General features: G+C 40.4%; 2 protein-coding genes across 3 annotated transcripts; one reads left to right on the forward strand and one right to left on the reverse strand.

Annotated features, from left to right (window-relative positions):
* Positions 1-29,540: 29,540 nt before the first annotated feature.
* PDZD8 (PDZ domain containing 8) lies at positions 29,541-94,770 on the forward strand. Of its 2 annotated transcripts, XM_075717679.1 has the most exons (6): positions 29,541-29,786; positions 29,880-30,463; positions 50,934-51,056; positions 56,673-56,775; positions 89,847-90,009; positions 92,368-94,770. In XM_075717679.1, exons 1-6 carry the CDS (start codon positions 29,541-29,543, stop codon positions 94,563-94,565), a joined length of 3,417 nt encoding a protein of 1,138 aa, XP_075573794.1. In that variant the 3' UTR covers positions 94,566-94,770. The 2 variants fall into 2 exon arrangements, with proteins under 2 accessions (XP_075573794.1, XP_075573793.1); XM_075717678.1 differs by having other exon boundaries at positions 29,541-30,463.
* Positions 94,771-98,794: 4,024 nt separating this feature from the next.
* SLC18A2 (solute carrier family 18 member A2) lies at positions 98,795-130,422 on the reverse strand. The gene is made up of 15 exons (XM_075717294.1): positions 130,302-130,422; positions 128,128-128,479; positions 120,344-120,402; positions 118,347-118,430; positions 115,436-115,528; positions 114,923-115,012; positions 114,770-114,813; positions 114,635-114,695; positions 109,299-109,394; positions 105,835-105,913; positions 105,518-105,569; positions 105,007-105,070; positions 103,760-103,879; positions 103,036-103,169; positions 98,795-100,367 (listed from the first exon to the last, which is right to left on the reverse strand). The coding sequence occupies exons 1-15, from the start codon at positions 130,420-130,422 to the stop codon at positions 100,263-100,265; spliced, it is 1,554 nt and encodes a 517-aa protein (XP_075573409.1). The 3' UTR covers positions 98,795-100,262.
* Positions 130,423-144,179: the final 13,757 nt, after the last annotated feature.

Here is a 144,179-nt window from a genome sequence, read left to right on the forward strand (position 1 = left end):
CGTACCCCATCGCAGCTCTCCTGCAGCTTGGGAGCTGTGGAAGGACACGTAGCTCAAGTGAGACAAGTAGCTGGTCAAACCTCAGGTTGCTTGAATCATTCTCTCTCACCCCATCATTCCCTATTCAGCAAGATGCTGATGATAGTTACCTCCCAGGGGGTGGATTCAAATCCACTTCCCCAGAGAGATCTGAACCTGCATCTCCCACACCCTGGCTGAGTGCCTTAAATATTTGGTAAAGTATCTGGACATCCTCTGCAGAGTTGTAAACCTAGGCCAAAAATAGTTTCCAGCTGCAACTATATGACTAATTTGACCTGGGACTACTTTTGGGGGGCAAATTTTTTATTCACAGAAGAAAAATAATTGCCCTCCCCTATCAAGAAGACAGAAGGGAAGAGGCTCTACTGCTACGGGAAATGAGCCATGAGATCTTGCAGACAAGGTTAGGAGGCTACACTAATATACACCACCTTTTTCCAAGCTACAGTTTGAAAAATCCAGAGTTCTCCTCCCCGTCTCCCCTTGTATATAGCCATATACTTACTTACATATGGGTTTCCAGGATATCTCAAAGTCACTAGCATATTCTTATAATGTGGTGTAATAATTATATAGATTTTATAGCTGTAATCCCTCGGAGTGCAGGTTGATGTCTCAAATAAACAATGTCTTTCCAGAAAAAAAAAAATTCAAATTATAAAATCATAGAATTGTTTAGGTTGGAAAAGACCGTTAAGATCATCGAATCTGGTCCTAGGTTTTAAAAGGCATTTAAAGTTAGGCTTCTAGGATCATATTTAGGCTTGTAAACAAATAATCCAATTTTCACATGTGCTAAGTTCAGCAGCTTCTCCTAGCTTACGTGGTTGCAGCTGGAAGGCCAAAAGTTTTGAAAATCGGGACACATAGGGGCTTGAATGCACACTTGAGATGAGGCATTGTAAAGGGAGTTAGGTGCCCAATTTCTACTGAGAAAAGATTTAAGAGTTTCATGAGTATAACTTTTAGGTATCCATTAGGAAAATCTCAGCTTTGCTGTAAATGCTTCTGGATTCCTTAGATTTCATTCATTTGGCAGCTTGGCACCTAGTTCTGTTGTCTGATCTGAAAGAAATTTGCCGGGTTCTGTATAACTTATGTAGTCTTTCTTTGGAAAATAAATAAATCATTCAAATGGAAATACTCAAATAGCTGGGCATATGTCCAGATACAGTATGCCTAGCTTAGTGGCAAAAAAGTTACGGCACACATCCTGTATTGTCGAGGACACTGAATGTTTTGGCTGCCCTAATAGAAAAACAATAATTCAGTCATGTATTATAAAGGAATTTCCTGGAAAAGTTTGGCCCCACTCAATCATCCTATTAGATTTTTCCTTAATGTGGAAGAACGGCACATTAAATTCATTACATACATTAGGCCAGCTACATTTATTTCCAGATGGGTTTCCATAAAGTGGTTGAAATGCCTAAAAAAAGACATTTTGAAGATGCCTTTATGTGTAACTCATATAGCATAACAACAACACTGCAGTCTTACACCACTGTATGCCGAGTAATTCTTTCTCGCAATGGAAGGACACATTTAACACAACTAGCCGTAAGTATTTTATAAATCAACAATAATAGGCCCACAGGGCTATTGTTTTATTTTGCTGGCAGGGGCCCACAGGACTGGGATATTATGTAAAGACAGGAGGATGTGTGAGGAGATAGTTATGCTAATATATGGCATTTTCCAGCCCCTTCTCTCCTCCCTAGAGTAAGTGTCTTAACATTACACGTGGTGATTTGTCCTCAGCAGTTCCAAATTACATACACCTGTTGGCTCTGGTACATTAAATAAATACCCAATTAAGCATTTCTCTATTCACCCAGTTTGAGGAAAACGCAGTTCAAAGTGCTGTGCCGCAGCCCTACAACTCTCACCGAAGTGTTTTAGATAGCTTTCAGATGGAGAGGAGTTAGATCAATACCAAGGCTTTTTAAAACAGGGCTGCAGAGTGATCTGTATGCAATTTTAGGAATTTCACTTTCCCAGAATACAGCCTTGCACACTCAGTCCTGGCCAGGGCCTGGGATGGTGCTGCTGGAAAGCAGCCCTGTGCTCCCATCAGAGCCTGTGAGGGATGGTGTCTATGATGAGGAGACTCAAGCTCCCTAAGCAAAAGTAAGGGAGGTGTGTCATCCGCAGAGATGATACTGCCTTTTCATGCAACACTAGCTAGAACCCCTTTCCTTAATGCTTCTCAAAGACCAGAACCTCCCCTCTTTGTGAAGACCACCCTATATTGCCTGACTTTCTCCCAGCCACAAAGCCACAACTGTCAGCAAGATCTTGGTGTTCACAGGGTACAGTTTAATTTCCCAGGGTCCTTTAGATGTTCCCACTTCACAGTCACCTTCACCTCATGAATGCGCTGTCCATCCTGCTGCCTCTCTCCAGCTTGGAGACCTGTGGCCTGGAGGTCCTGGTTAGCCAAAGGACCAATGATCATTTCCCATTGGGGTCCCAGGCCAGAAGAACAGCACTTTGTGGGGCAACTGAGAGGCTGTGCCTGCAGGCATTCATCTAACCAAGCAGCAGGTTATCAACATGCACCTGCCCTTCCCACCTCATCCCATATGGATGGGATGGTGGACCCTAACCCATCCTGTGACCACCCTCATGCCACCTGTGCCCTCCAGCGATGCCCATGGCCACCAAGTGCTGCAACACGCGAGTCTCATGGGGCATCTTCTCAGTAACAGAACGAGAGATCAGCACCGTTCCTCAGTCATGACCTGCATCTCAACCATCTTGCACTGCCACACCCAGGACTGTTCAAGTAGAAATACCTGATGTGATTTTTCAATTCCTTCCCATCTCATTCAAAGCAGATCCAGATGAAGGTAATCATCTTCACGGCAACCTCCCTCCTACCTGAGGCTGCTCTGAGGAGCCCATGGAGGTTTCCAAGCAACATTAACACAACCGTGTACATGCTGTATGCCGCTCTCTCAGCCGCACCATCAGCGCCGTAACAAGTTAGCAGCAACACGGCCAGGCTTAAGGAGAATGTCCCATGAAAATTCCTGATTACTGATTTGTTTGCACTACCAAGTCATACTGTTTTAACTGTGTCTCCATCAGAAAAACAGAATTGCCTCTCTAGAGGGAAGATGAGCTTATTCGTGAGAGGTTGGTGTACGCTGTTTTGGTGTACAGCACCTTCTCTGCTGATAACATTGCACATACTCCAGATGTGCAGGGATGGGCTGATTCCAGTAAAAAATCACCCCTGAACTGAAATTGCATAAAACTGCACATAGACTAGGCTTCAAAAAGACTCATTACTTTAGTAACACAGGAGACTTAGCTAAAGTACTTAGTTTTTTGGTCTATACTTTTGCATATACACAGGGCCCAAACCAGACCAGGACACAGCTGTGACTCTGAAACATCACAGAGCAGCTGGCCACACTCAGCTACACTGGGATGGGTGCTATTTGGGTGCCACTTCACCTATTCTCCTTCTCTGCCAGGGTTACCAGATACATGGAAGTTCCACAGCAGAAGCCTTGACTGATGCAGATATGGAGAGCTGTTAATTACACACAGCAAGTGACTGCAAACCGTCATTTCAACTGCACTTGGTGCTGGGAAAGGCTTACTATTCTTGGATCTGTCACAAAAACATTTCAAGTTGTTACAATGCCTCTCTCTGCAAAGAGGCAGAAGGCTCCAGTATTTCAGCAGTGCCAGTGCAAACAGTTTCTTAATCACCCTCACTCAAGCATCTCCTAATGATACCCCTGGCCCCTGCTTTGCACTGCACTACACATATGCTGTCACATATTTCAAAAACATCTACATTTTATGCATATGTAAATATACCTACTTTGCATTCATGCATGTAATATAGGTATCACTTTCCTAAGTCTACAAGATCTGTGGCTTTACTGGTGCACATGCATGTCTTCTGCATACTTACAAATTATATCAACAAGATATATGTGCCAAGATTTTCAGGAAGGAATCTGAATTAGGTAACAGCTGGAAGACAAGCCAGAAATTGCGATATATGCCCATAAAGTACTGCTACACGCACTGGAGCCGTATGTTGTGCTGCTTCCAGTGCCAGCAGCGGAGCAGGCAGGATGCTCTTTGGTGGCACCCCGGCAATTCTCCTGCCCACCCACAGTTTTTAAGGAAGGTCTCCTAGGTGTCCCTCTGTATACTGCTGGTACGATTTGCCTATAATATAATTTAACATGTGTTTGGGCTGCTTCTGTAGGCTTAGAAAATGTTAAAACCATAAATATTTGTAAAACTCTGGGTTGCCTGATGTGCTGGAACATTGTCAGGTGCCTATAATGCGTTTCCTCTAGTCAAACTGAATTCTTTCCCTGTTCATTTCTGCCAGGTTTTCCACAGTCCCAAAGGGGCGAAGTCCTCATCTATCAGTTCCAAATTACTAGGACTAAGTTTAAGAATGTCACAATTATCGAAAGATCAGATACTATAAATGGAGGGTCTATTTATAATATTTTGCTATGCGGTCTCCTGCTGTGCTGAATCCAGTGCAGAATCTACTCTTCAAGCTGTAGGTCCTTTGTTCCGCACCGATGGAAACAGTTTCATACAATTTCAGATGTCCCACTGGGACAGTTCATTGTGGTTGTTACATTAATCATTCTTTTCTCTGAACTTGCAATGTCTCTAATTCTAGATCTGTGTTTGTAGTCACACTCCATCTGTAAATTTGTAAGTTCATAATTTTCTTCACCTCTCTTGACAGGCAAACCCTTCCTTCCTTGTCATTTATGATATCCAGAGCAAAAATGAGGAACTAAAGATAGAGTACAACTGAACAGGCCCTTATGAAGTCTTTCTGTACATCAGTTAATTTATATTGTTTATAAAAAAATGGAGAAAAACTGATAAAAAAGTGAAATCATTAGTAAGTACACTGTTAAAACTAGGAAATAATTTGTTGCCCTTGCTACAGGGAAGCTTGGCACGTTTTTCTACCTTGAATGTTTTCCAATGTTATTTTTCTCCATCACTAACATCCACTGCTGGAGAGCATAGCTCCTCTCTGAAAAAAACTCTACAGACATACTGAGATTAGGGACTGCATTCTGATTTCCCGTATGTTAAAGGAATACAGTATGATGCCAATTACTTCAGGGGGGAATGACTCTGGATTTATACCACTGTATCTGAGATCATAATTTGACTCCTCGTGAGTAATTGAGGTCATGTGTCTTCCTTTTTAACTTCACCACTGTAATGCCTACGCCTCATGCTGGAGGGTGAGTAGCTTGAACCATCCCAGATGACTGAGTCATGAACATTTTTTCTAGATGAATACATGAGAGTTTATATGAGAGCAAGTAATTGCTCTTCATATGTGCCTGGGATATTATTTCATTAAGCAAACTACTCCCTGTTCATGCAGAAGCCCTAAAGATCAAGCAGCTGCTAGTGCCAAATTAAGTTTTCCTTGGGGTTAGAGCACAAAGTCAAAACTCCTGGGTCCTTTTTCATTAACTTCCTCAATTTGTGACTTTGGACAAACTCCCTGGGATCTCTGTGCATCAGTTACCCCTCTATAAAGTGGAACAAACGCTTGCTTTACGAGGGAAAGGAGATGTGGAAGTTAAGCATGTGGGGCCAGATTCTGCCCTCTTACTCACAGTGAAACAGTCCCTTGCTCTGTGCTCCTTAACTCTCTGGCTCCATGACATCACTGAGGAAAGCTGGGCTTGGTCTAAGTTCTTATGTTTACCCCTGGCTCTCCGGGTTGGTAAAACACTCTGAAATTCTCCGATGAAAGCTGCCCTATAAATACAAAGTGTTCTTGTGACTCAAGTTCACTCTTTGTTTGGGTACAGATTCAACATCTCACTTCCTCGGCTTATGAGACAGGTTGTTATTACAACGCTCTTTCCTACCTCCTAACACCTACTTAAACAGAAATCACTTCTTCTGCTCTCACATTCAGGGCACAGCAATCTATTTAAACTTTCCTTTTGACACGAAGGAAATCATTAAAATCAACCTCAATCCCTCTCCCCCCGAGGGACTGCTGTCTTGTTACACTGAACCTCTACAAGTAAAGCCTATAGCATGTCTTTAACTTTGCTTTTCTTAGGAAGGACCTCGGCTTTGGAAAGCGAACAGACTTCTCTGAAGCCGTGAGCAGCATGGGAGAGCAAGGGCATGGGGGAAAAGAGTTCTCCTCCCCAAGGAGGAGTTTTAAGATGCCTGAAGAAAGGAATTAAGACTTCAGATCGAGGCTTTAGCACCATGTTATAGAATTGACACCCTTTAGCGTAAAATCACTGTATTGAGGGAAAGCAGGGCATTATCAGCTATGTTTACATAATCAAATAGGAGAATATATTATATCCACTTCATGCATCCACATATGGCTACATCACCTGTATGGCTCTAGGGGTCTGTTTTGTGACGTTTTCTCTCTATGGTAGTAACTTTTCCTCCCTACATGTAAAATTTAAGCTTTAGTCATCAACAGTTACTGATAGAAAACTGTTATTTTCAAACTCCCATGGCTGTAGAGGTGGCAGGTTGCATTAGTACCAGGATGGGGTCAAACAGAATGGCACTGAGCCCAGTCGACACCCACCCAGCGCCCCCAGCACACACACATGCACTGAACAATTCTTACCTTGCCTTGCACAAGCCCGAGGGTCCAGAGCCACCAAACCCAGATGTGTTCCAGAGATCTATTAGTGCACATGCTAAAGAGCATATTTATGATACCACAAGTATTTAAGTGTGGTCTCTGCAAGTGGGAGGAGAAACTGCTCTCTCCAAAAGCTTTTGGCCACAGGATTTCCCTATCTTGCCAGCCTCCATGCATCCCCCTGAAGCTGTGGGCTTGGTGGGAAGGCCTCAGATAATCATCTGGCATCTTTCATAACGCTCATAAAAAGAGCTGGTGAGAACTTACATATTGTCATACGTATCTGAGTTTCCACAGGACAAAGCAACACTTCCAGGAAAGGAGGGAGAAAGCATGCAGTCGATGCTAAGGCGTTTGGGGAGTCATCTGCCAGGTGATGGAGTGGGGAAGGAAGGATCCTGCCAATGTGTCTCGGAAAGCTCTGGCCAGCTCCTTCCCTCTGTGCTTGCTTGTTAGGAAAATTCAACTTTACTAGCCTAATAGAGAGTGTGGTTGTGAAATGAAGCTGATGAAAAGACAATTTAAATTTGATATTCAGTCTCCTGTTTTGGACTGATAAATGGTTTTCCTGCAATATGCTGCTTTACAGAATGGTCACCTTTTCCCCTAGCTTGAGCAAGAACCAAACTGAGCCTCTGCAAAATCAAAATGATCCTTGCACCAAAGTTTACATCTTCAGCTGAAAACAAGGGATCAGGTTCCCTCCCTCAGGCTGAGCAGATTCTTACTCTGCAAGTAATCCTACTGAAACCAATGGGACTACTCATGGAGCTGAAAGATGTACTGGTGTAGAAGTTGCTGGCTTTGGCTCCAAATATCTATTCACCTTGTTTGTTTATTTATGTATTAAAAAGCTTGTAACCCTACAGGCATTGCAATGTTTTGGAACTGGGTGCAAGGGCTGAGCTTTGCTGCCTGCTTGGTTCTCCCAGGGTATGTAAAGAAATCCAGGGTCTGGAAGGATGGAGCAATTTTGGCCAAAATGGCATTTTGGTTTTTCCGGTTGGGTTTTTTGGCTGGTTTTTTTTTTGCTTTTCTTCCTCCCTCCAGCCAAACTCCCAGTCACACTGGTGAAGTGAGCTGTACTTCACTGGATGCCCTGTCTTAAAAAATAGCTTTTCCACTAGCAGAGGAAAAAGGCGGATCCCATGTGGCATGGTCTTGCTGCTTCTTTTTCTGAGCAAAGTCAGCTGATTAAGTGAAGTACCGACTCTGTATAGCCTCTCTGCTGTTACATGGAAGTACTTCTTTCATTTCCCATGATATTAATACAGCTCTGCACATAATGCCATTTTCCCATGGCATTAATCTGGCTCCATATGTAAGGAAATAGGAGGCAAAGAGGAGCTGTGCAGAAGACCTCCTTGGGTTATCCTTCAGCTCTCACTGAAATGGGTTGGAAATTTCAGAGAGGAAATTTTTATGCTGGCAAGACGCCAGACTGATTAAATCAAAATGAACCTCCCAGCAGAAATCAGATGAGTCTCTCAGGTTTCCAATGAGCTCAGTAGGCTGGTAAGCTGCAGAGCCTGGTGACGGGGAGAGTCCCAGCTCAGTCTTGTTCGATCCACAGCTCCGTTAGATAACTGGGTGTTAGTCACCACTATCTTTATCTGGCTATGTCACTGCAAGGAATTCATCAAGTTGAATCCACACCAGACCAAGCTCCTGGGTTGGTTGAGGAGGCTTTAAGGCCACGTTCTGCTCCTCAAAAGCCTGTAATGGGGCTTGGGAACCCCGGAGCTCAGAAGTCCTCTGCTTTTGAAAACACCAGAACCACCCTGAACAACACTCCACCACAAACTCTTTCACAAGGGGAAGTTACCCAATCAAAAAATTACATTGAAAACACTTCAAGGTGGCAAGGAGGAGCTCAAAGGCAGTAATTTTGGGTTGCTTGTAACAACTTAATTCCACCTTGTACATAAAATCAACTCTCCATCCCTCCAGCTTTCTGGTCCTGTTCTCCTTTCTCATCCCAGGCTGTCACTCAGTCTTTAAATGGCTTGGGGACCTCTGCCTGCCTAAAGGGGATAAATCTTGGAAGAGTCCAATTATTAATCTCTAGAATTCTCTACTGAGTATATATGATTTCTCTTTCAATTTTCTTTCTTAAAAATAGATTAATAGTTTTATCCCCTTGTTCTTCAGCTTGAGGCAGAAAATCTAACAGAAATTTTCAGCTTGAATGATGAAAGTTTAGTGAAGCTATACTGAATGGGAAGTAGGGCCTTCTCCTGGGAAGTGCTGAGCAACCTTGACATGAGGTGGGACTCAGGCAGGGCAGGGTGGACTGGCAGAGCGTTCAGCAGAGCACTCCACCAGTCGGGCTGGTGAGCGGTGTCAGACCCTCCAGAGCACTACACTGAGTGTATAAATGTATACGATCTGTTCTGAGGTCTCAGGGAAGCAAGGCTAATTCCTGTTTTCATGATGTTTTCTATGTGATTGTTCCAGAATCTCCTTAACCTCCCTTTCCTTGCCATAAACCCCCAGTCTCTCATCCAAATCTTGTTGTCATCTTCTCTCTTCCCTTCCCAGTGCCCCATTTCATCTGTTCCTATCAGATTGCCTCTCCTCCTGTCTGTGGGGATGCCAGCAGAGCAGAGCAAAGATATCACAGAAAAGAATCTTTTTGTCCTCTCATCTCTGCTATCTCCTTCATTGCAAGGCTTCAGAAGCAGACCCCCCTCTCACCTGATGTCTACGCAAGTGTCCAACACAGTGGGATGGATCTACGGAGAACTCATCTTTAGTGACCTGGCAGGTGCTTTATCTCTATTGCTTTTTAAAATTTATAAAACATGGGATCAGTCTTTCATTGCCAAGAAAATAAGCATATTTGCACTGTTTCCATAGAAGAGGCAAGGAAAGAGGGTGGTGATGAGCTGGCCTTTAGCACTGGCCCCAGGAAAGCCTGGAGCAGGGTCCCAGCACCCACACATGCCTCCTGGGGTCCTGGCACCCACACCTGCCTGCCTCTTGGACTCCCCCAGCTCATGAGCCCAGACTGCACAGAGGTGTTCCTGCTCCACGCTGGCCTTGACGTGGTGTCATCACTCTAGAAGCTGCAGTTTCTTCTCCTTGATCCCGAGGTCTTCTCCCCGATGACAGGAAGTTGTCTGGCAGTGCAAGAAAACTGTCTGTGCGTGTGCTCCTTTGCAGTTACAGACAAGGTGACAGGCATGCCATGCTGACTTAGGAAAATGAGCTGACAAGTTCTCATCAACAATAACAATAAGTAAAATAATATTTCATTATCTCCAAATTAGGAGGGGGTTTCATTTTGCTCTCATAAAAATCGGCAGGTCCTCTGAAATGGATCAGTAGTGACATCCAGTGGCCACAAACTGAAACAGCTGGAATAATTTTGGGTTGTAATAGAGTGGTCTGGATTTACCACTAGTTACATGTATCCTAAAAATGTTCCATATGCAAAAAAATGTATACAGTTTTTGTAAGTACCACTATCCAGGGAGTGAAGAAAAACACCGTACCCACCCAGGTCATCTTTTCGAGGGCTAGTGCAACACCTTCTTGTCCTTGGAGCTGTTGCTCTGCCCTGACCCACACAATGAAGTGTGTTCCTCCCATTAGGGCTGGCCTTTGGAAGAAGCTTAAATCACTCAACAAGGTATTCTGAAGTAAGTCAAAGGTAAAGGTCTTACAGAAGAACTTGGGTTGCCTATGCAGGTTGGCAGCTTATTTTATCAGTTTTTTCAAAGGGCTTTGCGGCTCTCAGCTTGTTTCTATTTATCTGCTCGGCTTCTTAGGTTTCTTCTGGCAATGCTGTCTGAGCAAAGGGGCTATCTGCACTGCACAGAGTTGTATAGATGTTGTGGTTTGTATATGATAGAGTGAGGGAACTGCTAATAATGCTTTGTTTTAAGGGAAATGTGTATGAAATGCAGAGTTTCCCAGCACAGCCTCTGATTAAAACTTTCATAGCATTATTTCCAGAGATTTAGAAATGGCCACTAGATCTAGGTAGTCCAAGTCCGACTTGGCAATCCTACATCATGAGTGATTTTTTTCTACACCATGATTTCTTTTTTCTTTTCTTATCATGTTATCATGGTGTTCCAACCCACAATGTGCTAAATACAGCAAAACACATACTTCAAGTGTCCAAATAGCTCCCTGACCTTGAGCAAGCAGACACAGGAGCACTATCTTGGGTTGCAGCCATGCTGCTTCACTTCTTGCTGATCCAGGGTTGCAGAGTGACTGAGCTCCTGATGGGGAATACGCACCAGGCCACCGACGAGTGAATCAGCTGGTTTGTACGATTCAGGGAACTTGGAGAAGAACTTGCTTCTCTTTCTCGGTGTGTTAGAAAAATACCGACCAGCCCAGCATGCGGTCAGAGCAGCCCAGCGTGAGCCAGGCACAGAATATTTTTTACCGACTAAATGTGCACTAGGAAATGCTCAGCTCTCCCTCAGAGACAATAGGCTTTTCTTTAGTAAAGTGCTGACGCTGTAGCTCCATAAAGTAAATCCTCAGTAAAATACTGTTTCTCACTTGATCTCACTTCCAATTTTAAGAAGTTAAATTTACACCCTCTCTGACAGCCTTGTGCCTCTCGCTCAATTCTAATCTGAAGCGACTGCTGCGGTTCAGTTCAGGGTTCGGAGAGATAATCAAGTTACTGTTGGTTGAAGAGTTACTGTGTGTTTGTCGAGGCTGGGGGTTCAACCACATGCGTACTTCTAGACCCTCACAAACACACGACAAAAATGCATTATCTTAAATCTTTTTTTTTTTTCTGACATTTAAATAAACACATTTTTCCTCAAATATGTGACAGGCCGAGAGCATCTGGCTCCACTGATGCTCGGTAAGTAACTCATTACACTGCAGGAGCTCACTCATTTTTGAGCCCTGGGCTTTGGTAATGCTCTTGCCTGGTTTGTGTCACTGGTATACTTGATTTGCGTTTGAGCCAGGGTATGATATTTAGGCGTTTGAGCAACAAACTTTGCACAGAGATCCAAACCTTTAATTCACAGCTATGGGAAGCGTTGGAGTAAGCCCCCTGCTCATTACTCATTGTTAGCAATTAGAATACGGATGCTTCGAGGAATGACAAAATGTAAAGTCTAAAAACATATGTATTGAAACTAAAAAGCAGAGGCACATAAGCCAGCCTTTCAGATCCTGCTGATGCTCTGTCTGAGATAGCAGCCTGAGAAAACATCCTACTTGTCTGTTTAGGACGGTTGCTTAAGGACATTGTGATGACTAACATTTCTAGCATGTCATTTCTTGTTTTGTGATTGTCAGGATGGCTGTCATTTCTTTCCTTCCATTTCCTGTAATGCTTGTTTATTTACTTGGTAATGCTTAGTCTTCTTTTGGGATTAAAATATGCTAAGACTACAAATAGGACACAGATGGCAGCAAGCTCATATTATCTAACAGTAAAGCACCAAACACATGCAACTATTCATACTCAGCTAGTACTTGCTAACAATCATATGGTAGATCATTCATATTAATTTGTAACAGAGGTGGGTATCTTCAGAAAATCTGGATTCTCCTCCATACAGAAAATTTTGGGATGACTTCCCAAAAGATATCCAAGGAATTTACTAATACTGCAGCAGTAAAATTACGACCTCTCTCCTAATATGCTAAACAGACCAACAAGTTCATCATTATCTAGAAGTCTGATTCCTGCTAAGGGCACAGAAGAGAAAAGTAAGCAGTGCCTGTCTCCATAGATGCTTTGAGGTACTACATGTGAGCTACTACCTGGGTACCCTGCTGCCATGGGGTGTGAAACACCTTATGAGCTGGGAGAGAGTGAACAGGTTACCACTACCAGATGTCAGGATAACATCTGAGAAAAATATCAGGCTGCAAGGGAGGAGTTAAAAATTGAAAGCTTTATGTCATTGGTGCCAGGTTGGGTGACAGAACAGGTTGGTAGAAAGGAAGGAAGAAGAGAGTAAGAGAATACCAGTCTCTAGCAGAGTCTTTAAGAGATGCTGTAAGTCTAGCAGGGGTTAATAGAAAGTCATAGGATTAGACTTGGCTGAATTCAGAGCAAATAGTGAGATTTGTTTTCTCAGAGGTTTGAGATTTGGAGATTTGGCAGTTCACTAAGAAATGCAACCTTAAAATGGGTGGTTGGAGTATTTTTTATTATTATTATTATTATTATTATTATTATTATTAATCTTTCAAATCCCTGGCAGGGATATGGTCCTTATCTGACCCACCTGCAGAACATGGAGGGTGGCTGCTTGCTGAAAAGAAAAAAGGCTGTGGACTGGTCATATAGCACTGCACTGTCTTGGAGTGCGGTGTATTTCTGCTTGGTTGCCTTGGTCTTTCTCCAAGCCTTGAGATTGCTTGCATCATGGGGAAGGATCCATGACAGCTACCTGCTGCTGGAGATACAGGGCATATAGATATAGTCCTTACTACGTGTGGAAGAGGGAACTGGTTTATTTGTATAGCCAGCAACTGTTGGCTGTGTATCCATTTTTAATTTTTTTTTTTTTAATTCCTGAAGCAAGAAATAAAGGTGGAATCCCTTGACCTTCCTGGAATAAGTTTTGTTGGAGAAAAATAGGGGTTTATTTCTTTCCTGACAACTCCCTGCCCGCCCAAAAAAAAGTAAATTAATGTTATAGCATTGCTCAAATCCATTGACAAGGCCAGCTTCTGTTGAGCATGGTTGAAACAATAAAACTCTGCTGGTATCTGGTCTCATGTAGGCACTTGGAAGGCAAGCACCAGGCCAAAGCAGGGGTGACTGTTGGCAATGCCATCACCTCAGGAAGGCTGGAGCTCATCCTTTCCCTCATTCTCCTAACCCTACCACCAAAAAAGAAAATAGTGTCTGTAGAAGGTGAAACGCCACCTGACTTGTTGCCTTTTTTCCCCCTACAGGATTTCTTCATCCCTGTGCTGGAAAGCTCTGTCACTTTACACACTGGAAATCCAAACAATGTATAAGGATAGACCTTGAGGAGCAAATACTGCACTGACCCTAAGTCTGTGCTGCAGCCCGCGTAAAGGCACCAACCCAGCTTCCAGTGAAGGCATATGAGAAATACAGAGGGACTGATAAGGTACTAAACTCTCTATTATACTAAAAAAAAAATTGTGCATCTGTCCAGAAAAGTCTCAGCTATTGAGACAACCAGGAAATAGGTTACTTGCTTGGTGGTGGTGTCACCACAAGTGGATCCCCTAAGGGGAGTCGAAGTGACTGGATTCAAAGCTGGTTTTAAGTGGACCTCTCCCAGCTTCTTCTGAATGCATACAAGTGTAATGTTTGCTGGCTATCTTCTCTTTTCTCTCAGCTGTCCCCTTAAGACATCTCTAGAAAACAGTTCATTGTAGCTTTACTTACCTACAGGTGTGGGAACTCAATTGAGTGGTGGGAAATGTACTCATGCTCTTCAAAAATTGTTAAGAAATGGGGTTTGTTCTCCCTGGTGATGGTACCAGTTGCGTCATTAGCCATAGGTAAAAAAAGGCATCTGATGCTGCATATTTTTGTGCATGAAGTCATGTCTCCTTGTGCTGATTCTAGCTCTATGGGGGCTCAATCTGGGGACAAAAAAGGCAGAAGCTGGAAGTCCTCTTCATTGTAATGAGTGCTTGAGTTTGCCTACAAAACTACAAAGCTTTCCTGTTAATATCAATAAGCAGTACTGAAACCAACCATTTAGACAAGATATAGTGGCATATTATTGCCTGCAAAGGAATTGCACTTAAGTTTTCCAATATTCCTCTGTTGGTAGATTTAGTATCACGTTACAGGAAGCCTGACTGGACAAACCTTGGCAAGATCTAATGACCTGATGTTCTTCACTGTTCTGTTTTACAGGCTAACATGCAGATGCTGATCTGTTTTGGAGAAAGTATGAGCTGGTATTGCATCTTTTGCTACTCCAAAACAACTAAGTGTCATGGTTTAGCCCCAGCCAGCAACTCAGCACCACGCAGCCGCTCACTCCCCCTACCCCGATGGGATGGGGGAGAGAATCAGGGGAGTAAGAGTGTGAAACACTCCTGGGTTGAGATAAGAACAGTTTGATAATTAAATAAAGTAAACCGGTAATGATAATAATAACAATATAATAATGATGATAATGATAATAATATACAAAGCAAGTGATGCACAATGCAATTGCTCACCACCCGCCAACTGATACCCAGCCAGTTCCTGAGCAGCGATCGCTGTCCCCCAGCCAACCCCCCCAGTTTCTATACTGCCCATGGCGTCACATGGTATGGAATAGCCCTTTGGGCAGTTTGGGTCAGCTGGCCTGGCTGTGCCCCCTCCCAGCTTCTTGTGCACCTGGCAGAGCATGGGAAGCTGAAAAGTCCTTGGCTGGTGTCAGCACCACTTAGCAACAACTAAACCATCAGTGTGTTGTCAGCATTATTCTCATCCTAAATCCAAAACACAGCACTATGCCAGCTACTAGGAAGAAAATTAACTCTATCCCAGCCGAAACCAGGACACTAACTTTCAGAGCCCCTTGCCCTGGAAGAACTGGGATGAAGCTTTAGACTGTATTTTGTCTCCTCAAGCCAAGATTACTCCTGAATCTCCAGAAGAAGCTGTACAAAGGATCGTGTATTTTTATTGTGCCGGTTAGTCAGTGAGGCTTTTAATGCCACAGGAAACCTGAGGGATGCAGCTATGAGTCTCTGTGTGGTTAACTCCTGAGGCACTTAAGTAATGTCCTGGAATAATATATTCCACGCTTAGTTTAAAACAAAACAAAAAAAAAACTCCATCACCCCAAACAATAACAAAAAAGAAAAAAATAAAATCACAAACCCCAGTATCTGTGATATGAGAAGACAGCGTGTTCCCTCCACTCTTACCTACATGACAACGTATTTTCTTTGATTATCCTCTATGTGCTTTTTCATCCACTCAGCGGTGTTACTCCGCAGTATCTCTTTAGCAATAGCCTGTTTGGATCTACGTGTCAGCAAAATCTTGCAAGTTACTCCTTGGCATCTTTATTGCATTTACAAATAACAGGCTATGTTTTTCAAGTTCTCCACCTGCTCCTTCATCACAGTGCACAGGAACATATGCACTGTCTGCCAGACCAGCTCAGGACTTAATTTCCTTAGATGAGCTAATCAGCAAACAGGCGCCAGCCAAAGCAGAATGAACCAAGGCAATCTCAGAAAAGCCAGCGGAAGTTTTCTTCTCAGACAAAAATGAGAAAAAAGAAATGCATGAGATCTATTGAGCATGAAATCTTCAGATGCTAAGGACCAGATACTGCAAATTCTCACCATCCATCACAAATTCTGGACTAGAGAAGCACATCAGTGGTATTGCTGAAACTATTAACAGTTGGGTCCCATGTGTAAGCAGTGGGCTATGGAAAGGAGATGTGCTTACATGAAGATAAGCATTCCTCAGAAAAGCTGTGAACCCGAACTCTTAATGGCTACCAAGAATCATTTTTACACTGTTTACCAAAACCTAGTGCTTCTGAATGCTTCTCTATTAGAAAAGGGTACTTTGTGTTGTCGGTAAATGGGATAATAAGGAAGTGTGAGAGATGAGTCACCAAACCACAGGGAAAGAAAATGTAGTGTGAACAACCGCAGCATCCTCACTCGCCCTGCAGTCCTTCGATAGAGCATAACAGTTTCCTGCAGCCGTGACTTCCAACAAGAGCTATATTCAGCTCACTAGTGCGGATGAGGGTTAAGGATATTTATTCCACCTGCCCGAGATGTGCGTACATGACTTATCTAAACAGCTTGTAATTTTAGTACATTTATCCTGATCTTACAGGTGTCACTTCAAGGCTCGAAGAGCTAAGTCCCATCTTCTCATAGAATTCAGGTGACAAGTGAAGATACAAAGAGACTCAGAGAGGTAGGCCAGGAATCCTGGCATTGCTGTCTAACATGTCTCTCCATGTTTGGTACCCAAATTGTTATAATATTGTCCTTGAATGTTCAGATGGGGCAGATTCAAAGCAAAACCACCCTGGAAGCTGGGCAAGTTGAGCCCAGACACAGAATAACACAGGAGCAAAATGTTGAGCCAGAACAATGTTGAGCAGGGAGGGAAGACAGGGCTGTGCTGCTGAATTCTGACCGAAACCTATTTCTGTAGATAACAGTTGTGTCAAAAAACAAAAACAACAACAAACCAAAATGCAAAATGCAAACCAACCACAGACTGTGATATTACTGCTAACACTACTAAGAGTTAAAAGTGGGGGAAGTAGAAGGGAAAAGTCAATGGTGTGTGGTAGCAGCAGCAATAACTTGTTTTAAATTTTCATTGTGTCTGCGACCTCCTCCTTCATCTAAAGTTGAACCTGTGCTTGCTCTTAATGGCACCTATCTTGTCTCAAGTAAACAGTCTCCCCCGGTAAATACATCTTTCCAATAAAAGATGCTAAAAGAAAAGTTACTGTGGGAAGAGTCTCGCTGATGAGAGTAACTGTAGGAAGCAAAGAAGAACTTGGCCTTGTCGAAAAGCAGTATTTTCACTGTTCTGAGAGGGTTTCACAAATAACTTGGCATATACTTTGAGAATGTCCTTGACAGTGGCCTTTTAACCAACGAGAAAGCAGGCAAGCTCATGTTACAGCATCAGATATGCTGAGCAACTGGTGCGGAGGAAGTATTAATGCCCACAAATCTCCTGTGTAAAATCAAACACAGACAATTACCTTGGTTGTGAACCACAGTGGTGCAACAGGCTTCAGCTAGCAGCCTGTCCAGCTGCTCTTTGGCACGCATCCTGAACAGACCTTGCAGTTGGTCCTAAATCTTCAGACACTTTCCTCCTCCCCTACCCGCTTGGCTAGTGGCCCTACTGATTACATTAAGCGTTCACATAGCTGCTGATGGCTGCCCTTTTTCTAGAGATATGGGCAGCTCGGCCAAATTGCCATCGATAGGCTCTCTCCCAGGCTTTCTCAGTAAAACAGCGTAGGGTATAACTGAAAGGGGGATATGGTCCTGAAGAAGGAGAACTTCCTAGAAAATCGCCATCCAGAACAGAGCTGTAATTAGCTGAAGAAATCTGTGCTCCCTTCCTAAGAGAAGGGAAAGAGAGGAACCACCAAATATACCAGCTCGCCCCACCCCAGGAAATTCTGTGGCACAAATGCATCTCTTTGCGTATCTCTGCTAAAGACCTCTGGTCTCCCTTGAAGACATTTACCACGGGACAGAGCTCACTCCTTTTTACCCACCCATGGACATCCTGTTCTTGACAAGGCCTGTTGTCAAAACCCCACTCATTTTTTTTCTGCAATCCTTCATACCATGTAATTTATACATGTTTACCTCCTCCCCTGCCTTTGACATCCTTTGTGCCTAAGCTGCTCCAGAGATTGAGCAGAGGCGTGTGTATATTCATAGAGTGGATAATGGATGAGTACACTCTCATGCTCCCTGGCTCATGCTCCCTCCAAAGCAGATCATTTCTGCATGGTACAAACAGTATCACTGGACTATGTTTTAAGCATTTAAGCTAATGAAACAAAGATTAGCATCTCAGAAGTCTATTAACAAACTTAGGAGGATCGATTTTTTTACCCAGTATGCATATTTATATATTATTAATGAAATCCAAGAGTTTTGCAGTATATGCCTCTATTACTCCTGTATCACTCCTGTGTACGGCAGTGTATAAATTATTCCTATTATTGGCCCTTGCTGGTTGTCTCTTAAGAAGTTAACAATGAAAAAGAGCTTTCTGTTCCTTCCAGAAATGAAGCCCTGCTACCATGCCAAGCACAGGGCTGAGCTTAGCCCACTCTCTACCCCTTTTAGCTGCCTGAAGTCTGCATTCCCCCTGCAAACTGCTTTGCCTTCTGTAGGGGTGAGAAATAAGGGGAAAGCGACAGGATTACCCTAAGATAACAAAGAAAAATACTGGGTATGAGGAGGTCTGGAAACCCACACCAGCCTTAACTCAGTCTTTAGCTGCAGTCAGCAGGGGATGAAGCTCTGGGGACACAGGTCTGAAGGAGGGGTATGCAAGAAAAACCCACATGCTTCTTCATTTCTCAGAAAATTATTATCGTCCTTCCTGCTCCTCCTCCAGAAGCAGCCATTTCTGATCCCTGAGATAAACCCAGCTGTTTTCTGTTCTTCCTCTCTTAACCAAGCTCTGCTCCTGCAGCGGCTGCTCCGCTGCAGTGCCCGCGGCAGTGTTCATGGGGGCTTGGGGACGTGCCTTCCAGCTTCCTCCTCCTCCTCACCACCTTACCTGCTAACTCTGCCTCCCCCAGCCCCGCTCGCGAGCGTGATGTGCCTCCCCAACCTCTTCTTTTTTACCCTTTTTCCATTGCTTGTGTGCTACCAGTTTGTGGATCTTTGGCCACAACCTGCTCAGGTTTTCCTCATTAGATCCTTTCTACTCCTGTACCCCTTCCGCCGCCTCCCAAGAGGAGAGGGAGCTCTTACAGGTTCATTGCCCAGACCAGCTGCATGTTGATAAATAATTATGCAATATTTAGTGGATATTTACTGACTGCAAAGGAAAGCGAGACTGCAGTGAGCTGTGGAAAAACAAGGCAGGGATCATCTTTTCAAGCTTCGACAAAGGAGTTTTGTTGGATGACTAGCTCACAGCAGCATCTGCAGTGGAAACAGTTAATAACTGTATTTAAAAAAACATGAATGTGAGACTAAGGTAGAACATTTAAAAATAACTGTTCTTAATGTTGCTACGGAGACCTTTATTATAGCCATTGTACGTGATGTGCATTGATTATATTCCACATAGGTACCATCTCTCTCTCAGACTAGTAGAAGCTGACAGTACTCCTACTTGTACGAGATGGTATGTAGGAGCATACAGGTTGTGGAACTAAACAACTGTTGAGAAGAGGTTTACTCGGTTTTTCAACTCTTAAAAATTTGTAGATGTGCAGTTTTAGTACTCCGGTGACAGTTTTTCGCCCTTGCAGATATCCCTTGTTTAATACATTCTGCCTTTTCTAAAGCAGAAGTGCTTAGGATCATTGTAATTGGGGTGATAAACACAGCAATCCTGTTATAAGAGCTATCATTCATATGGCTGGCAGTGCATGCATGTGGAGCTCCCTCAGTTAAATCTGAGTAGTTTCAACACATGGCATTCAAACAAAAACTGTATTGACTGCATTAAAGATTTTATTTGTCTTTAAGCCTAGTTGATTAGGTCACAGTACTGAAGGCAGAAAATGAATTGCTGGTGCTCATGTAGTTACATGGGCTGCTTTTTTAAAATGCTTTTGAGAAAATGTTGCTGATCAAAAGCGGTTAAGTCAAAATCTTGGCAAAAACCCCTCCAAGTTTTCATTACCGTATTCTAAGCTTTACCTATTCCAATAAAAATAACGGTATTTGGAAACGCAGCCCTCACAGAACTTCAGTTTCACTTTTTATATGACAGTTTTCATCTTCCTGGGTTTTTTTTTTTTTTAATATTGACTCAGATTAAATAACCTTGTATGGATGACAAATTTTAGCAGAAATTATTCAGGAAGCCAAGCTTCTTTAGGGCTTATTTCAGAGAAGTTTTAAATTTCATATTGAAAATATTTACTTCAGTTTTTCCATTTGTTAGACGGAGAGCTCAATAAGCAAATTCAAATAGAAGTGTACAGGCTGCATTTCAGGCAGCTGTGGTTTTAGAGACACGCTTCTAAAATTATTGGAATAACTGAAAAGTTGTAGGTGGGTAGTGGGAGGAATTTCTAATTTGCCGTGATACTGAGGACAACAGACAAGTTCCTCACTTCTGTTAGCCCGCAGACTAGAATTTCACCTTCTCAGTCTATCCAGTAACCTCAGCATCACTGGGTGCCCAGGAAAAAAAAATAGAAATTGAGCAGAATGAAATCCTTATTAATATCCATGAGTTTTGACTTCTGGCTTAATGAAGCTATAAGAAAACAGTCTGCCCAAGAGTGGGGAAATTATTCTTCAGTTAAGAAGGATTTGCATTTTTTTCCCTGCCAGTAGTTTGGAAGTGAACATGAAGAACACTGATTTAAACCACACTTCTGCCAGAGGTTTTTATCTACTTTTACTGATAATCCAAACATTAGAACGACACCCCCCCGCTGCCCAACATTTTCCTAATTATTTTTGACACTTTCCTTGTCTATGTCATTTAGCCCATTCCCCTGCAGTGTCTTATGCACAAACAAGGTAGAAAGTGTGAAAAAGTTATAGTACAGCATGTGAAGATAGGGTCAGATCTTTCTCTTGCTACAGAGATAATACAGTTTTCCAACTTGCAAAATGTTTGTGAAACTACGACTTGCTTCTGTCCTTTCAAATGTCACTTTCTGAGTGTGAAACATGAGGTCTTGTTTCTGGGTGAATTTAAATTTGGCTGGTGTTTGCCTTGCTCTGAACAGACTCCGAACAGAAGCAGTGCAGACAGCGTAGTATGAAACCAGACTATTAAATAAACTCGAACAGGAGAAAGACAGGAATTGTAACGTTATGCTTTCTCAGCTGAAATATGTTACTAACAGTATTTACAGAGATTTCAGTAATATAGCTATTTGTCTTACATAGCTGAACAGAGTAACTTACATCATTACAAATATGTAGCCCAGATTGATATGTGTATATATTACATATGCATACATATGTATATGTAGTACAATACGTAGTCCAGATATGTGTGCAATGATTATTATTTGTTATTAAACATAGTCTTTGGGCCATCTCCTGAAGAAACGCTACTTGAGTTTGTGCAAAAATACATTGTGAAGGGAATAAAACTACATATGTAAAGATTAGCCACGGGAGCCTGCGTGCATCTTTTCATTCTCTGAATACAGAAGCATCAATACAGGCATGGGAAGACTGCTGTGCAAACCTGTTAGTAGGAAGGTACAGAAATGAGAATATGTAAATAAGTGTTTCCATTTACCTTTCCTGAGCTTCCTGCCAATACAGAAGCTCACGCAACAAAAAGCCAATCTACTTTTCCATGCTCAAATGGCCTTGAGTTCATACAAGGAACGGAGCTGAAATGGCCATCTTCCGGCTTTGTGGTAGGAACTGAGGAAACTGTTTCTTGACTTAGTGCTTGTCAGACTCATCTCTAACATCGGTATTTTCTTCCCCCAGATCTATTTACATCAAAATGCCGAGTCTAGCTTCCCCTGCCTGGAATAAGTTATTTTCATTTCAGTTTAAACCGTTAGGTTGGGAGGAGGGGGGCTGAGCAAACAGGAGAGAAAATGGAAGGATCTCTTCAGGCATCTGTGAAAGGCTCAGCTCTGCAAACACGTTTACGTATGCTTTGGTGGACAGCTTTTATGTACAGCCCCACGCCTATAAGCACGGAGAAGCCCGAGGAGTCCGAGAGCGGCAGTGCAGAGGCATGCCTGCCCACTGCACTTACACAGACCGCACCTTCTCCAGAGAGGAAGGAGATGAGCTGACCAGTAAAGTCCTTTTTTTCCCCTTTTAGTGGCTTGATACCACATATGAAACTTAGGGGCAATCAGAGCGGCAAAGGTGAATAACAGAGAAATCCCAGAATCTTCCTTTTCCAAGAAACCTCACGGATCTCGGATAAAATTTCTGAGATACTGGCTTGGAGCATTGGGGCAGCTTCCCTCAAATCCCCTACTGTCCCCTTATTTAGTTTTTCTTTCCAGCTGAGCCAGCGTCAGGATACACAGGAGCTGCGAGCAGCTACAGAAACCCAAGACCTGCCACGGCATGTCACTGATCCCGGGACTGTAGCCGGTGAAATTGGATTACTGAGTATTTATTTGCACAAGTAGGCACTCTCCCGAGAGCAGGACACGGATCTCGGGCTCGGATTGTTGAAGTGCCAGGCGGTTCTTTCCCACCCCCCCGCCACTCCGCGGCCATAAAGTCTAATAAAGAGTCTCGGCTCTGCACCGAAATGGCTGCAGCACGTGTTCAGCTCTGACCTTACCGCAGGGGTGGGAACCTCCAGCAGAAGGGAGGAAGCTTCTCGCCGCGGCCTGATTTGGCCGAGCTTATCTGGAGGCTAACGAGACAGAGCAGACGCGCTGCGACCGGCTGCCGCGGGACCGGAGGCAGAAACCCCAGCCCAGCCGCCGCGCAAGCCATGAAAGCAACCAACTACCTGCGGAGCGATGCAGGGAATTACACTTTTAATGAAGGGCAAGTGAGGCACAAAGCCTCACAGGGACCCTCATCTCAAAAATTACGCTCATCCCTGAAGTGTGTATTAACTCTTTAGCCATTGAACCCTTACACAAACTCAAAATTGCTTTTTAATGCAGTTTCTTGAAGCTTCTTCATCAGCCAGAGGCTGCTTCGGACTAATCCAGGAAGTGAGCCAAGTATTAAAAAAAGTAACGTGAGGTTGTGGAACATCTAACATATCGATCATAGTGTAATTACACCTGAAATGTATTAGGGCAAGTAGCTAAAACAATCTCCACTCTGGGAAAGATGATCTGGGGGCATGCAAGAGGGCCTCGGGGAGGCTGCCTGCAATTTTTACAAGGAATGGTGAATCTGCTTCAGAGTATGCAAGGAAAAGGTACTTGAGTGACCACTAAATGACAAATGTGATAATAACTACCCCAAACATAGCACTTTCTAAAGCTTAAGCAAGCTAACATTGACATGAATACCAGAAGCCAGCAAAGCAAATGCAGTAAGAAGCAAAATACGTGTGACAAACCTCACTTGCGTCTGCAAATTAAAGAGCAGTTCCTGGACTTAAAATGTAACAGCAGGCAGGGAATAAAGGAAATCTTCAGTCTGCCTTGGATACTGGTAGTATAAAAAGACTGAATTTTTTATATTTACATTTAAAATGTTGGGTGTGGGGGGTTTTTTTATAAATCTTGCAAAAGTTATCTCAGTGTTACAGTTCCTAAGTGGAGGATCTTGTTTCATGATATAATAAAAGCCAGGGTCTGGGTGAGAGAGTAACAGAATCCCTAATTAAAAGACAGGATACTTTAAGCTTGAACATGAGTCTCTTGAAGTAAATATCCAAAGCACCTTTACATCCAAAATATTAAGCTCTTGATTAAACAAGCATAACGTACTTTTGATGATAATTAAAGATGAGCTTCAGTCAAAATACTGGATTTGTATTTGGGCCAAACCAAACCCTGGATGCAAACCCTCGCTCTCTTTTTGTTTTGACACTTTCTGCTCCAAACTGTTCGGGCTCTAAGCCACGATTACTAACCAACTCAAGTGCTTTACTTGCTGCATGTAAGATTGCAAAGCTGTTCATAACCAACCAGCGTATCTCTGTTGTGAGACAGATCATAGTATGTCGGTAAATTGAGACACAAAGCAAAAAGCCTCTTTTTTCAGAAGTGAATGTCAATTTGGAGCATCCGCATCTTTGGGCAGCCAACAGATTTTTTTTTTTTTTCCTGCCACTGCACACACTATTTTCAATTCCAAAGTAAACTTGCAGTTTCTCATTAGCTCTGAAAATTGAGGTTTAGGATTCTCAGGTAGGATCCAACCAAAAAGCAGCACACAAAATGCATTCCAATCCTGAAAACACAGGTCTAGCTTCCTTTTCTGAATTCACATGCTGAGTCGTTTCTAGGATAGCAATAAAACCCCCTAAAATTCTCAACTGCCATCCTTAAAACTGCCTGAGTTGGACAGTCAGATTTTTCAGTATGTCCTGGTTTTTGCTGGGATAGCGTTAATTTTCTTCCTAGTAGCTGGCATAGTGCTGTGTTTTGGATTTAGGATGAGAATAATGCTGATAACACACTGATGTTTCAGTTGTTGGTAAGTGGTGCTGACACCAGTCAAGGACTTTTCAGCTTCCCATGCTCTGCCAGGTGCACAAGAAGCTGGGAGGGGGCACAGCCAGGCCAGCTGACCCAAACTGCCCAAAGGGCTATTCCATACCATACGGCGTCATGGACAGTACAGAAACGGGGGGAGCTGGCTGGGGGGCAGCGATCGCTGCTTGGGGACGGGCTGGGTGTTGGTCGGTGGGTGGTGAGTGGTTGTTTTTTTTTTTTTTCCCCTCAGTTTTGTTTCTCTCTCTCATTGTTTTCATTACAATTTTTATTACTATTATTATTATTGTATTCCAATTATTAAACTCTTCTTATCTCAACCCACGAGTTTTCTCACTTTTGCCCTTCCGATTCTCTCCCCCATCCCAGCGGGGGGGAGGGTGGGCGAGCGGCGGTGCGGTGCCTGGTTGCCGACTGGGGCTGAACCACAACACAGTGGGATAAATGGATGCATTCAATTCAATGGATCCAACAACTCCCCATCTGCTGGTGGTTCTCTGTAGCACTAGCGCCTAAATACGATTGAGTCACCCAAACTGTATTTTTTCCTCCACTTCGGAGTGGAGGAATTTAGCTCATGACAGTGAAATGTACTTGAGGGATTTGGAACTGAATGCTGAGCCACAAGAGATGGGCCGTCCTCTGCGCAAGGAGCGGGCTCAGAGGGGTCGCGGCAGGTGAGTCCCTCCAGGTGAGTTGAACAGAAGGCTTCCCAGGGACCAGCTGGAGGTGGGGTGAGCCCTGCCTACCAGCACTGCGAGCAAACTCATATTGCAGCCTGCCTCTTCAAAAGGCAGAATTAAAAAAAAAAAAAAAAAAAGGAATTTAGATTATTTCAAAGGAAATCTCACATCCTGCAAAGCCTCAGTGTTTTTAATCAGGTTTACTCCAATCAAATGTAGGGTCACCTGACAGTAAGATGATATTGTGCTTGGCAGAGTTCAGAACTAGAACTGGAAGCAGTCCTGATCACTGCATTCCTTTTTTTTTTTTAACATATCTTCAGAATTGGACCACACCAGCTGCTCTCTATGCAGTGTATCCTGCCTGAAATTGTAGCTGCCTGAGGACAGTCCAAAGGAAAGGACACCCCCCAGCAGCCTCTCACCAGTGTAACTTCCAGCAATCTTTGTATTTAATAGCCTTCAATGGATTTTTTTTTTTCCTCATGAATTTACCTAATCACTTTCTAAATCCTGTTTCATGCAGCACCATGAGAAAGATAATCTAATTTTGGTCTCTAAGACATGTAATACAAAAAGAATAGGAGGCCCAGGAAAGAATGAAATCGTTTTGCTAACAGATATTACAAAAGCAGGCAACGACTCCAGTCCAGCGATGAAGTAAATTACTAAACCACTCATTACAAAACAACCCAGCACTACCTGCTTTGAAAAAGAATCTATCTAGACTACTTTGCAGTTTTGAAAAAAAAAAAACCCAAAACCACCCGTAATCGCTTTTCTAAGTTTGTGATATGGGTGTTCGTTTCCTTGGCACCATGACGTGAACTTTAAAGCGTGCCTCTTCGACTGGTCCCATAAAAATGCTCCTAAACCCAAAGATCCTTGGATCAGTCACGAATGAGATGAATCAAAAGTTCCCAGGGTGCCACTACTAACAGGAGAACTGGCTCAAACACATGTCCTTTCTGTGAATTCATGCTACTTGTTCTCTATTAAATTACCGGCCTCTACATATTTTGCAATCATTGTACACTAGCACTGTTGCAATCTCCTGCAAAATGTTGAAAACTGGTTTTGAAGTTCTACACTTACAGGTTTGTTGCTGTCATGTCCTAAATTGATTTGCAAAAGAAAATACTATTTTCCTTGTTTAAGTACAGGTGAAATATCCCTTTTAATAAACTCTCCCCTAGTACTTTTCAAAAAAACCAAACATGCATATAGGGTCAGTTGTTGGGTTTTTTTGGTTCCCCCCCCCCCATGTCTTACATCCTATTTAATAATTTCCGGTTGTTCAAAGTGCAAATAGTTGAGTATATTCTACACAGTTTTTACAAAGCTCTAGGTAACTGGGGTGGAAACCGGTGAGATTGCATATACCTTTCTATTTACCCAGACTTCCAGAAAGTGTCATAGTAATTTTAAATTGAAGCCAAAGTAAAATATGCTCTTAAAGGCCATTTTTGAACCTTTTTTTTCTCCTCTACTTGACAAATCTAAATAATTTTCTTTTCTCTCATTTCAATCCTATTTTATGTTATATAACACTTTTTGCACATCCTTTTTGTATTCACGTTAACACATTTGCTGGTTTTTGCTGCCTTTTATTCTGTCTCATTGAAAATGCTAAAACATGCCTGATTCTTGCTTCATAACGTGTCTTTAAGATAATATGGCTCCTGTGGAAAATGTTCCTGGGAGAGGAAAAAGCGATTACTGAGCTGAACATTTTGGAGGCTCTTAAGCTGCCATCAGGTGCACAAAATGTGCCAAATTTCCTACTCCGCTTGTTTGACAGAAGAAAATACTCAATTGAGACATCTGCAACATGACTTCTTTTTTTCCTCCTGCTGTTCCTCCTGACCCAAACCCAAGGCTGCTATTGCCTTTCTGAATATATCACTCCTTATCTGAAAAGCCATTTAGCTGCAAATCCAAAACCTTTCCATTCTTACTGCACATGCCTCTATTAGCCATGGTAAAGGCCCGTAACAGAGCAGTTCAAATGTTGTTACTAATGACCTCTCTGGTATTTCTACAGAAATGCTCTGTTAAACACCCAGGCATTTCAACTTTCAGTCACAAGACCTATAAAAAATTCATACTCTGAATCTCTAGTTTCAAACCACAGCTCTGCATCATGAAGAGCTTTTCAATCCTCCCACCCCACACACTATGAAGGGGGAGGGGGAAGAGGCCTTTTATCTTCCTGGCATTTAAATTTCACATTTTCTTCTCCTCTTGTTTGCATTTTTAAGTAGTTCTGGAGGTTGGAAAAAAAAAAAACCCAACAAAATGATGAACAATGTGAGCCTGAGTTTTCTTTTATTCTATTAAAATATAACATTACCTAGGAACCTTTTAGCTAGATATTTAACTAAAAATGAAAACAGGTGTAAAAAACAAGCTTTATCATTTAAGTAACTTTTTTCTACATTATGGCTGTCTTTCAGAAATTATAAAACTGCTATTTCAGGATTGAAAGACTACCCCTGAGACAGGGAAGCACCTGGAAAAACAATGTACAGCTATCATCGTACATTCTCCAGCAGTATGTAAAGCTTTGATCTGGCCTTTAAATGAGTTTGCTGGATTAGAATAACAGGGGTTTTTTGGAAGTATGTTTATATTTTCCAGTAATACGGTTATTTTATATGACACTTCTGTAAACCAAATTTGAATGTAACGGGTCTTCTGGGTTAGTCTCTCAAAATGTTGAAAATTACTCTTTCTGAAGAGTCTTCACAGTTCTTCCGACTCACTGTAGCCCTGCCTCATGTCATGTTTCCTCTTTCTACCCTTGTTCATTGCTTTTAAAGCCATTTTTATAAGCGTCCATTCTTCCTGGTCCTCAGTTTGATCAGCTGCCACTTGCCCTGCCTCCTGCACGGATTACATCTGTTGCCTCCCCTTGAAAGGGTTTCACCCGCTCTGGGAGGCGAGACGCCCTCCTCTCCGTACCCCTCGGACTTCAACGCAGCCGCAGCCTGTCCTACAAAGAAACCACTGTCCTTGATTGCCACAGTAGGTCAGTGCTACACACAACAGCGATCTCATGTACGTCACAGCCTGAAATATCATGATGCTCTGCAACATTCTCGACTTTCTTTTCTTCATGTTCCTTTCCTCCGTGTTTGGTTGGTTTTTTGACTTAATTTATTCAATGACAGCTTTTGAGCAGTAGTAAATAGTTGAAGAGGATGGAAACAGATCTGTATCTTATCACCAGTAATAGCAGAGCTTGATAAAATGTCATCTACGCAGTATTTTCAAAATTTGCTAAAAGCATCTCTCGTCAGCAGGAAGCAGAGAAGAGGTCCTAGGAAACCACTCATCCCACGGAAAGAGATTTTGTCTCTTTGCCCCCCTCCAGAGCAATCTCGCTAAACCGATCGGCATCCACCTGCCCATTTCTGCAGAGGCTCGATGCCCTCTCCCTCTCCCCGTACTCCCACAGCCCGACCCCCTCCCACAGCCGCCGCCCCTCCCCCCCCCCCCCCCACGGCCGGGACGCTCTCCCTCTCCTTCACCGCCGCGGGCGACGGCGCCCCGGCCAGACACCCGCCTCGACAGACACCTGAGGGCGCTCGGCCAAACCCCCCACCCAGCCTTCTCCCGGCCGAGTAACGAAACAAACCGAGCCGCGGCCGCGGCCCAGCTCGTTCACCCGCGGGGCAGCGTGGGCCGCGGCAGAGCCCGGGCCCTGTGGGCCCTGTGGGCCCTGTGGGCTCTGGGGGGTCCTGTGGGCCCTGGGGGCTCTGGGGGGTCCTGGGGGCCCTGTGGGCTCTGGGGGGTCCTGTGGGCCCTGGGGGCTCTGTGGGGTCCTGTGGGCTCTGGGGGCCCTGTGGGCTCTGGGGGGTCCTGGGGGCTCTGGGGGCCCTGTGGGCTCTAGGGGCTCTGGGGGCCCTGTGGGCTCTGGGGGGTCCTGGGGGCTCTGGGGGCCCTGTGGGCTCTGGGGGGCCCTGTGGGCTCTGGGGGGGCCCTGTGGGCTCTGGGGGGCCCTGTGGGCTCTGCGGGCCCTGTGCCTGTGCCTGCCCGCCCCGCTCCCCCTCAGCCCGCCCGCAGCGCCGGCGGCGCCGCTCCCCCCGCGCGCATGCGCCCGCCGCACTGTGACGCCAAACCGCGGCGGGCGCCGCGACGTAGCCGGCGAAGCCCTCCCGTCTCCGCCAATGGGGTGGCGCGGAGGGGAGGCCCCGCGCCGCGGTTGGCCGGCCCCGCCCCCGCCCCGCCCCGTGCCCGCCGCCGCGGAGGGGCGGCGGGGGGACCCGGATGAGGCAGCCTCGGGCGGCCGCGGCCGTTAAACGCCGGCCTGCGGGCGCGGCCCCCGCCATGGCGGCGGCGCGGTGAGGGCAGCGCGCTCGGGGCGCGGCGCGGGGCGCGGCGAGGATGCTGCTGGTCTATGTGATCCTGCTCTCGGCGCTGGCCGGCGGCCTCCTCACGCTCCTGCTCCAGCTCCTGCTGCTCTACAGGAAGAAGCCCGAGCCCCCCGGGGCGGCCGGAGCCTCCGACGGCCTCGTCTACGCCCGTGTCGCGGCCGACCACAGCCTCAGGGATTACCTCCAGGGCTCGGAGCCGGCCGGCAGCCAGGCGTCTCCGGAGCCAGCCCCCGGCCCGGCCCCGGCCTCGGCGCCGGCCGCCGCCGCGGCTCCCGCCGCCGCCCCGGGCCCGGAGCCCGGCGCCAAGCAGCAGCAGCCGCCGCAGCAGCAGCAGCAGCAGCTGCCAGAGCCCCCGCCGGCTCCCTCCTCCCGCGAGGAAACGTGCCACTTCCTCAATGCCATTTTCCTCTTCCTCTTCAGGGAGCTCAGGGACACGGCCCTGGTCAGGAACTGGGTCACCAAGAAGATCAAGGTGGAGTTTGAGGAGCTGCTCCAGGCCAAGATGACGGGGAAGGTGCTGGAGGGGCTCAGCCTCAGGGACGTCTCTCTCGGCAACGTCCTGCCCGTCTTCAAAGCTGTCAAGCTCATTCGGCCGGTGGTGTGCAATGAAGAGGGCTGCCCCGAGGAGCTGGGCTTTGAGGTAGACCTGGAGTACAATGGTGGCTTCCACTTGGCCATCGATGCTGACCTGGTCTTCGGCAAGTCGGCCTACCTCTTTGTCAAGATCTCCCGGGTGATGGGGAAGCTGAAGCTGGTCTTCACGCGCCTGCCCTTCACGCACTGGTCCTTCTCTTTTATGGATGACCCTGTGATACTCTTTGAAGTGAAGTCTCAGTTTGAAGGGAGGCCAATGCCTCAGCTCACTTCCATCATTGTGAACCAGTTCAAGAAAGTTATTAAGCGCAAGCACACCTTACCCAATTATAAAATCAGGTACGATGTCATGCGTCCTCAAGGTTACTTTGGGTGGCGTGCATTAGAATTGTTGTTTTGCTCTTAATTGGTAAAAATATATTTCTGTTGGGCCTTCTACAGTAGGGGTACTTGTACATTGCTGGTCTGCTATCAAAAGCTTTCCATGAAGGTAGGCATGTTTTTCTGTTTATAATAGGTGAAGAAGCCATTGCACAGCAAGATTGTGACATGCCCCAAACTACATGTAACTAAATGGCAGAATTAGTAGGTATCAAAAATTCTGGGATCCTGTCAGGTGTCCAACAACAGGACTGTGATATCCCTCTTTGGAAAAGGTAGAAGGATGGCTCTGTGGAACAGTGTGTGGGTTTGGGGTGTCCTCCCAAGCTGCTGCCACTGCTGAGCCACCTGGGCAAGACTTGTGGCTTATACTGTGGCATAAGCGTGCGTGGTTGTTACTTAATGTGAGAAAGGATAAAGCTCACTCTAGGGAATGTTTGTGATATCCCATGGTAGATGGTGTCCTCTTCCTTTTTGATTTGCTGACTTTCGTCAGCAAATAACTTTGGGGAAATCTAAAAGTTGGTAAGAGAAGTATTGCCACTACTGTGGTAAGTAGAACTTTGGGGGAACTCTTGGGGATTTTTTTGTCTTTTATTGTAAGATGGTATATTTTCTTTTATAAATGCGCACAGTGCAGCACAGCACAGATTATATATTGAATACAATGAAATGTTCAGTGATATTTCTGCAGCAGAAGTGGCAAGTGGCATCTTTAATCAGAAATGAGGGTGGAATCAAACTATATTTTACCACTGTTCAGGTACCATGAACCTGAACTGTCATGTGTTCCCTTTCTGTCATGTGTCTTATCACTCTTAGCATACCATATTTTATTTCTCTTTTGTTTATTCTTTGTAGTTTGTATTATGTATTAAGTAAGGATTTTTGTTTTGTTTACCACATTCTTCTGCAATAAGCCTTTTCTCTGAAATTCCTCAGAGATGAGTAACTAAAAATGCCTATTTGAATTTTGAAGTGTAATTAGCTTTGCAGTGATGTAACTTTTAAAGCTTTTTCAGCTGGTTCTTCTGCAATCAAATTTATAAGAGTTCTCATGAAAATGGATTTGTAAAATATCCAAGATTTAGGAAGCCCTGAAAGGGCAGTAAGTAATGTGTTCAAGTAACATGGTGGTCCTTTCAAATTTTGAGGTACTGAATTGCTCTCCAGAAGGCCCTGGGCAGCAGTGAAGCTGTCAAGGGCAAGTTTGCTTCCATTCTCTTACTGTGTTGGAAAGGGACTGCAGCTGTTAACTGTGGAGAAGAGCCTGAAGGAGAGGCTGGGATAGCACAGTCGTGGTGCAGAGTGAGCACTCTTGGCATAGCTACAAAGAGCAAGTAGTGATCTTTATGCTCTCTAGACAAATTTTTAGGGTGCCTGTGGAACCAGTGATGATGTGGTCCTCCCCTTCAGCAGAGGCAGACAGACATCTTCATTTTTCCTCTGGGAGATGCACCTGGGCAGTAGGGCGCTCTCATCATTTAGTTAGAGGTAACGAGTTTTTCACATATTTCTCACACTTTATGTGGCATAAAGAATGCGTGAGGCACGTGTGAGCCACTGACGTGTTGAAAGGACTGGAAGGGAAAATAAGGAAAGAAGCAGAGTGCAGTGTTTGGGGTAGAAATGAGTAGAAGTGTGAGGATAGAAGGTCACTGACACTGAGAACAATATGTAGGAAGCATAAATTCTGTTTTTCACACTAGATAGTAGGCTGGTAGGACAGGGTGGCAAATGTTTAGTGAAACAGTATCCAACCCTGTATAGGGTGCTTTTGACCTTCATATTTTATACTGTGTTCTGAACATGTCATTCTGACCCACTGTGTTGTGAAGGGGAAGGCAGGACACTAAGCTGAATGCGCATTAATGAAACTGTCTTAAGGAAGGCAGATAAGGTCATTGGTGTCCTAAAGTGGGAACACAGGCCCCTATGTGGGGACCTGTAGCTGTCTGAACCTTTAGCTGTCCACAGTTACCCAAGGTTTTGTGGAACACAGGCTGAAAACACATATTCTCCATAAGTGTGTCTCAGATGTGTATGTAGGTAGATCTGTAGACAGCAAAACCTGGTAACAGCCAAGTAGTAGCGATACACTCTTACATGGTGGTGTAGTTGAGAATTGAGGCATTTTGGTTTAAATGGTATAGAGAACTGATTCGGAAAATCAAGCCCCCTGCTGATAAGATGTGAAATTTGGTAGTTTTAATAAAATTTGTAAGAGTACACTGGCTTGGGATTATGGTATGTTAATATATTCCTTAGCAAAGAATGTATAGGAAGAAGTCAGGAGAGTTTCACAACCGCTTAATAACCTGTTACCTTACTTAAAGCTTAACAGTTTCTCATCTACAGGGAATGTGCTTATCCTATCCCCATTTTTTTCTGATGGCCTATATGCCTTTTGTTTAAGTACATAGTCAATGTTTGATTCCGTGTGTAGTTTAAAACCTTTTTGCTGTCTCCCTACTCTTGCTCAAGTAACTTTATAAATAAATCTTTGAAGAGCAGTAATTACAACCTTGTAAACAAAAGCGCATGGAGTGTGGGAAGAAGTTCTCTTTTCAGCTGGTTAAAGGGGCACTTTGTTACCCTGCTAGCTTCTGGATTGAAGTCCACAAAGGAGTTTTATCTTGTTTCCAGATGCTAAGTAGCGTGAAAAATTAAAATATGTCATTTTCTTTGCCTTTTGTATTAGGTGACTTCTAGAGGTTATTACTTGGTAGTAAATGGCATAAGAAGAGAACTTTTGCCAGTAGCTGATTTTGAACATCCTGTAACTAAGTTTGTGTAAAGCACATCCCCCCTCCTCTGTTACCTAATTGTAAAATGCTGCATTAAAAAAAAAAGTGTTGTCTTTGCACATGTGTTGTTTGTTGCTACACACGTACTTTTGTATTGTTTCCAGTTACGTACAAAATCTTATGCAGGAAAGCAGTGATCAGTAAGAGCATCTTCTTTTGTATCATCCGTTGCTAGGAGTGGCTTTGTGCAATGTGCATAACTCTAGCTTGAAAGTAGAAGGTGGCGTCTTGCATTCCTGATGCACTCTTAAATGTCTATGAGGGGAGGCAATGTAGACTAGTAAGTGCATTTTAAAGTTTGTCTAGCATTTTATGTACAGCTTGCTCCATGAAAGCAATTGTCTACTAATTGTTAAAGAAGGGATGGACTTTGTCTAAACAAATAAGTGGTAATTTGTGTTGTATTCTGATAGTGTGTAATCACTTTTCTTTGGTGCTTTAAGAAATGTGTTTGTGGCAAAACACCCTATTTTGAAGCTGTTCTGCTGTTGAATGGCAATTGCTATCTCGTATAGTAGAATTTGGTTAAATCTCTGGAAGCAAGGCTGCTGGTAAAATTCAGTGAATGGCAGGCTTTTCTTTAGTTATCATTGATGAGGGATTTGTGCAATTCAACTGGTAGTAGCAAGAGTTACTACTGTTTTATAGCTAACTTTAATGTATTTGTTGTTGCTTTGTAATAGGAATGCAAACAGCTTTTCTGAAAGCACTGTGGTCTGTCAGAAGTTTCTTGTTCAGGTGGGGGAAAGATCTAAAATGACAACTGGTTTTTGTTTTTCTTCTCCAATATATATGAGTTCTGGTGCACTCTTGAGAAATTGGGTAACTGTTTGAGTCAAGGGTGGCTTTTATTTTTTTTTATAACTAGCTCTGACTTCAGTAAGGTAATGAAGAGTTGTAAGTATTATTTATTTGGCTCTACATAATCCATAACTCTATTTTGACTTGCATTAACTGTTTAAATTATACCTTTTTTTTAGTTCTAAGACAAGTTGACCAGTGTGTGGAACTTGGGAATGAGCATGGAAAGCCTTGACTTCACATTGGTTGGTTGTGATGCCAACTATTGGTGTTCTGCAGGGTGGCCACTGACCCACCAGCTGTGTCTCGCTGTCTCAAAATCTCTAATACTGGCGCTCTCAGGAACCATATTTAGTCAGTCTTGCCCATTGGCATAGCTTGACTTGGCACTGGATATTTCACATAGGTTTCTTTTCCTAGAGCAAGATGGTAGATACCAATTATCAGCACAAAGTGGAGTTTATCTAGTGGCCTGAATCCAACCTTTGGTTTTTCATTGTATACCCTAAAACACTTCTTTAAAAGTAGTACCATAGACGTGGTTCATGCTGGCTTTAACCTTCTATATCATGTCCTTTTAATAGTACGATAAAGTGGTTAACACTAAGCTGCAGTTACTAGCATTGCCATAGCATGTTTAGTATTTGGAGATACAGTAAGGACTATTTCAGGTGTCTTACCTCCTTGCTTGCCTGAGCTGTTGCAGGTGTCACAGGTTCATCTCTGTTAGTTCTCTAAGGAGCTGGACATCACTCATTAACCTGTTATTAAGCTGCTTATTGGTGGCAACCTTGATATTCCCCTCCATTGTGTCAGGTATATAGGTACACTGATTGCCTAGCCTATTCTTAACAGTCAGCTGTAATTTTGTCGTTTTGAACAGGTCCTGATCTTGCTTTGCATATGTTTTGGAGAGCTTTGGGTTTTGGGCTCTTTCTAGACAATAAAAACACACTTTGCCATAATGAAGATACAAAGCCCTTTGTGTGTCTGTAAAGGGTGAGGAGGAAGTACTTGCAGTCTAGTCTCCTTCCAGAATTTAATTTCTGGGTATTTCTTAATCAATTATGTAAAAAAACAAACCTCACAGCTGCTGGTTTATTTGTGGTTTGTTTTTTTTTTTCAATTTAAGGTCTTGCAAGTTCATCCATTTAGATTCTAAGCAGATTAGGTATTGCCTAATCAGTGAGACAGTTCTGTATATTTTAAGAACATGTGGTTTCTCAGTTTGTTACACTTTAAAAAGCTAATATTTTGTATTGATAGTAGCCTGTTTGAGGAACTATACTTTGCTTTATTTTAATGCATGCTACCACAGAGTGGAATAACTTTCTTTAAGATTCTTTAGAAGTAATCCCACAAAGGATTGCTTCTGAGGTTTCTTTATCAGGTATTTAGGTGATCTCCTGACGTCCCTTGCAGCATGAATTATCCTTGGAACTGGTCATTTGCAATATAGTTAGTTAATGTTAAATAGTTTTATGCTTTATTTGGAAGCTGGGGCTATATTGAATTTCACTGGTAAGAACCATTAGACAGGCCCATTTTAATCTACCATTATAGAATGCAATTTGAGAGTTACACAGCAGTTTCTTATTTTTGGCAAAACTTGAGCTGAGAAGTAATGGAAGTAGCTATTGATTTGAAGTGTGTTTTATATAGAAATGACTTCATAATATGGCAATAGAGGTATTGGAAAAAGTATAAAAATTTTTAAAGTATATATTATTCATATGACGAGGTTATACTCAGAAATACCAGAAACAATCATAGAGATTGGAATTGCGAGCATGTCTAACTTCAGAAAGCAGCAGCCAGTAGAGATACCTACTTTCTCTACAGCTTCTGCAAAGGTAGAGGTTATGGAGATTCTTTTCCTGAGTGGATTTCTTCTGCAGTTGTGATATGAACCTCTCTTACTAGTTAAATCTTTAAGGCACTCTTGTTTCAAGTTCTCATTCCTGTTGCTGCTGAAAGGAAAGAGGAGGCTTGTTTTCTTTTTTAATGCCATACCTACTCTAGGTGCAAAAATCTTCTTGCATACAGGATTCGAGTCCTTTTCTGCTCTGCAAAAACTGATGGTAAAGCAGCACTGTGATACTTGCAAGTTTTCAGACTGTTCCGGAGAGGTAATGCTCTGAATGATGCCAGCACAAAGACTTGTTCTGCTAATGGCAAAGCAGTGATAATTGGAATCGGTAGATCTGTCTGTAGACAGTAGTTCCATGCTTGGAAGATTATCTTTGTAGTGCATGGACAAGTAGTTTTTCTTATTCGTACAGGAGCTAGAGTAATGGATCTGTAGGCAACCTGACATGCAGTAAACAAAAACCAAACCCCGGAACATTAAATACTTTCATTTCTTCAAGGGTGCTACGTGTGTAGAAGGAAGCTTTTTGTAGTACAGAGCTTTTTATTGTCTTTATTTTGGGAGTGGTCTATCTCAGACATACATTGTTTCCAGAGGGTCACTAAATACATGCTTCTTCAGATTAAATGGAAGTGTGTGGTACAAAGTATGTATGTAAATCTCCTTATGTAGATACCAAGTTTAAAACCTATTGGTTCTAGGGGTTTTGAAACCTTTTAGTCTTTCCCAGCTCCAGCACTTCATAGGCTTTCACACTGGAAAGATCTAATTCTGAAAGAATGCCAGTTTGAAACTTGTTCATTATAAAGTCAGATTTAATGAATGACCAGCCACATATTAGACATTTCCCAGTGTACAGGTGGCATTCTTTTCAGGTTAAGAGTGAGCCTTTTCCTATGACTAGTCAACAAATGTTACATTTTCTTTTCTTACCTGCAAGGGTGAGGAACTAGTATGGCACATTAGTGAAGAAACTGGGAAACCAGAGGTATAGTTGGGGACAAAAAAAAAAAAATCTCAGTTGGAGGGAGAGATGGATGAAGACATAAAAGAATAAGTTTTGGCGATTATTGTTTGCATTTGCTGGAGATAGCAATCCAATAAGTATTAAGGTTAATTGGTTTGATGGGAAAATAAAACCTCCTTCAACTTCTCTTACTTGAAACAGTATATAAAAGATTATTTGTGCAATAATAATGAAAATTACCTCATTTAACACCTTTGCTGTTTTGTATTTAAAAATTACTTCATCTTAGTCCTGCAGTGAACTTCTTTCATGTGGATAGTAAATGAAGGGTCTGAAAAATCTGATAAGATTTATTTGGTACTTCATGGTGTTTTGCATGCACTAGCATTGAAACTGTGCATTTCTCTTCATCTGAACTCCAGTCTTGAACATTTAAAATGATCTTGCTGCTCAGTGAGAACAAATACTTTTCTTTTTATTCAGTTGTCATAATTTGTATAGCTTTCAATTCCTTTTAAATAAAATAGAAAATAGCAGTGGCACTTTTTATTTTTTGAAAGGTAACTTATTTCAAAGTATAGTTAATCCCATTACCAAAATGTAGCCGTCTTAACAAATGTCCAAGCTTGGCTCTGAGCCTGTCTGTTGGAGCGGGCAGGTGTGTTCAAGCACTAGAGTTGGGATGTTCTGAATCACCTTCTACAGGCTGTATGATTAGTTTCTGTGGGTAGATAGTGCGAAAAATGTTCCCTACCTGTCACGCAAAACAGAACGCTGAATTTTCCTTAAAGGAGATTACTTCAAGGAACAGAGGCACAGAATTTACCTGTAAAAATGGGTAGCTAATACAGATCTCAGGAGCTCATTTGATGCCAAAATGTACGAGTCTCTTATAGAACCTATTTTATATCTATTAAGCATGTGAAATAGTTAATCTTTTTATTAGCAAATTATACTTGATCAGAAGGCTCTTAAATAAGGAGCCTGGGTAAGGACAATAGGTTTTAGTAATCAGTGTGGTAGAACAGTGTGGTGCTCCAGTGATGGTGAAACTTAGTCTCAGGCTGCCAATTTAACTATTGGGGCTAGTCCTTTCATGTTACTGGGTTTCTATGGGGAAACTGCTTATTCTGCATTCCTGCAGAGATTGCCTGAAGTCACCCAATATGCTCCTGTGTTTACAGTTCATGTTCACACTTGTTTGATTTACAACTATTTCAACATTTGGTTATTCTTGATATTATTGTTCTTCAGAGAATAGTAAAAGACTTTAAATTTAAAACTTCTTCTAGGATTAATAAGCTTTATTGTCTAAAATGAGTATGGATTGTTACATACCTATGCTTTTTGTTAATTTAATAGATAATTTGTGCCACCCCAGTCTGCTAAAATCCATTAATTGCAGAACTACAAAAAACTTGGCATAACTATCTCAAACTGTGCTTTTGTCCAGAAGAAAGCAATGATCCAATATTATAAATGTTAGCTGGGAACAATTAGCTTTTTGAGCAGGTTTCATTCTGTGTGATACATGAGTATCAGTATTTTATATAATTAAGACAAAATACTCTACTGAAAGTGTTTGTTTTGATGTTCAGGGGTTGAAGAGGGCCTGTTCATAACCGTGGATAAATTCTCATTTTGGAAATGAGTGTGGGTGCCGGTTTGTGTGAAGGGGATTTGGGAGTCATTATTTAATAAACATTTGTCAGGTTAATTGTGACATACTAAGCTGAACACGGAATCATAGAATGCTTTGGGTTGGAAGGGACCTTTAGAGGTCATCTAGTCCAACCCCTGCAGCGAGCAGGGACAGCTTTAACCAGAGCAGGGTGCTCAGAGCCCCGTCCAACCTGGCCTGGGATGTTTCCAGGGATGGGGCATCCACTGCCTCTCTGGGCAACCTGTGCCAGTGCTTCACCACCCTCACTGTAAAAAATGTCTTCCTTATATCCAGTCTAAATCTATCCTTCTTTAGTTTAAAACCACTACCTCTTGTCCTGTCACAACAGGCCTTGCTAAAAAGATTGTCCCCATCCTTCCTGTAGGCCCCTTTAAGTACTGAAAGGCCGCAATAAGGTCTCCTCGCAGCCTTCTCTGAACAACCCCAACTCTCTCAGCCTGGCCTCATAGGAGAGGTGCTCCAGCCCTCGGATCATTTTTGTGGCCCTCCTCTGGACCCACTCCAGCAGGTCCATGTCCTTCCTGTGCTGAGGGCCCCAGAGCTGGACGCAGTGCTCCAGGTGAGGTCTCACCAGAGCAGAGTAGAGGGGCAGAATCCCCTCCCTCGACCTGCTGGCCGCGCTGCTTTTGATGCAGACCAGGATACAGATGGCTTTCTGGGCTGTGAGCGCACATTGCCGGCTCATGTCCAGCTTTTCATGCCCCAGTACCCCCAAGTCCTTCTCCGCAGGGCTGCTCTCAATCCCCTCATCCCCCAGCCTGTATTGATATTGGGGGTTGCCCCATCTCAGGTGCAGGACCTTGCACTTGGCCTTGTTGAACCTCATGAGGTTCACACAGGCCCACCTCTCCAGCTTGTCCAGGTCTCTTTGGATGACATCTCGTCCTTCTGGCATGTCAACCACACCACTCAGCTCGGTGCTGTCTGCAAACTTGCTGAGGGTGCACTCAATCCCACTGTCTATGTCATTGATGAAGATGTTAAACAGCACTGGTCCCAGTACGGGACCAGAATTTATAAATAATTTCTTTGAGTAGTTTCTGCTGCAGTCACTGAGTTTCTGGTTAAACTAAAGAATTTACTGCTGGAATGGTGTTCATCTTGGTTGAGAGACACAAGCAAGATCCGTACAAGTTTTGAAAGCTTTTCCTGTTATTATTTATCTTCACTGTTTAACAAATTGTAGTTGTTTCACAAACCAATTGAATCTGGGCTAGAATTCAGACCTTCAAGATGTTCAATGATCCCAGCCAGCATATCTAGTAAATTAGTGGAAAATCTTCAATGAAGACTTCAGTTGACAGGTATGTTTGTGTTGCAAAGAAAGTTTCTACAGTACAGTTAAAGTGCCCAACCACCAGTGAAATGGTTATGTATGCGGTGTCATGGGTGTTCCTAAACTGCTCTACCCAGCAAGGTGGGTATGTGCTGTGTTGGGTTTGGTAGCTCAGACTTCTGCATGACACCTGCCCAAAGCTGTTTCGGTGCATCTGCTTCCCTAAGCACCCTTCCTTCTGGAAGGACTCTTGCCCTTGTGGAGCCCTGCCTGGGTTAATAAGCCCTTGCAGGACTTGGGAGTGCATCTCTATTTACTGTAGGACCCAGCTGGAGCCCGGCAGCATTTTAGACCTGTCTGTGGCCATATATAGCTATGAAAACCACCAGGGAGATGCTAGGTGTAGCAGAGCAGAAAAGAAAGAGAGGAGAAACCTTACTTTTTGTGAGATGAGAGAAAGGCAGAAATTGTTTTCAATCTGGGTTGGGCTCTGGAGAGCTACTTTGTTATTTTTTTCCCACTAACAGTTGTAATTCATTTTAGTCTTAAAACTACATGGGAACAATTTACCTTTATAATTTCTTAATTCCCCTGTTCAGCTTGCAGCTACACTATAGTTCAGCAGAATGGTCTGTAAGGAGCAGTGCACCCAGCCCTCTCCATTAAAGCTGTTTCATGTAATGGAAAATACAGGGATTCTACTACAGCAATAAAGTTTTCGCATTTTTGAAGACTTACCAGATGTCATAAAAATCTGTCTGCGATAGAGTGTATTACATAGATCAGCTGATGATAGAGTTAATCAGACTGTTACTCATACTTAAAGACAGTAATTAATTGCCAGATATGACTAGCATAAAAATAAATTAGGATAATCATTTGGGAATACTTTTTTTAGCAATTCTGTGTTTCTTTAACTGTAAACCTTACAGGAACAATTTGAGATGTAAATTCACAAAATTATTTCTTAATTTCTGTCCATATATGGATATGTAGTGGAAATCATAACACTTACATACTTTGTCCTGACTTTAACTTAGTCTTGACGCTAGGCTTCAATATATTCTCTTGTATCAGTTTTAATGGCAACAGAGTTATGAAAAATACACACTTCCTTCTGAATGGGCACAAATATTACGATCTGCTTTTGTAATGGCATTAAATGGAAGATTGTGGTGTTTGCCAGTGTCACTGAAATGAAGACACTAATACTTAGAGTAACTAATACAACATATGTAAAATGCTTTAAGTGATGCTAAATGCTTTGAAAAATATCCTGTCAAATATACTTTTTATGTGGTATTTTAAATGTAAGCCATTGTGTAGTAAGAACTAAAATGGACTTTTACATGAATGCCACTTGTGTGGTAAATGACTTAAACTATTATTCCTGTTTGCCTGAGCTAAAGCAAGAAGAATCGAAATTGAAGATCATAGGCTTGCAGTGACACGGCAGAAGGCTTCACGGTGGTGTTTGATTCACCTCTGTGAATGATCTGGCTTGGTGAATAATTCCTAAGTAATTAAACAATGGAAATGATGCAATGTAACTCTGAAAACTTCAACAGGGTTTGGTTTTTTTTGAAGAGTAACTCTCCATACTTGCTAACAAAACTTAATGCAATATGGTAGAATAAACAAAACAAATTCTAATGTTGCCAAGCAAAGAGCCCAGTGGATTACAAGGGGAGGTGGGGTGGGAACAGCAATATTAGTCAGTGGTATTGTTTTAAAACAATACTACAAAAACTCAGATTTTTTTTTTTCTTTTTTTTTTTCCCCTGTTCCTCTGAAAGAAGGGCAAATGAGAGAAAATATCCAAGTTCATTATGGGGATGGTGGGAGAAGATTATGGTAATTTGAGCGGCTGCTTCTTTCAAATGTGATCACAAGTCCCAACTGTGACTTGCCACCAGTGATGCAGGACTTGCAAAGTGCAGGAATCCTTCCTGTTTAATTAATCTCGCAAGCTCCTGAATTTGATTGTCAACAGTGGTGCCACAGGTCATGTCCAGAGTGAGCTTCTGCATTATTTGATCCTGTTTGTTTACAGCAGGGGCCCATTAGTAAAGTGCTGTGACTCACAAATGGTGACACCTTTGCTAGGGGACAGTTGGCAAGTATGTGCCATGGTGTGTCCCCCTGTGCCCATCAGTGCCCTCCCCACCGTTGCAATCTGAATAGCTGAGCTGTCTGTAAAACTGCTCCTTAATTACTGCTGTTTACAATTTTAAGGTGAACTGTCAGTCATCTCAGCTTTGAAAATGGTACTGCGGATCCTGAGCTAGACGATCTCTGCCAGTTTGGAAGACTTTAAGGGTGTGAACTGGACCATCTTCTCTCTTGTTAGAAGTGACTAGGTAAATGTAGATTGAGAAGCTTCTGTAGTTCAAGCATTTTAAAAACTAACTGGAGGAGTGAGGATAAGCCTTGGAAAGTTATCATGTCTAGAATTCAGAACAGATAAAAATATTTTTTCCCTTTTGGTTTACAGCTGTCAGAGATTATTTTCAGCAGTGAGACAGTCATTTTCTGTCTAAATGGTCCAAGAGGATGTTGTTAATTTTCACATGGACATAGGCTCATGTTTAGAGCAGAGGATTAAAACTCTTGAACTCAATGAATGAGTCATGTACAGAGTTTAGACTTCTGTTAGAACATCAAGACAATTTTCCTCTGACCAGGATTGTGGAGAGCTGATGTTTGTAGAGAGACTTGAGACCTCCTTGTGGGAGAATATATTGCTGAAGTGAGAAAAAGCTAGCATTTTGCTAGCATCAGTTACTTGAACCAATCTCTAATCCAGCTGGCTAAAGGCAGAGTTTTGGGGTGGCTTGGATTTATTTGGTTGGTTTTTGGTGTGGTTTTTTTTCTGCTGCTGTTCTCCTTGAATGCCTAAAGGCTGCTTGCTGAACCACACCTGCCTCTCTTCCAGCTCTATGTGAACAAGAGCATATTCTGCATCTTCTGCCCCATTTTGGAGCAGAGCCACGATTGAGGCTTTCTGGTTAGACAGGGAAATTTTGCCTTCGTCCTGTCTGAGACTGAAATACAGCAGGATTTTTGATCTCTTTCTCTTCATTTGAACCAACAGTTGGCTTCAGCTAGGTCACATACAATTTAAAAAAACCAAACCACACAAACTCAAGAGATCACAGAGGTGGCATTGACTGCATTGAGTTCACTAGGCTATTTCAGTGTTTATGGAATTTAGAGTTTGGGAAACTACTATTCTTGAAATGCAAAAAAGTCTGTGCATGGTCAAGTTGATCTTGTTTGTGCTGATAAGAGAGTAGTTTTGATAAGGCTGATTCAAGATTTCTCTTTTACCCATGGCTATTTCAATATAGACAGCAATGGCAAATCTTTTAAGAGTCTCCTTGCCGTATTTACAATTATTTCTGTCATATAAGCAAGAAAAAAAAAATCTGCTCTCTTTCTGAAAGGAGCTACTTGACTATTTACATTTGTTTTATTTGTTCTTGTAGGATGGGTCTTAAAGTTTTAAAAGTGTTTTTCTTGAGTGTCTGGTTTGAGATATACCTCAGAGGTACTGATATCTCCGTAAGAAAGCAGACTGTAGTTTAAGAATCTGGAAATGTGTGAAACATCTTTGAAGGAAGAAAAAAAAAAAACCCAAATAATGAAATCCTTGCCCTTTTTTTTAGGTCTTGATTTAAAAAGTGACTGTTCATATATTGAGAACTTATGTGTATAAGCCTCCCACATGCCTGTGGCAGAATATACTGTAACACAGTGGGTGGAGTGCTAGAATTGATTTGCAGTTTTCCATAAAATTTCCTAGAAAATAAACTTACTCTCTTATTGCAATGTTTTTCAGGTTGTTTGTAAGCCAATTTTTCATGGGTGTGGGTAAAGCTGAAATTAGTAGATTTCTATACTGAATAAGAGTATAGTTTGAATTACTCAAGTCCCCTGAATATGAATACTGACACACTTCTGCAGCTTTGTTCCTTGTGAAACCAGTGGAAGCTGGGGAATTGCTTTTGCAAGATCTGCAGTGGTGGTACTTTTCTTTTCAAAATACTTTTTTTTTTTTAAAAAAAAAAGTAGTACTAATCTTTTTCAAAATGAGGATGCGTTTCATTTTTCTATCTTCAATGTGAAGAATGATATAAGCTGTTTGCTTATAATACCTAACCCTAACAAGCTTAAATGTAAGCTGATAAGTACTTTTAAAATCTTATTAATGTGATTGTGCCTTTTTAGGAGTGGGTTGTAATATTTTAGAATTTTTGTAGAAGTAAACTTCATCTTAAATTACACAAAATGTAAGAATACAGGATTTCTTTAATGACTTAAAATATGTGGTGTCAATCACTCTTTTTGAAATTTACACACTTCACGGGCACATGACTTGTGTTGCTGTGAATCAGACAAAAAAGGCGATCTGAAAATGATGGAGTTCTGCTCTGTAGTTAGTCGAACCTTTTGAGTACTCCCAAAACGGAAAGTAAATTCAGCAGTTAGTATTTCAAAAATATTTTAGATACTAGAATCTTCAAATACAGTAGCATTTACAAAAGTAAATTGATGCTAATTGATGCTTTACTAAACACAGTCTGACTTGAGATTTTGATCTGATTTTTACTTAGTGTAGTAAACAAAATTAAGACTTGGAATGTATACAAAGTAGCCTTATGCTAAAGATACTTGCATTTTTAGCTGGTGGGCTCTTCTGAGATTTGAGGCCTCTTTTTCCCTTGTTTATTAAGATTTAAATATTCAGTTAATGTAACTCGATTAAAAAATTCATAAAGCTGATGATGTTTAATCGTATTTTATGGCAGTAGAGTAGTGCTGGAATTTGTATAATAGAAGTGATTAATGTGGTCTTAAACAGCTATCCAGTAATTTTTAGACCACTGTTTTAGACAGCAAACTTCCTTTATAAAACCAGAGAATAATTTAAAACTTTTCCTAGAACTTACTCTAGAAAAGTTCTCACTTCTTAACTAAAGCTCTAACAAAATCCTAGCCGCCTCCTGTATTTACAAATGAAGCTGTAGGTCTTTCTGATTCTCCAGTTAGGAAATGGAGTACTGAGAGCTTTTGAAGTTTGTTCCTGTCTATGTTTAGCTCTTAACAATTTTTTTTTTTTATTATGATTCTGGATGTTCTCAACAGATGCAACGAACAGAAACACAAGTGCTTGGTTATCTTTGGCCAGATAAATTGATATTTTTTTCCCAGTTCTTAATAGATTTCCTCATGCAACTAAAATTATTGTTGTTAAGTAGGTACTGGTGGGAGCAGTTAATTTAGGTAATAGGTTAATTAAACTAAACTAAGGCATAAAAGACTCCTGTCCTCTTCTCTATTAAAAGCTGACTTAAGGACAAACAACCATCACAGAATAGTGAATACAAATTAATGCGAACATAGGTCAGGCATTTCTAAAAGTCAACCACTAAATTACAGTCTTGTTCCAGGTAGGTGAATTTCTCCTCCACAGAACTGGCAACTGGAAGGAAGAATAGCATTATTCAGGGGCTGAAAACACCCAAAATGGGGGGAACAAACTTCTTTTTTTTTTTTTTTTTTTTTTTTTTTTCCCCAGATGCAATTTTGATCTAAACTTTGAGTGAGGCGGTGATAAGAGCAAATGAGCCACTGAAGTGACTCTGAAATATGACATGAATGAAGTGTAGAAGTTTCTCATATGAAGGAGACGTACTGACTGCGTGCAGGGTCTGGAAGCATTTTTGCTGTGCTTTGTATGTGGAAGAGCTCAGTATTATGCTACTTCAAGTATAACTTTAATCCTGTATATTAATTGAGTAACTCTATCTTAATTATCTTTCATTATAATCATCTGACCTAATTCCTCATGTGAAATTACTTTTTTTCTTTGCTGTTGTGTCTTGTGGTATTTGTTGAGAAATACTTTTGCTACTCAACGGCTTCTTTTAAATAGTATTTTTATAGGTTTTTTTCACATGCTAAAATTTCACATGAAGTTTGATTGATGCATATTCCTCTTCATATTATTAAGTTAAAGTGCTGGGTTTAACTAACATTTTCTTAATAGCATGCTATTTGAATTTTAGACTTCTGGACAAATAAGATGATAAATTTGGGGAGGGAGACTGGTAATTTAAAAACAAATTGAAAAGGCACTATAAGCATCTAATATAAGGCACTTCTAAAGACTTTTTAAAAATAGTATTCATATCCAAGCAGGGGTTTGGGGCAGAGGCATAAGGTGGTCTTTTTTTCTAGTGTAGCTACAATGTGCCTATTTTGTTCCTCTGGAGAAGATGAAGAGTTTACAAAGGCTTTAACAAATATTGTTTAAAGACAGTAAAATCTCTCCCCGATAAAATCTACCTTACCTCTGATAGTTGTTTAGTATCATTTCACAGGTTTGGAATTGAAAAGGAGGCTTTTGGATATATGGATTGAGTTGGTGTAATCCTACTTTGTAGGTCAAGAATTTGTGACATGAACGTGAATTTTGCCTTTTGACCTTGCTGAATAAGGAGATGGCAGCATTAGACCCCACTTGAAAGGGGTTTAATATAGATGCAATGAAAATCTGCCTTGGAGACCCAGGTAACAGCTCAGCAGTGTTTAGAAAGGTACTGTATTTCTTATAAGTACCTTTTGGTAACGTTTTCTCAGTTGTACGGTCAGGAGCAACTCCGAGATTTCCCCACACCATTGTCATGGCTTAAAACGTTTTTCTCGGGCTGCAGCAGTGAATGGACAGATTGCAGACCATTTCTTATGGGCTTGTTCTCCACTGATGGAGGTCCACCACTGTGTGTAACTAACTTTTTTGGCTACTAGTTAAAGTTAAGAAAGGGAGCTGAGAATAGTGGATGAGTGCTTAAAGATCTAGACAGCCAAATAGCAACCACTTTTTCTTTTCCTTGTTCAGAGTTTGCAAAGTGAGAGCCTTGAGTTGAGAAGAGCAACCTACCAGAACTGACCAGATCCTGGGGTGGCTGCTGTGATGAGGGCAGAGACCAGCTGAGATTAACTGAGGCATTTAGTTTGCTGTCAAGGTTGCTTTATAGACTTTTTGAATAGAGGCTTACTGGTAGGCTACAGGATCTTTTTCTCTTTCTTAGTCAATGTGATTAATTTCTCCAAGGCATTTATTGGTGGACTTTTGCTCTTCAAGGATGGACTAAATATTAGAGGGTAGCAAAATACACTCTTAAAGCTATTATAGAAATTACAGCAGGGTTATTTACACAAGGTATTTAATAAAATAACTTCTGTATTATAATAACAAACTCCGGATGATAGGAAACTTACCTCACCTTTACATAGGAAATCTGGACAGACATACTGAATCACCAGAGGCACCGTAGTCTGCAGGGCTTGGGAACAGAGTTCGTATCTTTTGTCTTGTTCACTGAATTGTATTATTGGCACTATTAGTGAAAAGCCTACTGTTGGTACTTTAATACAATGAAATACAGCTTTGCTTTCATATTAAAAGTGTGTTTTGTTGTCCCTACTGTAAATGTTTTATGAAATAAATTTTAGAATTCATTTTGTGTAGTGCTGTGACTGTTCTCCAGCAGGAAAGTCAGAGAGATAGTCCAGACGTGGGGAATCTGGCTTCTCTGCAAAGGGGAGAGCACCCGTTGTTGTTCTGCTGCACTCCTGCTTGACCGAACAGAGGAGCAGCAGTGATGGCACTCCTCAGTGCCCTTCGTTACTGGCGATCAAGTTTTTAAAAGGTAGGGTAGCTCATAGGCTTTCCCCACCACGGGGAAAAAAATGGGAGAGCCTGCGATGCCTGACTTGGTTATGGGCATGGATTGCAGGTTGCCTAGGTGTGGTTTTACGACACCAGGGAACAGTCTTGCCATGCTGACTGTCGCTGTCTGGGTCTGTATTCATTCACCAGTTCCCATCAGGAAAGTCTTTCCAAATAAATTTGGGTTATCTTGTACTTAAATAGTCTGTAACAGTTCTCTTAACTAATAGACAACTGAAATCTACTTGAAATAGTAATTTGTCCGCTGTTTAATTTTGGAAATGTACAAACTTGCAGTAAGTTACCTTAAATAGATAAGCGCTATGTTATAAAATTGAAGGCTTCAGAGCAGCACTTAAACATTAAAAAATGCATTTAGTGTGGGTTATTCAGCTATTTGTACGTTGCTAATGCCAATGGAAGTAGGTAGTATGTTAGGGGTTTTTGCTGAGGATTTTGCAAATAGTTTCAGTGGTAAGAATGTGAACTAAGTGCTTGTTGCAAATTAAAAGTGTTGAGACTGCTTTTTAATCCCATATTTGTAGAAAATTTAACTAATGCTACACAAAGTCCAGCATATGCTGTTAAGTGTTTTGCATATTATTGTATATAACTGCCTTGCATTGGTATTTTAGAATTTTTTCCTCTTTAATTCATTGTTGTCTTAATTTTTAAAAAGTCTATTTTGAAAATAGAAATCAAAATTATAGTAAACATTGTGTCTTAATCTACCAAAAAAATGGCTTGTTCTGAGGATTCTTTCATCATTCAGTGCTGCAGCAAAAGATTGCAGTGTGTGCTGTACTTAACACTTTGTTCTGAAGTTACTTGAGAGATGACATTTTTTGTTTGAATATGTAGGTAGGTATGTCTGCATCCCTACTGGAATAGTTTAGTTTGTTATTTTGCTTTTTTTTTTTGTTTTGTTCTTGCTTATTTTTGGTATTGAAATAGATTTGTCCAGGTTTGTGTTTTTGTTAAATAGCCTGCCGGCTGTTTTATGGTGTGTATATAAGGGAAAGACCTTGGCAATACCAACACTTTTAAACCTGGCATTTGCAGAAATTTGGAGAGGTGATGGTAACCTATTGGATCCTCTTTCTTTGTCTGTTCCCCCCCCTCCCAGAAATCTTGTTTCAGTAGCTCACTGAGGCTCCTGGTGGTGGTCATTAGTTTGAGGTTCCTGTGGAAAACTTTCTTTAATAGATTTTGGGAGAAGGTATATAGGCAGTTGCTGGTACTCACTGAAAAGTTATTTGTGCTGGGGCGGGGGGAACCTACAAGTATTTATTAACTCAAAACTTGGCGTTATTTTCCAGTGTGGTTGCCTAACCCTTCCTTCTTTGCCTAACAAAATCTGAGCTAAATCTGCATTTTGAGGGGGTAAAAATCCTTCCTAAAAGAAAAAGGGTGCCCTTGCTTTTGCGCTTAGAGTGAGAAATGCGGGGTGGTGCGTGCTGAGGGCTCGGGGTGGGTCTGCGTGGGGAGGTGGCCAGGCCCTGAACTGGCTGTAAGTCTTAGGAGTTTGTAGAGTGAAAATAGTGGGGTTGTCTTGGTGGTATTTTCCCCACTCTTGTGGTGCTTACTATTCCTTTATTAATTCAAGAACTATAAAGGAAGATTATGAGTAAAGTATCAAACCAGATAGTATACACACAAAGAATATTTTGGGTTGGTTGGTTGTGGTATACTCATAAGCCTAAACCATGGCCAGGGTGATTTAATTGCTGCATATTTTTTGTACACAGACTTAAATACTTTATTCCATTTTTTTTTAATTGAATATTTTGACTTGACCAGTTTCAAAACAGTTTTTGTCCTGAAGGAGTTAATGAGGGGGAAACTTGGAAGAAAATTAAAGTTAGGAGTTGAATTGGATTTCAGGAAAATAGCTGGAGTGTTGCGTTGTATTTATTCACAGGGAGAACAAAAGAAATGTCTTTCTCATGTCTCTGTACGAGGCTGATGATTGTACGGAAACGCAGTCTCTCGAATTGGAGCGCCAGGCTCCCTCCTGAAGAGTGTGCCGACAGTTAAAGGGCGCTTAATTATTTATCTGAATTTCTGAAACTCTTCAGTTCAGATCCATGTGACTGTTTCCTGAACATATTGTGATCTCGGAATGTGACAAGCAGATGCCTCTCCGATGGTTGAGCAAACAGTACTTATGAAAGACTTCTTTCTCATGAAATGGCAGATACGTCCTGCAGGCAGTGGTGCTCATGTCCTGCTATTTGTAAGTCTTCTCAACAGGAATAATCACTGGGAGGCCGTGTCAGTGAGAGGGGATGGAAACCAAGGCACGGGGCAGTCCTAGGAAATGGGAGCAATAAATAAAAACAGAAAGAAGGAACACCCTGCAAGTGCTTTTTCAAATACTTTCTACAAATGCTAGCGCAGATTCCGTGATATCTGTCTGTTGGCAGGGTTGCGGCCCTTGCTGTTCGGATTGCGCGTGTGTGTCTGCCGTGTGATGGGGCTGCAGCTGTGCAGCCTCTCCCCCTCCTTCCTTCCCTCAGATCGTGCCTGTGTCCGACACTGAAGCACTGTCACTTAAAAAATGAAATCGGTATTTGTAACTTGGCATATTCTAATCAAAGAGGGAGAATTATGTGGTGAGATAACGTGTGTAAAACACTTAGTAGCTTGGACATGAACTACTTTTCCTGTGAATCACTTGCTGTGATGAAGGAAACAAAGCTCAAGGGCAAATGCTTAGAATACCTTTATCTTTATTTTAATTCAAGACTGGCTGAAAAGAGCAACTGAATGTTTTTCACAAAATGAGGGCAGTATCAATCTGTGTAACTAAAGTGTACTGTTTACTAGGATGCACCAGGCCTCTAAGTACAGCAGTGTCATAAAAATTTAAGCTTTAGGGTCTTAGTATCTTTTTGCCTTTCAATGCTGTGATATTTTATGCAGATGAACTTAAAATAAAGACCTGGTAAGATACTTACTGAAAAAGAACTCTTTTGTTAAATCTCATTTGCAATCATGAACATGCTGGGTCATTTGATCAGCTGCCTATTTTCTCAAAATTATCTGCACTGGTAAATGTAACTCAAATAATCTATTCCTGTGAAGCAATCTTTGTTTATATATTATCCAGTCTTCTGCATCCAAAAAGCTTCTGCTTCTTCCTTTTGACCAATGAATATGTAGGAATGGTAGTATTTGTCTTTAGGAGTGTTAAAGATTCATTGTAATCCTGTTACCTTTTATTTATTTCTGTGTGTTAGTGTTATGTCATTTGAATTAAGAGAAATCCCCTCTATTTTTCAGGTTCAAGCCATTTTTTCCATTTCAAGTATTGCCACCTGACGAATATGAAGATCGAGACCTCTGTATACAGGATTTTCTATTGACAGAAGGTCGACTAAAAGTCACGTTAATTGAATGTACAAGGTATGTTTTGTGGTCTTTTGCTCACTCTTGACTAAACAAGTACATGTGTTTCTTAAGTTTGTAGTAATTATAGCTATAGGCCTGTTCTGACTCAAGGAGTAGCAGCTTTGGTGTTTGAGGTCTAATCAAGAAATACTTTTTTTAAGTAAAAATGAACAGATGAAAGTTGCAGTAAGTTTGAGGCACTTCTGCATTGTGTGTGGGCCCATGCATTTGCCTTTCATTTGAATTTTGCCTGGGTACAAGCTAATCTGTGCCTCCTGGTTTTTGTTGTTTTGGGTTTTTTTTTTTTGTTTGGCACACCAAGTTATGAATCTCTTTCCAGGACAGTGTAAATGTTGTAATTATCCTATTGTATTATGTTGTAAGCAAAGGGAAATAATTGTTTCACTCAGACTTTACTTAGAGTAGTCTGAGTAACTTCTATAAGGCATTATTTATTGTCTTCGTCTTGAACAAAATAATTGCAATAAATAAAATGTATTTCTTTTGTTCATTGGAGAGAAAATAATTCTTTTTAAAGCTGGAGAAAAGGTGTGGGGGCTCTTGGTTTGGTGTTTTCTTTTTTGTCAGACCTCTTAGGTTTTTTTTATGTTAGATCTTATCCTAGTAGTGTTTAGGCTTTGATCTAGTCATGCTGTTCTGGTCTTTGTGAACTAAACTCTGGTTTGCAGGAAGATTTTTTTTTTTTTTTTTTTAATTCTTAACCTGGTTCTTTTCATTGCTTGTATTATCGTATGAGCTCCTTTTTGCACTTTTTTCTGTCATCTTGTGCAACTGTTAGAACTGTATTTGGTGTACTAATGTGGTTTATCAGTGCTGTGGGTTTCCAGAAAATATTATTCTGCTTCTAAGGATTTTGTGGGCCACAGCAGTGATTATGTTTTGTAGTAAAATTGCTGCTTACCTGTCTCCCTAGCTTTGTGATACATTTTCTGTGAATGATCCAAGAATACTAAATGACTCTGTGCACTCCTTAGCTGTGAGGAGCATTTCCTCTTTACCCGTACTTTGTAAGGGAACTTGTGATCCCTCTCTATAGACAGTTCCTAATTTTGGTTCAGTAGTGTGTTTATTTTTATTAACAGAGGACCCAAAATAACTACCTCAAGTTGTGTGCAGTTAGTAGGTGGTGGTTTTTTTTTTGTTTGGAAAGTAACTTTTAAAATCCTATGTGTTTCCTGAATCTGAAACGCTCTGTAACATCACCAACATATCACTAGTGTCGTGTTTCTTTCCGTTACCTTTTAGAAGCCAGATTGCTCAGTTTGACATCATCATCCGACCTCTCAGTATTTTCAGCTGTCACAGATGCTTATCAGATGGCTGGGAGAGGATGCAGTTGCTGGCTTGTCAGGTCTTTTAAGCTTCAGGTCTGACTTAATCCGACTGGTTTGTGCTGCTTGGAATTTCTAGACACACACTTGAAAATGATGTTTGAACAGACCCCTCTCTATGTAGTTGTCTGCCTCTTGGTCCCATAGTAATTCCTCAGATCTTCCAGGTGTCCCGTCCTTTTCTGAAGTGAACAACTGCAACTGCTGTCCATAGAGTCCCTCTGGGAGTAAATATTCTTGCTTATTTTGCACCTGAAGATATTGATGAGGTAGAAGCTGAAAGACACATAGAGGGTTTTGGTAGTAAAAGAAGAAATATATAATATATATGGAAGTAATAGTGACAATTTCCGTTTTTCATCGCTACTGTACGTGAGGTGGTGTGAAGGTTGCCTGGGACCATTCTCAACAGTTCTTTTGCAGTGCAGCACTGCACGCTGAAATACAGAGCTTTTTCACTCGTGTCCAAAAATTTTTCTTGGCAATCATTCTTGTTCCAGAAATGAAATATGACTTTAATTTCTGTGTGTTTTTCAGTTTTGCTCAGTGTCCCAGAAGGTTTTTATATTCTCTGTCAGTACAGTACCTATTCTTTGACTTCAGTACAGAATTTGGGGTAGGATTCTTGACCACTGACTTTGTATTCCATCTAGTCTGGTAACAGAGTTCTGCTACTTCTCCTGCTTAAGTCTGAAATACAGTGGTGAAACTATAGTGATAAAACATTTAGCAAACTTTTCGTACGTTATAAATGTCTAGTTTAATTTCATTATATTCTTCACGTGACCAAATACCTGCGCTTTTTGCTCTTGTTTTTTTCTAATTGCAGGCTTGACCATATTAATTTCCTTGCTGTCATGCTATTGAAAGAAAAATTAAATCTTGCTCATTTTAAAAATTAAATTAATGAAAGGATGGGAACTTTGGCGTAAATAGTAAGGAATATGTTTTGCAAATTTTTGTCTGACCTGTTGAAAATGTAAGTTTTCGTGTACGAGTGCAATGCCCTCACAGAACTCAATCATTGCAAAAATGCTGTTAGCGGTCATTGCCTTAAATTTTTAAGGAAAACGGAAAAACAAAGCAATGTGCTGTTCAATCTTGCTGTATTAATTTTTTTAAAGGTACACTGTGACGAAAGTCTTAAGGCCTGTAAACTCTGATTATATTAGGCAAGAATACTCTTCCAGAACTATGCCATCAAGTGGGCTTTCTAAATTAGCATTTGTTTCAATACATAACCTTTGTGGACAAGGAAATTTTCCTGAGGTAGTTACTGAGTAAAATACCACAGAGTGTACCTGAGACTGACTTGTCAAATTTGGAGCTTTATGGGTTCTTTTCCTTTTGTCTTCAAGTGGACTTCAGTGTGTGGCAGTGGCGCCTTTAAGTATGTGACAATTTAATCTGCTTTTGACATTCTTAAAATTAGGGTAATACGCTGCTTATTTAAGCTCCTAAAATACTTGCAAATAGAAAGGCCAAAGTTGAAATTAAAAAATTAGGAAAGTATTGTAAAGGAAATAAATTCAACTTGGTTTTACGTATGTGGTAATAAATAACATATTACTAAAGGTTGTTGTCTACTTTTCCAGCACATACCAGATTCTTGGTAGACTTGCAGATCAGCACTTTAACATCATCCTAAAAAAGCAGGAAACTTGATAGCCTTGTTATTCATCCTTCTTTCTGGAAGACTGTAAAGACTTGCTGAAGTTCTTGGCTTGGCTCAGCTCAAGAGTTGAGGTGACCACAGCCTCTATGTGCTTTTGTTGCTCGGTATCAGAGGACAAACACTTCACGTCTTGGAGTCCTCATAGCTCTCAGGCTGGAAGGCAGGACAGCTACAACCAACCATCTTCATATCCATAGCTACTCTGTTGAATCATTCTCTTCTACCTCATGCTCGCTTGCTGCAGGGAACTATCCAATTTACAACCGGGGAAGGAATAGAAATTCACTTTCTGTATGCATACTTTGATTACTTGGGCAGTAATTTAATCACATTTCTTTATTGATTTAATTATAGTTGGGGTTATAAACTTTGTGAAAGGATGTATGAAAGACATCCTGAAATATTGATTTACAAACTTTCATTCTGTAGGATAATAGATACCTACTTAATATCCAGTTGTTTTGGGCATATTGTGACACGATCTTAATGTCAGTCTTTATCTGCAGCTGTGTTATAGAATATAGTACCCCTGTTTGCACACAGATGGAGGTATTACTCAGACAAAAATTTCCTTAGTGTGGTAGCAGTTAAAATTTCCCGTTTGCCTTTCTGAAATTGGAAATTTAATCCCAAACTGTAGGACGAAGAGCTCTTTAAAATTTAAATGTGTAGTTTTGCTATCTTGTGATACATTTCTTCAGGTTGGAAGTTGGCAACCTAATGTAAGGTGAAATCTCATTATGGCTCATTGTTTTCCTTGTGACTTTTATGTTACAGTTCTGGCTGAAAGTTATGTTTTATTCCTGTTTTGAGCCACCTCCTCTTCTTGTTCTTCTGTCTTAGCTGCCACCAGTACAAGACAGCTAAATAGCTATTGTGCTGATATTTTAGAGGGGCAATAAATACTCCTAGAAAATTCCCTGAGTGTGTGTCTAGGTGACCAGAAGATGAAACGTATGCAACTGATCAGCTGTGGAAAAGCTTTAATGAACTGACACCAATGAGACACTGAGGAAAACCTGTGTTACTCAAAAGCAACTACTAAAAGCAGAACAGAAAAGCCACAGAGGGTTGCTGCGGATGGTTTAAAAATAAGCGAGGAAGGCCTGAGTTCATCAGTTCAAGTAACCTTGAACAAGCTTAGTCTTGTCCAGACAAAGTACCTAATCAGTTGGTTCTGAGGCTAGATTTCTGCTTAGAGTAATCAAATCAATAGTGTCTAGACAAACGAGTGCTGAAGGTCAAGTTGGAAGTGAGGTTGATGGCGGCTGTTTGCAGCGTTTCACTAGAACATGCAAAATTTCCATCTGAAGATGGGGTTACAGGATATAGCCACTACCTCTGAACCAAAACCAACTGACACGTTGTAAAGCAAATGTGATCTTTCCCTATCAACTCCCCCACGCATTCATATACTCTGCTAAAAACCAGTTAAACAAATTTTTCATAGGCAGGCATAGAAAAGAAATGCTTGTTTACCTCTCCTTGCTGCAGCAAGCTAGAGAGCTGTCACAGCCAGAGAGGTGTTTTCCCTTGGGATTGGCTTAATTTTATCAAATTTAATTGTTGGTCAAAGTTGTTTTCAATACCTTTACTTAATTTTCAAAGTATGTTTACTACCTATCTCCATATCTCAAAGGCTAGGCACTTTTTGATCATAAATATTTAACCTAGAAACATTATTTAACAAAAGATAGAAAATTGACGTGTTTTTCTGACAGCTTTTGCCTATGTCATCTAAAGAGTTGTGTAACACATCACAATCACAAATAAGATACTTTGAAAGCTTAGAAACTGTCTTTGTCAAATGTATATAGAAATTGGGGGGGGGGGGGGGGATGAAAATCTAATAGCTCTTTAAAAAAGGTAAGATTTGTTTGAAGTTTTTATTCCAAAATATTTATCTGCTTCCAGCTACTGTGAGATGCGCTGTGTACAACTTTATTGCTGTTCTATAGAAACAGCAATATATAGATTATTGGGGTTTTTTTAATAGTGCGGATATCTACCTGAAAAGCTTTATAGCCTTCTGGAATAGGGTATCATGCATGAAGAACCACTCTTTTGTTTCTTACGAATATTACAAAAAATTACAGATAGGAGAGTTTAGTGAAATAGAAACATAAGCAGTAGTAAACTGTAACTTTAATCTACAGTAACACTCTCTTGAACCAAGAAGAGCTGCAGCGTATTGTGAAATTCAGGACTAGAATGAAGACTCTTGTGGCTATTGTTGCTTTTTGAAAAACCAAAAAAGTTGTTCTTTTATGGAAAAATACTAGTCTGCCAACTGAACACTTTATTTAAAAAAAGAAAAGAAAAAGGGAAAGACAATACCAAAAAAACCCAAACCAAATAAAAACCACCTAGCTAAAAATTTTAAGTTTTATTTGATATTTATGGAGTTTTTCCACTAGAGGGTGGCAGTGCCTTTCCTTTGGTGTAAGGCTGTGCCTGTGGAATCTTTTCTGTATGGACTTCTCTGTGTGTACACATTGATAAAAATAATAATAGAGTGTAGAAATGAAGAATGGTGAGTTTAATATGATATTTAGGATGTATGTAATAGTATTGCAGTTCTTACTCTAGACTTTTCTATTTCAGGTTACTTATGTTTGGATCCTATGAAAGAGAAACAAATGTTCATTGCACAATGGAGCTGAGCAGTAATGTTTGGGAAGAAAAGTCAAGAAGTTCTATCAAAACGGTAAAAAAGGCTACAATCTTTGCATATTGCAGTATGTCTCATGCTCATAATACATTGTCTAGAAAGAGTGTATCTTTGGACAGTCGAATGGGTGATACAGCAGAAGAAAAAACCCCAAAACATAACACAGCAGTTATTTACTTTTTAATCCAAAGTATTTCACTGTCAAATGGACATGTATGGATTACAACATGTTCAGTTATCACAACTGTGCTTGAAAATGTGCCCGGTTTGCATATATTGTCAACTGTCCATCTGCATTAAAACAAATAGTGTAGAATATGCATTTTTATAGTCCTGTTATATTTGGGTGGGGCAATGTTTAGAGAATGGTGATTAAGATTCACCTGTCTTTCAGTGGCCAGTAGTGTACTCCCTTCTCATGTGAGTGTTTGAAGACCCTTGTGATCAGAGGGTAGCTCATGTGACTGCCTGCTTTTCCTCCCCATTTTGTGAAAATGTAGGCAATTGCCATAGATCTCTAACTTTTTTTTTAGAGCATATGAATCCTACCCTGTCTGCTAAAGAAAAATACTTCTACAAGTGTATGTAAATACAGAAAGTAGAAGTATTGGTGGTATTCTAAGTTAGTCTTTTACGGAATATCATACTTGATAACATGAGTTTAGCAGCATACAGCCTACAAATGGCCTTTCTGTTTTTTGTGTGTGGGAGGATGAGCGCTACATTTTTTTTTCTTCAAAAAAGAGGTGCAATGTATGAAAAAGCCTTTCAATTTCACATTAGAGAGATACTGTGGTAGTCATCAGATTGATTTTGGTTTATGCTGAGCAATAAGTAATGTGCCTATTAAAAAAAACCGAAAAACAAACTAGAAGCTTTAAAAAGACTTTATTTTAACAATTGGTTTTATGCAAAGAAATCACTGGAACAAAAATCAATGTCCAGCATTTTACCCTCTGCTGCCTGAGTGTAACTAGCTTAAGCCCTGTGCCTTTGTTACATCTGACTGGAGTTGTGTTTGGAGACGAGCATCGTTCTTCCACTGGAGCAGCCAGAATCCAGAATTTCAGCATCTCATTCAGTTTCTGCAATTAAATTCCGCTTTGCATTGATTTAAAACTCCTTGTGACAAACGCTATGATACTTGTTTTCAGCTTACTGTATACTATGTTTTGCCAAAAAGGGTGTATGGCTGAGCAACAGACAGAAAGCTTCTTGTCCTGGTTTCGGACTTAGTTGCTGTATTCTTAGTCAAATGAAAAATTCGAAGGGAGGGTAGAGGTTCACCTATGCTCTCTTAAGAACCCATAACACTGGGTGGTAATTAGCTTTCTGAGTGCAGCAGGGAAATGACAAGCGGGGAGCCTGCAGCTGGAGTGCAGACAGAGAACTTCAGAGAACTTTCCCAGGGTGTGGTTCAGCGGTCAGACATCGTAAAAACCGATGGCAGCTCAGGACTGCATTCTCCGGAGTTGTCTCTGTCTTGGCCCTGTCTCTACCTGCTCCTAACACGGTCAGTGGTATTTATGTGGTTGCGAGTTAGCCATGTCATCTCCCTGGGCTGGCTTGCTGCATGAAAGCTCCAGTGCTGGCAGAAAGGAGAGAGAAGGGTGGGATGGCAGCAGCTTCAGCTAGTTTAAGCCACTGAAGCACGGCACCACCGGAGGTGATGGCATAAAGCATTTCAGTGGTCCCAAGAGGGATTACTGAGTTCACTTAACTCTAGAGGTTGCTAGACTTCATTGAAGCACTAGGCAGGAGGTAGACTTGAGTAATTTATTTTCATACCTTTTTGTTTAATCTGTTTTATGCAGCAGTTCTTAATTTTGTTTAACTTTTCCTAGTTTGTTTTAATCTAAAGGTTTAAGCCTCTTTGCATGATCACGTAAGGATAAGGTAGGAGCAATTCAGCTGTAGTAGTCTGGCCAGTTCATAGTTTTAATCCTTTCCTAATAATAATAAATATTTCAAAATTGTCAAGAAACAAGCAATACTGCCAGGGTTAAAAACAAACAAAAAAAACCCCCCAAACCCCAAACAATTTTGGGATCTGGACCCAATCCTGCTAATACTTACTCACGTGAATGACCCTTTTGTTGAGATAGGCTGTTCATGAAACCATGTACGCATCTGCAGGGTTGATGCTCTAGCAGTGAAGGTAGCAGTATGCTGATTTACCATTACGCTTCTCTAGACAAATTAATTTGTGCTTATTTTTAGATAATTTTCAGTAGCAACACTGGAATATATTCTTTTACACTCTACCAACAGAAGAGGAAAGAAAAAAACACTCCGCACACAGCGTGGCACCAGTGTGTTTGTGACAGCAGGTGGCAGTAGGACTAAACTGATGGAGGGTGGTGGAATAGCTCCTTTTTAAAACTACAGAAAAGTACTCAGGGTGAGACTCAAGAACTCATCTTCTGTTTCAGCATCTAAAATGAAATGGCAGGTTTTTAAAATGTCTTAAGCTTTTGGAAATCTGGCCTGCAATGTACAGAAGGATTTTTTGTGCATCTATGTTGCAGTCCTTCATTAAGCATCATTCAAACACTGCCTGCCAGAGAGCAGAGACTCCTTGATCTGAATTGCTGCATCTCTAGCTCTGCTGTCAGTATGAATAATTCACTGAGCTCAACCACCTTGAACTTTAGGCCACTAGATAGGCGGCCTAATTTTAAGATTCTGCTTTAGAAGATATTGATATGGTAGAATATGGAAACTGCAAAAAGTAGTTCTGCAAGTCACTCATTTTCTTCTCAACTTATATTTGACAGATGTAGTGAAATATGAAAGTCTCTTTCTTAAGAAATCGGGTTAAATATGCAAGTTAAGTTACAAAATATTAGGAGGTCTTGCTGGGTGGCAAGAGTATTGCCAAAGACCCTCAACAAAATAAGAAGTGTTGCTAACACGCTTAACATTAGAGTTTATTTTTCTGAGAAATGTTAACTGTGTGAAGTTAAATAGAAAGCTATAAAGAAAAGACAGTGTGATATTTTCCAAACAAAAAGTTTATCTATCATTAATCATGATTTTTAGCTCTAATGCAGTGTTAACCACAAGGCAGCTGATCACAATACTTAATATCTTTCTAGTATGAAATCCTTCTTTTAATACCCACACATGCAGTAGTTATTTGAGATTAAGTTGTTAGAACGAATAACAACTTCAGAAACTATGGAGGAGAAATGATAGACTAAGTTAAAGTAAATAACTTTGTTCTGGTTTAAAAGCGTCTAATGTATAAGAGCCTCACATAGCATGAGAATACATCCTCTGATTCAGGCTGTTCTACAACACTGCCGAGGAAAACTCTCATAACTTTCTATACTTCCTGGCATTTTCATTCTTCTTATTATGTTAGTAGTAGTGATAAAAGATTAGACAGGTTTAATACTTCACAATGAATCTTGGTGAGACTTTAATTTGATCCCATTATTTATGGAATATTAGTAGGCGTCAAAATTGGTTTTGGAAAAAAAGATGCAGTGTTATTGAACATATCTGGAGCGTTATTGAAGTGTCTGTTGTAATACAGAGGTGTCTCAGGCTTTGAAGCTGTTTATCAAATCAATCTGAAACACCAATAAGACTTCAGAGAGATGATTTGGCACGTTCCCATGTGACACACGTAAACATTCTTAAATATCTTAATTCCAGCAGCATGTACTACTAATTAACATTAATCACTGCATTGCTCTGTAAAACTTAATTACGTATGGATAGGATGTAGTAATTAGACAGCATTAGCAACATTGGATTACTAGACAGGTGTTCTATGGCTAACTAATTAGAAATGTCTAAATAATTAGATATATGTTTGTAGATATTAAATGGAGGCTGTTTCATAAATGTGAATGGCTATGTCCACTGAACTGCCAGTTAGCCATACCAGATTGATTTCTACAAACAAAAAGAATTGTTCTGTTTTTCCTTGGAGCACATTTGTTTAGGTTGGGTGCCTGGCTTTGTTACACTTGGTGAGAATCTTGCTACTGACTTTACCTGTGCCAGCACTTCATGTATAGTGTTGTAAAAGAATAACATAATTTTTCAGCAGAAACTGAAGATGCTTTATGAATAAAAGGAAAATCTAGTCTCCTTTCCTTAAAAGTGGCAGAAGAATAGACATAGAAATGACCTTGAAGTATTAGTAACAGAGACCTGTGGTAGACTTGCAGCTGTAAGTATCCCTTATGTTGCCTATGCAATGCCTTGACTGCTCTGTGGATGCTCAGCTGTCCTGAGTGTGGTGAGTGCTGGCGCTTTCCTCTGGTTCCAGCAGTGTAGAGAAGAATGAATCGAGGGTATAGCTGTATGGGAATGAGAATCTTGGTTCATATGAACTACTCTACATATCTTGGTAGTCATGTTGCCTTTCTTTCCTGATTCTTTTTGACAGATAAATTAGTTTTCTACAACTTTTAGAAACTGTTGCAAATAGATGGTTGTCTTCTGATGCTCTTATACATGCTGTACAAGCTGTAAATAGTTTGTGTTTTTTATTGGTTGTAGGAATGTAAAGTAACAGGGGAGAGGGGCTCAACAGCAAACCAAAATGTATCCATTCCAAGTTTTCCTCTAAGTCTAAGGAGCACAAGAGAATTGTTATTGATCCTGAAATAATCAGGCTAGATACTCTAAGAAAACACCTTTAAATTCTGGTTTCTACTAATACATTGTCTGAGGTGGTGCTGTAAGAGTAGCCACAGTTTTGTATTCCTAAAGGCAGTAAGTGGTGGTGTTTTTGTTGCTGTTGGGTGGTTTTTTTGGTTTGGTTTGGGGTTTTTTTTGGCAACTCTTTCTGTAAATACTAACTTTAGTAATACCGAAACTGCATTTCATATTCTGCAAAGTAAAAATTTCCACCTAAAACGCCACATCTAATAGCCCATAGGACTTTCGCAGCAGTTGTCTCAGGAGCACACAAATATCCTCTGAAGTAACCTAATGATAGAAAGAACTAAAGAATTAAAAAAGTGGTGGGCTGCTTATCTTAGGAATTCTGCTTGATGCTTTCTCCAGTTCATTCTGAACACTGTGGTCAGCACTGGAGTATGACACCATCTTCAGTATTGCACTCTGAATTTGTGCATGCGTATGCATACACATATATAGGCCACAGTCTCCGCTTCTTTTGGTGAGGTTATCTTGACGGATATGGCCTTTTGTAGGTAAATTTAATGGTAACTTTGAAATTGGTGTAGGCAGGCTGGTTGGTACCTGTTTATAAAAACAAAGCAGTATTTCTCAGCCTTTCATAAAACTAAATTTCCTTTATCAGGGATTAAGGGAAACTTAAAAGTGTTCTAATACTGTAACATATGAATGTAAAATGAGAAATAATGTAAATCAAATCCAGCACCTTCTGAAATGAGTTGCCTGAAGATACTAAACTATAATGTCAAAATTTGAACTAACTGTGAAATGTTAATTTGTAAATACATGGAGTTAAATGCCTCACAGTTGGCATTTCAGTGTGCTTATTCAACAGCCTGCCATTTCAGTGTTTAATCCTATCAAAAGAAAGGAGGAGGATTAAAGCAAGAGAAGCTTTTTGAAAATGTCACTTTTTATGAAAATTCATGATCGTGTAAAATTTGATAATATTTGTAAATACAATGGGGAATAGTTCTGAGATTTGTGCCTTACATAATATTCTGTAATCCGTCTTTCAAATAAACTTGAAGGCCATCAGGATTTTTTCTGTCTCATCTTAAACATTTAAGCTTTTTGACTTGGGGCTTCAGAAAGCTTTTATTTAATGAGACCTTCTGTGAAAATGCACTGTAGTTCTTTAACTGCTCAGAGACTACTGAATAGGAACATTAAAAAAACAAACAAGCAAACAAAAAAAACCCCCAAACCACAAAAAAACACCGCTAACAGCTTGCTTTTTTTTAGTGCATGTATATTCAGGTAGTTGTTTAAAACCAGATGTTGTCACTCTAGCCACAGCCTGACCCGATACTTCTTGTCTGCTTGTAAACCATTCGGAAGCTATCATGTACTGCATCCTTGGGCATGCCTACCCTCACCTGGGACAGGTAGAAAGCAGCGCTCACCACACTTTACTGCATTTGCAGCAGATGATATTAAATGCATTATGTGCATCCAAGTCTGCAACTTCCCTTGCATGCACCTTCTTTCTCCTTATGTCCATGCTTGAAGTCGTGATCCCTCAGAGCCTCCCCTGGAGTGCTGCAGAGATTGACTGCTTGCAATGAATCGGACTTGCTGAGTTTCAAATTTAGAATACCAGATGAAAAGATTAACAAATGAAAGAACCTGAGTAAGGAGAATCTGTGGTGAGCAGGGCTTAATACTCTGTGTGTGTACTTGTGCTTCCCCATGCCGAACTCTTACTTTAAGAGCTGCCAACAGAACTCATTATGGTACTCAAATTTGGGAAGAGAAGTTCTTCTGCAGCCAAGTACTTGTCTTGTATAGTGAAATAAGTCTGTTTTGAAGCCACTTAATTCCAGTCTAAATCTCCATTAGCTTTTGTAACGGAGTTGTATTGCAGCTGCCATTGGTGATACTGTCTATTCAGTTGGGGTCTTCCAAGCTGATATTTTGCAGGATGTTGTACTCTCTGAAAGCGTATTACTGACCACCTCCTGATTCATCAGAAAGAGTAATGAAAGAGGCGCAAGCCTTTTAGACAGCTGTGTTGGGTGAATTCACCTTTGTAAGACCTCTCTGTGTGACTGTTCCAGGACAAAAATTATATAAAACTCCAAGCTTGAGCAGGGATTAGTTCTGTTCTTTTAATGCTTTTTACAGAGCTGATAAACAACATACATTTTTGCTGTGGGTTGGTTTTTTTGTTCCTTGAAGGTTACGCATGTAATAACCAACCTGTAGTACAGATTCTTGGAATTACCTTTTAGTTGCCTGTCTTCCATATCCTCCTGATAGTACCCAGTTTGAATAGCTGTTTTAAGCTTTTCTTGTCATGCTTTTTAATGTACAGCTTTGTATTTAAAATATAAAACTATTAAGTAAACACTAAATGATATCTTTTCCTTAAAAACGCTTGTAAAAGCCAAGACAGGCACACTGTTTTAGTGTGTCACTAGATGTGGTGCTTTTTTTTTATTATTCTTGTCATCTGTTCTGCTACATGTCCAAATATTGGATGCAGGAAAGAGTTTTAAGTAGGTTTTACAGCAGCTGTGTTTCTCATTTGCAAAGAAACTGATTTACAGTGATAGCTGATCTTGCTAAATAAATAGATGGTTGATGCATGAAAGCTAACTTTGTTTGCATAAACAGTATGGCCTATTGTAAGAGAGATAACAGTGTTCTATTGACCAGAGTAAACAAAGTAGTTTCTGGGTAATTCGTTATATTTCTGGAATATTTCTAAACTATTTTGTTATGTCCTATTGCAAAGTTGTATGGCCAGATGAGGCAGCAGCTCAGGTTGGTGACTGCTGCCTGTGGCTGGAGTGGAAGGGCAGGGACTTACTTAAATACAGATACTTGCAACCACCTTTGGAAAAATAAGCTGTTGTCATTCTCATTGTTTTGTAGTTGTTTTTTTCTCTTCGGTCTTCTAGTTTACTTTTTAAATGTATTTTCTCAGAGCGCCTTTATAAAAGTTAACCTCTTCTTAACGTACTAGGCTTTTTTCTTTTCAGATTGAGAGTTTGCGATCTGTTCCTATTAAGGAGGTAATAATTGGATTGAAACTAATTTACACATTTGTATGGATTTTAGTGATGTTGTAATGTTTCCCTACCACATCGGGACCTGACAAAGTAAACTGGGCATGTTGAAAACTGTGGCCTTCCATTGGTGAATGGTTATGTCTCCAAAAATAATGAATAAGAAGGGAGCCTCTGTTCAAATATTTAACTACTGAACAAAAATGTGTTTTCCGGGTTGTAACAACACAATGAGGAAGCCCGGGGCAGGGATAGAAAGAGTCTCGGAAAAGGGGCCAGTGGCTGTGGGTAAAAATACTTGCTAAGAAATAGTGAGGTACTGGTACTTGGTGTTCATATGCTCCCCTAAAACCAGGTAACTTCTAAAATCTGTGTGAGACATGTAGGGGTTTGACACGATGACATTGTAGGGGTGTTTGTTTCTGACTGCAAGTTGCTCAGTGGTAACTTGTCTGAGTAACTCCCACAAGTAGTTTATCATCTGGAAGTTCATCTTGCAATTAAGGAAGAGAAAATTACATTGTAGTTTCTGCAGATTGTCAAAGGATAGGCAAGCGCTTGCAGTTACTGCAGAACAGCTGATGTTTCACTTCGGACCCATTACTGCCTTCAGTAACGTTATCACCCTTGGTTCCAAGTATAAATAATTTACCTGTTACTTTTTAAATTTTACTTTTTTTTTTACTTAAATTACTTTTAATTTACTGCACTTAGAAGTGCAGTAGTAACTACTGAGAAGACTCCTCTTCTGAATGCAACTTTATTTAGTTGCTTTGTTCATAGTTTTCAAAGTTTGAGCCATTAAAGCTACTGAGTAGCTCTTCACTAGAAGTTTATCAAGAGCCTGCAGTTAGATTTTTGCATTTAATTTTGGGTTTACGTTTTATGGGTTGTTTGACACCTTCCCATGCTCTCCTGCAGTATGTCAAATGCTGCTACTCAGTTTTATCTACCCTTGTACTCTACACTGTTTACTGCTGCTATGGGCTGTACTAGAGGAGGAGCAGGGAGAGTTTGTGTGCAAATGAATGTCCAGAAGGAGTTAACTTATTTTAGTAGGATTTTGCCCAAATTGGTTGTATTGTTCATTTGTTGTTGTGTTGTGGTTTGTTTTGTAGTTTTGGATTTTGTTCATTTTTTTCTTTTTTTCTTAACCTAAATTGGCGGATTGAGTTTGGAGACTTGACAGTCTTTAACTCTTGTTAAATCACTAAAAATGATGGACAAATTTGACAGACCTTTTCTTGAAATAAAGTAGCCCTGTTACAGGTTGGCCTCCTGGAAAGTCTCTACTTTGCATTTCATAGTCTGAAAAAGGCATAACTAGACTAGGAGTAATATCAGCTCTTTAGCAACTCATTTTGGTAAAGTGAAAGAGTAAGAGCGAGACATAATGGCATACATTTGGCTGCTGAACTCCGTCATCTGAAACGGAGATGTTTTAGGTGACACAAACTGTAATACAGGGAGTAGATGGAGACAGCAGAGAGGTAAATGGATTGGTACTTACTAACTCGTGTTTATCACCAGGCGAGCAGGTTCTTCGGCACTAAGAATAGGCTTTAGAGGGATGTATGAAATGACAGGGGGTCCTGAACAGGTTGGTTATTACAGGTTGCTGTGTAACTGAAAATGTCCTTTTGTGAGGTCATCTGTCATTTCTGTAACAGAAATTTGCTTGGCTATTGTTGTTGCTCACTTCTAATGCCCATAGATGCATCAAAGTATCCAAAACAACTGCTTGCTTTTAGTTAATGGACACTGACAGCTGATCGGAGTTTGTGGCATTCATGTTTTCATCTTTTCTTTCCCCTAATTCCCCACTCAGAATGCACACGGGATGTCAGTGGGGAAGGGTATCCAGTTACTCTGCAAGTCTTTAGGGATCCTGAAGAGAATCATGAATGTCATGGGCAGCCAGGAGGAATGCACTGTGAAAAGTGTGGCCTGTCCTAGTTTGGACAAGCAGGTATTTTGTTTATCTGCTGATGCCTGTAGGGCCTCTGCTCCTACCCATCCTGAGCTCCTGGTCAGCAAGGGCTGCTCTTGCTTGTGGGCATGTTGCATAAGGTTGTATTCTTTTTACACTCTGCTTTGGCCTGCAACATGTTACGCACTTAGAAGTGTGATTTACGCTTCTGTTGCATGAGTGCAGCTGTTTGCATTGTGGTTTTGGTTTTTTTTTTTTTAAATGATCAGGAGTTTGAGTCTCTTTCTGGTTCTCTATGCGATTCAGGCTTCTTACAGATGCATAGGGCCATCGCTAGGTGCTTCTGTCTGGATTTCATCAGTAACCCTTGTGTTCTGATGAGATTTTAGAAGAGATAGTGTTCAACACTTCTTGAACATTAACTATATGTTAATTAAATAGGTATACTGGTCCATTGCAATTTAATGAGAAGGTGATGAAAATAATATATTTTCTCTTGGCTCCACTTGATCTGTACAGTTGCTCTGCCTGTCTATCTGTTTGACTTTGGTTAACCAATCTAAAATATTACTAGGTGCAAATTCAGCTGTACTTGAAAGAGGGTTGTAAGTCTCAAAGAATAAAGATTTTCCTGAAAACAAAGAGCTAGAGCTGGAAAGATATGAAAATAGCATCTCCAAGGCAAACATTGGCAGATTTCTGGTGCTAAGGTGGTGTGGGAAGCTGGTAGCTCCTCTGCACAAATGTAGTTTGGTGTGAGCCATGGTTTGTCTTCGGTGATAGGGTATGTGAAGGAGCAAATGACATTGGATTCCTTAGTTTTGCTTTTCACAAGATGGCTTGTATATAAACATTCTCATTAGTAGAGAAAATGTCAGGTACTTGAATCTGATTCTCATTCCTAATTTAGCTGGTGTAAATATAGATATTACATTAGCTTAAAGAAAAAGCATCATCAGACTAAATATCAGGAAGAAATTTTGAATTAAGTTTTTTTTAAAGGATCCTTAATAATTAATATCTAGTATGATAATTATTATTATTGATGATTTAACTAATGAACTCATGGTTCTTTAATGTAGGTGTTTGGTGTCCTTCAATGGGAAGGAAATTAATTTTCATACACCACAAACAGTTGATATCTAGTGGTCTTAAATTTTGTGGTGCAAGTGTCACAGTACAGGCATAAAAACTGAGTGACTGCAAAGAAAGCCTTTAACTTTGTGGGAAGAATTCCTTATTCTGAGTGCAATCCTATGTAATGTTGCTATTTTTATGAAGTCAAATGAGTTAAGTAGTTCAGATTCTTGGACTCAAAGTAATGCAGTGTTGCTGCATGTGTCATATCTTACCTTCCTAGAATGCTGTAATTATTTAACTGAACATTATCTTAAAATGACTATTCATTTTTTTTTCCTTCCTTTTTCCCTTTTCAATCACAAGCTGAAACAGAAGTTAGATGTTTGTCTCTTAGTGTTAGAAGAGACAGTTACAGGTCTATCAGAGTGGAGCTCAACATCTGGAGGCAACAGTGAATAAGAATGGTGTTTGGAGTATTTGTATGTTGTCATAATTTTTACTAGTGGCTATTCTGTGTCTGTAGAACAGCAGGAGTGAAATCTTGCTTTGTGGGCAAAAGTGTGTGTTAAGATAATTATTAGTGCAGGGTAAGTGATTCTTTTCTTCTTGCTTTTTCTTAAGTCTGACCAAGCATTTTAAAAATACTTCCAGTAACTACAAAATGCTGGCTTATACTCTTTTTTTTTTTTAATGCAAGTGCAGTGCATGTTCTCCAAATGATCTATAATGATGACAAATAGAAATGAGAAAGTAATGTGAGTGGGCAGTGTAGCAATTGCCCTGGAAAAGCCTTGGGGATCAAAAATGGAATTGCTGATTCCCGTCATACAAATGAAATGACTAAAAGGTCATTCCAGTGTATTAAGGTTAGATATAGCAGACTGTTCTGCAGGGGACACTTACGTATCGGAAGTAATTAGTGAATCACTGTTAGAAAATGGAGCATTTCCCTTAATGCAGTTTGTTAAAAGGATGCCTCCATTGAAGTTTTGGTAAGATAAATAGAATCTTTGAACTATGGACATTTTCACAGATATTTTAACCAAAAGTCACTGTCTTCAGATCTTCACTGATGTCATCTGTTTCCATTTTTAGGTGCTTAGTTTGGAACGAATATCATGTCTGTGCACCCTTAGATCCATTTGTTAATTGAAGCTATGTATTTTCCCTAGCTGATGGAAGAAGATACAACCAAAAAAAGCCCTTGGAAATCTGAGGCAGAAATCTGATGTAGAAAGGTGTTCTTTTATTATAAAAACAGCCATAAAGCTTTTCACATCTAAACAAATATGAGTTGTGCATACTTATCAATACATGCACTTAATATATATGGATTTGTGTACTATATATAAAATGAAAAACATCAGTTGTTCTTCAGTTAAATTTCAATGCAAGTCTCATGGCTAACAAATTGACCATGCATTTAAAAAATGTAGATACTTGTAAATACAGTAAATGACCCCTGAGAAATTGGGCTTGGCTTTTCTGAAGTTCTGAAGTTCACCAGTGCTTACAGCTCTGATGATATACAAGAGTCAAGAAACACAAAAATGATGTTTGTCAGCACAATTGCAGAAATCTGTTTCTAGGTTCCTTGGTAGTTAAATCACACATCTGTGGGAATATAGTAAGAATAGGCTGTACAGCAGCTTGTAAACTAAAAATGCAGTCACTTTGCATAGCAATGTGAACTACATGCGAAGTGAGCATAGGATTACGGTGTTCATAAATTCATAACACAAACACGTGCTCCTTCTATTGTAGTCTCTCCCACTTTCAAACCGGCGATTTTCCCTGGTCTCAAATCAGATGCACGTTTGTAATAAGTAGAGATGAAAATACACTACATCATTTCAGTGAACTAGTTAAGTCTGTAACAAGTAACTTGCTTAAATTATAAGTTGCTGTTCAGTCACATGGTGATTCTGTGAAACGTGGAGTCAAAATCTATTTGAACTGTATAGTGTGTTCTTAGGGAATATGAAAAACACTGTGACAAAGTTGTTGATGGATGTTTTACATGCTTTCACTCATAATTTTTGGATCCGAGACCTATGCATAGACTGTAGATAAAGTTGTCCTCTATGGATATGTATATAAAAATAAGAGACAGACAATTTGGAAAATGGATGTGCATATCGCAAACTGTGACACATGTTGGTAAGTGGTATGGCCTGGGCGCTGAGGACAGGACCTCCACGCCATAGGCATTGTGGAGGTTTTACTGGGGCCTGCTTCTGCTCTGTCCTCCTGCACTGACCATGGGTTAGCAGCAGGAGCACGTTGTCGGGTGTAGCTTCCTCTGGAGGGAACGCACTTTGTGTGTTCCGGGAGCGCTTGGCAATGCAAATCGAACCACCATAGGTGGAGACTGTGGGAAGTTCTGCCTCAAGAACAGGCACCTGATTTGAACTGAAGAGCAAATGTAGGCACATGTTTTGAACAACTGTTAAATTGCAAATTCCATCTTTGGTGTTGGCTGCCTTGCTGCTTCTCCCTCTTTTGTCTCTTGAATGAGCTAAAAAACTATACAATTTATTTTGTCACTGTCTTGCCTATGGAACAGCGATCTATCTGTAAAATGTCATCAAGCTTTTTTTTTTTTTTTCCTGTTCATGGGAGGCATAGTAAAGAAGTAACTGAGGGGCCGTTGAAGCCTGGTTTAAACTTTACCTCCTGTGGGTGGTAGGGAGGTAGGTTGCTCGTCGATGGATTTAGATTATGCAGTGAGGCTGATGCAGAAGTCACTTTATGTAAAGGGCTAGAGATGTGGAAAGAAAGCATTTCACAGATCAGCATAGGAGAAGAAAATTTGGAGGGCTCTAGCTGCCCATATGTTAAGTATTTGGCGGGGGTGGAACTGTGGGCAAGACAGATCTGATATATACGACTCAAATACCATAAAATAGCTCAAAATGGAAAAGAAACAGGTAGCAGTGATGTGTAAGTGAATATATTCTTGTAAGTAACTTGATTTCTTGCAGTACCTAAAATGAAGCAGCTACATTTGCGTTGGTAGCTGTTTGTTATGTCTTTGAACTGTTGCTTTAGTTTGGAGGGATGGAGTCCAGTGCTGAGTATTGATGAGAATTTTGAGGGTGCTCCTGAGTTTTCTTAGTTGTGCTGTGCTCTTAAAGTACAGGAAAGTAAGGGAGTAGGGGTGAGTTGTTTGATTGGTAGGGTTGGTTTTGTTGTTTCAAGACTGATATGAATGTGCCTGAATTGCAGGCACGCAGTTTTGACCTGTAGAAGGCTTTCCACTTAGGTGGAGTAAGATGTGTTAGGAGTGAAACACGGCACTCTGTGTTCAACATGGGAGCTTAGGAGGGCCATGGTGAGAGACTTGCTAGTGTGCAGCTGTGTCAGCGGGGGGAAAAAAAACAGGCTTGGGGCGGGGGGGGGGGGAGGTGGTGGGGGGAAGAATTCAGGTAGCTGGAATTTCTTTGAAAGCTTCCAATAAGGAAAATACCGTAGGTGCTAGGAAGTGTATTACCTAACCAAACCAGTTCTCTGAGCAGCACTTAGATGTAATAATATCTGTTAATTATTAAAGGAGAAAGCAGGCACAGTAGTTAAGGGAGAGCAAATAATGACTATTAGTTTGGTGCAGAAGACCAGGTGTGATGATGAATAACTGCATCAGTTCAGCTGCATAAACAGAGAGCACAGGATGTATGACAAGAACAGTATTGCCAACAAAGTCATAGGCATAGTAGGGTCATAGGAGTAGAGTAGCTGTAAATATTTGGCTAGTGTGGAATCTTTAAAGTGCCTGATTAATGTCTGTTAACTGTAGGTTATAGAAACTCCCAACTAATCGGAGTTGTGTGGTTGGACTATCAGAAACATTAAATGTCTGGCTTCAGCAGAAAAATTGGCTCAATTTCAAGCATTTCTTCTCTCATATATATATATATAATTCTTATTTTTTTGTGTATATATGTATTTTATATATAATTCCAAATAAGATTTAAATTATATCTGGGCAAGGTATCTTTGATTATTAGACTAGAGTCAAAGTAATTTAGAATGGAAGGGACCTCTGGAGATAATCTGGTCCCAGCTCCACCCAGGTCAGGGCTAAGCTGGCTGAGACTGCTCAGGACCCTGTTTGGAGGGGCTCTGGCAGCCAGGCAGTGCTAGTTGTTAAAAAAAGTATTTTTCTTCAAATTTTTATTTTTTTCCTCACTAAATAGTACATGACAGACTATACTGTTGCACAGTGAGGGAGGGCAGCAGATCTGTCTGAACTCATTTTGACTAGTTAAATAAAAATAATTCATAAAAAGAGTGATTTAATCTCGAGACCAGTCTAGGACTATTTCTATAGGGATGGCTTCAGGTGGAGTAAAATTTTTGTGTTGCAGGCAGTCCAGGCAGGAGGCAGTTTTAGCCTAAAAACTGTAATGAAATTGCATTAAGGCTATGCCTGAGCTTACAGACCTGCTAGAGAGAGAGAGTAGTAAATATGTAGTATTTTTGTTTCATTTATTAAATTTCTGCAGTCTGGCTGCAATGGGTGTTTTGCCAAAAACATGGGAACATCTATGATGGATTTTTATTCCTTGCAAACAATATTTGAGCAAAGAATTGTTTTTTTAAAGAAAGTTTTTTCCGGGTTTGATAAATGTTTCTATTTCCACTACAGTTCTTGAAGCTTTAGCTATTGGAAGAGAATCTGAAATAACATATATTCTAAAAATATGTTTGTAATAACTAGGAACAAACTTTTGGCCGCTGTTGTGAGCAAAGGCATTCAGATTCTTGCCAACTGATGTGTAGAAGTGCGTCAGGAACCACAGTCTTGGTTACATATGATTGAGGTAACTGAGAATTGTAATTAATTCCTGAGCTTTAAAAATAGCTGCTAGAAGGAAGTGATTTTATGAAAGGTCATTAAAAAAATATTCCCTCATATCTAGTTATTGAATTGAAAGTAAACGAGATTTACCAGAAAGTAAAGAATCTGATTCTAGCTAAGAACACACAATTTACTTTTACAGAGATTAGTTTCATTTCTGGATTTGTTTTGACAGCTGGAAGTAGAAACAGATAAAGGCATTGGAAATGTGGCCTGGACAGAATACACTCTTTTCTGCATGTTCAAAAAATAATTTAGTGGAGCAAAGAGATCTTTTTAGGTATTGCCAAACCCCCAACCCACTGTATAATTCTTCAAATGCTGAAATAAATATTTTAAAGCTACAGTCAAACAGAAGCAAGGAATGTTGCTGTGGCTGCAGGAAGAACAGTTTAGGGAAGGATGCTGTATGGGTCTTGACTGATTGTATCCTGGACCTCCTTTTCAGCAAAGCAGTAGTAGAACAGGAGAGGTGCAAGTAAATTCCTTCCTCTTGCTGCTCTTCTGTCTATATCGGAAAATACATCTTTGACATTGAAACTTGGCACTCTTTTTTTTTTTTTTTAATTTTACATTTTGTTGGGGAGTAACTTTACCAACTTCTGAAAGGAATTCTTCCTCTTCATCCTATTGAAAGCTAGATTTTTTTTTTTTCTTGCTATGTGCTTCCTGGTGGCTGGCATCTAGCAGTCCTACAGATTACTAGGTAAGCTTCAAGTGTTATGTATTGCTAAATGCAGAGTGCAGGAGTATAAATTCTATTGTCAATAAAATAGATTTTTTTTTTTTAAAGGTGGAATTTCTGTTGAGGCAACAGCATAAACCCAAAATAGGAGAGCAGTGGTTAACCTACCATTACAGAAGAGAGAAGATTTTGCAAATAGATCATGAACTTGAAGTCTATAGTCATCCTTTTATCTATCTATAGGAATCATATATTTCTACATATCATTTATTAAGGAAAGAATAGCAGCTGAGAATGCTGAATGAGCAGGCAGCTAGTAACTATCAGTTAGCCAGAAACACTTTAAAGCAATGCCTTCAGTAAGAGAGAGAGTATGGCTTGTATGCAAAACTGAGTGCACTGTGCGTGCAGACATGCTTTTCTTGAGTATCTGTGTATCACTTCACCCCTTCCCCCAACATATCTTTAGTTCCATTCTCTGAGTATTGCTGCGATTTGTCTTCAATACTTGGTATAATGTGACTCTTGGCTAGGGGTCTTACCTAGTGTAAGGACTAATTTTTAATTGGTTATTGTTGTTACCGCAGTTTTTTGTTGTTTAACAATTTCAGAAAATCGTATTTAGCTATGCTGCATTGAGGTAGTTATGTCAGCTGAGCGAGTGTCACTTAAGTCTGGAGGCATAAGTTTGATATCCATTTCAGAGTGTCTCATTCATTCAAAGGGTCTCATCTTCATATTAATTTCCATATGTCTCCCTTTTTCTATCCCCATGAGTATCTGTATACCTGTATAAGGCTTTTTTTGAAGAAAGCAGAGTGATTTGTAAAATCTGTGGGTTTGAACTTCTGTTGAAAAAAATGTATTTAACCAGGTGAGGCTTAAACCAAGGAGGCAGTCCAGCTTGGCTCTAGTCCTGCCATTAGCCCTGTGTCCTCATTAGAGCTTTGCTATTTGCATTCCCCCAATGACACAGAGTTGCAGCAAGCCCAGGTAAAACCCCCTGGTTTTGTGTCGGGGTGAATCGGCTCTCAGGCCCCACACCCCAGCGGGGACGGCCTGGCTGCCGAGAGGGTCCTGCTGCCACGGGAGTGCCAAGGCTGCTGCTGTGGGACCAGCCCCGTCCCCCCACTCACCTTCGGGCAGGGCTGGATCCTGCCACCTATTCCCATCAGGGCTATGTTGATCCCTGTGAACCACAGCGCTGTCAGCTGCCGCGGAGAAGGGCCCTTACAAAAACCCAAATATTCTCCATGGATGCAAGCACGTTCAGTCTCTATGTAATAAAACCGTAGCTCTTTAATTATAAGCAACACATTACTTGATTCTTCTTCATACACAAGTTGTGCTGTTTTTAACTTTGGACTGCAAAATACTGTTTCCAGTTCAACTCAGAAATGTGTCCTTGTATGAAAATGGCAAAAAACCAATGATGCTTCTGCTGAAAATATCTAAATTATAGCTCATTTTGGTATTTATATGACTTAATGGCATAGAATTACCTCAGGTTTAATTATCTTGCAATGCTCTTACTCAAGTGGTATTAAAGTATGTAAGTCAAAGGCTATTTTTGTGAACTTCAAGAGTTCATCAAGAAGGGCAAGCTGTGCATGATGAACACACATGTTTATTCATTATGATTTTCTTCTGGCACTGCAGGCTAACAGATTCCTAAGTAAAAAAAAAAAAAAAAGCACTGCACTAATAGTTTTGATTTTAGCTTCCTGAATTGTCTTTTTTTTTCCTCTTGCAAAAAAAGACAATTCTTCATACCTGTCTCTGAATATATTGTAATACATGCATGGCACTCTCTACCTAAGTGTAACATTGTACACAAATACGTAGTTGAAAATCTGAGTTTAAGCTATGGGTTTCTTGGTAGTTGATGTAAATTAATAAAGTTTTAATAATCAGAGGTCATGGAAATGGGAAAATTAGGAGTGTTTTGCCATGGTACCGCACCCATGGGTTTGCAGACTGCAGTTTTCTGATTCAGATCTAATGTTTTTCTATCTCCATCATACTTTCCCTCCCCATCTCTACATATGCAGTGTTCTTACCACTTTTTCCCCCCTAAACTCTGACTGAATATAATTTCTCAGGTACTTTTTTCTTAGGCTTTTTAGTGTGTTGCCGAAGTTATAAAACAAACAATTTTTGAGTTACATCTCTTGTTCTCATGAACTGTGGTGGGAGTTCAGTGGCTGTATAACAAATTGGGTGCAAGTTAATCATTAAATTTGTAATTTTGTATCCTGAAGCTCTGCTGTAAGATATTTCATCTTTTTTTACTTTTTTTACTGTAAGGTATTTCATCATTCATCATGCTGCACATTTGTTTTTTTTTAATAGAGCTCTAATCTCTTAAACATGTAGGTTTTCAAATCAAGTATTTTGGAAAGTGTCAATTTAAAAGAGAAACCCCAGACTTTGAATACTTGGTATCAAATGTGCCATTTATGAAGTGTGACTTTTTTGGGCTCCTCCATCAACACCAAGTGATGGTGAAGAAGGTACAGTACCATGGCCTGATATCAAGTATTCAAATTATATCACACAGAATGTTTTCATCAATTTCTTGGATGCAATTTTTGATTTTTTTAATAAAGCTTATTCAAATTAAGTAAACCAAATTATTCCTACTTAAGGAATCAAAAAACCAAATAATTCATGGTTTCAGAACTGATACAGGTTCCATCCCTGTAATATGTAGAAAGATAAATATTGAGCACTTTAAAGTAAACAAGTAAGGTCTACTTAAGGACAGCTTCTGTCATGCATGTGCTTCTGACAGTCCTCTCCCCAACACACTGTGTTCAGTATGATTTTAAAAAAAAAAAAAAATTATTTCTCAGACGTTCTATGGTATTGACTAATTCTTTGTTCATTTGTAAATTAAATGAGGGGCAAGTTGTAAATTCTTTGGTTAAGGTAATTGGCCGGGGTCCCAAGCAAGTCCTGTTTCTGGTTGCAGAGAAGGAGGAAAGAGGAACAAATGTTGTGTTATGAAATCTGCTGGGTATTTTTCTTACATATTTCACTAGCTATCAATAAGATCTGCTGCTAATTTAAAAATAGTAGAACATAAAACCAGAGTATATGAAGTTACAGTGAGTGCTGAAGTAAAAGAACTTTTTAAGCTTGACATAATTTCCTATTCATTCTTTCACTTACTTTACAATAGGGAAACAAGGAATTGGTATATATTACTTCCCTGAGCCAGAAAATACTTCGTAAAACCCAGTCAAAATTAATGAAATTTTACTTCTTGTACAGGTAGTGTCCTGCTTCTCTTGTAACATTTATTTTTTTCTTTGACTTCTAGTAAGCTGTCTCTGGAAGAGAGTTTTTCTTTGGCACTTTTGCATGCTTCAGTGTTAGTGGTTTGGGGTCTAAAATGGGTTTCTGCAGAACTCATATGTTCTGCTACCTCCAGAAATACATTATGGGAGGCAAATTATGGGAGTGATTTCTGCCAGAATCGTGACTAAGCCTTGTGATAATGCACAATCCCAGTCTCGAACGTTTAACAGAAATCTTTGTGGCACAGCTAAGTGGTTTTTGTTTGGGTTTTTTTGACATCCATTGTAATAAAGCTTTTTCATAGCCTAGAAATGGAGGATATTCAGGTCTTTGTCTAAGTAGCTATACCAATTCTGTCGTCTTGTCACTCAGATATCTAACTACAGGGGGGATAAATCCTACTTTTTTGTTAGCCAATTGTATGATCACATCGATTACATGGAGAGAAAGCTGCACCACAAAGGTCCTTTCCAAGCCAAACCATTCTATGACTCTCTGAAAAATTCAGATCTTTGGATCTTCATGAAGCATTTATAGAACCTAGGTTGCAAAGTTGGATAGCGTGTTGATTCCAGTTTACAGCTAACGTTCAGTTTCTAAGTCATTCTTTGGATATACTGGGAAGTGATCTTTATGTGTGTCTGGGTGGAAAAACATCTAGAATATTTTTCAAGTGCAAAGCAAAGGTAGCTAGGTATTGATTTCTTTTGCAAAGTGAATTGTCAGTATTTGACTTCTTTGGCGTAAAAATCTTATTCAGTTTAATAGTTGTGGCAATTTTTATAAGTGATGAATGGTAACAATATGAAAATCTGGCTTCTAGGTGTGCTGTTGTCTTGGTGCTACTAATTAGATGTGACATTAGGCTGTTATTTCACTGCCTGGCAGCGCCTTGTGCCCTATAACCATAAACAAATTGATTTGATGTGATGTCTTCAATAAAATAACTAGAAATAGATGTATGGTTGTGGAAATCTTTACTGGTTATATACTTGTGTGTCTATACTGCAGTGTTTTGTCCAGAACTTAATTGAAAACAAAGTGTGGTTTGGCTGCCTTTCTCTGCAGAGAAAGATCATTATGTGCAAAACCTTGGCCTTCTTACAGTAATTATTCGGAAAAAGCTAGATACAAATCCACATCTTTTCTGGTCTTGGCAACGTAGAATTTCAGAAGAAAACTGATCTTCTTACCAGGCACAGGATGGGTTTTGGGGGGTTGTATGTAACAGGAACTTAATTTGGATACTGACGGATCTTCTATTTAATCTCTGAAGAGCTGTTAGGATGACGAATCATTTTACTATATCTGCTTCAGTTCCTTTGGGTTTAGCTAGTTCTGTGGGAACTTAGGAGTCTGAAAAACGATCGGGTCATGCAGGATGTTATTCAGGCTTGTGCTTTGCTTTACTAGCCATCTAGCCATTAATACGGATAAGAAATGTTAACAGCTGTCCAGAAGATGGTATGTTTATGCAGTGCAGAAATAACAAACTGTGTTCGCTTAAGTCCTATGATATTTCAAATTGTATAATTACGTTGGTGCTAGGTGCATGTGAGGTCCCCGTTGCTTAGACAATGTTATTGATAAGAGTGCAATTTGTATTACCGGAAATTGTAATGGTTTGTTTGTAAGAGTATAGACTTTTACATAGTTTTTTGCACACTCTTGTGTAAGTAACTGTTTAAATAGGTCGCATCTTTAATAAGGCAAGCGACGCTGCTTGATTTCCTCAACTTTGGTGCAGAGTTTAATGTGCTAATCCTGTCAGAGGCGAGGGCAGCGTCGGGCCTCGCCTGGGGCTGCCCGTGCTCCCGCCCTGCCGCCGCTTCTGGCCGCACCGAGCTCTTCCCCAGAGCAGTGATCCCGCTCCCGTCTCCAGTCCCGGCGTTCTGCTGAAGATTCCCTGGCAAGGAGTACTTAGGAAGCTCCTGCTCGTTTCAGAAGACGCACTGTACTCCGGATGTAACTCTGCAATTAGCATTGCTGTTGCTCTAAAGAAAACGCTTCTGCTCCAGAATAAAATCAACCTACAAATTACGCACTCGTTCTTTCCATCAACGCTTTCCCTTCAGAAACGTAACTTTTAAGCCCTTTAAAATGTGACTTTTAAGCTCACTAGTGAGATCGAAGAGTTAAGATTTGTTTGCATTATAAAGTAGTATTGTATATTTTACTTCCATGGAAACTGGCATCTGTGATGCCCGTTACTGTAACTACAGTGGGTAATAACTTGTCATATTTTTAGTTTTGATGGCAGTATCTATATCGGTAATCAGGTGGTTAATGCTGCTGGGTGCGATAGTCAGAATTGTCAAGCAGTTTCTTTGCATGGAGAAGAAAACTCTTCACCGTGAATATTATTTCCGTTATAAAGAACTCTTACCTGATAGTCTAATATTTTTAATTTATTACATGAAGATTAATAGTAACTGTTTTATCACTATTAATTAGGTACTTCCAAGATAAATATAAGTAATTACTAGCTGGTTTAGATGGTTTGCTTTTAATGTATGCACTTGAATGTTTTTCTTTTTTTTTGCTTCCATCTGAGATGAACGAAACCCTGGGTTGACCCCTCTCTTCCTGTGCACATATTCACAGTGCATAAACTCTTAATGTTCTCATTAATCTCCTTTGTCTGTAACTTGCATTGCAGCAATTCATAACAAATTTACACAAAGAAACCCATTGACTAGGTAAACTTTTTATTGGTTTGGTGTCACACATGGTGTTATTAATGAACTTTCTCTGTTCTTTTTAATATCCAGTTTCAGTATTTGCTATTAGACTACCTGAGTTTTTTTACTAAATATTTATGACTGAGTCATGCTTCAGCAATATTGGAGGAAGCCTTTTTTCTATCAGAGACATAAATGGTGATATAAGATTTGGAGGGAAAAAAAAAATCAATTTTTTCATGGCCAAAGGAAATCATCACAGTTGGGTTTAATAAAGACTAAAAGGATGTCAGTGAGTAAGAGCACTTAAAGAAGAGGTACATTGGTGTTTGTACTAAATTGCTCTCCAAAGAAGAGCTCCACATAAAACTGAAGGTCTGCATTTTACCTGCTTCTGACACTTTGAAGTTAAATGCAGGTTTTCTGCTGCCTTGTTTGTCTTTAACTCCTCCATTCAACTCCTGTAATTGCTGTTTAGTAAGAATGCCTCAGCAATTCATGGTGATTGCTGAACAGTTTACTTTTTGCATGTCACATAACCTGTTTCACCGTACAATTTGAAGGTACACTTTTTTCAGTAGTAGCTTAGTCAGAGTGCCTGCAATGTGTCAGAACTACTGAGGAAAATAAGATGTAACTCCTTATTTTGTTCAGTAACTAGCCTGTTCTGGGTTTTGCTGATGTCAAATGTTTTTAGTGCTCGTCAGGCAGACATGCAGATGTTTAACTTCACTACCATGAATTGTCACATTTATTTCAGACAAATAGCGCATGCTGGTGAAGTCAGACATGTGCGTAACATTTGCAGTATTGTCGCCTTAATGAATTATTATTTAATGAATTATATGATCTTGGTCCAATATGTAACTCACTTCAGAATGAAATTACCATCATACTTTCTAACTTATATTTTTTGTTTTTTATAAGATATCAAGTAGAACAGAAAATAATGAGGCCCACTAGCTTGCTATATAAGATGACTAGTAAAAAAAATCTCAAGAAATTTATTCATAAATGTGCTGCTTCCTGAAAGTAAAACAAAAACAAAACCAAAAACAAACCAAAAAACCCAAACATGAAAACTGCAACCTTCATCTGAGATAGTTGTGTCTCCTTATGCACAGACCACAATTCACATAGCTGGAAAAACTAACAGCAAAAGTTGTAACATCCCATGCCCATTTTTTCACTGTTTTATTGTCATTAAAAATCTGTTTTTCCTAATATTCCACAAAACCCAAAGCTGCTGACTATTCCTAGACCTTGCTAAGAAAGCAGAGGTAGTGAGTCTGTTGCTTATAAGCCCGATTTCTCTTTCTGTGACATATTTACTGTACAGACTTTTTCATTGATTAAATAGAAAGTGTGTGCCACATTTTTAAATTTTTTTTTAATTTTATTAATTGGAGTGGCTGAAATGTGACATACCCATTAATGGGAAATTCTGTCCCTTAAAAACTGCTTGCAGTGTGTAGCTTGGAGAAAATTCTGTTATGCTTAAAGATACTTGAAATGGACAAGAAGGCATTAAGAAACAGTGGAGAATAGTAAAAATCTCAGCTAGACACTCTCAAAGCAGCTGTAAGTAGGTTCACACTGCAGTACAGCACTATAATATTGATATACCTGAAATAACTCAGCAGTACCAATTTACCTGTATTAAGATGTAGTGCTGTCTCGACATCAGACTCGGAGTGGGCTAATTCATCTTATGCTGACTGCTTTGACATCAGGATACAGAGTAACAAGTTTAAAGTCAGTGTATACATTCCTGTGTTTTAGTCACAGGAGAGCATAAGAACTGATTACTTAGGGGCCACTTCCAGATGCCAGTAACTGTAAGAAGTCTTTTGAAGGCAAAGGTGTTTCATGTGCGTGTTTGTGGGGGTTTTTGGTTGGTTGGTTTTGTTTTTTATTGCTCTTAGCGAAGACGAGAAGAAATGGGAAAGTGGTGTGTAGGTCATGTGCATCATCTGCTGAGTGGGAGAACAGTAACCACAGTTTAAAAAAAAATAAATCTTTTGCTGGATCTGAGTTTTTCACAACTTAAAAAAGGTCTTTAAAAGGTCCAGTGCCATTAGGACTCCAGTGTTTCTTTCTTAACTTCTCTCTGAATGCCTTATTTTGTAGCATTTGAACTTAGCCTTTTCAAAAGGTCCAGTGTATGTAATTCCTCTGCTTTAATCAGCGGTTGGAGCTCCTTTTGAGAAGTCCGTGGCAGTCACACTAAACTTGCAGAGATGCTCCTGATGGTGGATGAACGCCTGAGTCAATCCGTTCCGTTAGAACTGGGTAATTTATAAAATTCCTTTCAAGGAAACATGAAGAGTCCACAAGCTAATGATTTTAATATCTGTTCAGTGACCCCCAAAAAGGCACAAAGGTGTAGCCAGTCCCGTAAAGCTGGGTACAGTATGGAGGATCAGTAGTGCCATTGGTACCTGATTTGCCATTTAGTAATTGGTGTTTCAGTTGGTTATGTATACTCCAATCTGCAAGCATTCTCAGCTGATACGATACAGAACGCAAATATATAAAAATGTAGTAATTGCAAAACTGACAATATTGAATAAAACTAAACAAGCTGAAGAATGTATTTTCTGATATTGCAAATATTTGTACTAGAAAAATTGTGTGAATATTCATTCTGAAGATGATTTTGAGTGTTGGCTGATTCCTTTGTTTACTGATGAAAAGTGTTTTCAAGACAGAATGTATTGTCCAGGGTCTTTTGGTGTGAAAGGAGGCCAAAGTAAAAGGTTTACTTTTTTAGTGGATGACAGGTTAGTCAAGTGAACGGCTGCTGAGGACAGCTATGTAAGTACGGAAAAACCTCTCGAGTCATAGGTTTTCAGAGCAGAGTAAGAGCTGCAGTGGAGGAAAGCAGAACCACCAGGTAAAGCAAAAAGCAAGTAATTAAATTTGTCTAAAATTTGAACGATGAGCCTGGTCCAGAAAGCCACTGCAAACACTACAGTGAACATTGGGTAGAGGCAAGGGATGGTTTAACTGTCAGACTAAGTGGTATAGGATGGATTAAGAAAATGTGGTTATGCACCTAAATAAATTCCATAATATCCCTGTGGAGGCAGATTTCTGATAAAACTTTCATATCTTTATATTCACCATAACTCAGTCCTGTTTGCCGTGAAGTTTTGCTTTTATTGGTGGTATCTAGTTATGGTGAAAGCTCATTCTGCAGTTATTAGCTTTTCCGAACTTACTTCGGTTTTGCATGTTAAGTTTTTAACGGTTTTATCAAACTTCTTCCAAGTAAAATGGGCAGAAGAATCTCTTTTTGGCAGTTGCGCAGTTGCGTACTGTAAAATGAATTGTGCAAGAACAATAATTTGGATCTTCAGGATTGCTGTTCAGCAAATTAATTTTTTTCATAAACAGCAGATATTTTCCTTTTAATTTCTTATTGAAAGCTTTATTCATAGATTTTTTAAAAAATGTTTAAATATATTTATAAATTATTTTGAAAAAACAAACAAAACCCCCACCCTACCCCCCATTCTAGTATACCTAGAACAAATACATGTTCATTCAACATATTTGTCTAATATGTTTTGACAGGATATTAAAAAAGGCAGGGGGGAATGAATCAACGTTTGAAATTAACTGAATCAATGTAAACCTGGGAATGGGGGGAAAACACATGAAAAATTTCAACCAAGCCTGTTATTGAAGGTGTATGTTTCTTTGGTATGGAGTAAGCATCACAGAGCAAGAAAGAGTATGTTAATTATTGTCATAGAAGTCTTGATGCAAATTTTGGAACAGTAACAACTTTAGGTTTTGAGATTTAGCTTCAGTTGTGGAAAAAATAAGTCAGATTTTTATTCAAGCAATCTTAGGAAACACATTCTATGAATGATTTGAAAAAATTAATCCACAAATCAGTAAACTAATTTCCAAGTTTGTAAATGTGCTTCCTAATATATGTTCATTTCTTAGAGTACAGTATTGCTTCAAGCTTGATGTATATTGATGTTTTCAGTAGCCAGTATATAATCTTTTGTGTTAGATTACCTTCAACCTTTTCTTAATAGTGGTTTGTAATTAATGCCTGTTTCTAGTGGGGAGGAAAATAAATATTAGGGAGTCAATTTTCTATGTAGAGTTAATTTTATTAGATTATTTCCTTTCTTTTCATTGTTTGTCTAGTATAGACATTTGTATAGTCTAGTTATTCTATACATACTAATGTAGCTTTTGATATTTTTCTTTTTTTCTTCTGTTATGTTTTCACACATCTGAACCTGCTAAAGGAAATATAAAGATCAAGGAGACGGAGGCACATGTCCAATTTTAGATAGCCAGTTCCTGGGTTTGTTCTTTTTGGGTCTGTATTTGTTTTTGCGGTATATTTGAATGCATACTAACCAGGGAGTCGCGTGCGAATCCCAGCCTATTTAACAAGTTTGTGAACCGAATTTTTAACTTGATTTCTGTGCAGCTGTGGGAGTGTATGTATGTATCAATACACCTATGTACGTATAAGACATAATAGTGACCAGTTTATAACTGATAATCAGTACATACTTTATTGACTGCTGAACTGTTTAAGCACCCAAGAACAAGGCTAGCTCTCAAATGCGCGGAGGACTTTCTCCTCTTTCTGTTGTTGGGAGTTTTCTCTGTGCCTGGGAAATTAGTGTTTCGGTCATCACAGATTCCTTGGTCAAGGTCTGTATCAGACACTCTGCAAGATTTCTTTTCTTGACAGTTTCCCCAGAACGCTCCAGGGGTTATCCTGCCACACGGATGGGGGGGCTGGAGAAGAGGTTGGAAAAGGCTTGTGCTATTCTGGCCCCATGGTTTTGGGCTTCAGGGCTGTGTCACAAAGAAGAAAACACATCTACCCTTCTCTAAAGCATAGATGGAAATTCTCTCAGAAAATTAAAAAAAAATCCTTTTTTCCTTTGAGTTTAGTGGTGCTAAGGAGCGTATTGTGAGATTGGTGATACCGGTTTCCTTTCACTGTCTCCTCTAGCCCACATAAATAATCTAGCAATCATTTCACTGTGCTGGTCGTATAGAATGACTGCATTCAATAATAGGGTTGAAAAAGGCAATAATGTTGAAGTCCATATTTTAAAGATATGTGCCAACCCCCTTTTTTTAATAATACGAATATCTGAGTCTTCAGAATAGACAGAACTGCTTTCTAGTTTTGTACTGTAATGGTTTAGGGATTTTTTTGACATGAAATATTCCTTCCTTTCCTCTCAGCATGCAGGGTTGTCTAGGAGAATGTAATACTTTACAGGCATATTCATATACATTATCTCTTCTTTTTCCTCAAACCACATTAGACCATACCTTGCAAGATCCACTGTAGTAACTCTGACGGGTTGGAAAAAAATAAGGTTTTTATCTACAGTACAGCACTGACGTGGTGTCAATTTGTGATACGTACGGTGTGTTACATACCACTGATAGGGTATAAGAAATATTTGTAAAAATATTATTCTTTAGTTGATGTAAAGTCAATGAAATAAGATTTCTTATATGTGCTTGGGTGATCAAGCTTTTCTTAGCACGTATTCAAAAGAATGTGACATGCTTACTAAATTCTAATAAAGCTTTATTATGTTATGCTTACAAATAGGGAAGCAAATTTGGAATATTAGTTACAGAGTAAAATTAAGCTTTCAAAAAACAATTTCCTTTTTAGTTCCTGAAAATAAGTAATTTGGTTTAAAAGCAAGTCTCATGTTCTTAATTATCATGCTGTGGCTTAATTTTATGACTTTTTATTTTTGTATGCATCTAATAGTTTTTAAAGTTTAGCTGAATGATATTGCAGTACTATTAAGAGGTTGTCATACATACTTCTCCAGATGTTGTAATCTCCATATTTATTGATGGACATATTTATTATGTCTTGTCTTAGAAATTCTGAATGGTGGAAGTGCTATATCTAATGTTAAGTTACACTGTAGTTATGAGACTACAGTATTACTGCTGACATTCTTATCTCTGTATTGAAAAGTAACCTAACTTCATAGGTACAGTTTTGGAAGCAGATAGTAAATGAGGTGGTATCACCTTTGTCTGTTGCCTGTAAGAGGGATGTTTATTTATCATCAGTTTGCATTTGCAAATTCTTTCAGACTGATAACTTTATGAAGCATTTGAAGGTTAAAATTGCATCCTGTATTGACACGCATATAAATGTTTGGCCATTTAAATGGTATTAGCAAGCTATAAACTTCTGAATGATCGCTGTGTATCTGTGCAGTTCAGTATTGCTATGTTAAAAAAGGTTGGAAAAATTGATTTTCACTGACATCCAGCCTGTGCTAGGCTTTCAGAATGACAAGGCTGAGGTAAGGAAAGGCTATGAGACACAACAGAATTTTCTGCTGCATTTTATTTTCAGACCATACTTCCAGTATTGAACTGAAAGTAGTGGTGGGGTTAGGCTTTGCAGTGGCTTATACACTGATGCATATAAATGAGCTTAAGCCTGTACTGTGAAATCAATGCTTATAGACTTTGTCCTGTAAAAGTCGGGCATTCACACCCCCACATCAAAATGTTTTATTAATTTTAAAGTGAATGGACATCATGTGTCCTCTTTTGGGGTTGTTTCTTGAATAATAAAACACTAAGGAAATTACTACTTTTCATTTTTTCCTAAGATAGTCATTCCTGTTCTGTTGCATCTTAATCTCAACGCGTATTTCATAAGTAGTCTGGGGGTTGCTTACCTTTTTTAAAAAAGGTACGTTTTCTGAGTTCTGTGACACAGGTTAGCTCTAACTCTTTCAATTTAAATTACTTTAAATGTATGCCTGTTGCTGATGAGCAAGTAGTATTATCTGTTTTGTCTTGCTCCTTAAGTAACTACTAAGACTTGCAGGAACTAGTAAAACAGAGCTAGTAATTAGATCAAATTAAAATAAACTTGCTTTAATGTGGTATAGCTGGTTAGTTAAAATTTCCTTTTCTCCTAGGCACAGCTGTTAATTTTTCTCCCTTGCAGCAGGCTTCCTTGATAATAAATGTCCTTTAGCAATTTTCTTCTAACCTCTGTGTCATTTAGCTGATTTTTATCCTTCTGATGTTTCATGTTCTGGTAGATCTTTGGCTCTTCACATTTATTATCACGTTTTGCTTTGAGGGAAAGGCAAAACGGCAGAAAGTAACTGGCTGGGTGTATGAAGATGCTTGGTTTTGTGAGTGTACTTGTTGCGGTGGGGAGTGTTTGAGAACTTGAAACAGTGTTTACCTGCACTGCTGTTACGCTGAGATATTGTGGTATTACTTGGTGAAACTTGGAGTTGCCAGAAAGAAAAATCAAGGAAACTATTCATCTGGTTTGGGTTGATAAATAAAACCAGTTTACTTCATGAGAAAGCTTGTGACAGTGCCAAAGTTAATAAAAAGTTGAGATGAACTTTGCTTGTTATGTTCAAAGGCGCTCTCCTTCCAAAAACAGCTTTCCATCAGATACTGCTAGAATATTGGAAGTTTCCACGCCATCAGAGAGTCATATACACTGTAATCTGCGGTCGGTGTCCCTGCATGGGAGCCAAATGTTCAGAGATACCTAAGTGTCTTTCGTCCCAGCTGTCCCTTTTTTCTTTTATGTGGTCTTGCGCTGGGGGAGGAAGGAAGGGTGAAATGCTGGGAATCACCTCAGAGGTTTCTAGTCTTTTACAGTAGAGAATATTTTCATTGTTAAGTCATCCACTATTGAGATCTGCTCAACGTAATCGTTGGAGTGAAAGGAAGCTCGAGATGATGAAGGTCTGTACTGACAAACTGTAAGAAAGCTTTTGGTAACATTTTTTTTTCCTTTTCACTGTCTAATTCTGCCCTTTCCCCATATCTGCTCATCATGCAGTTTGCCATCATTGCAAGTACTGACAATGGTTAGAGGTCACTGCTGCCTTTCTTCAACACGCTAGGTGTTGCAGTACCAGCTCTTGTTTTCCTTCTGACATTCTCTTTCAAATAAGGTTTGATGCTTTCTGAAGAACGGGCCTTTAGAAATTTTACCACTTCTTTGTGCCGCTCTTTGAATGGATGAGAAGGTATCCCACTGTAAAAGAAAGAGATTTGCATGAGGTAACTCCTGTAAAAGTGTTATGATAGCCAGCTTCCTTCAGTAGTTAGATGTTTTTCTGATCTGCTCAAAGACTGATTGCACAAGAGTTATCTCATGTTGCAAACAAACTTACAGCAATGTTTCTTCTGCAGTGATGCAAAACTAACAGACTGTCTTGGATGAGCCATGACTTTAAAACATCTTGTCTTATTAATTAACTCCAGTCCTGGGCATTAAGATCTAGAACTAATGTAAGATTTCAGAAGGAAGCTATATCATCAAAACAGATGTATCTCTAAAGGAGTGTGATTAAATGGCCAGAATAACTTAAGAGGGAAATCACCCTGTTTTGTGTGTGTGGTTGGTACCCCCCCTTCTGTTTAAGCATCCATTTCTTTCCTGAAATTCTCTTGCTAAAACAGCTTTATACTTCAGTGGACTAACAAAAGTTAAGGCAAAAAATGGTTATAGTTTGCTTTTCAATCCTTTGTCATATTTGTGTTTGTCAACATTCCTTAAGTGGGAGTTTACTTTCTGATCTTAATTTATGATAGTTTCGTTATCTATTCAAACCCAAGGATTCGGAAATCTTTTTCCAACCGTAATCATTTAGAGCATGACTTTCAAAGGAAATATCATAGGAAAGTTGAGATTTGAGTACGTAGGCTCTGTAGCAAATCTCAGAAATAATGGTCTCCTTGTTGTTTGATAATAATATGCAGAGCTATGTAGCATAGGGGAGTGATTTCTGGAAGGAGTTTTTGTTGCAAGTTTGTATGCCGCCACAGCAAATTCATGTCATTTGTGGGTTTGACAGTTAAAATATTCAACTAGTGTTGTTTGAAATTGTAGTAAGTATTCATGTTGTTTCCATATAGCATGTGCAACATTTGTGAATGGCTTAGTCGTATTATATATAAATAAAGGACTAAAGCAGAAGAGTAATTATTTTCTTCAAAAAAAGTTCCTCTCTTCTTCCACAGGTACTTCTAATACTTCTTTGTTTCTTAACACTTAACAGTTTAATTTTTTAAAATGTAATTATGTATCAGAGTTTCTTTAGTGTAAATGGGAATGGCCTTAATTAAAACAAACAAAAAACCCTAAACCCCCTACCACAGGTGTTTCTGTAGGCAGCTATTTACTTGTTGGCATTATAGAAGAACCTTGAATCTTGGAACTGCAATTAAGCTTCCATTTGGTCTTTTTATTCTTACGTATGGTACTGGGTATTCACCACAGACATTAACAAAGTTTGAGAGAAAATACTATCTTTAAGTGACTGGGGTAGTGCAGAAAATTAGTGACAAAGCTTAGAAAGTTAATGCAAGTCTGCTTCTTCAAACTCAGTGCTGTTCTTAAGCAAACTGCTAGGTAATGTAGCACTCATTTCTATAAAGAACTGAACAACAAACAAAAAACCAAGGTGTGGTGCTATTAAGATTATAGGAAAGGAGTGAAAGCCATACGGCCAAGGAGAGAGTCACGTACTGAAGTAATCCACTTCATCTGTGGAAAGCCATTGTACAAAACTAAGCAAACGAACACATTCTCAAAAGAGGAGGATCAACTCCAGACAGTTCAAACATCAACAATTGAACAGCAACAAAGTAAATGCAGAAGGATGGAGGAGAAGACTGTCTACCTAAACTCACTAAATTGAAACCAAATAGAAAATTGCCTGTGGAGGTTTTCTACAAACAATGTCTGTCTCTCTGTTCTTGGGAATCAAAAAAGCAAATTAAATTTCTGTCCTTGGAGCTGAAACACAGACTATGAGTTCCCCTTTCAAATAGACAGAGTATACTTTGTTGGAACAAGAGTAGACAGTCATTTGAAACAGTCCAGAAGGAATGTGCTTTAGGGGGAAAAAGAAGTATATTTTTAAACTCATTAAGGACAGTGTTTGTTAAGAAAAAAGTTGCCAAAGATCTCAGACGCTGAGGTGTGTAAACAGTTGACAACTACCTAAGATATTCTTCAATAGGGACTTCCAAATTATAAGAGATCTGTGTGTGAGTGTGGGGTGAAACTTTACTACAGAGATTGCACCTCAGTCTTTTCTTTTTTTTTTAAAAAAGATATTTGAGATTTGAGTTAAATTTTATCTTGCAAGATAAATATGAGGAAAGGGTTCTGATCTTTGAAGAACCTTCTTAGGCTATTGTTGATTTTGATTTGTTCTAAATATGCTTTAGCAATGTGTAAGTGCATAATAGTTTTCTCACTCCAAACACCTTTTTGTATAGACTACTGAAGAGCTACTCATAGTAACAGGTTTTATAACACAAATGTGGTATATTCAAAGTGATACCTAGATTGATGGTACAGTGCTCCTTTTAATGAAACTTCTTCCCCATAAAACGGATCATGAGGTTGTGTTTAGTTGTAGCTTTTTTAGGGTTGCGGATTTTTGTGAAGATGAGCCATGTATTGCCTTTCCTGCTGACTTGTATTAGCATAGGTTAGCTCAGTATTGTTATTAATTGTATATAAACTATTGAACAGGTGTGTACACAGACACATACATATATTTTTATATATATATTTATTTTGCTGACAATTTCTTGCACTGCTCCCTAGTTTCAGCATATTTGGCTCTTCAGAACTGGTGACATTTGGCTCCATCTTTCTCCAAAGATGTAAACTGGATTGGCAGAGAGTTAATCTGTTACGTGACAATCTGCTTAATGAAGTCAATGGATGTCCTAATGTAATTTTTTTAATATCAATTGTATGATTTCATTTAAACAGTCATGAGTAACCATGAATCCTTGCAGTCAGCCTAATCGACATATTCTTAACCTTTATCTTCTTTGTCTCTAGGCAGAACTAGTGAAAGGGAATCTGCAAAGCGTTGGGCTCACGCTCCGTCTTGTGCAGTCCAAGGAAGAAGATGCAGGGCATGTTGTCATTGAGACTGTGACTCCAAACTCACCTGCTGCAGCTGCTGATCTACAGAGAGGAGACAGACTTTTAGCAATTGGCAGTGAGTAATATGTCAGCTTTCAAAATAAGTGTAGTCTTGCAAACTGCAAGGACATGTCTGCATACAGTACAACTAGACTGCCTTTCTCAACAAATACAGTTATGCCTGGCACTCATAATAAAAACTAACATTTATGTATTTATGGCCACTTAAGGTTATCATTAATTTGATTAGTTTTCTTGCATATTTATTTACTCTTTGCTAGGTAAAAGCCAAAATAAAGTTGAATAAATGCTTGAATGTAAATATATGAACTGCTCTAATAGCAATGCTGTGAGGTTCCCTACTTAGTTTCTTCCAGTGATGTTACAAAGTTTGCTTAGTTTACAAAGAAAAGCATAACATTTTACATCCTAGGCCTGCATACTCAGCTTTGAACCTAAAGGTACTAACAGAGTACAGAGCAAGTAGTATAAATATATTTTTGACCAACAGAGTAATTGTCTGAAATGTCAAAATGATCCAAGAAGATCAGCTGAGTATTCAATAGTATTTTTATACTTTTAGTATCAATTTTCATCAGCTCTGACATGTAGGAGCCTAAGTATTATTTAGAAGTCTACTCTGAAGTTCTCATATTTGAACACTTTGGCCAAATTGTAACTGGCAGATAAATGCTGCATTGAGGCAAAAAGTTACCCTTGACTTTTGTGGGGCAGGGCACTGTGGGTTTTTTGATAAAGATTCTGTTGAAATCCCTGGGCATTATGAAATGGATCAATACTAGTTTATATTCTACAGTTTTTAATTAGACCATCTCCAGATGTAGATTGAATACTTCTGTTTTAGATGGACCCTGTCACCAACTGACAGCTAGATCATAATCATAAACCATAATCAGAAACTGATACTGGAAATCTTACTGCTTTAAACTTGAGAATTGGAGGGGACCTACACAATATGGCACTGGATAGGACAAGTAAACCATTAACAAGAACGGTGGCTAATCAACTTAGTGGAAGGAACAGATAGGAACCTGTTTATGACCATTAGGAAATAATGTAATGTTTTCTATTCTACTGGATGTTATGGGATTAAATAAAACATTATGGAGTAGGAAATCATAAGTAGCTTAGTTTAAAGTTGTTGGGGTTTGTATACTGTCCACGGATTTATAAAGACTAAAAAGGAGTGGGAATATCACTGTATGTTAATAACACTTTAGAAATAAGTGTAGGTACCGCTGATAAAATAGAATGTAAACTGAAATCACTCTAGGGTAAAAATGGTAAAAGAAATTCTGTTAGGGTTATATTGTCAGTTTGGAGATTCTCTACCAACGAAATGGAGATAAAGAAATGCAGAAAGAACTGCACAATTATGAGGTATATGTAGTATCCCAGATATCCCTGCATGTGACAGCACATGCATTTCTTCTCCAAAAATTAACCGTTTAAATAAGAGATAAAGTAATTTTATATTTGGTTCTGCTAAGTCATTAAGATACTATAGAAGAGTTAGTGTGGTAAAATACTATGAAGGTAGAACTTTACATGACATGAACTACTTAAACTCCTTGCTAGCACAGTCATACTAATTTTTTTTTTTAAAGCTTTTACCTGAGAGGTTTTACAGACCAGAACTTAACCACTGCAGTGAGATATTGTGATTAGGTACTGCCTAAATCCCCATTGCATCGCTCCAGTGATTTAAAAGGGTTTTGAGTTGCTTTGAACAGGCAATTGATGATTTCTCTAGAACAAGGGAAGAGTCATCTTTGCATGATACCCTGCATGACTTTATTTGGACTGTGTGCGCATTAAGATATTTTAGCTTGCATGTAAATTGAATCTTACCATAAGCTGGAGATACTGTCAAATGGCTCTGAAAATTCTCATAAGGAAGATGATTCAATTCAATGTTTAGTCACACTAAGAATGTAGCATCATGCCTATATTTGTTAACAATATTGGAACTATTTTCTTTGTTAGCCTGCTTCTGTTTTAATTATAACTGTATTTAAAGATACCCATCTCTTTTGAATCCTTTGTTAAATGCCTGCTGCTGAAAAGTCCAAACTTACAATAAGACCAAGGTTAAAAATGTTGGCATATAAAATGAACATTGTAAGATTACAGCATTACTCTGTAAGATTACAGTGTTAATAACAAACAGAAAACTGGACTATTTATGTTAGTATCGTTTCCAGCTCCTAAAGTGATATATTTGTATGAATAAAATGGAAAGGATCCACCTGTTACATTTCAGTTAAGCTCTTCTGTCATAATTGACTTCCTCAGTTAATGAGCAACAGTACTATTACCACTATTAAAGATCTAAATGTGTTTGAAGACTATTTTTGACCATTTAGATTGTTATCGTAATAAAAATTTAACAGTTTTTGTCTTTTTTTAATAGGTGTTAAAATCACATCAACAGTCCAAGTGTTGAAGCTTATCAGACAGGCTGGGGACAGAGTTTTAGTCTTTTATGAAAGGCCTGTTGGGTATAATCAGCATGGTTCAGCACTGCAGGATGGATTTGGACAATTGGAAGATACTGCTTTCTTGACACAGCCAGAAGATGACCAAGCTAGTTTATCAGCTGATGTTGAGAACAGAGATTTTGATTCAGAATTTGAGGACTTAGCTTGTGAATCACCTGACCAAAAAGAAGATCTGCCAACAACTCCAAGTCCCAAACGTTCAGTAGTAATACTTGCTGCTAAACCACTTGGAACAATATCTCCAATTCTGAATCGAAAACTACATTTAGGAAGTTATCAGACCACATCAAAAACACAACAAAAAGATGGAGCTAAAGTGGCAACACCCAAAACTATTGAGGGTTCGGATGCATCACAGCAATCAGGTAAACAATCACAAGGATCCAGTACTAAGCCTCCTGTGCCACCTAGGCCACAAAATAAGCCTATTTTGCCTACTAGTGAAACTCAGAATCTGTTAGAAACTGGAGGTGTATCTTCTGAAAAACCAGAGAGGCCACCTCCACCTGTGAATAATGGAGATAAATGTACAGAGAAGGTAGTAAAGAATAATGATCAAATAGAAGACCCAACAGTATCAAAAGTAATAACAGCACCAAAACAAGATACATTAAAAGATGGACTTTCAGAAAATGCACGTAGTTGCAAAGAGAGTGCAGATGATCATCAGACATGGGAATCACCAGAAATTCCTTATAAAATCCGGCAAGGCCGATGGCCAAGGACGAGAACATCCTCCTGTCTATTTGAAGTGGAGGGATATCATAAGTACCTTAATGTTGCGCTGTGGTGCAGAGACCCTTTCAAAGCAGGTGGTTTTATCTGCTTAGGATATGCAAGCATAAAACTTGAAGAAATTGCTTTAGATTGTATAGCTACATCCTCAATGGAATATATTAGAACATTTAAACTGGATGCTCCTACACCTAAAGCAGCAGTCACTAGAACAGCATTGCGGAATTTGACAACCCATAAGGGATTCAATGAAAAATTTTGTTATGGCGATGTAACTTTACACTTCAAGTATTTAAAAGAAGGTGAAATAGATGATTCAAACTTTCTCCTGGAGAAAGAAAAGGAATGTCACTTGGAAGAGGAAGCTCGTACACTTCAGAAAGAGGATCCTTATTTGGGACAAATTGTTCTTACAGAGAACAAGCATAACTTTCAAGATACTCAGTTTCAGAATCCAACTTGGTGCGATTACTGCAAAAAGAAAGTATGGACTAAAGCGGCTTCGCAGTGCATGCTCTGTGCTTATGTTTGCCATAAAAAATGTCAAGAAAAATGTCTAACTGAGACGCCGTTTTGTGTAGGAGCTGAAAAGCGACTTGATCGAACTGTGGGAGGTTGTAGAGTAGATGGACAGGAAGCTCCCCAGGCTGCATCCTCTCGTGTTGATTCAGAATCTAAATCTGTTAACAGAACTACAGGTTTGACCAGGCATATCATCAATACAAGCACCCGTTTGTTAAACCTTCGTCAAGTCCCCAAAGCTCGCCTTTCTGAGCAAGGAACAGAGGTGGTAGAACCTTCGCCAAAGCACACACCAAACACTTCTGATAATGAAAGTAGCGATACTGAAATCAGTGGGCCAAGCAGCCCTTCAAAACGGGCAGGGGGTACTGGGATAAAGTTGGTCCGAAAGGAGGGTGGTCTAGACGACAGCGTCTTCATTGCCGTTAAAGAAATTGGACGTGATCTCTACAGAAGTTTACCCACAGAGGAGCGTTTTCAGAAATTAGAATTTATGTTGGATAAGCTGCAGAATGAAATAGACCAGGAGCTGGAAAATAATAATTCGCTCGTTAAAGAAGAAAAAGAAACAACCGATGCAAGGAAAAAAGCCTTGATTTCTGCTGCGCTGGCTAAGTCAGGTGAAAGACTGCAGGCCCTTACGCTGCTGATGATCCACTACAGAGCAGGCATTGAGGATATAGAGTCTTTGGAGAACATGTCATTAGAGCGGCAGTCCAAAAGAGTGACTAAAGATTCAGAGGAACCCAATATAACAGAAGAAATGGATAATGAAGATGTCAGTCTGATGGAGGCACCAACATTCAACATCATATCGGAAGAACCAGTTGATCCACCTCAATCAGTAGACTGATATTTAAATATTTAGCCTTTGAAGGAATGGACTAAAAGAATACTTTGCACTTAATTACAAACACATACAAATTAAATTAAAACACTGGTATAATGTACATGTCCTGCTTCTGCACAGTTATTTGCCTGTGTAAGAGTACAGCTAATAATGGTTCTTCTCCAGCTACAGCACCATCATCTTGTTAAACTGGCTGGTTAAAACTACATTTTGGGGTTTATATTGGAAATTTATTTTTAATAATTTATTTTCATTTTTTCTAATTATGTAACCTTACCATTTCACATTAATGTGTGTGGTGTCCTTAATATATTACTTGGCACCTCCCTGCCCCCCCCCCCCTTTTTTTTTTTGAGCTAGTGTTTTCAACAGGTAACTGGCAGGATTTTCAAAATGTTTAGTTTTCATTGTACGATGAAAAAATTTTAAGCTTGTTGCATGCCTAAGCTGGTGACTGACACAGAAGTCATTGAGGGACCATGCTTTAAAATGTTGATCACAGTTATTGTACGTCTTCTAGGTAGTTGTGTATTTTTTTTGCCAAACAGACCATCAAAGCAAACAAAAGGTTTTTCATTTTGTCTGTTATTAATATTTACTAGAGTTAATATGGCATACCATGTGTTTCCCATATTTTTGTTAAATACAACAACTTTTTGTAGTTTGTAATTAACACGAAATACAGTAATGCTATGCTAAAAAAAAAAAAATCTTCCGTAGAACTTTTGGCTGTTGTATCCTGATTGAATAATACTAGATATCAAAGTACATACCAGTATCTAGTAATAATTTAATTGGGAATATTTTTGAGATAAGAGGCTGGTTCTCTTCTAAACCAAAATTATAAATTTAAGTGTTGTTGTATTATCTGATAACTTGATAAAGGAAGATTGTTCTTCTCAAGCATTGGAGATTTCACTGCGTTTTATGAAAAGGCATGTAATGATGGTTTAAGTAATTTAAAAAAAAATATTTTGCTGCAGACTTTATCTTATCATTTCAGAAAGATTAAGGTACAAAATAGCTAAATGTGTTCTCTTTCAACACAACAACAGTAATCATATAGTGGTAAGTTGCATTGAGCTTCTCAGACAGAAGAGGCAGTCTGAGTAGAAGGATCACCTTTGTCAGAAAAATGTCTTATAGTGTATATAACATGTTTTATTTGAGTCAAAATAAGTCCAGTAGAGATGAGGAAGAACTTCAGCCAGCAGCTTTTGAAAAGAACTATCAGGTCGTGTGCTATGTGTAAACTGTGGATCTTAGCATCACCTGGCTAAGGCCGTTGTTCTTATTTATTTACTGTAAACATGTCTTTGTTTCATCTTTTGTGTATAGAAATGCCGTATAAAATACCATCTTTATTTTAGGTACTGTGTTAGGTACTGGTATCATTATCACTGTTATCACTGGTAGTATGGAAAAAAAAAATGCCTTTGTGGAAATGGAGTTGAGTCTGAGATGGTAAAATAACTCATTTAAATTTTCAGGCAGTCTGTAGTGTACCTCTCCATTAAATCTGCTTCTCAGTTTATTTTGTGATGGGCAAAATTAAGAAGCAAAGGTTTTCACAGGTGGAAAAGCATACTTGTACTTCTAAACAAAATGGTTACTTCCACGCATGCAACTACTTGCACTTTTTTGTGAGTTCTGGGCAGTTGATACTTACTTAGTTGATGTATGGAAAACACTACCCATGCTAAAATAGGCATGTGACACACTTCTGAAATTAAGCTTCAGCAAATAATCGCACAAAATTAGCTTCCCTTATTGACTAAAAGTTATTTAACCTATACTCGCTTGAGATGCGTATTAAGACTTCCCCACTCCATTTTTCTCAGTGGCTTACCATTGGTGGTGATCTGCGCTCAATCTCCATCAGTGTTTGCTCTTGGACTACTATAGAGGTTTTCAAATACATCCAAGTACTTCATTTAAACCCTGGTGCACATGAAGGAGCTGTGAAAACAATGCAAATACCGATTTAAAAAATGCATTAAAGGTTTTAAATTGACTTGTGTAATAAATGGGTAAGAAAAGCTGGATATAGTTTTCCTCGTATGGTATTGCTAATAATGATTGTAAGAGGTGAATTAAATGTAGTGCAATATTTTTAAATATGCTGAATGGGAAAAGGGCAAAATAGTTGTATTTTAGGGATAAGAAGGAAAACATAAATTCCTATCTGGCATTAATTACAATAAATGGTGAATCTCAAGGGGAAAATTGTAATACTACATTCCGGATGTAATCTTTGCTTCATGCTTGACTGTAAATAGCTGAAAATAAAGAATACCACAGAAAACAAGAATATCTTGACTTAATGATATCTGAATAGGTGGCAGCTACACACATTTGCAGAAGATCTGCCTAATATGATTTTGTTGGCTATTATTTTATCATGAGAATAAGCTTTAATAAAATAGTTTTGCTAAATTATCAACTTCTTTGCATTGTGTTAATATTTTTTTTTTAAACATTTGTATTGCAATAGTTTATCATCTAAAGCCACTACTTAAAGAAAAGATCTTTGGGAGAAAAAGATAAATTTTGCATTAAATAAAACTACTGATTGCTGGATTAATTGGGCTTTTATGCTTTTTTTTTCTGTTTGGATATGCATTTATTTTCATTCTACACAGTTTAATAGCAGACATAGATTTCTTTCAAATTGGTGATTCCAGTAGATTCTTTGTGTAGCTAGATGATCTATAAAATGCTAAGGATGTTTGTATTTTGGCTTTTTTTTTTTTACAGACCTCCAAGCACTGCTCAAATAATACTGCTATTAAATTATTGGTGATAATCACCACCATTGAAGTTACATAAAAATTCTTCTGACTTGCCCTGTCCTTCAGAAAATGTTAATGGATGACTAAACAAATCCTTACTGGTTTACTAGTTCATTTTTATCTAATCAGTTTTTCCTTAGAATTCCTTATCAATGGGGGTTTTCCCTCAAGTCTGAAATAAAACACGCATGGAAGCTTACAGCTGCAGGGGAGGACTAAGGTGTGGGCGCAAATGAACTAATTGACTTTATCTCACTTGAAGTGACACAGATAAAAATATACAAAATACGAAAGAACCCAAATTTTTTTTGTTTCCTGTGACTGAAGTTACTTCCTGGCTGTCAGCAAAAAGGGTTTGTGTTTGATTACTTATTCCTCCATGGCACAGAAAATCCAAAATGTAGAACAACTGCTAGGTGTCTCGGTTGGTTGGTTGGTTTGGTTTTGGGAAAAGGTGGTGTAGAAAGCCCAAGCACGGGTGTCCGTGTGGCACTCGGCTGCTGTCTGCTGGCTTCTGGGGGAGCCAGACTGAGCTGCGTGGGGCTGCTGTGGGGCTGCTGAGCAGCCCGTGGTGGGTGCTGGTCTGTAAGGCCCCGGTGCAAACCTGGCTCCAGCTGCAAAGAGGAACGTGATCAGTTCATCTGTCCTTGGGCCACCTTCTCATGCTCATTTTGTGTTGCATTAAATGGGAACTCTTCCTCAAATTTTGATCTGGTCAAAAGTGCAAAACTAGGCCATGAAGTGAGCCATTCTATGCTCTTTTTTTTTTTTTTTTTCCCATGTGTAAGTTGCTACGTTTGCATTACTTTTACACTTGTGAATTTAAGCAATACATTGGTTAATCAGCTGGCAAATAACATGTTGTGTGATACTTTAGAATTCTAACACTGGTATATTAATTTCAAATTTAAATGCATTAACAATTTGATGTTGACCAAAAGAGTTCAGTGAAGCTAAGTAAAACAACTTATCTTGGGGCAAAGTTTCAAGTATCCAAATGATCTACAACATTAAAATCTGAACCTGATGTAAATAATCATCGCTACGCACAATGGTCACTTATCCAGTGGCAGTGGAGTACTCAACATACTGCAGAATCTTGGGTTTTGCTGCATTGATGTCTGTCCCCAAACACCTTTTGGCTTTGAAGGAAGGACTTCCATCTCTTATATATTTCAGAAGAACAGAACAGAAAATGACGAGTGGTTTTGGAAGCATCGTGGTTACCTGAACAGGTTGTGTGCATTTATGACCTGGACTGAAGATATTTGTCCTCAGTTACAAATGGACTAGAAATGAAGAGTGCTTTCCCAAGACCTGAAATATTTGTTGGCTTCCTTCCCCCCACACCTCCCGCTATACAGTAAAGCACAATGCATAAGGCAAAGCATGAGGGGGATTTTTTTTATTATTATTATTATTTTTACCTTATTACAATAGATCATGAACTTCTTTTAGACAACTTTTATTTTAATGCGGTCTGAATGCATAATTATTGACAAAGCAATTCTTGAAGTTTGATCCACTATATTTTTTAATATTTTCTGACCATAGTATATACACTTTACAAAACTATATGTAAACATAGTATCTATGCTGTAGGACATAAACAATCTGCAGTTACATGAAAGAAGGCACATAAAGATTTTTATTTTACAAATGAAAACATACACCACGGTTGATAAGGGCATTGGGATTGTTTTAAAGCGCTTTCTCTAAAAGTTTGATTTTTCTCTGTGCAGATAGGGACTGCCAAATACAGTGCCTTTCCTGTATTATTCCCCCAAATGTTAAGAGATGTTGGCAGCAAACTCGGCGTCTCTTTTTTCTTTTCATTATTGTTAGCAAAGTTGATACTTTAACTTCATTTTTTTAAAAATAAATATGTATTCCATTTCTAGAAGAGTATGCAAATGCATGTAAAATAGCTTTATTTGTTTGAACTGCTTAAGTTACTGTCTTACTTTCAGTACAGGCGAAGACTAAACACTCTGATGCTGCAGCTTTTCTTAACCAGTCGCTTAAGATGCACCTAAAATAAAGTTGAGATATGTTAAAAATAAAAGATTGAAAAGCTAGAAATAGAAAAAGTATCTTTATGCTGTTCTTAGTCCCTTTAAGGGAAAGGAACAGCGCCCGTTCACACCTACTGGGTTACCTGGTGGTGTGTGGCTGAGGGCTTCACATTGCACAACCGGTTAGCTAATGAAAACTTCATTAAATAGTACTGACTCATAGCAGTACACTCATCTGCTTAAAATACTGTTTTCCCTACCATTCTGTGAGTGGTTCAGGTAGAGCTCATTTCTGAAATTGGCAAAGAAGTTGTGCCTTTTATTTTACTGATGTATGATCTATGGTTGATCAAAAAAGTCAGAGCTGTGTCTACAGTCTGAATTCCAGCCTTCGGCTCCTCTCAGTGTACTGACAAGGGTACAATTTAAAAGGATGCAAACTGGATAGGTTATCTTTGAGCTTTGCTTTTATTTTTTTTCCCTTCCAATTACATAAGAAAGGCCCAAGCTCTTGCCAGTAACTTACAACTCCAAGCAAAATACGAACTATTGTGTGTTGATGTATTGATTTTAAAAAAACCAAATAGTTAAAATTCACATGTTTATACAGATTTATACTACACATTTAATAAAAAATATAGTGTAATATTCAATAAAATTAAATACACAAAATAAAGATTGACATTATACAAATCCTCTATAAAAGCTTTCCCCCCCTTATAAGGCGGTTAGCAGTCTGCTTTATAACCATGGGCGATGAATAATACACCTTTGGTTTTTTTTGACCATTTCACTATTAAATGTACAGTACGACTAAAACCTATTTCTGGATGAGATGTTTCACGTGAAACACTGCATTTTGTACACCAAAACATGTTACGTGGCTTTCCATGTTATTCATCACTTTCATATTCTTCATCACCTATGGGGTAGGACTGGATGTTGTTCTGGGTGTACATTTTTGTTTTCACGGGACAGTTGTGATCCATGAGTATCGCCTGAAAGAGAAGAGAGCGTGAATATTGGCGTTGCTGCTTAGCATCCGGCCCAGGGCTGGGGCTGGCTCCACCACGCAGCCATCCAGCTGCAGCCACCGTTCAGGGATTCACCTGGCCTCCGTCAAAGCAGAACCCAAACTGATTTCACTGAGAGTAAATCAAGTCCGTAGGTCTGCGCGAGGTGGGGTCTTGGCCCTAAAGACATCGCCAGCCAATTTCTATTACCTTAGTGGAACCGGTAGTTCAGCCCACCCAGTAAATTGAAATACATGTACCTGCTCACCAGTTACAGTCATTTACCCCTCCTATATTTGATCTCCATCTATTAAAAGCTGGATGAATGAGCAAGAGCAGTGCTACTGCCTCGCGCTGAGTCTCCCTTCCTAGCTCTTCTTTTCCCACCCCTTTCTGTGGAGCTCCAGGACCACATAACTGGGCTCTGCTGAGAGTGGTGGGCCAAGTATTGTGACTTCACACTCATGGCAAGCTAAAAGTGATTATTGTAGCTAGGGGCCAACCACAGCATTGGATCCTTCAGGATGAATTTTTCCTAGGACAGAGTCTGTACTCAGATCCTTCGGGATGAATTTTTCCTAGGACAATCAGAGTCTGTACTCAGAGCAGTTGTGTAGCGTATTTCATCTTGAGTGTGATTAAGTTTGGTTTTTAATTAATTGAGCAAAGAGCACAAAGCAGAGACCCTCCTTTTGACTCTTTTCAAAACTGAAAGAAATGGCACATCAGTTCACTGACACAAGCCACTTTGGGACTAGGAGACACTTTGCATTTAAAGGTATGTTAGTGGGCAGACAACGGAAGGGGTTTAAGCTGTGGGGAGAGATCGTGTCCCTTTAGTGATCACCATGTTGTATGTGAAACCCTGTCAGTGACCAGAAAAGCACATGATAAACTTCGTATCTCTGGCAAACAACAGTAGCTCTTCTTTTTTTTTTTTTTTTTTTTTTTTTTCTTTCTGTTCCTCAGGCTTAGTCAGTGTGCAAAGCACAGCCTGCAAAGGTCATGACAAGGGATTAACTGGAATCTCTGGGATTCTGCAGTCCAAATATGTGCAAAACAAAAGGTCTCTGGCCTTGCGTATACCACTATTTCAACAAGATTCATTTTTCCACCTTCTGTTCTGCTCATGCCAGTACAAAGCATGAGCAGCATACGCAGCAGGTTCTGTTCTTACCTTGCAGAGATGTGGTGCTGCATAGTAAGACCATAGCCATGCAAAATTACATTTTCTTTTCACCCAGATAAACAACTAACAACTACATTTTATGCCCAAGTCAACCTTGTTCAGTTTGAGGAAGGATGATGTGCTGGGTGGGCTAGACCTACAGATGGTGACAGATGTTGCAGCAAAGATTGGTCCTTGCTTTCCAGGACTCTCCTAGCCCTGGAATCATGACAGGGATTGCACTGCCTTGTAATTCCTTCAGGACTTCCCCATCATCTTGCTGAGCAGAGGAAACCTAGTGAATAAAGCAATGGATCCCCACCTGCAGTAAGAGGGCTTTTGAACCTGATCCAGTATAAATCTATAGGAACAGCAAGTCTTGCAACAGCAGAGTAGGGGAGCAGATAAAGGCCATTATATGAAAGGGCAAATTGAGGTACAGAAATGGGAAAGGAAGGCAGAGAGGAGAACGGTATAGGAGGGGAAGTGAAGGAAAAGGACTACCAAAGCAAAGCAGGAATCTTGTTTTTTGGGGGTGACAGACTAGGCAAACAGTGAGCGATAGGAGGGAAGGAGCGAAATGTTCCTGCAGGCACACTGATGGCTGTCCTGGGGCAGAACTCAGGGAATAAGCAGGGAAACTCCTTATTCCAGGTCTTGTGGAAAGTAGACTTTTACATGAGAGCAAATGTGAATGTTGATTGGGAGAAATGGGGGGAAAAGCTCTGTTAAAGGCTGTTAATCACAGTCACTTTTGACTTGGATCTGTTAGCCCCTGATTTTAGGGATGTGTCAGAACACACTCGCCTGCTCTGAGACTCGTCCCTAGATACCCGCTGCAGGTTGCAGGGGACTGGGCAAGTTTGCTGATTTGGCCAAGCATCGTTCTTCTTTTGTACCACAGAGTGGCTGGGGAGCATGGACCACTCTATAAAATTAAGTTATATTAAAAAAGAAAGAGCCAGGATAAGACCTGTGGTACAGATAGGATAAAAGAAGCCATTCATTTGTAAGGGCAGGTGATCTGTATGGAGGAACAAGGAAGAGGAAAAAAATATGGTGCAAAATATACTGTGGAAGACCATGAAGAAAACAGGTTGAGGCACAAAAAGGAATGAAATACATTGAGTACTTGGTCAATACATGTCTGGCACTTAGAGGAAAACAAAAATGCCTTTTACACTGACTCCACCACAGCGTATGCTGTTGCAGATGAATGTCTGCTGGACCCTGTTTCATGATAATCAAATCTGTGACTTTGTAACATGTAACTAATAAAAAGCTGTTACTTATACATCTTGGACATACAAAGAAGGGGGAGTTCATTCCAAAGGTGATGCATGAGAGTGAAATAAACTGTGCTGGTCCCATTCTGGGGAAGTTAGAGGCGAAGATGCAGAAATAAGTTCTCATTTGTTTCACTGGGAAAAAAAAAAAAAAAACCAACCACCCAAACACAAAAGAAAGAAACCACATTATGCTTACCATTTTCTCCTCTTTGGCAGGTGGACTTCGAAGGAAAAAGCACAGAGGAGCGAAAAGGATATCCACAATCCCTATAATTGTCATGAGCCATGGAAATCCAATGGCCTTTGCAATGGCACCACCAGCAGAGGGACCTTGGATAAATAAAAACCTTTTTCTGAATACTGCTCAGATGTAAAATTTGCAGCAGTCACTTTAAACACCAATAATTTTATATACAGAACTCCTGCTTTACAAATTGATTTGAGGAATGTAAAGACGTGTTTGTAATTATAACATAAACCTTTTCTGGCTCTATTATCCACATTCATTGAAGAAATCGGAGATGCTCCTAGGGGCTCCCGGGGCACCTGTGTCATGCGCTCAAGGAGGCAGGGGTTCGTTCACCGGGGAGTTATTCCCCTCTCAAACTATTAGTAGCACGGCTCCTGCGTTAGTTTTAAATGTTGCAAGACCTCTTTCCTAGGATATGCTATTTGTGTTCAGTGCCTGCCGCCTTCAAGCCTCTTACAGCTAACGAAGCTGAGCACGGCATCACGGCAGAGGAGAGGAACAGATGCCAAACACAATTCCCTGCGTCCTTTCCCTCTGTTTCTGATGTCTTGTAGAAAATAACCACCCCAGGTCATAAAGCCCACGAGTGCCGCTGGGATTCACACCTACCATCATAGCATATTTCTCTTAACTGTCAGGTGCATTATAGGCAGGAAAAGGCCGGACTTACCTATGGCGAAGCCCATGCAAAAGGCAACATCAGCTATTGCGTACACGCTGCCGTAGACTGACACATGACGCAGATCTACGAGGTAGCCCATAATTGGCATCATGGAGGAGTCCACCATTCCTGGGTGTGAGGGAGAAAAACATACTTCAGGAAAAGACTGCCTTTTTTCTTTTTTTTCTTTTAATGTTTTGGCCAACTGTGTGCTAAAAAGGGATGCAAAAGCAACTAAAAGGCTGCTTATTCTTAAATAAGCAAAAGATTTGTGTTAAAATAGACCATATTATCCATGCTTTTTAAGGTCTTTACTGTGTCTGAGGCCACATATGGACATGTATAGATGTCTACATGTGACACTTGCCAGAGGACAAGAGAGATGCGAGCTTAGAGCATGTCAGCCGCTTCCCAGTAACTCTCCGTGCAAAGACTCCTATCTCACATTACCAGCCAAGTAACTTTCATTTAGGGGAAAATTATTTTGTATGAACTTACACGTACTTTAGGCCTAAAAGATTGCATTAGCATCCAGTCAATCAAAATTATTATGGTGATTTTGACAGGTCTTTTGAGCCACATTTTCTTTGCTAGCAAGAAACAGCACAAGACAGCTGACAAAACTGCCGCGATACTGGGGATTCATAGTTGTGCCTGTATCTTCTTTCCTAACTACACATCGCTCTGCGTGAAGATGCCCCAGAACTTTTGCTGACCAGCCAAGCTCTAAAAGCCAAGCCATGGCCCCTACGCTGGCCTGACTGCGTGAGCCAGCATAAGCAAAGTTCACACGTACTATTTGAAAGAGAGTAAATGTGCGTGGGCTTGGGAATTCCTATCAATGAACAAAAATTTAAGCCTGTTTTTTTGGGTTTTGTTTTTTGGTTTTTTTTGTTTGTTTGGTTTTTGGTTTTTGGTTTTTTTCTATGAACAACAGGAAAGACTGGGTTTTGGGCAGTGCATTGCTTCATTCCTGAAAACAAGGTATAAATTCACGGACAGTTTGAAAGATCTGTTTAGGTTGATGGAGCAATTCTGGACAGACTTCAGAATCGAGCTTGTCTAACAGCAGCCTGGTTTAAACTACCTGAGCACTGCCCTTTAATCCTTCTTGCTCTACCTACCAGTTTGGGCCCCAACTCAGGCTTCACTCTGTCAGATCAGAATGGCAGCAAAACTAATTTTCCATGTAACTTCATACAAAATCATTTTTACAGAACGAACAGACTGTAAGAAGTCAGTGGAATTCTTCTTACCAATGGCAAATCCGACTCCAAAATTTGGTGCTATGAGTCCATAAATGTTTTTAGCAAACGGTACCTATAAATGAAATTTCAGGGAGTTAAGTCACACTGCACATGCTAATGATGTTAGTTTTCTTTTTCTAAGATAAATTCTCAGAGTAGTTACAGCACACTTGGTATAGATGTACAAGTTAGAGTTTGATCCTTGTTCTGGGCTACTGTTTCAGACAACTGTGCCATTAAACCACTGACACACTTGCTATTATGAGCAAGAATAAACTGTTGAGTGACAGCTCAAAAAAGGATCATCCTCCTCCTTTCAGAGCCAGTCTTCCTTCAAAAGAATTCAAGCACTGAAATTTGGAAGCACTCAAAATTCGGATCTGGAACCTATTAACTACACATTGTTTAATAACTTATCATAAAGCAGAAACTTCAGCAAAATCCCATGGGGAAAGCACATATTTGAAGATGAACATATGAACATTTAGATGGTTTGAAAGATACATGATCTTCTACTTACGCATAAAATACTTATTCCCACGATTAACATCCCAAGTAAAGCACAAAGCCACCTATCAAAGAAGAAACATCACGCAGAGATCAGTGCTACTGAGATGTTAGACAGTGATACTGAGATGTTAGAGCTGATCTTGAATGTTTCAAAGTCGTGTCTGAAGTGCTGAGTTACACAACCAAAGTAGCAACATGTTCAAAAAGCAATTTTGCTACTATAGAACAAACTTTAATAATTTCCACTATCAATAAAATGCCCTGGGAAACACTGGAAACGTACATGAACAGACTGGAAGATTATTAGCATTTTAAAATTAAGCATACCTTCCCATTTTGTGCGCAAGTATCCCAAAAAGATTAGTCCCAATGAGATAAGAGACACTAGCTGGAAGAAAAGCAACGCCTGAAAAATATGAATGAGATATTTTATCAGCAAGGATTTTAGTGAAGTGTTAGAAGAAACTAATAAATTCCAGACACTGCAATTTTGATTTGAACTCATCTAATAAAGTCTTTGTGCATAACCCAAAAAAATCAAATATCCGGTTTGTTGCAGCCTTCTCATGAAATCTAAGGACATCATCTATGAAACACAGGAGGCATGTATCACCTTTGAAAAGAGTTTTTCAGCATCAGCTACAAGAACTTGCATCGGAGAGGGGACGGAACAACAAAGAGCAAAAAGTTTATATCTAACTACAATAGGCTTTGGGATAGGTCAAGGAAAGCAACTCTTTTGCGGTTGCATGGCTTATGGAGCATATGCTCCACACATGCAGCAAGCCCAGAACGGTCAGGGGTGGGCAAATCCCTCCCTGGAGGAGGGGACAGCAGGACTGCCGCTGTGGCTTTGCAAGTCACGGTCCCCCTCCACGCCTGTGAATGCCTTGAGGCCTCGAGTTTGCAATGCCGCAATATGGTCCTTGGTCAAGCAGCAACTGAAGCCAAGCATATATCAATAACGTAAAGATGAAGAAACCTTAAAATCATGGTTCTGAAATTATTTAGCCAATATATTTACAGTAAGAGTTTGGTTTAAAAAAAATCAGTTATTGGTTTATATTAAAAAAAAATAATTCTCTGTAATGACTTGCAGATGAGGGCACCCAAGTAAATCCCTCCTGACCCTGATGGGAGGGTACCCGGACCCTCCCATCTCCCCCACATCCACTCAGAAAAACATACTGTTGGGACCAGCAATTTTTTCTAGTCCTGAGGTTTCCACCACAGCAGCTGTATCTGGAGTAGACGCTGGCTGCATGGTGGCCGGAAATATCTCTGGTTGAAAAGCCAATTACAGTCTGTACTTGAGGATTCATCTTCTCCCTACATGTAAGTCACAGGGCAGGAGCCAGCCGGAGGGGGAATGTCAAAGGAAGAAATGCTAATGGAGAGCGTGGTGCACCATTGCCTTGGCTGCCTGGAGAGCACCAGGGAGGACGATGCAGATGTGTCTGGGAGCAGGGACTGCCTTGGAGGAGAAGACATTGTATGAGAAATATCCGAGGGGCAGAGGAAAGGGGTGGCTGTGCTTAATGTTGGATCCTTGTGGAACAGAGCTGGGTGGAAGAAATAAGACACAGTATTTTTCTGTTGTTCCTCTTACATTTTGCATCTTCTTAAGAAAAAAAGAACTGGAAAACCTGATAAAACTGGGAAAGTCTGACAAATTAGCACATGCCATGCAAGCCTTCTATTTGGTCATTGTTAAATCAGGTAATTCAGATTTTGAAAGCTGCCGTGACATTATGGTACACAATCAAATCATTTCCTTTAAGTGTATATGCTCCTCATCTTTCACCAAGGCAACAAAGATTTTCTCATTTCCTGCCTATCCATCTTCCTTCCTATCTCTCTGATATTCATAAGAAAATAATCGAGACGGAATTTTTAGCCCAGCAATATCCTGTGATTAAAATCCTTGTGGGTTACAACAGTGGTGCTGGGGAAACATTTTCACCTGTGTAACTGCAGCTACTTCGGTATGGCTTGGAGCTATCTTTTTTATACCAAATGGTCACACATAGCAGACCTTGACAAATGTGAAAAAAATACTGCAAAGGCTTGTTAAATAAGACTTGCAGGTTGGTGCACAGTAACATTAATCGATCAAATCAAGTTTTTTTTTTATACCTTCTTCAGATCATGTTTCAAACAGCTGGATCTCCAAATTGCATAAGACAATAATTTGCTTAAAATTCTGCAGTTCAAGATATAATTTAAGTGGCTTTAAAAGTTTAATTAATGCTGTCAAATCAGACAAAGAGTAATGGAGTCAATTACTTATACCATTAAGGGGTAAAATTAGTCTTAATTTAAAATGGATATTTTTCCTTCTAGGAACCTCCGTTCAACTAAGAGATTTGTAGATCTTGGTTCTGTTCCACCAGTAATAGGAAACTCTAGTGAGGGAGGTAGGTAAGCAATCTTTCTTTTTCTTCATGAGGTTTAAAATATCTAAGTTTGTGCATTAGTTTGGCTATATTACAGGCTAGCAGTCATTACCATGTTGAACAGCACAGCAGCACAGTAAGGACTGCTAGCTATGGCCACCTAGGTCTGGGTTTGCATTAATAAGAACTAAAGTTCATGCTTTCTCTATGGCGTAGGGACACCTACATTAAGATAGAGTAGGCATATTAGTCAGATGCTAGGTGAACATCATTTTCATGAAGAATTTTTCTTTTTCTTTCCAATGCCATATATTGATACTAAAAAATACCCTGGTGAAATGACACAATACAGAACACTCATTAACATTATCAAATATATGTTGCGTTTGTAGTGGTAACTCTTTCCTACAAACCATTAAAATGGTGAACATTGTCAGATCGATACAGAAGCTCAGCACTATGCGTTGTGGTACACGACAGCCAGGCAGCCCCCACTGAAGATGATTCACATCAACCTCCAGCACACAGTTTGACACTCACTGGAAGTTAGTCCATTTTTCTTTTTTTTTTTTTTTTCTTCCCTGCCTTGTTTATCTCAAAGAGAAAGTAACTGCCCCAGTTTTACTCTCTAGTCTAACCTGATACATGGGACAAATTCCCAGTTTGCCTGTGGACACTGGTTTCCCGAGACTGTGTTACAAGTTATAAGGTGGTCCAAGTTGGGGCACTGACATTGCTTTCTGTTGAATGGGAAGACTAAGTAACCACTGAAAGGGTGTAAAATCTATCAGATTCAAGGGAAAATGCTCCTCATGTCCTTGGTGGCTACATTTTAAGTAAAGGCCACCCCTCTTCCACACATCGCCAGGAGCAGCCCTGGAAGGAGTATGGCTTGGCATGGGCATGCTCTGCACCAAACATAGTGCACCTGCTGCAGATTTCTGTGGCTGCCTGCTCCTGGCAATTCAGACTGGGAACTGACAAAGGATTCCCTCTGGGAAAAACCCCAAACGAATTGTTTTACCCCTCTGGGCTGGCTCTGCAGCTCACAGGGCATCTTGCAGCTGCCCCAGCCAACACTCACTGCCAGATGTGCTGCTCGAGCTCCCAAAGGAGCCTGGACAAGCACAGTGCCGTGGCTGCCTGCATCTATTTCTCCTTGCAATACAAATGTTTCCCCTTACTGGAGCCTCTATTGCAATAACATCAATCTACTACCTGTTTTTCTTATGGACGAATGTTTGCAATTGTGCAGGTATAAGACTGACAATCTAAAAATAGTAAAAAAAAAAAATTACTACCCTGAAGCATATAAGGAGACCATCATTAACAGGACCAGAACTGAGACAGTCATTAGACAAAATGTAGAGATGCAAATTATATACTGTACTTTACCAAGCTGCCATTTTTTTGAACACATCGTCTCCATCATCCAGATGGGTAAAGCTGGTTCAAGCATAGCAATAGCCATGTTTGCAAAGCAGATTGATCCTTAGAGAAAGAAGGGAGGAAAAAGAAAATGTAGTAGTAATTAGTTCTTTTGACTATGAACAAAAAGTCATGCAAAGAATGGATGCTTTTACATAAAACATTGCGCTTTTTACTTTCCTATTTGTCATGCATCAGATGTTGATTAATGTTAAATAGAACAGAATGTAAAATCACTTTAGACTAACTTTCTATATATTTCTATTCTCCTAGAAATTCTACAATAAATGTTAAGCTATTTTCATAATGTGAAAGTTTACAGTGAGCTTGATGACATTTAGAAAGTTCATGTAGTCTGACTGTTGTACGAATGATTAGCTAAAACTACAATCTCTTGGTCTTTACCTAGTCTCCTGGGGCAAAACTGGAGCCCTGTTGTGTAAGAGGCACAAGCTCTGACCCTATGCCTCTGTCATCTGAGAATGACTATGATGGGATGTGGAGGTCTTGATCCTAAAAAAATCAAGAGACAACCACAGAGATGTCTGTCCACTACAAAAGGGAATTTTGTGTCAAGATCCTATAGCTAGCAGCCATTAAGTCCATGCAGCAAAGCATGGGTCTGGCTGACCTTGCCCAGCCCTACGAATTTCAAATGCTTCCAGATCTCTTTCAAATTTCTGGACCTTTAGTCACCCAGACGCAAAGGCTAACAAACAGTGCAGGTGCTGATTCAGTCTTGCCCGCTGGCTCAGCTCTGCCCTACGCCACTGCCTGCAGATCCAGACTCCAGTGGGTTTGTGTCAAGTCTGTCTATCCTCAGTAGTGCATTTCAGCTTTAGTGCAGGGATTATTAAACCCTGTGGTATTTCTTTGGGTTCAAGATGCCTTTCCCACTTACTCAAAAGAACCCGAGACAGTCAAAGCCTAATGCAGAGCAACAGGACACATCCCCTCTGCTAATCCCTTACAAAATTACTTTCAAGGCAGTTAGGAAGTCACTAGAAGTGACAACATCAAATTTGTGTTCCCACTTTTCTTCCTAATATTTATAACCTCTGAAATTTAGAAAAATATTCTAGACGCTTGCAGTCATTTACCATCCAAATGTTACTTGTTTTTTTAAAAAAACTTAATTTGTCTGAAGTCAGAGAAATGTTATTTCTCCTGGAACAAGTTCCTCATCATACAGTTCAAAACAAAATGAGCACTGATGTCATTCTTTGCTCAAACCTGTCAGAATATATTAGACCGTGTATCCACAATTCCTAAAATGAACTTGCAGGCTAGCTGGCTCGCTCCCTTCCCAGGGCAAGGAGCAACAGTTCAGCACTGCTTTACCCTAAAGACGAAAGGCTAGATCTAAAGCTAACCTTTCCACTCTGCTGCAAGCTCCTACTAGCTTGTAGTGTCTGTAAGGAGCCCCAGTTAAACACCTCAGGGCTGCCCTCTTCTGAGCCAAAATCAGCCACTCTCGAGCAGCTTCCTTGATGCTGGAAAAACATTTCAGGCCACACAAAGTGCAGTCAGAGGAAGGAGAGCTATTCTAACAGAGATGGCTTAAATAGCAAAGGTCTTATTCTACTCTTAACAAACTTCACAAAGAAATGAGTAACAGGTGTGCATGCACGTGTGTGTTACATCTACTTCTCGTTAGGTCAGGAAGCATCACCAGAGCTTACCAATGTACTCAGGTACATGGTAACAAAGGTACTTCTGATCTTTAGGATGCACCCCAAGAGAAAAGTGAGAGCCTGAGCTGGTACTCTGCAAAGTCAGGGCAAAGTCCGATAAAGACTATGCTACCTTAGCAAAGCTTCCCCAAAAGAAGAAAAAATTTTTTTTCCTCTGTCTTACACCAACCTGACCTCTCTTTAGAGGGCCATGTCTCAAGGGCATAAATCCTACAGTGTTTCTTGTTTAAATTAGATTAAATGCCCTGTGCTGGCCAGAAGGTGTGAAGTTGCAACCTTCCAGCTGGATCCCCAGCTAAGAACCCACTTGGCTTTTTGACAGAGTGCCATAGACATCACTGGTATTTTTCTGTAAAAAAGCAGGTGCCCAGTGAAAAGCTGTTGCACACCTTGTCAAGAACCCATGTGCTGATGATGTTATCCGCATGAACTCTGTTTTTTGGATCTGATAATTTAAAGTAACTTGTCTGTCAGTGCAACTTTGTCAGCCTGTAGCACCTAACTTTTCTTTAATCCCTGTCACTGAGGTCTGGCTGTGAGAATGACATTGACTTCATTCACTGAGCTCCTACCAGCAGTGACAAAAAGTGTTGGTAACATTTCTTTTGCCTGGGTCAGTGAGTACTGAAGGCACTGACTTCGAAGCATCACCTCTGGCGCAATCCACATAGGAGGCAGAGTCTATATTTGCTCACATTTCCTTTCTCCTGCAGAGGTTTGCATCTGGTCCTGTCCCTCTGATGCCCACACCTCTGTGACCTCCCCACCTGGACAGGTGAGTGCATCTTCAACAGAAATGGCCACAGCGCATCCTGCAATAGCTATTGCTGGCACCAAAGGTGACCAGGCAGTAGGACTGGCCGTAGGGACTGCGATATAGAGAGTGAATGAGAGCACTGGCCTCCTCCCTGTTCTGACAGTCAATGTTATTAACTCACAGGCAACGTGGGTTATCAAGGGAAAAAGTTACACTTTCAGAGACAGAACACCATGCTTGAGTTCAAGACACCTTGTGTTGAAGACTAATATTGTGCCATAGATAAGCCAAATTAGACAGAAAGTGCTTGTACTTTGGGAATACAAACAATTATGACTCAAGTGTATGACACACGCTCAGGAGATTGAATCTGAATTTATACCATGAAATTAGCGTACCTAAATCGAGAGTGTAAGAAACACTTAAACTGTTAGTCCATTTGCAGCATGCCTGAAATGGCCCTGGTTTTCACTTGTGGTTAAAAATTCACCTCACTAAAGATGCAGTCAATTTTTTAATGAGGTAATTAACTGGCTTAAAAGCCATTCAAAACCTCTGATCTCCCTGAGCAGTGCAAACCCAGTGGGATTTTTAATCTTCTCCTCTCTAATCATTGTATCTGAACATCGTACAGTGTGGGACATTTACATTCACAGCATCCTTGTGAAACAGAAGATATATTATCCTGGCTTAGATATGGAGAAATGTGGCACGATGCCTTGACTGATTGCCTCAAGGTGTCAGAGCGCAGAGCTAACCCTGCCATCCCAACCAACTGCTTACCCACCCTTCCCTGTTAATATCAGGATCAGAAGTTCCCATCTTAGAAAACAGAGCAAGGAAAACACCAAACTCCTTGAGGTAAGGGAGAGCAAATGAAACTTTCAGACCCTTCTCGCTGTAAAAATCAACAACTTCCAAACTGAAGCAATTAACATTTAAACCGTGTATTTCTGGTGCATCAAGAAACCTGCATTTGGACTGATGCACACTGGTAGGGCAGATAAAAGGCTGAACTTATAGTTGGTATTTGGCATTCAGCTCTGAATAAAACAAATTTGGTCTGCTTGGGAAATAAAGCAGGGGCAGAAGAGGCTGAGGTTAGAGAACATCAGCATCATCCATCCTGTCCAAGCACTGGGAAGTCTCTGTCCTGGGAGGCACAGACCCTGGGTCCTGAACCTAACCCCGCTGGTAACCCACCACAGGGACTTTTTCAGGTCCTGGGCACTGATGCCTGGTGGGAGGGGGACAGGTCACCCAGAGCAGTCGGTGAGAGCAGGAGGGACGGGAACAGAGAGGGTCTTTATGTTTCTACCCCTCTGTACATCCTTCCTTTCTCTTCCTGTGGTCATGCCCAGCCGCTGTGGATCAAAGATGGGAAGGGGAAACAGGAGGCACCAGCAGTGCCTGCAGGCATGTGCAGGGAAGCAAGAGGCAAAAAGAGCTGGGGCAGTAAAGGTAAGGTCTCTCTGACACTCACTGTCCTGATTCCAGGCTACCCAGCCCTGAATCTTTTCACTACTTTGCTGCCCTGAGACTGTGCAGCCCTGGTTTACAGAGCCCCGAAACATCAGCTGAAACAGCTTCAGTGAAGAGAATAGCTGCAGAAATTGAATGCCATGTGAATGTGTTAGAAAATGGGAACAAAGTCCATTCCTGGTCTTAGCAGACATGGGACATGGTCAAAATAGTGGGATCCATGGTCTTTGGTACCTTTTCTCTTCCTTGGCTATGGGTAGTTTGGCATGAACAGCTAAGTCTTAGTCAAGAAAAGTACTCCTTGAAATCAGTCCCCTGGGCATATTTTGTGGTTTAAACCAAGTTCTGTCACAGATCAGACCTTGGCAGGGTTTACATTATTCTCCAGAAATCTACTTTATATGCTAGATGAACCTCACCTTGCAGCACCTGCTTTAAGCACTGTAAGAGGCAAGGCAGTGAATTAGGTGAATGATCGATCTGATCTCTTATGACAGCTACTGTCTTTGCTACTCTTTTCCCTCAAATACTTTTATTCTATGAAAAGGTCTTTTAATGCTCAAAGAATTTCTCAGGCAAAAGTGTTTGTATAACCTTAGTCAGAACTTGACCAAGTGTCTAGTCAAAGAGTTAGGGTAATGGTCATTCCCTAAGACCACCGAGAAACTGTGAACCCAAAAAAACGCGTGGAAGAATTGTTTTCTTGGACAAGCAGGTTAGGATTAAGGAAAAAACGTGTAAAAATTATGATCTCTTTTCAGATATTTTATGAAGATTAAAAAGGGCCAGGCTTAATTACAGACTTCAGAATAAACGTTCAACAAAATGCAACGCAAAAAGGCAAACTTCCCTTGAGACAGAAAGACTCATTAGACAAATGATACATGCAATACCAAACGCCATTCACCATTCAACCCAGACCTTTTCTGAAATATAATCTACACTCTGGAGACAAAACTCACTCCTTCTTCAAATGGAAACAAAGTTCAGCATTACTCCCTATGCCTGCCAGTGATGTGCTGGCAATCCCTCCCTCTGAAAGCCTTGGCCCTATTCACTTGCCTCATAGAAAGTTTCATGGCCACAACTCAGTGTGGTGCAGCAATTCATTGCCTTAGCAAGCAACCACAAGTCACTAGTGTCCTCTCATCTGGAAAGACACCTACATTTCAAACTTTCTACCTGTTTTGTTTCTACTGGTATATTCATCCTGTATTACCAACAGATTTTTTTTTTTCCTTTGAGTAAATGAAACAAGCAAATGACAATGTTGTTAAACCAGCTCAGCCTGAGGCATTCCAGGATGCCAAGTATAACACCAGTGGTTGGTTTAAAGAAAAAAAAAAAACAAAAACCAACGGGTCTGATACCTGCTGCAATAATGATATACGGGTCCTTCAAAAGTGTCAGTAATGGTGTCCCCTTCTGACTCTATGAAACAAAAGCTTGGATTAGGAAAGGCAAACTGTCATCCATTGCCTCGAGTGTTTTACCTTAATACTTACTTCTGCTTGTGCTCTGGATGGCTGCAGAACAAATAATTGAACAGCTGCAAAAAGAAATCAATACTGTAACATTTCTTCAAGAAGGGGGTTAGATGGTAGTAAGACAAAAGGGGATGTGCTACATGGTGATATTGACTCTTCGTATTTACTGACCTCCATCTAACAGAGCTAGTGCTGCCAGCACCAGGAAAGGAGAACTCTTCCCCACAAACTCATACATGATGCTCCCAAAAGGTGGGCCCACTGCCAGGGAGAAAGAAAAGACACAGCCGTGAAGCCACATCTCTGACTCTCAACAAATATTCTCTGCAAGCGTTTAGGCATCCTGCTACTGCTATTGGCACTCAGTGACCAAAAAGCTCAATTTAAAAATCCCCACAAAGCTCATTGATCATAACGATAACGATATTCTTCGCTCCCCAAAATACTCTTCCATGTAAATAAACCCCAAACATCTCAGAAATTATTGCCTGATATATGTATCCACATAAGAAATGTGCTGCTGTGGGAAAAACTATTCTAAACATGCACCATGAATCTAATCTGGAGACCGCACGATAACATCACACTCAATGACTCTTCTGCTGCTTTCATAGGTCGCAAGCACATGCTTTGGGAAGGCTGGGGGGTGGTTTCTCTTGCCAGCAGAGCCTCCAACTCACTGACCTAATACTCCCATAGCAAGGCCTCCTAGTGCAATTCCCATTGCGTTGCCTCTCTCTTCATCATCTGTATACACACTGGCGAGCATGCCCATCCCTAAAATTAAAAAAAAAAAAAAAAAAAAAAAAGCACAACACAAAATTAGGCATCCGTGTACTACCGTTTACAGTCACCATTTGCCAGCCTTACTAAATATTATATAGAAATGACAGCAGGTAACTCTGTGTGTGTGTGTGTATATATATATAAAAATATAAATATGTATATTCCCTGCCCATAGAATTCACTTTGAAGCAAAAGGGGGTTTGGCAACGTAAGTGGTCTCAAAGACCATGTTCTGTTGTACAGTATTACTCGGGTAATTTAATGATGCCCTGATTTGCTAGGTTCTTTGTCACAGAGCTTTTAGATGATGCTTTTCAACTAGCAGAAACCAAGCTTTTGACAAGTATTCACCTTCTGTTATTTATACTCGGGGTGCTTGACACAAAGATCTGGTGACCACTCACAACTATAACTGTGGTCAGTGCTAGCTGTGCTCTGGGCATGAGGTATTATGCAGAGCTGATTACTTTAAAAATGAGTATTTCAAGTTCAGCATCCAAAATTAAAGGGTTCTTTTGAGCTTTATTTTCACGTGCCTCACTTCTGTGTTTGATGATGAACTTTCATTTCACAAAAGGAAACAAGAAGCCTAATTCATTTGTGTTTTTGTGAAGCACTGGGACAGTAGATTTAAATGTTGCAGAAGAGTCCTCATAGAAATTAACAATTCTGTTTTCAAAACAAGGTTTAAGTAGGACTCAGTAAATAAGGTCCACAGCTACACAGAAAAAGAAAACAAAATATTGCATGATTGATCATTCAGTGAATACCGTCCATCATTTGCATCAAAAGAGCAGAGGCCCTGTGTGGATTAACATGCTCACTGAAAATTATGGAAGACATCAAATTGTTTGCATGAACAGTTGAAGAACAAGTTAGAGAATGATATCAGAATTCAATGAATTTGTGAGATTTGGGGAAATATTCTGAGAAAAAAGAGGAACCAATACAAAGAAGAAAACACAAAGTTTTACACTTGGGTAGGAATGACTACATGCACAAATGCAGGGGGTGTAAATGACTGATTGGCAGCAATACTACAGAAAACTTCCTTTGCCTCTGAGATACGTGAAGTGACTCTCACTGTCATTGGCCCTTGTAAGGAGTCAGAGCTTCTTCTGAGTGCTGGGTCTGGTTCTGGGGCAGCACAGGAAGAAAGGTGGGGGTGACTGGAGACTATCCAGAGAAGATCAATGAGGATGAGCAAAGGCTTAGAAAAATATCTGTGAAGGACAACTACAGGACTTTCAATTTAAAACCAGAGAGGAAAAAACTGATGTGAAATGTGATAATAGTCTTGCAATATGAAAAAGAGCCACAAAGATAAAGAAAAGAAATTGTTCTTCATGTTCTCTTGAGTATGGGAAGCAGAAATGGGTTTACATGACAGTAAGGAGGCTTTAGATGAGACATCAGAAAAAAACTTCCTGACAGCAAAGGTAGTTAAGCACAAAGCTAGATGCTGAGGGCATTTCTGGAGGCTCTGAGAAAATGCCTGTCAAGCATGCGTGAGGAATGACAGACCCAAAGCTGATCCTGCCTTCAGGAAGGGGGTGGACTAGATAGTCTCTTGTCCTTTTCTGCTCTATTTTGCTGGTTGTCTGGGAAAAAAAAGTCATGTACTCATCTAAGAACTGTATCTCAAAATACATACTTGCCCAGGGACTGAGTTAAAGCTGAACAATAATTTTGATTCTGACAAGACTTCCCTTTGGAAAGCTTGACTTGTAACCTTAACTTGTACAAAGAAGAAAGATGGGTTTTCTCGTCTCTACCCCTCCCGCTTGTCTTCACCTTCCCCATCCCTCCTCCTCATCCCAGCCGCTGCCTGCTCCCTTAGCCACATCCCCACTCTTCCCACTACTCATCCAGGCTTAAATCTCTCTGCTTAACTAGTGCTTGTTGCACAGCTTCAAATCCATCTCAGGCATAAGGTGCTGCTTGCTCCCAGTTCAAAAGGTCAGTCTGGGGCATTGCATCTCCCCAGCTGTCCCAAGCAGTGCTGCCCAGATGTGGGCTGGAGCAAAATTGCTGCAAAAGCAACCTAGGAGGAATCCAGCTGCCAAATTCTGGTTAAGTTTCTATGGAGTGTATGTGAACCCTGCTTATGGACCAGTCCTTGGAAGGGGGAATTTTCCTGAGAAAGCCAAAAGACACATTCTTGACAAAAAGCTCTCTTCACCTCCCCTCCCAAGCCAAAATTATATTCCTGCTGCCGTCATGGGAAACTTTTCAAAGGAAAGATTGTGAAATGTTCTAACATTAACAAATCATGTTTTCTCTAGTCTCAGTCTCAGAAAAGGTTGAATAATTTGGGCTGAAAACCCATTCTCCATTTCACCTACTCATTTAAAACTCATAACCTTGTATTGGAAATCTGGTACAGGTAACCTGAGTCCAAACTGGCAGACAGCACGGTAAGTCCTTGAAAACAACATTTTATAACAGAAATTTCAGTAACAGACAGAGCTGCTATCCCTACTATAATAAGTCCCAACATTAAGTTCCTGATGACCTTTAAAATGGCTAAAAATGAATTTAAAATGTTGAAGATGTACATGCAGAAATCCCAGGGAGAGTGCAGTTCATTTAGTGCTCTACCTTACCACAACCCAAATACCAAGGAAATCTGAAAAGACATTTGCTTTTGAGCTACTTCATATGAAAGGGACAGGGGAAAAAAGTTTAATTGATTTAATTGAATATTTTTGTATTAATTATTGAAAGTGCAGACAAAATACAATTTAGAAAATTACTAAAAATGACAGAAACAGTGATCTGTATTTTACTTTATCATCTCTTCTCTTACCTGCCACAGAAGAACAAGAGGAACCCACTCCTTGAAGGGACCTGGCAATAAACAGTAATGTGTAGCTTCCTGAGAAGGCAAACACTACAGAAAAAACAGAGGTAAATTTTTAAAATTAGGTTAACTCTAACTAGGTTAAGAAGTTAGGTTTCTTGAAACAATCACAAAAACTTCATGCAATTTAGTCAAGTGTTTACAGTGACTTGTGCCACTTTCAATGCTAACTGCATTATTTTCCCTTATTGCATTTAGATGTGTCAGTGTTGAATTGCTCTCAGGTGTCTAAGCCTCCTGGTAACACAGAATGCAAGCGCGCAAGCAGTTTTAACTAATTACTTAGGATTTGATTACATCCTGCTCTGATTCAGCAGCACGCAGAAGGAGTAATGAGACCTTTTTTCCAGCTTTGCCTCCCCACGCTTCATTTAAGGCTGCCCAGTCTGAAGCTCCAGGCATTCGGGGAAAGCAGGATTTAGCACACACGCACCGATGTTTCCTCCAATTAAAAAATGGGTGGAGAGAGGTTTTACCCTGGTGTTGCCAGCTCTGCAATAGATGTTGTGCAGCACAGCCGGCTGAAGGTGCAGGGAAGCCAGCTCCACCCATTCAAGGGCTGTAGCAAGTGCCGCATCCTCCCAGCAGCAGACCACCAGAAAAATTGCACCAGAGGAGGTGCTTCTCTCTCTCTCCCCTAGAGATTTTACCCCAGGCTCCACTCTGCCTTTTGGGATAGAGCCTCTGGATGTTGCACTCATCGGTCCAGCTAAATTCCCCATCCACAACACTGGAAAGTAGGAATGTCCCAGAAACCCACGCACATCTCTGCTTGTAGAGCCTGTTTCATGGTCAGTGTTGTTAAGTCTACAGTCAGTTTTTAAAAAGTTTTTTCAGCTCCGATCTGTTGGCCACCTAAGGAATTTTGCCAGACAGGTTATAGCTGGGGGAAGCTGTTATGCACCAACTAAACTGAAGATCCATGTGCACTTCTCCCACCTGCCCTGTGGCATTGTGCCTCTCAGGCTTTTCACCAGGTCTTACAAAAAACCCTATCCATGTGGACAGAGAAAAATCAAGAAAAATAATGGAAGGAAGGATGTCAGCAAATCAACAGTACTCCCCTCTGCCATGAATTAGGCTCACTACTTTTATATCCATCCCAACCAAAAATTGTCTAATGTTTCTAAAATGCAGAGTTGTCAGTGACTCTAAGACCAGGTAATCTTCTCCAGCACTTCAGTCCCCTTGATGATACAGTTTTAAGCTTGTTATTCCTTCTCTTACGTACAGTGGACAGAAAACTGTTTGTTCCTTTCTTTTTGTCATAGATTCTGATATGTCTTACATCTGCCTTCTGAAGCAAACCAGGTTCTTTCACCGTTCCTCACAGGCTTCTAATGATCCTTGATGTTCTCCTCTGTGTTCTTTCCATCTGGGCCACAACTTTAAGTGTCATGCCAAAACCGAACATAAAACACCAGCTGAAGCCTTATCAGTGCCATTTAGAGCAGACAAATTATCTCAGCTGACTTGCAGCCTATGCTCCTGTTTGCACATCCCATAGTGATGTTTAGCAACGCTATGATACTGTTGACTCATATTCTACTCGTGAGCCACTGCAGCCTCACGATCTTTCTGATAAGCCCCTACGATAGCTAGTTGTTAAGGATCCTGCAAGCTAGCCCTCTCACGGCTGACAGCCCTACCATGGCTATGTGTCTGAGCACCGCTTCAGATTACAAGAACCTGAGAGAAAGATTCAGCTAAGGAAGAGACCCGCCAAGGTGGGATGGAAGGTGGTGAATTCCTTAGAGTATATTCAGAAGCGTGTACTTGTCAAATCTCATCACTACCACCATCCACATGGAGCAGCCACCCTTAAATTTTCCTTGGAAATCAGTCCCTCTACATCAACAAGAAGAATTCCTAGTGATAATTATTATAAATCATTTATTTAAAAGTTGCATCTGGGCCAGACCAAATAAGATGTGGACACTTACTGATTGTTGACACAAACATGATGCAGAAGCCAGCAAACAGTGGAATCTGGTAGCCTATTCTGGAAAAAAAAAATGAACATTCACATTTCTGGGATTGTCTCACTGCCATTTTGAGTTAGACTTACTCACGTGAGTGTACACATCGCAAAACCCCCAACCTGTAGTTCCTTGGTAGGCTTTGAACTATTTATTGTGGACCACATGATCAAATTTCTCCATGTTACAAATGCCTTTTCATCTGGCACAGCAGACTTTGTATCTGAAATCCCTGGAAGGAATCATTCTCTCATTAGAATCTGATTGCCCTGTTCTTGTTCTACCATAATTGTTCCCAAAAAAGCCCCGCTGGGCCTCCATGGGGTTGCCAAGGATATGAGAAGGGAAGATTTGTCTGAGCATGCTGAACTTTGAAATATCCCAGTAGTGTTTCAATGCTCATCTATTTCCAACCTCATGACACAATGACTATAATGAGACACAGTCAAACCAACGGCTTTTTTACTGGAAAAATTTGTCATCAGCTTTGTTGGGAGTTCTGCCTCAGCCAGGAGCACTGGAAGAGTTCCAAAGAGCCTGAGAGTAATATTTTTGCTTTCCATGGGTTTAGGAGTAAAAATGGAGCTGATCAAAGCTTTCTTCATTGGCCGCCTTATTCATTAGGACTCTAAACAGCCTGTAGAAATGCCTGGTTGCTATAAGTATTTTCAAGTTTCCAGGAAATCAAGAATTTTCTGTCTGGAAAGCAAATAAATGTTTTGAGCAGCTAAAACTGAAATTTCAACAACAACAAAAAAAATCACAATATCTTATTTTTCATGCCATTAAAAATCTACCCTAGAATCAAAAACACTACCCAGGTGGCTCTGAAGACAGTCTGTATATTCTATTCAGCACACTTTATTCACGGCTTCTTTTTTTGTGGGTTTGTGCTTCTCAAATGTATTTGCAAAGACATTATTTAATGGCCAAATTCTTCCACAATGGGTGGTGCTTTTCAAAGGAGTACTGATTGACTCAGCTTCCAATGATTTGACAGTACTGGGCACTTATGTTGGCAGTATTGGCTGAAGAAGGTCAATCGAATAATGAAAGAGTCTATAATGGTCCTTTTAATTTTTAATAATCGCAATTGTGACATAGGTAAACCAAAATAATTGTTCTGAGCTTTGTTTTTTGTTAATATAATTTTTATACGATTAAGGACCTTGGATAATGGAAAACTCTCTGAAGTGCAGGGCTCGATGTTCGTTATATGTCTCACTGTAACATTTGTTTGAGTTTTGTGAATGAAAGAAATCTAGCATGCACATTTCTACATACCGCAGAAATCTCTAATGAAAAACAATTTTCCCTTAAATATCATCACTACCTTAAAATATGACAAAAATGTAGTGCGCAGATTCTTCTAGTTGAAATTAGTAAGTGGACGTTACAAATACCCAGCAGAGACTAGTTACCTATGCGGTACTTAACTGGAGTGGTATCTCCAAATTTAATCCCTGGCACTATCACAAATTCCTCTGTGGCCTTATGATAATCATTTTAATCTCTCAGCACCTTGATACCTGGCCTGTAAGAGAATAATACTACCTTTTTTGTCTGCTTTATTTAACCTGGATGATTTTTCTAACCCTGTCTCTTCTCTTGCTGTGTGTAGAGTAGGTATTAGACGATGGGATGCTAAGCTCCACTGATGTTTCTATGTACATGAGGAAATAAAAAATTACCTGTTACCAACTTCTTGCCTGCCTTAGAGCTGAAGTGGGCACTTCCCTTCTCAGTGTGCTCAGGTAGAACAGGCCAGAGAGTTTGACCATAATTGCTTTGATTTTGAATTTTTCAATTAAAGAAAGCACTGATAAAAGTATAGATAAAAAAAACCCTGCAGGTATGGCTACTGTTGTTGGTGGGCAATATCATCTCTCTCTGTGCTACAAAAGCAAAAGTTGAATGTTCTTATGCCTCCTTCCATTGCAAAGTAAAGTAGGGTTGCCTCTGTCAAGGCCATCCCAGAGGTATCTAGGAAAGACACTGTGGGGGAGAAGTCTGATTTCAGTATAGCAATCCTTAGACTTGACACAGGGACCATGAGACAGAAATTTGCTTCTGTTACAATACACTAAATCAAAATAAAGTTATTTGCATGAAGACAAATGCCATCCAAATTGGCTCCCATATTCATGTTTCCACCACTAGGTCAGAGACATGAGCTGTGAGACCTTCCATAAACATTAATGAGTTAAACAAAGAGAAGTGCAATCATACTAGTTCTAAATAATGCTCTATCAAGCTAAAGCAGATTTCAGTTCTCCCAACAGGCTTCCTACACTTGCAAAGTTTCTGGTGGTTGAAGGCTGTAAGAAAACAAGTATTTTGGAAGTCACTTTTAATGCTCAATGAAATACTGTTCAAACATTGTTCTTAATTTTTGCAGTCACAGATATTATTCTTTATCTTGGACAAACAGGGTCACGGTAAGTTGTGAAGCGATACATAGCAAAGAGTGATGAGAGCACAACTGGAGCAGATCTCAGTCCTACTCTTGCTACCCAGCAGACCATAATGCTTTATCACACATACCGAGGTCTAACACATACCTCTTCCTCCACGCAGAAATGAATCATTTCAGAACTAGATTCTGTGTGGGCACAGCTAGTCATGTCAGCAAAAGTCTGCATTGCCAGTGATCCATCATACAAGATGATGCAAAAGTCTACAGGTCAACACAGGACATGCATTTGTGCTGAATTAAACAAGTCATTATAATCCTCTGAAAAGCTAAAAATTGCCTGGAGCTTCACCCATGACTTGGAGATGCACGATTCTGGTGTGCTGCCCCTGTATGAGACTGCTGAACCTCTAGAAGTCATGGTTGCTCTTGCTCAGGGGACAGTCTTACCCACATCCAGCTGACATTTGGTTAGATATGCAGATTGTCCTTTCCTGCATAATCTTAGCAAACCCTGCCTTTTAGCAAACCCTGCCTCCTCCTGAAATAGCAGTACTAACTAGTTGGCAGTTGTGCTACCACAGATGTCTAATCCACAGCTGCATTCCCTGACCTGTCCAACAGACATTAGAGAGTACAGACTGGAAGTTTTTGCTAGACAATTACACTATATAACATAAATAATCACAAAAAGGAGAGGCACTACCTGTAACAGCCAACTATTCAGAGATTCTGTCCCTTGGTCCTGGGCCATTCATGTTCTTGCCGTGTGAAACTTGTGAATATGCAGTTTCTACTTCTCAGCCATGACATGGCATACTCCATCACAGTTATCTCTACATTTTGTTCCTCTGCATGTGTGCAACACAAAAGAATATTACAGCGTGTCTTCTCTCTTCTTTTTTCTTGTTACCACACTTAAACATGTAATTTTCTTGGTCACTCCCTTCAAAAACCTCTAAGAGAACCTGAAGCAGAGTCCAGCATGTTTCAGGAAGGCTACGTGCAGCTAAAAGTGCTTCCTGCAAGTATTTCTGACCTCTGAAAATGCTGGAGTCATCAGTTGAAGGAGGGAGAGGAAAGGCTGCCACTGATGGAGAACACCTAAATTACTCTGTTTCAGTCCCTCACTGGCCCCAGTTTGCAGGACTGTTTGGAAGTGGATTACATCCATTAACAAGGTTACCCTACAATAAGATGACCAAGTGATGCATCCTGTGCAGCAGTAAAATAAAGGTTACACTGACCAGGTTAGCAGCTGTGGATGATTAGAGCCTAATTATCCATCCATTACAGTGCTGCAAATCCACTGATTTCAACCTTGTTGTTATACAGCTACACTGGGACCAGTGTGAGCACCCCTTGTTAAGTCTGTCCTGGTTGGCAGTCTGGCTATCTTCTTCACTACCAGTGAAGACTGGGGAGGACGTATGGCAAGAAGAATATTTTCCTCAAGGTTATGAACCAATGAACTGCTGAATATGTGTGAAGGTAAGGGAGAACGTGCAGGGTCAGCAGGGTCAGGGAGTGTGGTCCATGCAGTCTCCACCTCCATGCTCCATGCTGTAGCACAGGGTAGGCAGAGGGGCTTTGGCCAACCTGCAGAACTGGTCATTTCAATCACCTGACAAAACCTGAAAGGAAAGCTTACATAGGAACAGAATTGTCACTAAGTAGTTACAAATCCTATTTATTTCTCTGCCTCGTTCTTTGCATGTATCTTGGTCATGAACTTATCGTGGTCCTAGCCACTCTCTCTCATGCAAAGAAGTTCAAAACTGTAGTCAAGCTGGTGTAAAATTGATGATGAAAATATCTGTTCATTTTAAAATTATTTTTGAGGCCAATATGGATAAGCACAAGGTTAAAACTATGTATTTTTTCAGACTGATAAATAAAAGGGGAGAGAGACGTGGCAGGGGAGATGTTCATTGGCTCTAGTGGACTGAGGAGCTAGCACAGCTGACTCACAGCCTCATTCAGAGAGCTCAGTAAGGGCTTGAAAAAACAGTGGAGCAAATCAGTTAGTTAAGGAGAGCACAGCAGCCTTTTGCCCACTTTCTTCACTGAAAAGGATTAGGCAGAGCCTTCAGTCTCCCCTTGCAAGTGCATTCTCCTCAAAGTGTCCTGTATCAAGTACTACGCTGTTTGTATAGTTTCTTACCAATTTCACCTCAAGGAAAAACCTAATGTGCACCTGAGCCACAAAATCTAATCAGCTCTGCCCTGAAACCGTGCCACAGCGGGAAGTGTGTTGTTAACGTCCTATGGCAAAGCCATCACCTAGCGTTTCCTTTGCTAGGACTTGGTTGATCAAGGGTAAATTGTGTGCTTTCATGAATTGCAAAGAGTTCACTAAGCCAGGTGTGTGTTTTGTCTGGTACTCCATGGAAAGAGCTGGGCTTTAAATAAGAAATATTTTTAGCAGAACTTACTTCTTGAGTGAATCCAATTTTGAAACTTATTTTTAAAAATCCACACCTCCAGTAGTTATAGAAAAAGAGAAAACCAGCCTACAAAACTTCCAGAAAACCTAAAATAAATTATTGGCAAGACTCATATGAATAGAACATCTTGTTGCATCCTGTACAAACTCAAGCACTTAAAGCCAAAGCCAGTACCTCCATACTTGATTAAAAATCTAAACCACTCTTGAACAGCTATATTTGATTGAAATATAAAATCCATGAACACAGTGTGCTACCTATTTGAAAAAGAAACTTACTGGGCATATTAACAAACTGTGTACACTTGAACTAAGAAACCAATTCTCCTTAAGCTGTGATATTTTGCTGAAATTTTGCAAAATTTATAACAGCAATAACAATTATCACTAAACAGCTTATCAGTGGTAAGGAAGAGTCTTTATAATGATAACTCAGATATTTTCTGTTTCATTTATAATAATCACAATTTCCACACTGCTTTTTAACTGATCATATCCATTGTTATTAGAAAATGTCAGCTCTGGGGTGGGTGGGTTTTTTTGTTTTTTTTTTTTTCCAATGACTTCTACAGTTAATTGATAAGTGTGTTAACTGACATTTCCCACTAAACAGTTCTCAGAAGAAATGCAGATACTGGTACCAAGATACAAATAATGCATGAAATCAAACCAGTAATCCTTAAATCTAATTTAGGGCCACTTTGCCACTAAGGCACTCATTTCTGCTGTATGAGAGAAGAGTCTGTCGCACAGGACACTGGGATGATGTGCTCCTTAATTTTTCTCCCGCACTTGTTGGGCATCTGAGCTTGCAAACCTGCCCCTGTGATTGCAATCACACACTCAGCCCCGTGCAACAAAACCTGTAGGATGTTTCCAGGAGGAAATCTCAGCTCACAGCACTAATGTTCACGCTGGTGTGTTGCCACCCTGCTCCTAACAGCAGCAGAGGGAGATGCTACAAGAACATCTACCGCCCCATTGCCAAACCCAAGGATGTATCACGTGTGTCCTGGCAGCAGGTGCCATGGGAGAGGTGTTACCCCGTGCCTTGGCACAGGCAGCACCGGGCTCTGGTCCTGAGATGGGCAGGCACACGGAGAGGCATCGCCAGGGACGTGCACCCTCTTCCTTAGGCAGATGTCTACCAAAGAAAGAGTGGAGATCCTATCTACAGTATGATGTAACTGCACTATTGAAAAAGTTGTTGACAACGTGGAGCATATTATTGCCTTTCTCCTGGTTTGGCAGGTTTGTGGAAATGATACTAACAGAGAAAAGTAAATATCAAGAGGGCAATAATTTAGGCATTCAGGAAAATCTAGAATAATACTTAAAGTAGTATTAGAAAATATTATTTGATGTTATGTTACTTTGCCTGTGGATGAGCTATCGTATCCTCACAAAACAATACAGAAAATCAAGGGAACAAGAATCCGTTTTCCTTCTCAACTGGCAGCAATATTTGTGGAAAAGTAATTTTGCAATGGTGTACTTACATTTGTGTAGCTGGTATGCAGTGGGAGATAAGGTGAAATGAGAGAGAAATGAAACTGTCTATCTTATTTAAAGCTTTTGTGTTTAGATCAGTTCCACAGATTGAATACAGGTTTTGAATTCATAACACTGTGAGTCAAACCACCGCTTAGCCCTCAGTTGGATATCTTCTACAAGATTGAAATTAAACACTCAGACTATATAAATATATGTAAGCTGTAAAACCTAAGAAAGGCAGTTTTGGCTTCAAAACCTGAAATACCTAGCATTAAAGTGTGTTGATTGTTTTGGGTATTGTCACATATGATAGGCATTGACTACTTAAACAGAAGTGTTTTACAAGGACAAATTTCTGCCACATCTTAGGAAAAAAATCTTCTTTATAGAAGCAGATTAAATATGAAATAAGAAAATTAGTGACCTGCCTAAATACAATTTGGAGTTTATTTCCTGCAGAGATTGATCTCATATTCTGTTTAGGAGGACTGCAGCTGCTTCTGTGGGGAACAGTTACACAAAATGCTAACAATAAAATAAAATTAATTATTAATATAAAAATTTAAATGATATTGTTAATATTTTTTAATCTTCACATAAACATCATTAGTGCTCAGATTTTGGGGGGGGGGGTGTTGTAAGTCATTGATATCGGTGCTTATACCCTTGATCCTGGCTCAAATAGATTTTCTCTAAAGTACCATTTAAACATATTTTGTTCAAGACATGATATATATGCCAGAATTTAGAGAGAACAATCTGAAGGCTGGGCTAGATCATGTACTGATGGAAACCTGTGATCCACTGAACTTGGTGATGAATGTGGCATCAGCAAAATTTGACATTTGTTCATTTTTCAGAGAAGTCCACATGAGTTTCCCACTGATTCTTACCTCAGATGACTGCAAATCATTGAATACCAAACCGCACCAAGAGCTGTGCATCTCTGTGAGAGCAAGAGAGGGATCTGAACCCTGCCTGTGGTTTCAGTATCACATTTGCCTAAGGTAGGTGTAACAGATGTATCATCAATTCACAGGGCTTCATAAATACTACATTGTAGTGTCTTTTGGCCCCATGTAACTGTATTGAAGATGTTTCAACACCATTTCAGCAAATTTCCTATAAAACCCTGAGGTCTCAGGAGCTGGAGGAAAAGTGTACGGTACTGAACACATCAGATGGCTCGTGCAGTTTACCAATTTATTTTGGAAAGGATGTGGGTGTTTAGAAGTGTTCACCAAACGTATTTCACTAAAATATTCCTCCAGGTAAAGTGAGAAGGCCAGTAAGCCAGGACCACAATAGAATTAAAAATACTTTGTTTGAAATACTAGTCCAGACTAAAACATTGGTATAAAATCCTAACTGAGTAATGTAGTGGAAATAACATACCTGTTTGTCAGCGGCCCTATGAAGGGGTTAGTGATTAGCTGCACTGTTGCTTTTGAAGCAAACAAGAGACCGACTTGAACATTTTCATTCAGCAGGTCCTTATCTTCCTTAGGGCAGTCAGACGGGGAAGGAGTCACATTTACTATCATTTGTTCTGTCTGAGTATGATGCAACTCTCTGGGTCGTGTCTTATCAGATTCGTTTCCAGTAACCATCGTTGAGTTGTCGTAGTAGGAGAAGATGCTCTGAAAATTGTCCATCGCTGTTGTGACTACTTTAGGCTTAGTAGTCTGGATTTCTGTGGCATTTTTCTCATGTTTGATGCTGTAAAGGTAACTGGGAATTATTGGCACTGGAAAAACAAATAGAATATATTGGCATCTTACTATCAGGTTATTTGTAAATGGAATCACCAAATTTTCTTGTTCGCTTTGCCATTTATTAGGAAATACAAGGCTTTCCTACAGAGCACATTTGAACGGTGGAAATACAGAACTGAAACAGAAGTTTGCTCAGAAAAAATACACCCATAACTTGGAAGTGCAGTTTAAAACAAAAAGTTCTTTTGCATTAGTCTTTATTTTTTGCCAGTTTTCATAAATATAAGATTTTCTATACAGACATCATTCAGAAAGCAAAATGTAAGAAGTATCAAAACCCATGTCTGAAGAGTCTCTTTGTTGCACATGACTGGACAAATACATTTATTAGATTGTGAAAACATGAAAGATGGGAAAAGCATTGAGACTATTACTAAACCAAAATATAAAAAATGTAATAAACAACATTTCTAAAATAAACCACAAAAATATTGATAAGTAACAGCCATAGAAGGAAAAAACCATAACACTCCTATATTAAGTAATCAGAACTGATGTGTTGATGTTTGCATATCTCATTATTTTTTAAAAATTTACATTGAAAAGATCATCCAGAAGGGACCTTCTTTATATGCTTTAGGATCTTAGCTGCAATTTAGTGGCATTAAATTAGCATTTCAGAATTTGTAAAAATGGATGTCAGGTTCATTCAATAAATTGAATAAATTGTCAATAAATTCAAAATTCAAAAAATTCAATAAATTCAATAAATTGTCACACTAGTGACAGAATCACCCCTCCTTGCCTTGCATCCTTTCCTGAAAAAGCCCACTCTTTCAATAAGTCTGCAAACTACAATAATTTCTAGGGCTTCTAGTATACATATTACTGAATAAGAAATTAAATGTTAATAACTTTATAAGAAAGTATGTTCATGTAAAAAAAAAATCCAAAATTGACTTGCTAAAACTATATGTTTTTAGCTAAGGTCTATATTGTGGCATCAGCTTTTAAGCTGAAGTCCCCCAGGAAATTCTGGAGCCTGATTCAGAAGGTGACACTGCAGCATCGTCCGAGAGCCGGCTCTGGACAGCCCGATTCACTTCGGAGAGAAGCATGTGCCTTCATGTCTGAGTGCGCATCCATGAACCACTAGTTTCTCTGAACCCTTTTCTTTAAGCTCATATAAACATTTGAATATGAGGACTTCTAAAACTACCGGTGAAAAAAGTTCAAGTGTTTTATTTGAGTAGACTCCTAAATCTTGTCACTACGCCACTGAAGCCAGTAAAAGTTGCGTCTTCGACTTTGATCAAAACTTGGATTATTTCATTAAACCAACTCATAGAAATGCTTTTCCTAAAACCCAGTTAGATAGTTTTCTTACTAACCTATCATTTTAAGACCAATGGGGGGGGGAAGAGGAACTATCGCAAGGAAACAGGCATCTCCAATGTTATCTAGCCTGTCGTTTCAGTTGCATGACCACAAAGGAAAAAAGATGATGAGCTAAAAATACTGTTATCTGTCATTCTGTGGAGTATTAGTAGCGTTTAGTAGAAAAAAGGAATTACAAAGACCTTTTTACATCATTCCTTATCCTGCAATTAATATAGAAATAAAGTGAGGCTTTGATGGGTATGGCAGTGTGTTTGGAAGACCTAGACTATCGTTCGTGTTTAAAAAAAAAAAAAAAAAAAAAAAAATCAGTGCTTGAAAATGTTTGGTTTGAGAGCATTAATCATGCAGTCAGGGAGTACATCTGTCACTGGAGATTATTTCTGGTACAAATCGGGAGCGGGCAGGGGTGGGGGGGGAAACCCCGAACAACCAACTAAAAACCATTCTACCTACCGACTACCGTAAGCAGCATGTTGTCCAGGAGCAGGGCGATGAACACGATGAGCAGGATGAGTTTCCTGGACTGCCGGCTCTCCCGCAGCCAGCGGAGGAGGCTGAGCTCGCCCCAAGCCATGGTCCCCGTCCCTGCGCCGCTCTCGCTGCAGAGACACAAAGGCCGTCAGGGCCGCGCCGGCGGCTGGGCGGGCACGGGAGACCCGCATCACGGAGCCCCGCAGCCCGGAGCCCCGCAGCCCGGAGCCCAGAGCCCTGCAGCCCCGCAGCCCGGAGCCCTGGAGCCCCGCAGCCCAGAGCCCCGCATCCCGGTGCCCCACAGCCCAGACCCTGGCAGCCCCGCATCCCGGAGCCCAGACCCCGGCAGCCCCGCATCCCGGAGCCCAGACCCCGGCAGCCCCGCATCCCGGAGCCCCGGACCCCAGAGCCCCGGACCCCAGAGCCCCGGAGCCCCGCAGCCCGGAGCTCCGCAGCCCCGCAGCCCGGAGCCCCAGAGCCCAGACCCCGGCAGCCCCGCAGCCCGGAGCCCAGCAGCCCGGAGCCCAGCAGCCCCGCATCCCGGAGCCCCGGAGCCCAGACCCCGGCAGCCCCGCATCCCGAAGCCCCCGAGCCCAGAGCCCCGGACCCCCGCAGCCCGGAGCCCAGACGCCCCGCAGCTCAGAGCCCCGCATCCCGCAGCCCCGCATCCCGGAGCCCCCGAGCCCGGAGCCCCGGCAGCCCCGCAGCCCGGAGCCCCGCAGCCCGGAGCCCAGAGCCCCGCAGCCCCGCAGCCCCGCAGCCCCGCAGCCCGGCAGCCCGGAGCCCAGACCCCGGCAGCCCCGCGCCCCGCATCCCCGCGTCCCGGCTCCGCGCCCCCCGCCGCGCCGCACCCGGCCTCCCGCAGCCCGGGCCGGCTCCCAGCTGCCGGCGCAGGTCCCCGTCCAGCCGCACGCTGCGAGGCGGCAGGGCAGGAGCCGGGGGGAGGAGGAGGAGGAGGAGGAGGAGGAGGAGGAGGAGGAGGAGGAGGAGGAGGAGGCGGCACCTCTGGTCCCCGTGTGAGCCCGGGGAGCGCTGGAAGCGGCGCCGGGGGGGTCCCCTCCTCCCCCCGCCCCGGGCAGCGGTGCTGCGGGGCGAGCAGCGGGCAGGGCTGCGGGCAGGGCTGCGGGCAGCGCTGCCGGGCGGCACCTCGGGGCCACGCCACGGCCTCCGTGGGCCCACGGAACTGTGCCGAAACAGATAGAGAGGGGGAAAAAACTCACAGCTCATGCGCTTCAACACGCAACCGGTGTGCCCTATTGGCGAGCCAAATCGAGAAAGTGCCACTGATTGATTCTTCTCCTAAAATGAGGAATTTGCACCACTTGGCATTTAAATTGCGCGGTTTTCTTGTCTGCTCTGCACAGAATTCCAAGTGTTGGACCCAGCCTGAGGCATTTGGTCATCATCATTACGAATTTCTTCCCAATCTAGGTTAGAAACTGCGCTGAATGCGTCGAACTGACCAAGAATCATAGAATCATAGAATGCTTTGGGTTGGAAGGGACCTTGAGAGATCATCGAGCCCAACCCCCCCCGCAGTAAGCAGGGATTGAACCTGTGAACTTGGCGTTATTAGCAATAGGTTCTAACCAACTGAGCTAACCAAATAAGTTTTAACAAAGATTTGCGTTGTCTTTTGTATCACACAATACACTGCTGTCTTTTAGTCACCCAGTATCGAACTTTGTGAACTGTTCTTTGCTTCGCTGTCTTCACTGAGCTTCACTTTTGTTAAGTTAAACTGAACTTGAGGGAAGCCTCTTAATGAGTTTAATGGCTCCAGAAACCAAACGCTGGACTGAAGCTGACGATGTCATCCCTGTGCAAATCATTTGTTTATTTAACTACGTTGCCCGCTGTGTATATTAATCACTTTAGTGGTGTTCCATTTTCAATGGGATGCGATTTCATTACTAATGCAGGTTTCTTACGAAGCGGTGCTCAAACTTATGCTGGTGCTTCTGTGGCAGCAGTCATTTCATGCTGCAAACAGCCAGTTTCAGGAATATGAAAAGACATTTACACCGTGGAATTTTGGCAATGTGAGTAACAGTAGAAGATAAATGCTTATGGTCTAAATTGCTCTCTTAGGTCCTAATCCATCTTCTGGATGAAGTTTAACAGGCCTTGAGAATGGGAGTAAGTTTTCAGTACAGTGTGTTATTGGCTATACACAGATTTTTCTAAAAATAATGAAAAGTGGGAGAGGATATGCTGATAGCACATCTCTCTTTTGTTTGCGTGCAGGCAGCTTTGGTTTTATTTGACATGTCCACCATGTATTACTTTTATATGGGACCTATTATGCTGGTACATGACAAACATCACCCAAGGTTATTAATAAGCTATTCAGTCTTGAATGACAGCTTATAAATAGTTTGTCTTTTCCAAACTTCTTTAACGAGCAACTTCAGGAGTTGGGCACATTCATGTTTGAAGTTGAATTTTCAAAACGGAGCTTCTGGTTCTATATACTCAGAGGAAATAGAAAAGTATGATCTACTGGACTGGACTGGGGAGAAATGTTTCATCTTCCAAGTATCAGATCCTGAAGGCATTTCGGCAGCAAATTACCTCTTTTAGTTGAGAACTTGTGTGGAGTACAGCAGGGAAAGGGGAACACCAGCTCTGGTTAGCAGCAGAAGCAGCATTAGTATGGGATGCAGGTCAGTGAAACATCAATAGCAATATTCTACGAGGAAAACATGGGTTTGGGTATTTTGTATTCCCAGCAGTTCACAGGAGACTTAACTGACAGTGGTGCTGCTGCTTCTGCCACCTGTCAGAAAGCAGATGTGGAGAGAAATAAGATGTTTTCCCAGCCATTTCTGACGAGGGACATGACTGTAGAAGCAACTTGCTTCTCTCTCTGTATCATCTACATGACAAGGTGAACTTCGCCTTCCCCCTGCCGCCCCTCCCAGTCCTTTCTTCTAGAATATTTCTCCTCTTCATCCATCTATCGCTGCGGTGCTGACACTCACACTGACAGCATCTGGCCACTTTGCTTTGCTGGGCTTTACATCACTCCCCTTTTCTACTGTCCTAGTTTCCCTTGCCTTCAGCCAATTGATTGATAAATGATGCTAAAATATATATGCAAAATCATGCCTGCACTGTTAGCATGGATAAGCATGAGAACATTTTAATACATTTAGTTGCATGTAACGACGCCCACTCGTGCACAGATACTATCGCTTTACTAATCTAGCCAATGAAATTGTGGTTACCTCTAGGAAGTGAGCTGGTCAGGAACCTGCTAGGTTTGCTGCTCTGCAGGTGTAAACTGTATTCAGGCAAATAACGATTCATTCACTAATATTTATTTATCTTTAATCAGTGAACTTTGTGTCTACTGAAGAACAAGCAGAAAGGGAATAGGACCACAGCCAAACCAGCAATTAATTTTGGGAAGCTATTGCTAGTTTGGTTTTCCTATTGAACTTTTTACTGCTATATAATTGTTAATGAAGATTGGTCAAAAAGGAGGGAAGAAAAAACATAGGATTTTTTCGAGTTGTTATCTGAACTTTCAACAGAATAGCTGAGCAAAATTTCATGCTTTGAAAAATGCTGGTCAGCTCCACCTCTTTTGTTAAGTCTCTGCCTTTTATTTGCTTTAACTGTCCTTTAAAGTATACGTGTGCTTATTATACCCAGATTTAATAATATTATCACTTTATTAATTTTTAACAAGAAATAATTATAAACTCTTAAATGAGTTCCAAAACCATATATTTATTTAGAAACTGAAATTTTGAGGACTTATAAATACTCCCTTCTGAGTGAAACACTCCTAAGCCATTAGGGCATAGGCTTAAAGGCATGGAGCGTCATAAAGCTGGTGATCGAAAAAAAAACATTTTAATGTGGTATCTGACTCTCAGGCTTTGGCAGACTGAGTGGTAGACTCTCCTGAATCACCTCTGCGTGCCATAGAGCCCACGTAGCCAAGTGAGCTTTGCAGACAAATAAAATAGCCGTAAACACACAGGCAACAATACTGCAAATGATCACCAGTCTGGAAATGATGTTGGAGAACAGTACTTATTAGCAGTCAAAATTTGACCTCAGCTGAAAATTCCTCTGTGGCAAGATGTCCTGGATGCTGTCATGGGAAGCGGCACAATGTTGTTACAAGCGCTGCGGCCCAGTGACATTTTGCTGGTTTGCCTACAGGTTCCTTAAATGCTGAAATTTAGAAGAAAACACTTCTCGTTCTCACCATCCAGGCTGAGAAATGTACTACCTTGCTGGTTTCTTTGGGAAAAGTAATCCCTTTTGAAGTTGTCTCTTTTTAAGATTTACATTTATTTTTAGTGCTTGGAGTTTAATTTGCAATAATTCATAATTATCTTTGCTTTCTGTATGAATTAATCATTTGCAGTTATTGCTATTGGGGAAATTCCTGCTATAAATAATTCTTACAATTTAAGTTGGAAGACATACCTGGCAGCTTATGCTTTACTAATAACAAGTAATATACTTAGTCAGCTTTTTTTAATTTTGTAGCTCTTTCAAGACTTTTTTTCTTTGTGCCCGACAGTCATGCTACTAATTACTCTGTGGTAAGATTGTGTGGTAGTTAATTCCACTGAATAATGTATCTCCTCTTCTCCAGGCACTGAGGATATGCATTGTATTTTACTCTTCTGCCATGTAGCCTACAGTAAGTGTATGTATGAATGTGTATATTCATATATATGGTTTATGTAATGTTCAGAGGAGAGAGAGAAAAACCAGAAATTTTTCTTTTAAGAGGGTCACTTATCAATTGATCTATAATGCTAAACATTTATTCAGCTGAACAACTGTGTGTGATAACCAGGTCTAAGACTATGAGGGATTCATCTTTAAAGCTAGAAAGGCTCAGGGTGGCGAAAGGGTGAGTGGGGGAAGAAGAGATATTACAGAGCTCATGTCTTTGCTAAAAAGAACTAAAACATCACTTGCTCCTCTTTGCATGGAAACAACATTAATTTTAATGTAGGAACATCGGGCAGCCATTTTCCCATGCACCAAGAAGCTGTGGCAGGAGGTGCAGACATTTTTTAGAGATGTAGAAAGGCTGTAGAGGAAGAGGAGTAGAAGGAGAGATGAAGATAAATAGGTGATGCTTTGTTGTGATGTTTATGGGAAGTGATAGACGTCAGGAGACATATAGCATTGTCATGGAGAAAATCCTGGACCACAATACATAATGGCATAGGCTATCTCTATACAGTAAATAATTTAACCTGTTAAAAAGTAAAGTTTTTCAAGTTAAGGTACTTACTCTAAAATATTGTTCACATATAGTCTTGACCCAAAGTAGCAGCAGCAGTCTGAGATGCAGTCCCTTCAGGTTTTCCCTGTACCATTCACATTTAAAAAAAAAAAAAAAAAAAAGCCACAAAGCTGATGTGGTTTGGAAACAGTATTGTAAGAGTTTCATTGAGGGTTTGAAATTTTCAGAGAGTTTCAGAACTAGGAAATTTAATTCTACAGCACAACATCCCTCCTCTAAAATTCACTTTTTAGACTATTTCACTATTCACATTAGAAAAAACTTTTGGCTATTCTGGAGTTGGGGAAGAGGTTGAGTAGAAAACCACCACTCACCCTGCTCCCTATCTAAACCCCTGAAGAAAACACAGCCCGAAAGACTTAAGCTAGCATGTTATAACATGAAAACATTATTCAGCTATATATGGGGAAATATGTAGCTACTTGTGGGTACAGTAGCTAAAGTAGTGGCAGAATAAACCCCAGTAATGCTTGATCAGTGCAATGGTTTTCTGGTATGCTTCAGGTGTATATCCTCACCTTTTACACTTGCTTGAAAATTTAACCTGAAGAAACCCAGAACTGACGAAGGAGGGGTCAGATATCAGCACTGGCCCTGATTTCTCCTCCTGTCTTCCAGTGCTGTGTTACTATTGCCTGTGTGCGACACAAGAGGAGGGAAGGGCAGTCCCCTTCAGCCCCACACCCCAGAACATCATCGTTTCTCTGCTGGCTTTTTGCACCAAGAATATTTTTCCTTCCTGAAAGTGAATGCTAGCAAGAGCCGCCTGACGCTGAGGATTTAACGTGATCCTCCTCGGGATCTGTCTGGAGAGCGACTGTGCTGCAAGATGGCCAGGGAAGCTATTTTTAGCATTTTCTGTGGCAGGCTTTGTCTAACCACTCTGGTATTACTGACCACATGTTAGTGACGGTGAGGTCTAGCTCTGACAAGTTTCATTGCTCTGACAAGAAAAGAGGGTCTGCCAAGTGCCTTAAAAGCTGGAAAATAACTAGGCTAAATAACACCTTGTTTCATCTGTTCTTTCCGAGCTGGTATTCTGTTTGCAGTGAACACAACCCTGAGGGCAACGCACTGTTACCTCCATGATCAATGGGAAGACATGCTGGCCTCAGTTTTACAAACCTAATTATTTGCTTCAGAAATCTGTCTGAAACTAAAAGACATCTGACCAAAAATCTTTCCTATCCCTGGAGCTTAGAGGAATTCAGTCATTGCATGTAAATTGGGTTTATATTGACCGCTAACATGTCTTTTGAAACTGGTGCCTTTTAGGTGGCTTTGCAAGAAAACACAGTCCCCTCCAGGCACAAACTGTGAACTCCATATATTAAGAAATATGGTTAGTAATAAGAATGTGGTATGTGTTTGTATTTATACACACACACAGACATATGCACACAAATGGTTGTGTGTGTGCCTGCATATATGTGCGTGTGCGTGTAAGATGCCACCATGCATCGGTTACTCAGGTAATGGGGCACAAACCATGTGCCCTGGGAAGTCTGAAGGCAAAGCAGAGGGTGAGCAGGCTGGGGAGAAAGGAAGCAATAGCTCTTCCTTCAGTGGCTGGGCTTCAGAGGCAAATACCTTCCTGCTTTTTTAGCCCAGGCATCAGCCTGTGCAGTAACTCAGTGTACAGGAAGCTTTAAGGTCAATTTAGTTTAAGTAGGTGCTCACCTCTAACATTTGTTGACTGGTTAAAAGATTAGCCAGCTTTCACGCACATCGTAAGCCCTCTGCCACAACATAACTCTACATCAGAAAGTGGATTCAACCTCTTCTTTCTTCTGGCATAGAACACATTGCCTGCTTTAGGACCGATCAGTTTTGCAGAACTGGCCAAGGCTGAGTGCATGAATGCAGGGGTCTCCTGAACCAAAGAGATCCCAAAAGTGAGGTAAGGCAAGTTTGAAGTACGACATGCATTCACAATCAGCTGTGGTGTTGGCAGAAGAAAGGAAATGCTCAGAGATAGCAACAGCAAAGCCAAAAAAGTTCACAAAGTGGAACTGCAGAGGTCGAAACATAGAAAGCAGGACTGCTGGGCAGGGAAATACTTTTGCCAGGTATTGAATCAGATATAGGGAATATCCTGCTTGAACTCAACCCAGTTATCTCTATACATTCAAGACATAACTCCAGAATTAGTGAAGGGGGTTACGTGAAATGTTTGCTTCCAATAGGAGGAAATAGCTGATGGCCAGGGCAGGCTCTCCTCTTTCTACATACCTTTCAAACTGCCAGGAGTGAAGAGATGGCTCCATAGCTCCCATAGATCTGTAAACCTTCATTTAGCACAAAGAAAGATGTGCAAAGAGAGAAAGATGGGTAAAACACATGAAGAAACACTTCTACCTCTTCATTGCATTCCAGTTCAGTTGCTGGGCCGTCATGATAAAGCACAGTGTGTTGCAAGACCCTGAAAGCCATACTTGGGGTCCTGGCTTAGTAAAACTCTTGGCCAGGTGGTTGTTGGGGTTCTCCTGTCCAGGATTTTCATGCTTGCTTTTTCTCTGCCAGATTGTTCACTGCAAAATCCTCCAGCATGACCAAGACGAACTGTTTCAGGACCTGCTGGCTGGCTCAGCCATATCGGTGCGCCATTGTAAAGGGACCCCCAGTTCCCATGTGGTGAGTGGGTGTTGGCACCTGATGGCACGCCACATCGCAAGGGCACAGCAGTCACATCAGGGCTGCTACACCAAGTGGTGGGGTGCCTGGGACTTCTTGTGGAGTCATTCCTTGTTCTTCAACACAGTTTTAGCACAGCTGGCTTCTGCTTGTGTAAAAAGGTTAAACCAAGCTGTAACTTTGTCTTTCTAAATGACGAGTTGAGTGCCAATAAAATAAAATGTTTAGGAATTATGATATTACAGTAGAATCCCTCAAATACACAGTCATTAGTGGAAGTGGCTCCAAAAAGTTGGCCTACTTCACTAACATTTGAGACCAAATCCCATTCATTGAGGAAAGTGAATCCATTCTAAAATCCTTGAATTGCCTGCCAGACCTACATCTAAATATATTAACCTGGATTAAACCCTGTGGAAAATTCATAATGAAAAACAAGCCAACCACACAGAGCAGGCGTGACCTGCAGGCTGCTGAATACTGTGATTGCTTCCCATAGGTTATAATTTTAGCAACACCTGGGCTGAATGTGCTGTGCTGATGCAACAGCCTTATGGATTCTAATTAAATAATTATGGGATAGAAGCACAAAGAAACATTCAGAGCTTGCAAAAAAACAAACAACTGTAATGCAGGAACAAAGATACTAGATTAGCTGGGAGATGAAAAGCTTTTGTGCAGCCTTATTTACATTGCTGTCATGAATAAAATCTCTTCAGACCCGTATGTAATATATAAATGTGGTCAATGAGAAATGTTAGCTGCCTGGTCTGGATGGAATCACTATTGTTTTGCAGAAGGACAAGGCCTTAAATAAAATATCCTGGTCATAGTGGAAAGGTGAGATGGCAGAAGAAGAAGAGAGGTTTGTGCCACCTACCTCTTTCCTTTCTGGGATCCCTGAGAGGGCAATGGGCGCTTTCAGAGGGCGGCTGCCCTTGCTGCAGTCTGAACTGCCCTCTGCAGCTGCACATACACTAACACATATGACTTGGGACGAGTCACAAAACCATGACATAATCGCTTGCTGCCTCAGTATAATGTGTGTAACACTCTTTACCTAATCTCCAGTAGCCTCACACAGCCTTTTTAGTTAACGTATGTAAGTTATATTTGAAAGTCTTCCATGAAGGATATCATCAAATAACCAACTTGGGGTTTTTTTATTTAAAACTATCTGATCACAAACACAACAAAAGATTTCTAATGAACATCAGAAAAAAACAAGGGAGATGCAACTCTGCAAGTAGGAGCGGAGCAATGTGGCTCTCCCAGACAAAGTCAATGGGTTTCCCTTTTGGAAGGTGATAGAGGTCAGGTTGAAGGATAGATTGGTCAAAGGTACCAAGAAATAAATACACTCAAAATAAATACACACGACTGAAAGATCTGAAGGTTAAAAATGGACATTGGACAGCTCTGAATTCTTGCAGAATTTGGTTCTGAGTTTGTTCTGAATATTGTATTAAAATAGCAGTGAAACATGGGGTGCATGAGCTCTACCTCTCAGCTACACGTGTGACCCACTCAGAATCTCCTTAGACACCTGGAACAAAAACTTGGCTGTTGTAGGGCACCTAAAGTAGCTTAAAACCATCCACAGACTTATTCCCTCACCCATTGCTAATGGATGAAATTCAAGGAAGAGTTCTAGTCTAATACTTCGACAGCCCTAACAGTTACTCACATGTATAATCCCTGACTTCAAGATATGACTTTGCAGGACTGGATCTTAGAACATGCTAGCAATAATAAGACGTATTTAAGTATTTTCTTAAAAATATGCTCTCTAAACTGTGCTCTGCTGTGTAACCTTTTAATAGAAATTATATTTCTCTGGAATATCTGTTCTAGAGTCAAGTAGATAGACACAAACTAAGTTTATAACTTACATGAGCTTGTTGAATTATAATTCTTAACACAGAGAAATGAGATTTATGATCTAGAATGACTGAAATCCTTTGTTTCATCAAATCTGTCATAATTTCTTAGATACCTGCATACACTACTGGAAATGCTGTAGTAAATTTCTTCAGCCAAATTCCTTTTTAAAAATCTTATTTGATTTTCTTCCATCAAGAATGCTTGTGTTTTCACATTTGTTTTCAACAGGAGATTTTTTTTTGTTCGTTCCTTAGGATTATACAATCTTTATATGAGTCTAAACACACTCGGAAAAATAGGAAGCCCTGCCTGGGAATATAAATTGCACTGCTGTGCTTAGTCACAAATGGCTGAGCGCAATGAGATTTTACAATAAACCAGAAATGTCTGTGTTTTGTTGTGTCAATAAATGTTCCAGTGATGCTCTTAAAGACAATAAATTACTGGTAATGGAACACTATCCTCAGCATGTAGAAGTCATTTTCCACTTCCAGACATTCTCAGATTAGGTTTAAATTGCTATTAGAAAATCCTAAATGTGTTTGTTTAAAGAAATCTTTTTAATGCCTAGAAATAATCCGACAGTGGCTGGTTAGAGCAGAGTTAGCTAGAGTATTCCTGGGGAGCACAGTTTACACATTTGGAAGGGAACTCAGCTCCAACAGATCCTTACCACTAGCAGAGGGAGCAATACAGAGAGATTTCACAGCCTGTAATTTTTTGCAGCTGCTCGCTGGTACTGCTCAGCTGAAGGGAAAACATGTCAGTCTGCTAAGAAAATCACTGTGAGAGTCTGACTTTATAACGTGGGTATAAGACTCGATCCTGAGACAGCGCATCTGGGCTGCAGCTGGCAGGGGGTGTCTTCATAACAGCTGTTCACAGAAAGCCTTTGAGGTAGCAGAACTAAACGATGGACATTGCAAGCAGGGCGGGATAGGAGGTGAACGGGGGAAAGGAACAAGAGATAAGTGAAGGAAACAGCAAAAAACAGGACTGTGGTGTACAACCATTAGCTTTTTTGTAAGCAGAGCTGTTGGTTTCCCTGAAGATCCACCGAAATCCATGGTGTTTTCATCGCTAGTGTTCATGTGCTTGGTAGTGCTTACAGCCTGGACCTGAAGGTACAGATGCTGGGGTTCTTACACATTCTCTTTTCTTCAGTGTTGACTTTAGCAATAGAAAATCAAAGCAGGATAAACCCTTTACTTTTTTTTCTTATTAATGGCAGCAATACTACGGATCAGAATAGCATCTGTGTTTATAAGTGTAACGAGCTGTGAATAATTTTCAAGACTGATACTCCTCCTGGTCCTACACTGAAAAATAAGGAGCGAACTGGAGACATAAAGCATTAAGAGGAATTTTTATGTTGACTTTCTGAGTTTTTTCAGAAAGAAATCCACAAGGGATGGAGCAGGAATTTCAGAGGGGCTAATTAGCTCCGCGTTCTACGAGAACTATCACTGGCAAACTCAGAGTGTGCTGGATTGCACTGCGCTATCTTACAGACTAATGACCCCCAGAACACTGAGCAAATGATTCTTTCCTGACCAGTGCCCAAAACTGATTCTATGCATTCAAATTCAAAATTGCATTTCCCTTAGCATAAGGCCTGCTTTGCTTCTTATTTTATTTTGCTTTATAGAACCAAAAAAATGAAAAGAGAATAAATTGGTGCTGCTGATGGATATATTTCCATTAGCTATAGCAGGGTTTGCCCATACCCATGATGTCTGGCCTGTGCTGACACAACTGGAAAACAAAGATTACCATTTCATGTTGGAAGCCATCAAAATTGGCTGTGCTACTTCCTATTTTCTGGTGGTGTTTTGAGCTTTTGTAAGCTTGTGCAGTCTTAATATCATAGGTAATTTTGCATAGTACGTGCAGGGGACCATAAGCATGGACATGTAATGTCACATTTATATATAAATGTATGTATATGTGTGTGTGGGTACATTAATATATGAAGTGTGCTCTGTAGTTTTATTTTCAACCCTACTTAACAAAGAGATGTGAAACCTCATATAATGTATGCATTGCAACTGCACATTTATTTTGCAGCATATTTGACCGAGCTTTCCCTGATGGCTTTATTGATATTCTCCATGGGGACACAAAGAGCAAAAGTATTAATGAATTCTCTGATTCTGACTGAGCAGAAGCTATGTTAAATGCATTCAGTAAAAGAGGAAGCAAATATGAGCCAGAGGGCTCCAAGCAGTGAAGAAGGTCCTGGCTATTGGCGAGCTTGCCGCACATTTTCATGTGAGATTCCTCTTTTAAGGACCAGATCTTTCCCAGGGTGTTAGATCTGCTGTCGGTGGTAGCTCCTCAGGGCCACAGGAGTCCTAAGATGAGCTCTCAATGGTACACGGGCTAGATGATTTCCATGGATCTTTCAGGGGAAAGCAGTTCAATAAAATGCTTTCTTACACTTGTACTTTCTTATGTGCCTTTCTTTTTGCCATTGTATTCAAATATTGATACTGACGTAACAGAGGAGTGAAGTTGGCATGGTGTCAGGTGGCTAACAAACCAGTAATTAACAGATGTAATGGCAGGAAATCTTGACTAGTTGTGTCTGGCTTGTAGGAAAGGGGGGTGCGTAGGTAGAAGCAGGTGGCATCAGTGAGGAAAATGCGATCAGCCTTAACGCAGGTGGGAAAACACTTGAGCAAGGGCTCTCATGGAGAATGGAGTTTGCAGCATCTCTCAGATGAGACTCCACTTGATCGTTGGGAGCCAATGAGTGGTACCAAGCTTCTTCACAGCATCAGGGAAGGGAGCGATTCAGCCCTTTTATGTTGAAAAGTTAACTATAAATAATGAAGCTATTGCTGAGTCAAAAGATGCATTTGTTCGAACTGAGAAGCCATGAACTGTAAAAACTAAGCTGAGCCCAGGGCTTTCCCTGAAAGCCTTAAAAAGGCTTAGTCTGGCAACTGGAGATTTTTTCCTTTAATATAGCAGAATGCAGCATGATGGATAAGACCACAGAAGCCATGAAATGGAAAAATGTGATTTGCTGAGCATTGCATTTAAAAAACCTGCAGTACACCCATCTTTATCCAGGGATGAGCCTGTGAGCAGGAGAGTGTTTCTACAAAGGGAGTGAAGTGATTCCTCTGTGCATGATATCAAGGGTATTAAACTTTTACTATACAGCATTTCTACATTTCTGAAAAGGAAAGAGAGAATTTATGTAAAATCAGGATTCTGTGACATGGAATATCTTCTTTGTCATACAATCCTGGCATTATATAACTTTATATAAGCTATATAGTTTTATATAATTTCCCCTTCAGTTTTTCTGTGTGAACAATGCCAATCACATGAAATATTTTCAGCCAGCTCTTACATGGTCATAAATCACTCTAGTTCCTCTGCTTTCCATGGCAGCTTGGCACAACTGAAGTTTTGATCCAGTACAGGTTAGTTAATCACTGAAAAGTTTAAATGTTTTAGGGGAGGAAAGTTCCACAGTTAGATATTCAGATCTGACAAATGTTTAACATCCTGATACAAGAGAGGTGGGTGGAGGTGACATACCTTCCCACCACTGAGCATCATCAGAGGTCCCACCTGCTTAAGTGCCTACCAGCAGCACATTACTGGAGGCACAGGGCAGCATCGCTGTCCCTCTTCTGCTCCAGGACCTCATGTGCCAGGTAGAGCAGGTGAATCTGCAAACCATCTATGGCTGACATGGGGGTGCCGGAGCGAGAGCCGGGCAGCAGCAGCTTTCTGCAGATGTGTGGGATGCAGGCACCACGGCTGAGCGATGCGGCGTGGGGCCAAGAGGCTCCATCTCACACCCGGCGTGTGACGCTGGCCGGGCTGTGTATTAGATTAAGCATCCACATTTTCCAGTCACCACATTTTCCCTGCAGGAAGCGTCAGTCATTGTCAATATTTATAAAGCCTGATGAGACCTTCTCACTGAAGGGCAGAAGGAGCAAAAAGTGTTTCATCATTATGAGTTTCCAGCTCTTCAGTGACATTTGAAGAAATCATATTAAGCATAATTATATTTGAGGGGAGCACTTCTA

This window comes from Pelecanus crispus, chromosome 10 (genome assembly GCF_030463565.1).
Source record: "Pelecanus crispus isolate bPelCri1 chromosome 10, bPelCri1.pri, whole genome shotgun sequence".
NCBI lineage: Eukaryota > Metazoa > Chordata > Aves > Pelecaniformes > Pelecanidae > Pelecanus > Pelecanus crispus.

Bases quoted from the DNA above. Each gene is read 5' to 3' on its own strand.
- PDZD8 (XM_075717678.1), top strand. From the start codon at position 29,541: ATGCTGCTGGTCTATGTGATCCTGCTCTCGGCGCTGGCCGGCGGCCTC. The intron at 30,464-50,933 runs GTACGATGTCAT...TCTATTTTTCAG, and splicing joins TTACCCAATTATAAAATCAG to GTTCAAGCCATTTTTTCCAT. The intron at 51,057-56,672 runs GTATGTTTTGTG...TTTCTATTTCAG, and splicing joins ACGTTAATTGAATGTACAAG to GTTACTTATGTTTGGATCCT.
- SLC18A2 (XM_075717294.1), bottom strand. From the start codon at position 130,422: ATGGCTTGGGGCGAGCTCAGCCTCCTCCGCTGGCTGCGGGAGAGCCGG. The intron at 109,395-114,634 runs GTATCAGACCCG...TCTTTCTCTAAG, and splicing joins GTATATCATTATTGCAGCAG to GATCAATCTGCTTTGCAAAC. The intron at 100,368-103,035 runs GTAAGCATAATG...CTTCTCTTTCAG, and splicing joins CTGCCAAAGAGGAGAAAATG to GCGATACTCATGGATCACAA.